The sequence below is a fragment of the Micromys minutus genome (genome assembly GCF_963924665.1).
Source record: "Micromys minutus genome assembly, chromosome: 23".
In the NCBI taxonomy this organism is placed as follows: domain Eukaryota; kingdom Metazoa; phylum Chordata; class Mammalia; order Rodentia; family Muridae; genus Micromys; species Micromys minutus.
The window spans coordinates 16,384,593-16,528,771 of record NC_137958.1 but is presented as its reverse complement, the minus strand read 5'-3'; the positions used below and the strand labels follow the sequence as shown (position 1 = coordinate 16,528,771).

Genomic DNA, 144,179 nt, shown 5'->3' with positions numbered 1-144,179 from the left:
TGCTGTTAACCTCTCTAAGTTTAATAACGTTTTTGTTTCAGTCAATGAATGCTTATGTGTATATAATTCTTACATTAAGATGTAAAAATAGAGCCTCTGCATTTTGGGGTTAGCATACTTAATTCTAACTCATAAATATAAATGCCCAGTTTTTAAAAGTATTTATTAATGAATCATTATTTAAGATATGCCACACATGTCACATAATGCATACAGATAAGAAGTTGGTCACTACAAAGAAGCAAGTTATAGCTTGACTAAACCACATGGCTGATGCTTTGCTAATGTCAGGAACAGCTAAAATCTCAGCTAAAAATCTTGATACTGCATTCACTGTGGTTCTCAGACTGCATGTTAAATCTAGATTTATCCATCTTCTCTTCTGATACTTTGCATTCTGCTTCCCCAATTCCTCTTATTTATACATACCCAAGAGAACTACTAGTGAAAAATGTCCTTGAGCCATTTACATGTCTTATTTCCTATTTTTATAGCTGCTTCTATGGTCATAGGCAAGTTATGTCTGGCCTCTACAGAATGTCTTTGATAAATTTGTCTTATCTCTCTGACTAGGGAACACTTCCTAGATAGTGTTATTATATGCCTCTCATTTCCTCCATTGCTAATAAGATGAATCCAGATGCATCAGACACTCAATAAATATGCTTTTGTTAATTGAGTGCATATGGACCCTTTTCTGTTTAATGTTTCCAGTATTAATCATCATCTGTGGTTCTTCTGAATTCTTCTATGGTTGCATACAAACCAAGCATGTAATTTCAGATCCTCCGATGTATGTCTGTCAAGCCTTCAAATTAATGGAGTCTCATATTTGTCGATTTGTAAATATACATTCATATGCTTCTTTGTGTTATATTTCTTCCTAACACTCTCTTGCTGACTTATATACTATTATGGGGGTGATGAATATGAGTGGTAAACAAATGCTCTTTTATTTAGTGCAATAGTGAGTCCTAAAAAAAAAGAAAAAAAAAAAACATTTATATGTCTTTAACCTACAACTTTGCTCTTCAAGAATACTATGAGGTTTTTAATGTTTAAACTTTCAAAGGTTTTTAAAAAAGAACTTAAAAGGTTCTTTGCATTCTGCTTAAAATGCAAAGGTGTTATGATTCAGAGGGCATGTTCTATAGAAAATGTAAAGTAGTGCTTTTATGTGATGAATGTTTCATTAAGTAATAGAAAAACTTGGGGATAATGATATACACAGAATGAGAACCCTACATCTGGCTGAAGAAATGAGGAAGGGCAGAAACAACAGAAATCTGAAAAATCCAAAGGAACCAGCTGGTTTGGTTTTCTACCAGATTTCAAATTATTTGCAGTTTAATTCATACAACCAAGCAATCATGGTCACTCATTACTCCTCTCCTCTCTTGGGTCAAGTAACTCCAAGTAGCTCTTTATAGGCAGGTCATCTATTCCCACCATGGTCCCAATTCTTATGTTGATACCTTACATCCCAATGTGATGGTACATAGAAACAAGGCCTTGGGGAGGGAATTAGGATAATATAAAGCCATAAGGATGAGATCCATTTGTAGAAAGAATACAAAGCATTGTTTTCTTACTCTCTATTATGTTATGTTACTGTGAGAAGATTACTATAATTGAGGAAGACAGACTACAACCTCACTTAATAATTCTCACACCTTTATCTCAGACCTCCAGTCTTAAGGTTGAAAATACTCTCTAGGACATTTACTACTGTTACCCAGTGCTACTGACTATTTTGTATCTCTGTGACAACAGGATGATGATTGACACTAGAACCATTCTAAAAGCCGCCCTTCAGTTTCACGTTGAGGAAGATGGAGGACTTATCTATCAGTTGGGAATGGTGGCATTATGAAATAATAGTTATTTTCCTCTCTCTGTGTTGTCTTTCCCACAATGTATCCAGGCTGATTTATGATGACGTCAAGATTCAAATTGTCATGTTTCAATAGAAAAACAAAGTTATACTATAGGATTTGTCCTGCATCGTTTTCAGCACATGATCTTAGTTAGAAATTAGTTATTGAAGCCAACTCACACAGAAGGAGAACCAGGATCCCTTCCCAGATGGAAAAAAAACAAGTACATGTTTTAAAGCCACTACAGGCACCCTGTGGAAAATGATCTGCATCTGTTCCCATGGTGTTAATTGGGAGAAGAGGTTAAAGGAAGCTTATCTAATAAAAAACAAAGTGAGAGAGTGATTGCAGAATTGTTGAATTATAGAAGGCAGATGAGTGCTGAATTCATCATGTCACCTACTGATTCATCTGCTTTGATTTACTTCTTGCTGTGGTTCCAGGAAGAGTCCCATTCAGTTTCCATTTTGTCCTTATTCCCCTGGGTTCTTATGTGTGCTTCGTCTTCTTCTTATTATTATTATTAATTGGATATTTTATTTATTTACCTTTCAAACTTATCCTCTTTCATTGTTTATTTTCTGGAAAACTCCACATATCCCCCCTCTCCCTGTTTCCCCTCCCACCTACTCCTGCCTCCTGCTCTGGCATTTTACTACAATGGGGCACGGAGCCTTCCCAGGACCAAGAGCCTCTCCTTCCATTGAACTGGACAAGGCCATCCTCTGCTACATATGTGGCTGGAGCTATGGGTCTCTCCATATGTACTATTTCATTGGTAGTTTAGTCTTGATAGATCTGGGGAACGGGAGGCTTGTGGATTGATAATGTTGTTCTTCCCATGGGGTTGTAAACTCCTTCAGCTTCTTCAGTTCTTTCTGTAACTCCTCCTTAATGTGTTGTGTAAGCTGAACCTTATATCAGAGTTCAAAAGAAACAACATTTCCATGTTTTTTGAACTTGGAGGAGCTCTTGTCCCACCCTAAGGGAAGCAAGGTATTTGATGTTCATATTTGTTTGAAGTGCCAGAGAAGTGAACTGCTCCCCACCCCTAGCAAACAGACAGGAGTCTATCCCATGCAAAGCACAGCAGGGCCATTATTCAAGCTATATGGAACCTTATCAACTCATCTTTGAAAAGCCTGTTTTGCAGAGGCACCCCCACATCTGTCAGCGTAAGACTATCTTCAGAGCTCCCCGGGACCAATGAAACCACCAACCAAAGGGTAAACATGGAAGGAACCATGGCTCCAGCTGCATATGTAGCAGAGGACAGCGTTGTCTAATATCAATGGGAGGGGGAAACCCTTGGTCCTATAAAGACTCAGATACTCCAGTGTAGTGGAATGATAAGGTGGTGAGGTGGGGGTTAGTAGGAGGGGTGGTGGAGTAACCTCATAGAAGTCTCCCTCATAGGAGTGAGATGGGTGGGATAGGTGGTTTGTGGAGGGGAAACTGGGAAGGGGGATAGCATTTTAAATGTAAATAAAAAATAATCAAGAAAATAATAATAATAATAATAATAATAATAATAATAATAATAATAATAATAATAATGCAACAAGTGGGGAGTGAGCTTTACTAGCCAGGCAAGCATCTAATTGGATTGCTACTGTGGCCTTTAACATAACTCGTTGGTGCTGGCAGTCAAACCATAAACTTAACTTCAATTTCCCTCTTAATTGGTGGTCTGCAGGCAGGAGGTCAGCCTGGTAGGAATTAATCTGGAAATGCTGGATTGTTGGGGGAAATCAATGCTCATCAGTTCAGGCTAGTCTAGAAAGTGGAGCTAGGCTCAGGTTTTGTTGCAGGATAACTAAAGTTAGGTACCGGCATGTTAGTTTACCTGAGTTAATGTTCTGTAAAATGCAGTCTGAACTTAAAAGGTTTGATCTCTCACTTTGACCTCTTTCACATTGTTCCATCCATGTGGCCAGATCTATTGCCACTCATTCTAGAGCTATTTCAGTAAAGACCTGTCTGTCAATAGCTTAGCACCATGTTTTGCTAAGATCTGTTCTCACCTCTCTCAATTGGGAAGTTTTCACATGAAAACACTACACTGGTTAGCTTTCTTATTCATGGGATAAATGCATGACAGGAACCAATGAAAAGCAGAAAGCGGTTTTGGCTTCCAGTTTCAGATGTTCCCTGTGTAGAAGCTCAGGCCGAGAATTGGTGCATTTAAAGAAGGAGCAGAGAGGCAGTTTGGCCACTGTGGATTGAATGCCTGGCTTGGCTTGACTTCCCTTTTCCAGTAGCCTACAGAATGATGCTACATACAGTGATAGAGTAAACACCAACATCCTTCATCCATTTAGATAATACTCTCACAGACATAACCAGAGAAGTTCTATTTTAATCTGCTTCCCAATACAATCAAGATTTACCATGGTCATTTGGTTCACTTTTCTTTCCTTTTTCTTTTTTCTTGGATATTCTATGTGTTTACAATTCAAGTGTTATCCCCTTTCCACCGACCTCTCCCCCACCCATTGCCTCCATGTAGGTGCTCTTTCTCACAACATCCCTCTCTTATCTCAGCATTACCCTACACTGGGAAAACAACCCTTTGCTGGACCAAAGTCCTCTCTTCTCGCTGATGCAAGAGAATGATATTCTCTGCTGCACATGTACCTGGAGCCATGGGTCTCTCCATAACAACTCATTGGTTGGTGTTTTAACCCCAGGGAGCTGTGGTGAGTTTGGATAGTTGATAATTTTGTTCTTCTTAGGGGTTACAGATCCTTTCAGCTTCTTCAATTCTTTTTCTAGCTCCTTCATTGGGGTCCCCATGTTTAGTCTTGTGATTAGCTGCAAGCATCCTCCTCAGTATCAGGATGACTCTGAAAGAGCCTCTGAGGAGGCATCCCTATCAGATTCCTGCCAGTAAGCACTACTTGGCATCAGCAATAGTATACAAGTTTAATGACTGCATAATGGATAAATACCCTGGTGAGGCAGTCTTTGGATGATCTTTCCTCCAATCCCTGCTCCTATATGTGTCCCATTATTTCCTCCCAATAGTGTTTTGTTCTCCCTTCTAAGAAGAACTGATTCATTTACCTTCTGGCCTTCCTTCTTTTTGAGCTTCATAAGTTCTGTGAGTTGTTTCTTGGGTATTCCAAGCTTTTTGGGCTAATATCCATGAATCAGTGAGTACATAATATGAGTGTTATTTTGTGACAGTGATACCTTGCTCAGGATGATAGCATCAAGTTCTATTCATTTGCCAAAAATTTCATAAAGTCATTGTTTTTAATAGTTAAATAGTATTCGATTGTGTAAATGTACCACAATTTCTGTATCCATTCATTGACTGAAGGACATCTGGGTTCTTTCCAGCTTCTGGCTATAATAAATAAAGCTGCTATGAACATGGTAGAATATGTGGCCTTATTAGATGTTGGAACTTCTTTTGGGTATATGCCCAGGAGTGATATAGCTGGGTCTTCAGTTACTATGTCCAATTTTCTGAGAAATTGACAGACTAGTTTCCAGAGTGGGATGTACCACCTTACAAACTCACCAACAGTGGAGGAGTGTTCCTCTTTCTCCACATCCTCAACAGTATCTGCTGTCACATGAGATTTTGATCTTAGCCATTTCAACTGGTGTGAGGTGTAATCTCGTGGTTGTTTTGATTTGCATTTCCCTGATGACTAGGAATGTTGAGCATTTCTTTAGGTGCTTCTTAGCCATTCAATAGTCCTCATTTGAGAAGTCTCTGTATAGCTCTGTACTCTATTTTTAAATAGGATTATTTGATTCACTAGAATCTATCTTCTTGAGTTCTTTGTGTATATTGGATACTAGCCCTATATCAGATGTAGGATTGGCAAAGTTCTTTTCTGAATCTGTTGGTTGTTGTTTTGTTCTTTTGACAGTGTCCTTTGGATTACAGAAATTTTTCAATTCATAAGGTCCCATTTGGTGATTCTTGATGTTAAAGAATAAGCCATTGGTGTTCTGTTCAGGAAATTTTCTCCTGTTCCTATGTTTTTTAACTCTTCTTCACTTTCTGTTCTATTAGCTTCAGTATACCCGATTTTATGTGGAGGTCTTTGATTCCCTTGAACTTGAGGTTTTTATGAGGAGATAAGTAACCATCAACTTGCATTCTCCTGTATGCTGACTGCCAGTTGAACCAACACCATTTGTTGAAAAAGCATCCTGTTTCCATTAAATATTTTTAGTTCCTTTGTCAAAGATCAAGTCACCATAGGTGTGTGGGTTCATTACTGGTTTCAATTCTATTCCATTGATCTATCTGCCGGTCTCTGTACCAATACCATGCGGTATTTATCACAATTGATCTGTAATACAGCTTGAGGTCAGGAAGGGTAGTTCCTCCAGAAGTTTTATATTGTTGAGAATAGTTTTTGCTCTCCTGGGTTTTTATTAATCCAACTAAATTTGGAAATTGCACTTTTTAACTCTATGAAGAATTGAGTTGAAATTTTGATTGGATTGCATTGATCCTGTAGATTGATTTAGGCAAGATGGGCATTTTTACTATGTTGATTTTTTCAATTCATGAGCATTGTAGAGCTTTCTACCTTCTGAGGTCTTCTTCACTTTTCTTCTTCAGAGATTTGAAGTTTTGTCATACAGATCCTTCACTTGCTTGATTAGGTTCAAACCAAGGTATTTTATATCCTTTGTGACTATTGTGAAGGGTGTCAATTCTTGAAATTCTTTTTCAGCCTGTTTATTCTTCAAGTAGAGAAAGGCTACTGATTTGTTCCAGTTAATTTAATATCCAGCCACTTTGCTGAAGTTGTTTATCAGATATAGAAATTCTCCGGTGAAACTTTTTGGGGTTACCTAAGTATACTATCATATCTTTTTCAAATAGTAGCATTTTGACATCTTCCTTTCCAAGCTGTAGCCCTATGACCTCTTTTTGGTGCCTAATTGCTCTGGCTAGTACTTCAAGTACTATATTTAAGGTAGAGAGAGAGAGTATGTGTGCAGCCTTGTCTAGTCCCTGATTTTAGTGGGATTGCTTCAAGTTCCTCACCATTTACTTTGTTGTTGGTTACTGATTTTCTGTATATTGCTTTTGCTATGTTGTTTAAGTATGGACCTTAAATTCTCAACTTTCCAATACTTTTAACCTGAAGGAGTGTTGAATTTTGTTAAAAGCTTTCTCAGAATCCAGAGATATGATCGTGTATTTTTTGTTTGAGTTTGTTTATATAGTGGGTGACATTGATGGATTTCTGTAAATTGAAAAATTATTTTATCCTTGGAATGAAGGTTACTTGATCATGGTGAATAATAATTTTGATGTATTCCTGGATTTTGTTTGCAAGAATTTTATTGAGTACTTTTGCAATTATGTTCATGAGGGAAATTAGTCTGAAGTTTTCTATGTAGGGTCCTTGTGTGGTTTAGAAATGAGTATAATTGTGGATTTGAAGAATGAGTTTGGTAGAGTTTCCTCTGTTTCAATTTTCTGGAACAGTTTGGAAAGCATTGGTATTAGGTCTGATAGAATTCATCACTAACCCCACCTGGTCCTGGCTATTTTTTTCTGGTTGGGAGACTTTTGATAGCAGCTTCTATTTTCATGGGACTGTTTAAATGATTTATCTGATTCTGATTTAACTTTGGTGCCTGGTATCTGTCTAGAAATTTGTCCATTTCTTCTAGATTTTCCAGTTTTGTTGAGTATAGGTTTTTGTAGTAGGATCTGATGACTTCTGGAAATTCTTCAGTTTCTGCTGTAATGTCTCCCCTTTCATTTTGATTTTGTTAATTTTGATACTCTCTCTGCCCTCTCCATAGTCTGGCTAAGGGTTTATCAATCTTGTAGATTTTCTCAAAGAACCTGCTCCTTGTTTTGCTAATTTTTAAAATATTTCTTTTTGTTTCTATTTGGCTGATTTCAGCTCTGAGTTTGATGGTTTTCTGTAGTTTACTCCTCTTAGAAGTAGCTGCTGTTTTTGTACTAGAGCTTTTCAGATAAGCTGTCAAGCTGTTAGTGGATGCTTTCTCCAGTTTGTTTTTGGTGGCACTCAGAGCTATGAGTTTTCCTCTTAGCACTCCTTTTATTGTGTCCCAAAAGTTTGGGTATGTTGTTCCTTCATTTTCCTTAAATCTAAAAAGTCTTTGATTTCTATTTTTATAGACCACCCTTAGTACATCGTGATGTGATCAGATGCATGGGATTATTTTGATGTTCTTGTATCTGTTTATGCCTGGTTTTTGACTAACTATATGTTCTATTTTGGAGAATGTGGCATGAGGTGCTGAGAAGAAGGTATATTCTTTTGTTTTAGGATGAAATAGTCTATAAATGTTAAATACATTTGGTTCATAACTTGTTAGTTTCACTGTGTCTCTGTTCAGTTTTTACTTCCATGATCTTTGCATTGATGAGACTCTGGTGTTGGAGTCTCTCACTATTATTGTGTGTAGTGTAATATGTGCTTTGAGCATTAGTAGTGTTTATTTTATGAATGTGGGTGCCCTTGTATTTGGAGCATAGATGTTCAGGATTGAGGGTACATCTTGATAGATTTTACATATGCTGAGTCAAAAGTGTCCTTCCTTATTTCTTTTGATGAGTTTTGGTTGAAAATCTATTTTATTCGATAGTAAGATGAGTACTCCAGCTTGATTCTTCAAACTATATGCTTGGAAAGTTTTTTTCAACCTTTTACTCTGAGTTAATGCCTGTCTTTGCTGCAGAGATGAGTTTCCTCTATGTGGTCTTTTCATTGTGTCTTGAATTTCCTGGATGTTTTTTGTTAGAAGCTTTTTGATTTTTATGTTTTTTTTTCTAATAGTTATATCAATGCTATCTCTGTTTTCTTCTGTCCCTGAGATTTTCTTTTCCATCTCTTGTATTCTGTTGGAGAAACTTTTGTCTATGACTCCTGACCTCTTTCCTAGGTTTTCTATCTCCAGGATTCTCTCTCTTTTTGTTTTCTTTATTGTTTTGATTTCCATTCTTAGATCCTGGTTGGTTTTTTTTTTTTCAATTCCTTCATCTGTTTACTTGTGTTTTCCTGTGTTTCTTAAGGAATTGTATTTGTTTTTCTGTGTTCTCCTGCATTTCTTTATTTTCTCCTTGAGGCCCTCTATCATCTGCATGAGGCATGATCTTAAGCCCAAATCTTGTTTTTCTGGTGTGTTGGGATACATACTTCTTGTACTGGTGGGAGAGCTGGATTCTTATGTTTCCAGGTTGTCTTGGTTTTTGTTGTTTATATACTTGCGTTTGTCTCTTGCCATCTTCTTATCATTGATGTTATTTGATCTTTTTGTCTCTGAATGGAGCATGTCTTTCCTGTGTGTCTGTGGGCCTTGAACTCCAGAGGGAGATTGGTTTTGGGTGTTCAGTTCTCTATGGGCAGGCTGTGAGTTCCAATGGTTATGGGCTGGTTCTAGCTCTGGGTGCAGATGGAGGCCTGAAAGGCACAGACCCAAGCAGTAGTATGATAACCTGCACCCTGAGAGTACGCAGAGGACTCTCCCCAGATATTCTGTGGAGAGAGATTTTGGGCTCATTAGTGGACTCACTTTTCTGTGGTCAGGTTGCAAATCCTGATGGCAGTGTGCCTGATTCTGGGCAGAGATGGAGACTGGATAAGTCTGATCACAGACTGCACTGAGATCCCTGCATCCTGAGAGTTCCTGGAGGCCTCTCCCCAGGTAATCAGTGGAGAGAGGGAGAGAGGGCTCACCTGTTGGCTCAGTGGGGAGAGTGTTCCCGTGTCCCCTCTTAGCACTCAGTTCTCTGGGGTTGAGTCTTGATGGCAGTGTGCCTGATCTGCCTGTCAGTTCACCTTTTCTATACGCAGTGTTTTGATGTGTACAGAATGCTCTATCTAGGTGATCTTCATTTCAACTCCAGATGTTCCTGCTCTGGAGAACATCTGATTAAAGATGTTTGCTAAAACTACCAAAGTCACATTTACATACTCAGTAGCCTGTTTTCAGGCAAGTCATTCTGAAAATTGTTTATTTCTATTCTGGCTGCCCATTTGTCTTTATTTATTTACAAAACCTCAAAACCTTGCATATTCTTCTAGATGACCAAAATACAACAATAGACGTTAGTCTGGTAGAGATTCTAAGGGCCTTTAATGAAAATTAAAATGTAAGGTGGATGAGGTGCGTCCTAACTATATTCATAATATTTGCCAGCTAGAGGCAAAAGAAAAGAGATAAAAAAAAAAAAAAAAAAAAAAAAAAAAAAAAAAAAAAAAAAAAAAAGCAAAAGGAAAGAGAATAATGAAAAGGACTGAGAAGGTAGGAGAAGGAACTAACCAAGACCCAAGTTGCAATCCATTCCTTATCCACTATACCAAATAACTTCCTATTTGCATATGTAGGCATGCCATGACTTCAACTAAAAGCTGTTTATCAAGTTCTTTATATGAAGCACACACACACACAAACACACACACACACACACACACACACACACACACGCGCGCGCGTTCAATTAATGCTAGATTTTTATCTCAGTGAATTAAATAAACCTTTCAAAGTTAGTATCCTGTTCTTAACAAAAAAAAAAAAAAAAAAAAAAAAAAAAAAAAAAAAAAAAAAATGACTTGCTCTTTGTTCTTTCTTGGTTTCCGTTCTCATTGAGTTAACATTAGATTTGGTCTGCCATCTAGTGGATTCCTGACAAATCACATGTAAAAATTTTTCAAAGACCATCCTTGTAGGAGTTCAAACTCATTTGTCTTTACACATAGTAAGTTTCTATCTTGGTTCAAAGTTGGTACATTCTGTGTCTAGAAATTTACTGATTTCTTTTAGATGGTCCTGGTGTTTATTTTTTTAAAAGAATACATTTTCAAAACAGCATTTAACTACTCACTGTGTATTACTGGAATCTGCAATACTAGTGTTTTTAGCTTTGCCCCCTGCCCCATACTTCCCCCTTACTTCTGTCTTATTAGTTTGGCTGCTATACACCTTATCCAATCTTTTTATAGCATCTAATATTTGTTTTAGTGATTATTGTTACTGCCCTTTTAGCTTTTTTCATTGTTTTTATATTCAGCTGACTTAAGAGTTGTCTCCTACTGCTTTTCTTAAACCTTGAGTTTCTTTATTTAGTTATTTATTTTAACTTTCTAATATTTAATGCAGGCATACACAGCTTCAAATGTCATTCTTGCACCAGCTTTTGTTAAAATTCAGTTACTAATGAGTTACACTTTGCTTTCATTTGGCTGGAATATTGTTATTGAGATATTTCTTGGTTTGGTTTTTGTTAATTTTATTGTTGATTTCCATACATTTAATAGTTCCTTACTTTATCTTCACTTGTTTGGCTGTCTTCTTTAGTTCTGTAGTCTGAATTGGTGTTTCTTGTTGTTTTATATTTTAGTTTTTTTTTTTTTTTGAGTTTAAGTTATTTGAGTTGTGAGGTTTTGAGTTAATTGTTACTATGGCTTAGACAGTTAGAGTTGAAGTGAATTTTTCAGATACTGTATTGCTTTTCCTGGAGCTGTTAGCTATGTGGGATATACATAATTGGTATAACACAGAAACCTATAAACAATGTTTTATTTGTGTTTATATTTTTGCAATATGAGTTCTGTAGGTAATTACTAAAGGTGTCAGCTAGAGATAGCATGTGTTTCATACATATCTTTATAAAAACACTGAAGAGAATTATGGTGTCTGAGAACATTGATATTCTTCATATGTCTGGTGACTACAGCTCTTTTAATGTGCAATATTTCACAAAATATTTTTCAAGGGCATTAAGCCATAAACTATCTGTTATCATATAGCTAAGTGTGGTTGAAGACATCATATGTGGGTTGCTTTAGTTCTTAAATGTGAAGATTTCATTATGTCAGCATAATCAACACTTGTTTCTTTTTTCTCTTTTTTGGAAAGTTTTTACTGGTGAGTGCTCATCAAAGCTTTATAAGACATTTTCATTTACTGGTGTTCCCTGTGCTCTTGCCTTTATCTGCTCTTATGTGCTTTCTCTTCCTCTTTCTGTAGATGTGTAACTGAGAAATGTAACACACAGTACAGAGAAAAGTAGGCATCATTTCCAGTGTGAGACAAAAATTGTTCCCATGAAAACATGAGAGAAGAAAGCACAAATGACATTCCAAATGCTTCTATATTGTTTGTATGTGCATATGAATATATGCATCTGTGTGTTTATGTGTGCATGATAGATTTCCTCTAGTTTTCTTCTTCAAGAAAATATTTATTTCATTTAAGTTTGTGTGTGAGTGTGTACATGTGTGACTGTGCCATTTATTCTTGATTCCTGAATAAACCTCCATTGTGTCTATATAATATAAGCTATATAGAATAATAGATGTAGTATATATCACATTTTATTTATTTTCTCATGGTGAAGACCTAGGTTGATTCCATAATATGTATTGCAGATGTGTTACAATAAACCTAGATATAACAGTGCACTTCAATACCTAAAGTCTTTCTGCAGCTGCCTACAGCTTCCTGTCTGCTCCACGTTCTTACCACTGGTTCTAAGAGTTAACATGGATCAAAAGCTCCCTTGTGCTTCTGCAGATAATTGAATCATTGTACAACATGTTCTTCGAAGAACAAATACTCAGAATTTATGGTGTTTTCCCTCCTAATTGTATCTAAATGAGCCGAATGGAATGTAGACCAGTCTTGAGGGTCCCTGACTCTGTCACAGTTGGTAATGTTTCCCAAATTCTCTTTGACAATCAAGTATTCAGACTATGAGGTGGCAATTCTGGAAAGCTGGGATAGATTTACACGCATATTTTACGATACTGACTAAAGATGGCCATGGATGAAGAATTTAAAGGAAGGTTAAATATCTACCAACCTCACTGAGTTCAAAGAAAGCATTTCACAGAGTTACAGAAAGAACTATGAGGAACATTTAGTGGTGAGCTTCCAATGTAGCTGTGGAGTCAAGGAAAGAGACATCTAGTGTAAATAAAAAACATGAAGTGACTACTGGCATTAGATGTGTGATTTGCCAATGGAATCTTGACTCTAGGGAGCCAACTGACATTTGAGACACTAAGCAATCCAATGTTTACAGCTCCTTTGTCAAAAATCAGGTGACCATATACCTGAGGGCTCATTTCTGGATCTTCTATTCTATTCCATTGATCCACATGCCTATTTCTGTACCAGTACCATGCAGTTTTCAGCACAATTGCCTTGTAATATAGCTTGAGGTCAGGGATAGTGATTCCTGCAGATGTTTTCTTGTTGTTGAGGATGGATTTCAATATTCTAGGTCTTTTGTTATTCCATATGAAATTGCATGTTGATCTTTCCAATTCCATGAAGAACTGGGTTGGAATTTTGATGGGGATTGCATTGAATCTCTAGATAGCTTTTGGTAGGATGGTCATTTTTAAAATGTTGATTATTCCAATCCATGAGCATGGGAGATCTTTCCATTTTCTGAGATCCTCCTCAATTTCTTTCTTTAGAGGTTTGAAGTTCTTGTCATACAGGTCCTTCACTTGCTTAGTTAGAGTCACACCAAGGTATTTCATAGTTTTTGTGACGATTGTGAAGGGTACCTTTTCCCTAATTTCTTTCTCCACGTGTTTGTACTTTGAGTATAGGAAGGCTACTGATTTGTTTGAGTTAATTTTGTATCCAGCCACTCTGATGAACTTGTTTATCAGTTGTAGGAGTTCTCTGGTGGAATTTTTGGGGTCACTTAAGTACACAATCATGTCTTCAGCAAAGAGTGATGTTTTTATCTCTTCCTTTCCGATTTGTATCCCCTTGATCTCCTTTTGCTGTCTAATTGCTCCAGCCAGGACTTCCAGTACTATGTTCAATAGGTAGGGGGAGAGTGGGCAGCCTTGTCGAGTCCCTGATTTTAGTGGGATTGCTTCAAGTTTCCCACCGTTAAGTTTGATGTTGGCTGTTGGTTTGCTGTATATTGCTTTTATTATGTTTAAGTATGGGCCTTGGATTCCTGTTCTTTCCAGTACTTTTAACATGAAGGGGTGTTGAATTTTGTCAAATGCTTTCTCAGCATCTAGTGAGATGACCATGTGATTTTTTTCTTTGAGTTTGTTTATATGGTGGATTACATTGATGGCTTTTTTTATATTATATCATCCCTGCATCACAGGGATGAAGCCTACTTGGTCATGATGAATGATTGTTTTGATGTGTTCTTGGATCGGTTTGCAAGGATTTTGTTGAGTATTTTTGCATCAATGTTCATAAGTGAGATTGGTCGGAAGTTCTCTTTTCTTGTAGGGTCCTAGTGTGGTTTAGGTACAAGGGTTATTGTAGCCTCAAAAAATGAGTTAGGTAGTATTCCATCTGATTCTATCTTTTGGAATAGTTTGGAGAGTATTGGTGTTATATCCTCAGTAAATGTCTGACAAAATTCTGCATTGAACCCGTCTGGACCTGGGCACTTTTTGGTTGGGAGGCTTTTGATGAATTCTTCTATTTCTTTAGGTGTTATAGGATTATTTAGATGGTTTACTTGGTCCTGGTTTAACTTTGGGATCTTGTATCTGTCTAGGAATTCATCCATTTCCTCCAGATTTTCCAATTTTGTGGAGTATAAGTTTTTGTAGTGGGATCTGATGATTTCTTGAATTTCCTCAGTTTCAGTTGTTATGTCTCCACTTTCCTTTCTGATTTTGTTAATTTGTATACTCTTTCTTTGCCCTCTAGTTAGTCTTGCTAGGGGTTTTTCAATCTTGTTGATTTTCTCAAAGAAACAGCTCTTTGTTTTGTTGATTTTTTCAGTGGTTCTTTTTGTTTCTATTTGGTCTATTTCTGCCCTAATTTTGATTATTTCTTGCCATCTACTCTTTTTGGGTATATCTGCTTCCTTTTGTTCTAGGGCTTTTAGCTGTGCTGTCAGGTTGCTGATGTAAGCTCTCTCCAGTTTCTTTTGGAAGCACTTAGGGCTATGAGTTTTCCTCTCAATACTGCTTTCATTGCATCCCATAGGTTTGGGTATGTTGTGTTTTCGTTTTCGTTGAATTCTAGAAAATCCTTAATTTCTTTCTTTATTTCTTCTTTGACCCTGCTACCCTTTAACACAGCATTGTTTAGTTTCCATGTGTATGTGGGCTTTTTGTTGTCTTTGTTGTTGTTAAGGACCAGCGGTAGACCATGGTGATCTGAGAGGATGCATGGGAGTATTTCAATCTTCTTATATCGATGGAGGCTCGTTCTGTGTCCAATTATGTGGTCAATTTTCGAGAAGGTGCCATGGGGTGGTGAGAAGAAGGTGTATTCTTTTACTTTAGGATAATATGTTCTGTATATATCTATTAATTCTAGTTGGTTCAAAGTCTCTGCTAGTTTTGCAGTGTCCTTGTTCAGTTTCTGTTTCCCTGATCTGTCCATTGGTGAGAGTGGGGTATTAAAGTCTCCCACTATTATTGTGTGGGGTGAAATGTGTTTTTTGAGCTTTAGTAGGGTTTCTTTTATGAATGTGGGTGCTTTTTTATTTGGAGCATATATGTTAAGGATTGAGAGTTCCTCCTGACAGATTTCTTCTTTGGCTATTTTGTCTATGTTTACAATGTTGTCTTCTGCCCCTGAGATTCTCTCTTCCTTATCTTGTAATCTATTGGAAATGCTTGCTTCTGTGACTCCTGATTTCTTTTTCAGGTGTTCTACCTCTAGGGTTATCTCTTTTAATGTTTTTTTTATTGTGTCAATTTCCGTTTTAAATTCTCTCTTCCATTCCTTCATCTCTTTGGTTCTGTTTTTCTATAGTTCTTTGAGTTCTTTGAGTATTTTTCTTGTTTCCTCTTTAAAAGCTTCTGAATCCTTTTTCTTTTCCTCTTCTTCTTGTTTATGCAAGATTTTAATGCATATTATCAAAGCTTTAAAAAATCAAGTACTGACAAAAATGTATTAATATACTTTCATGCAAAAATGTATTTAAAATCTATATATTTATGTCTGTTTTTTAAAATGAAGTTGTTCAATTAAAAAAGAAAAGATAAGAAAATCAACTTGACCCAATAGCCCCTTACTGATAAACTCTTAGGCATAATTGCAGAGGTTTCAGAACAGTATACCTCAAATAAAATATAAAAACAATTTTTTAATCAGTTTAAAGGATTCAGAGAGCAGCAGTGGTAGAGAGGAGAAGGTTTATAAATGTGGGGCAGAGCACAGACATCACCCAATCTTAACTTCTTCCCTGCTCCTCTCTCTCTCTCTCTCTCTCTCTCTATCTATCTATCTATCTATCTATCTCTATCTCTATCTCCTCTCTCTCCCTCCCCCCCTCTCTCTCTGAGTGTGTGTGTAAATATGAAACGTGTATGGCATCAAATTTAATGTTTGAAGTAGAGAGAGAATGGACCAGGTTCACCCACCAGGCCATATCTGAAGAGAACCCAGGGCCAAACATATTTGATGTTTGTTTGTATAGTGCATATTTTCATCAGGGAAAATAATATGGCACAAATATGACACACGTGGATACATGTGTCCTGCACATTTCATTTCTTATGTACATTTATTAGTTCTATCTGAGAATATTTTCAAAAAAAATTGCAACATGTTTCTCATGGTTTAACCTGCTGTTTCCTTCCACAGTTTTATCTACTCTTGCTTTTCCTCTTTATTAATGGATCTTGCGCTCTTAAATAAAACAGAAAAGATAAATTACACAGCAAAGGGGCACTGTGTGTCCTGACAAGACATTTTTCACGGGGCAATTTCTATCTCATTTTGCTTCATATTCCCTCTTATTTTTCTAGACAATTTCCATGTGTGCTGGGGTAGACTAGTGCAAGAAGGCAAGCAATGGCAGACATAATTTTACAATTTTAGTTCATGCAGACACAGTTGCATAGACCTATAAACTGTAAACCCTTTTGAGTGTTTCAGAGATATCTAGTAGTACAAATTCAACGTTGATGCATACTGAAATTTCTAATTGACTCCAGCAAAAAAAAAAAAAAAATAAAAAATAAAAAAGTATTCAAAATTTTGTTCCTTAGTCTTGTATTGGGAGATTTTAAAGATTTTTTTAAATGTGAATTTTCATTCTTGATTTCCATGGTGCTCACCAAAAACTAAATTGTAGTCTTTAGTCACTAGAAGTGAGAATTTGTGAAACTACCCTTCATACCTCTTCCTTCTCCGAGACTTATAGAACCATCTTTCCACAAACAGCTTAGGCCTCAGCTGTTTGTAATGAAGATAAGATTAGGGCAGAGATGTGTTAAACTTGGTACCTTGATCCCTCATTCACTTCAGCTCCTCTGTGCCTGCCACTCTGGGCACACTGAAGATCATATTGTTGTACAGCACAACTTGGCAGGCCACAGTATGCTTCTCTTTGTTTTTGCTCTTCCTGCTCACTTCTCTAGTACAGACATTCAGTGACTCCCTGATCCAGCCCAAGTGTTGCCAATATTAACCACTGTTAACTATTATGATAGTCTGTATCCACTATGTATCTATCTATGATAGACTATCCACCCAGAACTACTGGATCCTGGAAGCTTTTCTTTCCAAGTGGATTGTTTCTGTTTCAGCAAACTTCTAAGGCACACAACAAACCGCAGTGTGTGTAGCCTCTCCCTTGCCTGCCCTCTACTTAGCGCAGTAAATATGACTATTGGTCAAGCATTTTGTTGAGAATATCACATAACACATTCCAGCAATTCCTGGGAACATAAAGTTAGTGCCATTTTACCTTCCACCCTGCCATCCAGATTAGCTTTATTGCTGCCTGCAAATATCATTTTGCTGGCGGAACAGAGTAAAATGACAAGCAGAAGAATATTTATAGTGACATTCTCAAGTCGGTGGGATTTCATTTCAGCTCAGTAGGCTTATCCAGCTTTGATCTCTTATATCCTTCTGATCATAAATCAACTTAATACCAGCAACAGGGAAATAAAAGTCTTGCAGGTAATCCAGCTTCCCAAGACTTCACCCCTCACTTTTCAAGTCCTTTGGCACATGTGAGTCAGTTATGTACCATATTACAATCCTGGTTTTAACTGTTATGGGACCCCGATATTCTGTATTTTTAACAAGTTCCTAGATGATTGGGAGGCTGCTAGTGTCCCCGAATTCAGATAATTAAAGCAACAGCGGTATCAAATATTTGTCTATGTCCTAACTGTATTGTAGTCTCCCTTCAAAACTATGTGAAACAGGAGCCTTATTGAGGAGTGTCTTAGAATATCTGAGAAAGAAGAAAGATGAAAATGACTCCTGAGTACACAATATAAAATTGAAGTAGCAACTTGAAACAGCACAGAAGCCAAATGAAGTAAAAATACAATAACAAGTCAGATCATGTTAATAAGAGCAAAGTTTTAACATTTTGAACAAAAATTTAAGAGTTTAAATATTATAGTTACCTTGGAGCTGTAAAACAAAACAACAAACAAACAAAATCCTGCCAAGCATTACTATGTGAATTTGGCACAGATAAATACAATTCACTCTTAGGTCATTAACATAACTCATCCCAGCAACATATGAACAACAACAACAATAACACAACTGTGCAGGTGTTTTGTTCATTTCCACTGTTGGAAAACCACAGTGGATAGCATTTCAGTTTAGACCCTTTGAACTAGAAGAGGCAGGCCACTGGAGAACAGCTTCAGTGTCTTAAACACACAGGATGTGAGGCAAGCACACTGACCTCTGCTTGGAACACTAAGATCTGGGCTATGTGAATACTACCAGGAAAGGGTGTGACCTGTGACATAGCTCAGATGATGGTAACAAGTTAAAAATTGACTGCTGTGGAACGTGGTCTAATGTAAGCCTAAGTGTTCAATATTTTTACATTTTTACAGATGACTTTTCAGAGACAACCCGTAATTCAAGTTCTTCATGTTCTTGGGCACAACATCATGCAAGTACCCATTCTCCAATTTGGTTGACTCTCCTAAGCCTGTTTGCCAATATGATTGAATTTTAAATTCAAATAAAAAAGATCAGATTCAGTTTTACAAATAAACCCAACGGAGAGTTTGTTAGAAAACTGTCATCTTGACAGCAGAGATCCAGGGACACAGGCCTGGTGAGACTGCGTGCACTGCGAGTAGCAGGAGAGCAGAGAAGTCTGTATTGAGCACTCGGAAAGTGTGCCCCCCACATTGGTTCAGGGGAGCAGGAACCCTGCCATAGGTACATGGCTTGCAACTGGAGGGCCCGAGCGTGCAGAACAGGCACTCAGGCCAACAGCCAACAGGAACAGCTGAGATCCAGGGACACAGGCCTGGTGAGACTGCACTGCAAATAGCCGGGGCAAAGAGAGGTTTGGGTCTAGCGCCCGGAAAGCACCCCTCTCCCAGATTGCTTCAGGGGAGCAGAAACTCTGCCATAGGGTCTCTTGGATTTCACCCAGCGGGCCCATGCATGCAGAATAGGTGCGCAGACCATCTGCCACCAGGAACAGCTGAGATCCAGGGACACTTGGGAGAGACAGAAACAATCACTGACAACAAGATGGCAAGAGGAAAGCGAAAGAACGTACCCCAGAGAAACCAAGACAACATGGCAACAAAAGAACCCAGCTCTCCCATCACAGCAAACAACGGAATGCCAAACACTCCAGAAAAAGAAGATTCAGAACCAAAATTATACCTCAAGATGATGATAAGGATCCTTAAATAAGAATGGGAGGAAAGGCATAAAGAATTAGAAGTTTTTAAAAAGGAAACAAGAAAAACACTCAAAGAAATCAAAGAACTAGAGGAAAACAGAACCAAAGAGATGAAGGAATTGAAGAACAAATTTAAAACGGAAATGGACACAATAAAGAAAACGCTAAAAGAGACAACCCTGGAGGTAGAAAACCTAAAAAAGAAATGAGGAGTCACAGATGCAAGCATCTCCAACAGACTACAAGAGATGGAAGAGAGAATCTCAGGGGCTGAAAACAACATTGAAAACATAGAAAAAACAGTCATAAAAGATGCAAAAACCAAAAAGCTCCTAACCCAAAATGTCCAGGAGATCCAGGACACAATGAGAAGACCAAACCTAAGGATAAAAGGAATAAAAGAGGGTGAAGAATATCAACTAAGAGGTACAGTAAATATCTTCAACAAAATTGCAGAAGAAAACTTCCCTACCCTTAAGAATGAGATGACCATGAGCATAAAAGAAGCCTTCAGAACTCCAAATAGAGTGGAACAGAAAGGAATTTCTCCTGACAGATAATTGTCAAAAGGCCAAGTGCCCAAAGCAAAGAAAGAATACTAAAAGCAGTAGGGAAAAAGGTCATGTAATATATTAAGGCAGATCTATCAGAATCATACCAGACTTCTCAACAGATACTATGGAAGCTAGAAGATCCTGGACAGACATCATGCAGATACTAAGAGAACACAAGTGTCAGCCCAAGCTGCTATACCTAGCAAAACTCTCAATCACCATATGGAGAGACTAAGATATTCCAAGACAAAACTAAATTTACACAATATCTGACCACAAACCCAGCACTAAAACAAATTATAGGTGGAAAACCCAATACAAGGAGGGAAACTACATCCTAGTAAAAACAAGAAAATACCTAAGCAAGAAAGCCAAAAGAAGAAAGACACACAGGCACAATTCTACCTCTAAAAGCAAAAAGAGCAGGAAAGAGCAACCACTATTCCTTAATATTTGTTAACACAAATGGACTCAATTCCCCCCAAAAAAGACATAGGCTATCAGATTGGATACATAAACATAATCCAGCATTTTGCTGCATACAGGAAACTCATCTCAGAGACAAAGACAGACACTATCTCAGAATAAAAGGTTGGGATAAAACCTTCCAAGCAAACAGCCCCAAGAAGCAAGCTGGAGTGGCCATTCTAATATCGAATAAAGTAGATTTTCAACCGAAAGTTATCAAAAATGATAAGGAAGGACACTTTTTACTCATTACAGGGAAAATTTGTGAAGAGGAACTCTCAATCCTTAACATATGTGCTCCAAATACAAGAGTAACCATATTCATAAAAGAAACCCTACTAAAGCTCAAAAAATATATTGCACCCCACACAATAATCATGGGAGACCTCAACACCCAACTCTCATCAATAGACAGATCATTGAACCAGAAACTGAACAAGGATACAGTGAAACTAGCAGAATATGAACCAATTGGAATTAATAGATATCTACAGAACCTATCATCCTAAGACAAAATATGCCTTCTTTTCAGCACCTCAAGAAAAAAAAAGAAAACAAAAGAAAAAAATGTAAAACCATTATGTTAAATCTTTACACACCAAGGAAGCTTTGACTATTTCCAGGTTACCTCTTATTTTACAGATACTTTATGCTCATTATAACTAGTAATATTTTAATGCATACTATCCAACGTTTAAAACATCAAGTACTGACAAAAGGTTTTCGCATACTTTTATGCATAAATGTTTAAAATCTGTACATTTATCTTTGTTTTTTTAAAATAATGTTGAAGAAAAGAATTTTAAAAGATAAATAAATAAAACAAAATAAAAAGGAATAAATAAAAAAAAAAAAACCTTCATCTAGATTAAATGCTATTCCCTTTGTGTGTGGTAAAACCCACAAATGGATTTATGCATAACTACCAGTTAGCAAATATCTTCTCTGAATACCATTTATTTTCACTAGCAAAAGTAGCTTAATATATTCTATCCTGCCTATCAGCCAATAAACATACACTATCAAACATGGAATATGTAGTTTTATTTGTTTATTATTGTTTGTTTAATTTTTTCGAAATACTGTCTTGATGTTAGTTCAAATTGGCATTGAACTCACGAATCTCTTGCTTCTACCTCTTGGGTATCAAAGATATTGCATTTATTCCAGCCTCATATAATTTACAGAAAAATATCTGCGTATTTCATAAATAAAAGATGAAGTTTTGAAATTCATGCACACACACACACACACATATGTGTATGAATATATGTTTACACAAATGTATAGTGTAGAGCACATCTGTCAGTCAATTACATCTTGACTACCATACTTACTTTATGTGTTTAATGGAAAACTTAAAAGAAAAAAAATTAATAGATTATTTTTTGCCATCTAAAGTAAGTATGCATATTTATTGTGAGATTGATTTTTTTTGAGACTGTATTCCCCATTATAAAGAGTCTTCATTATGATCATCTTTATAGATTCCAGGAAGTTTTTGTTGCACTAGATATACCCACCCCTCAATTTCAACCAAACTCTCCCAGCACCCTCTCTCCTTCATATCCACACATCTGACTCCTGAACTCCTATTTCCACTCACCCCCAGTCTGCCTGCAAAAATTTACTGTTTTTAATGTCACAAGGGAGATCCCTACATTCTCCCAGACCCCTCCTCTTTACCTAAGGTCTCTAGATCTGTGTATTATAGCTTGGCTATCATTTACTTACTAGCTAATATCCCCTTTAAGTGAATTAAGAGAAAACATAACAGATGGATCCTTCTAGGTCTGAGATACCTTACTCAAAAATTTCTGTTTAGCATCATCTATATATCTTCAAATTACATGATTTCATTTTTTAACAATGAAGTAGTATGCCATTGTCTAGAGGTACCACATTTCATTATTCATTCTTCTGTTGAAGCATATGTAGGTTGTTCCCAATTTCTGGCTATTATGAAGAGGGTAGCAAAGAGCACGGCTGAGTAATGTTTCCTTGGTATAATGAAGTATCCTTTGAACATTTGTCTAAGAGTAGTAGAGCTGGATCTTGGGATACATGAATTTCCAGTTTGCTAAGGAATCCCCACTCTGATTTCCGTAGTGGCTGTACAAGTTCACATGCACATCAGCAGTGGAGGAGTGAACCTCTTCACAGCCTCACCTGCATGAGCCATCACTTGTTTTAAAGATTTTAGTCATTCAGACAGGGATAAGATGAACTTGCAAAGTAGTCTTGATTTGCATTCCTTTGATGGGTAAGGATCTGAAGATTTTTAAAGTGTTTCACAGTCATTTGAATTTCTACTTCTGAGAATTCTCTGTTTACATCTGTACTCCATTTTTAATTGGGTTATTCGGTTTTTTTGGCATCTAGTTTTTTGAGTTCTTTATACATTTCAAATATTTCCTGTTTATCAGATGTGCAGGTGGTAAAAATATTTCCCATTCTCTATGCTTCTATGTTATATAATAGTTTTCTCTGCCATACAAAAGCTTTCCAGTTTCATGAGGTCCATTTATTAATTGATCTTAGTGCCCCTGCTAACAATATTCTGTTGAGAAAGTCTTTTTTCTGTGCCAATGAGTTTAAGACTATTTTCCACTTTATCTTCTATAAGGTGCAGTGTATCTGCTTTTATATTAAACTCTTCAATCCCATTATACTTCTGTTTGTGCATGGTGATGGGTATGGATCTAGTTGTATTTTTATACATGCAGCTATCCAGAACCATTTGGTAAAGATGCTTTCTTTTTCTATTGTATATTTCTGGCCTCTTATCAAAACATGAGGGATTCATAGGTCTTGAATTTGTGTCTGGGTCTTTCATTGATTCTAATGGTGTCTGTTTTGTGCCATGCTGTTTTTATTACTATATCTCAGCTGTATAAGCTTATACTTCAAGCAGTTCTTCTATTATTTATCGTTACTCGGTATTGCATTAGCTTTCCTCTGTGTGTGTTTCTATATGAAAGTAAAACTTGTTTTGGAGATCTATAAAGAAATGTATTGGAGTTTATTGGGAACTGCATTAAATCTATAGATTGCTTTTGGTAGAATGGTCATTTACACTATTACTGGTATTGATCTGGGAGCAAAGAAGATCTTTCCATGTTCCGCTATTTTCTTCAATTTATTTCTTCAAAGACTTGAAGGTTTTTTTTTTAACATGTAAGCTTTTCACTTGCTTGATTATAGTTATTTGAAGACATTTTAAATTATTTACAATAATTGGGAAAGGCTTTGTTTCCTTGACTTTGTTCTCAGATCATTTCTCATTTGTATATAGGAGGGCTACTGCTTCTTTTCTGCTTAATTTTGTATTCAGCTACTTTGCTGAACATGTATATCAGCTTTAGGAGATGTAAGAGTCACTCACGTTTATTATCATAACGTCTACACTGACTGAAAGTTTTTCTGGGTATGATACTGTGTGCTGTCATCTGTGCCGAGTCTGTAGAGCATCTGTTCAGGCATCTCTGGCTTTTAGAGTCTCTATTGAGAAATCAGGCATAATTCTAATAGGTGTGCCTTTATGTGTCACTCAATGTTTTCCCCTTGTAATATATACATACATATACATATACATATTCATACACATACACATACACATACATATACACATATGCATACACACACACACACACACACACACACACACACACACATATACTGTAGCTCTCTTCAGACACACAAGAAGAGGACATTGAATACCATTACAGATGGCTGTAAGCCACCATGTGGATTCTGGGATTGAACTCAGGATCTTTGGAAGAGAAGACAGTGCTCTTAACCCCTGAGCCATCTCCAGTCCTGTTCCCCTTCTCCAGAGTTCATAATATTCTGTCGTTGTTCTATCTGTCTAGCATTTTGATTATTGTGTACTATTGTTGCATTATTTCTGACCTAGTCTATTTGATGCTCTTTATGCTTCTTGTACATTGGTAGACATGTTCTTCTTTAGAATTGGAGGCATTTATTTTTCTTTTTTCTTTGATTTTGTTTAAAATATTTCAGTGTTTTTGATCTGTTTTAGTTTTATCCTTCATCTATTCCTATTATTCTCTTTTCAGCTTATTTTTGGTCTTTTTATATATTTTCAGATTTTCTGAATATTTTGCTCCAGGAGTATTCTTAATATAAGGTATTATGGAGTTATCCATTTTCTATCATATCTTCAGTACCAGGCATTCTCTTTTCTATCTCTTGTATTTGTCATATCTAAGATCTTGAAAAGTCATTGCTATTTTAATTTCTAGCATATGTTGTCTGCTTACATAGATTTTTCTTATTGACCTCAGTTGTTTTCCTACATTTTAAAATTTGCTACAGTTTCTATAGGCCAGTTATCTGAATTCTTACCAAGCAGTCTCTCCATGTCCCCATCTTTTTAGACTCCAGACTTCCTGATGGTTTTATCATGCTGGTCAAGCACCAACATCCACACAAAGGAGGAAGGAAGCACTTTTTCCATTCTTTATAGACTCTGTGTAAAAATGTCATTAAATGCTATGTTAAGGATCAGCACAGATCCCATTTCCTTATTTGAGCTACTTTCTCTATCAGTGTCAGTGTTATAAGATGTGACAAGCCCACAATACTATACAAAGAAACCATGTGACCACTGGCAAGTGCACACTGGGCCATGTCTAAAGAATATACTAATAAAAATCTATTTAATACTTTCTCCTGAAGTTTAAGGCCACTGTCATTTTCTAGTATTGCTACATGCTATAAATAGTGTCTACCTTCATGGAACTTTGGTTTCCTGACTAATATGTTGTGGAAAATGTATCAGCTTCCCTAAGAGACAAGGAGGAGAGCAATGATTTTCCCATTCTAATTAAAAGAGAAGACACCAGCCTGTATATTTTGAGTACCTTCAGATATCTGAAAGATTCCTCCTAAGAGGTATTAGCGTAACTTGAGGTTTTTAACTTGAGATTAAAAAAACAAAACAAAACAAAACAAAACAAAAAAACTGAAAACTTACATGTAGATGCTATGCAATTATTTTTTAAAGTTCATGAAATTTCAGCATTTATTTAAATTGTTTCTTTGGGAATGGTGCATGCCATTAATCCCTCCACTCAGTGCAAACCTGTAATCCCAACACTCAGAAACAGCAACAGGCGAATCTAGGCTAGCCTAGTCCACAGAGCTGGGAGCAAGTTCCAGGACAACAACAGCTACACAGAGAAGTCTGGTCCCCCAAACAAACAAACAAACAAACAAACAAAAAACAAAACCAAAAACACAAACCAAAAGCATAAAAAAAGAGAAAGAGAGACAGAAATGTTTCTTTTAAATGTGAGGTTTACAATGATATCATTTCCCACTTTCCTTTCTCCCTTACAACCTTCTCACTTACTCCACCTTGGTCTGTTAAAACTCCATGTGCACATGCATGACTGAGTGTACAAATGTTCATCCCATGCACACAGTAGACTGCAGATGAGAGGCAGGCATTGTATCAACTGTAACAGGAGTCATATGAGGCCTTGAGGAGACACATAGGAGCTGGGAACCAAGCCCAGGTTTTCTGAAGGAACATCAACTGCTTCCAACCACTGAGCCGGCACTCCTGCCCCAAGCCATTATGTTGTTTGATTACTTTTATATCTAGACAAAGAAGTTGCATTCCTTTTTCCTTTTATTTTTCTATGTATACAACACAAAAAATGTTTGTTATTGTCTTCTATACTAGAATTTACTCTGACCAATATTCTCTGCAATAGGTATTCTGCTACAGAAAGCAGAACAATCTACCAATGTGTCTTACCCTGGCAAGAAATTAGCCTTCAGTCTCACACTACTACTGTAAAATTAAAACAGAATGCCTGTTCACAATTGAATTAAGACATAGAAGAAAGGTTAAGTGATAAAAATGTAGGATTTCAGATAAAATACTTTCAATAACAACAACAACAACATATTGTGATGCAGTAGTAACTAGACAAAAAGTGTGAACTTAAGAAACAGCATCTTTTAATGTTAGAAACCAGTCCTGTTTGGGAGATTATGAAAGCAGAAGATATTACCACAAATACATTTTAAAGCCATTCTAGTTTTTGTAAGATTCCATACAATAAGCCATTTATTATAACTTACATCTCTTAACATTATAACAGCTCTCCACAGTTACATTAGTTGTAGCTGAGCAGAAAGAGAAAAACCTACTCAGTTTGGTAAAGAGTTAGGCAGCATGGAACATGACAACATACTTAAAAGCAAAGAGCTAAGATGTGCTAAAAAAAATAGTCCATGAGATGGATTTTTTTACATATAAGCTCTGTGTCCGAAAGTTAAAAAAAACTCACTGAGATACCTGGCCTTGCTGTTGCCAAGGACTCCAGAGAGGGAGAGGCTTAAACAATATATAAGCAGTGGCTCATATGTGAATTCTTCATTTTTTTTTATCCTTAAAAGATGTCATATTTATGACAGTCCATGTGCTGACAGTCACAAGGAATATTTGCTATAAATGAAGGGGCAACCCCATACATGATAACAGTTTCCTTCAATAAGGAAAAAAAAAAGTCTCTTAGAATGTATATTCTTGAAATTTGCCAACATGGAGAAAACTCAGTAAATCAAAACCAAACAAGATAAGTGGTTCTACAGAAATGGAAGTCCACCCAGTTGAAAACGGTCGACTCTACAAAGTGCAGGATTTTATTAAAAAATATAGGCTATAGTGACATGTTAATCTTTTTAAAAATATGCCGTGGCTTATTGCATATATAGATTTACAAATATATCTATATCTGCAATAAGAGAGAAAGAGAGTGCACACACCACCATTTCTTCTACTAAAGATAGGTGTGTTTTGTAAAAACAAAGCATATATTAAGTCTTCCTTTTGTAGATCGGTTTTTTCCAAAGATGTAGCCAGTGCATGATGGAGGCTCCATCACTACCTGTAAAGCAGAAGAAACAACACTAATCAGAAAGCAGTGATATAATAAAATGATAAATAGTCTTATATCACATACATCATATCTTATATATCATATCATATCAGGATATGAAACTTTCATGTATGAAGCCCAAGAGAGATTAAAAGCTAAAAGGTATTGAAAGAGATCTAAAGCTAAAGAGAGAGATTATCTAACAGTTTTATTATAAAGCAGACACGTGTTCCTCTTCAAGAATGACACATAGAAAACTGTATTCTAACTCCCAAGAACGAAGCACAGAAAATAAGACCAGGGAGGGTAGTTCATTAAATTTGCTGTTGCTGCCACGGATCGCCATACACTCAAGACTATCTTCCATGAAGAGGCACACATGCACAACGTTCAAACTTAGCTCGGTGTATTCTCACAATCTGTAAGCAGCAAGCCATTTTCTCTGTGACATGCCACCTTATTCCAGTTTTTATGTCCACGCCTTCTTAAAATTATGCATAATTATTCCAGAGACTTAACATTTAGAACATTGCAAAATGATTATTTACAAAAACCTGCCTCTAATAATTCTGAGTCTAGTAAAGTCAACTAATTGCCAAGGGAAAAAATAATCTATTTTCTAAAAACATGGTTTTTAAAAGGTGATATTTCTTTCTTTAAAACAATGAAATGTGGGAATAAAACAGACACTGTGATATAGCCACCAAGAACTTTTGATTCTCTTATTAATTAGTAGTATATACACCCAAGAAATTTTATATTCGAGGATCATTAAACAACGATAAAGTTATTCATTTAACTGAAAATAATAATTTGTACAGGCACACTTTTGTATTTGAACAGGGATTTGGTACCTTTTTAGTGAATATGCTGTTTAATCTATGATATCAACACATATTCACCTTTGTTTCATTATAACTTGTTGTTAAGTTAATAAGAAATATTAAGGTATTTTAACTTTGGGAGAGACATTTATTTTTCTCATATTTTTATTGAAAATAAATGTCTTTCATACAATAGATTTAGAAGTTTTCATTGCATGTGTGTTGGCATTTCGCCTGCATGCTTGTCTGCCTGTCATCAAGTATGTGCGATGACTGTGGAGGTCAGGAGAAGACATCAAAAAGTGGTACTAGAGTAGCTGCAACCTGCTGGGAAAGGGTCCTTGGGAAGAGAAACTGTGCTCCTAACCACCTGTCATGTCTCTTGCATCTTATTTTGAACATTACAAAGTGTATATGCCTTGTTAGCATTTTAAACACTTGTTGTGCACACAAATGAGTTTAGAAAGTGACACAAATGATCCAGAACAAAACACTGAGCTGCCTTTTCTACATCCTTAAGATGCTCACTTCTCATACAATCAATAATGATAACCAACTTCTGCATAACTTTACAAAACATTATGTCTTAGATTTAATTTATCTTAGATTTTCAACATGAATAATGTGGCATTTCTTATCATTTTCTAGAATGTCTCCAGAAGATATCTCCTAGTCTTTACTCCAGGTTATCGGAAATATAGGGATGATGTGGGAATTCATGTCAAATGCTTAGTATTGTCAGTATTTGTTCAATTTCAGTTATTAGGATTAAAATTAAAATTTCTACAAAGACACAGATTATGGTCAATTTTTGGCCTTAGTAAAAAAAAATTTACTTATTTTGAAGTGTTTTTTTTTTCAACCCAAGCATTTTCTACTCATATGTCATTTATCTGACAGAAAATTGGAGACTTCTCTTTCAAAGTTCACTTCCATGTAGGCCAAGGCAAGTATGTTAAGCTTTCATTTTGTTCATGTAGAGAAACATGGATATTGAAATCTAGACACAGTAGTCTCTAATATCGAAAACACCGTGTACAATTTTGCCAAAACTGTTGAGTATTATCCACAATTATGTACTTTTTCTCTAAACTAAGAAAATCGATTAATTATTTTCTTATAATTTTATATTTTAATTTCCAGACAATAATTTTTAATTGCTCATCAGGATGTCATGCTATTAAGTCCTGATTGGGAAAAGGTCTGAATTGAATCTACAAGCATTTACCAAGGAATTATGATGACAATTTCCTTTACCTATGTGTTTTATCAAAAATCTATATATTTCTACATCTGCATCATTTGTTTCTTAGTTTAAAATACATCAAAACTTGGGATATGTATTAAGACATTATAGCTGGCTAAACATCTGCAGAAATATTTGTGCCTAGATATATAATCAGTTTTTATTTTTCCGGAGCTGAGGTTGAACCCCAGGCCTTAAGGTTGCTAGGCAAGTGCTCTACTACTGAGCTAAATCCCCAACCACAGTATAATCCCTCTTTGATAAGATGAAAACAGTTAAATAACACAGACTTTGTTAGAGCACTTACTTATTTCCCATTCTTAGATCTGCAAGCACAGTATGAAATCATAAAAGCAACAAACATCACTACTCCAAGTCCAAGTAAGACCATCTCTACCATGCCAAGTAGATTTATTTTTCCAGTCACTTGTTTTCTGAACATTTCAGCTTTCTCATCGCCAATTGTCCCAGTCTGCAATCAAGATTACCATTAGTATTATTTTATTAAATGAACGAAACAAAAATAATTTTATACCATTCTGTTCTTTAAACATACGTGTAGGTGTCATCTACCTGTGCCAGCAAGGCAGTAAAATTCACTTTACATCCAAAGTTGACTTGCTGCACATGCTGATATGCAGTAATGATTCCCTTCCAACTTTGATCATGCTGTCTAGGACTCAGCAGTGCACATGCACCTATCTGACCTTTCAAATTCTTCGAAACATTTTTCAACTTTCCAAATGGTTCCCAGAGTCAGCGAGAAATTGCAAGGGTCAACAGCTGTTCATTCTGTGAAGGTTTGGACAATGCATTTTCTAATTCTGTGACTAATCAATTTAGTAGCCTACAGTAATATAGTTTTATCAGGCGATGATTGTCAGTCTAGTCTAATCTGTACTAACTAGGAATAATTAGTGTCTTTATTACTGTTATATTCAAGGAATCATGAGTTCTGTGATGTTACATATATTCATGTCTCTTTCTTAAGTACTTGAGTATTCTGACTTGTGTAAAAGTAAAATTTGTAAAATTATATGTCTGCCTGAAAAACAAGCCATAAAATTTAACAAATACGTCTATGTAATTTGGCTTTCTTCTAATAGATATATCAAAGTGTAAGAGCATATATATATATATATATAGGCATTGGATAAACATTTTTATGTATTATAAAACATATATCATTTTAAATACCCAATATTTTTATATAATATTGTTTTAATGAAATACTAACCTCATTTAGCCACAGTATAGGTACGATGTAATTTCTCTTTAGATTCTTTAATGCTCTATAATACACATCAAATATAATTATGAGGAAACATACATACTTAAATACATTTATAATAATTAAACAATCAAAAATCAATTATTTTTGTATATTACTTAAGTTCTTTGATTTTTGTTCTATTCAATGAATTAATTTTAATAGAGATGTCTCTCATGTTCTCCATTCGCATATGTAATGTAGATATGTAATTGCATTTTATGGGTTCATAGGTACACATTTTAGTCTACAAAAGTATATGACCTAGGACTTATAGTCCTAATACTTGGGCATATGCTACATAAGATGTACAGCCAACAATATACAACCAATAGTTAAAAATACCATTTCAATAAGCATTAGATCTGATTCTTCCTTAAGTAACATATGTCCCAGATGTTTAATAATTCTATATTAACATAAAGATGAAAAGCTACAAGACATTCTTTCCATTTTTATTTATCTACTCACAATCTTATAAGAAAGTGTTACTAATGCATTAAAAATCAATTGTTAGGGAGACTCACTCTATTTTTCTGGCTGGCTTGACCAGTATGTTGACCTGCAGTCGTTTTGCAAATTGTAGAGTGAATCCAGTTATCTAAAAAGAACAAATTTAAATAATTACAAACTTCTAAAGCATTCCTTTATAAAAGTCAGATTTTACCTTTTCTGTTATACAAAGAGAGTCATTTTGTATTTAAAAATATACATATCCCTCCTTTTTTAAATAAATAAAGTGGTAAGAAAAAAAATGAAAGATTTCTTAAGACTGAGAAACTAGGCTATTTAAACATTGTGTATATGTATGTAAGTAGTTATATTCTACCTGTATTTATACACATACATTGTATCTACATATATAATGTATGCATATATACATATATATATATATATTTATATATGGAGAGAGAATTTCTTTGTCTTAACTAACATTAAAATTTTTTTTAAATATAGCCTTGAGGTAATTTTTGGTATTCAAAATTCATTATATTTGATCTATACATACCATTAAAACTCTGACTTTTTCCATGTTACGTTCTGTTCTACATATACTTTATGATTATTGTAACTAGTAGATTTCAATGCATGCTATCAAACCTATAAAAGATTTAAGTACTACCAAAAATATATTCATATAGTATTATGCCAAAATTTCTTTAAATATCTGTACATGTCTCTCTTTTTTTAAAAAATAAAGTTGAAAGAGAGAGAAAAATAAAACGAGTACACCAAGTAGATATTTGAGGTATCATTCCATTGTGAAATGAAATGTTAATATAATTTCTTCTGTCCTTGTATCTGTTAATTGCCTTTGGTAGGGAAGTCAGTAAAATTTTTTTCCTTTAGATTGTGAAATTAACATAAATTGGTTCAGAAAGAAATGGGACTTCACAGCGCTCAAATGCTGAGAGCCAGTTCCAGAACATGAATGCTAGCTACTGTTAGAATATTGAGAACGTCCATAGTCTTTCAAAGATTCAAAAAGATATCTAGATAATTTAAATGTTAACACTAGTACTATAGCAACACTTGTAAGTTATTCTTGTTATGTATTTTGTCTGAAAACTTACAGATAATCCTAATATGTATTGATCCCTAATAGCAGTGATTCATGACAAAAGCAAATTCAGTTAAGTGTAAAAACAACAACAACGATGATGATGATGATGATTATGATGATTGTGATGAATAATTATAGTAACTTTTATTATTAGAAATTTTTGATTCCAGTGAAAGACTTACAAAGTCTTTTTGAAATTTTATTGAAACTAAAAATGAATTTCATGTCATTCATATTAGAATAAGAAGACATAAATTTTATTCTCCCCAACAGTTTCACTGATGTTAAGGGTATAGTCCAAGAATATCGTTTTTAGTTTTAGAAGAACATTAACTAAATCAGTCAATAAGACAATGACTTACAGGTTCCACATCCAAGTACGTCCTATGCTCATCTTCATTTGGATTTAAGCCTTCAATAGGTTCCGAAATATCAGGACTTGCATGTAGGAAATGTGGAAGGGAAATATACACAGGCTTTCCTGAAGACACATTTTAAGAGACAGTTGGATATAGATTACTTTATAGCTCACATATTATTTAAAGTTTTTGCTAGAGGATGAAGCTTTTGTGGATTAAAATATACTTGTTTTTGAAATGCTGATGGTAAGAGTTTACCATCATGTGTTTAGTATCATGCAAAATAACATGAATAACTGTGACATTTTATTAAACAGCTACTTGTCTGATTCCTCACACACCGATTTCTAACATTTTGAAGTTCACTGTTGAACCAAATTAGAACATGTTCAAACTTTGAGTGGTGCTAAACTGCGCTGAACATCTCAGTAGTTTGTTCATTATCCTGATTATTCTACAATAAATACAAACATGACAAGGATGACTCTGAAGTCTGTGTTGTTCCATTCTTGCTTTAGGGACATAATAACAGCTTATTTAATTCTCTGCTTTCTAAAGGCAGGGGTGCTACAACAAGAGCAGATGATTAGACAACTCATTGTACACTGGAATTTTTTCCATAAACTTCAGAACAAGATGGTATAAAACCAGTGTGATTTTTCAAATAAATCAGTTTTATAAATACTAACAACACAACAGTAGCTTCAGAAAGAAAGACAGACAGAAGACAAAGCCAGGGAAAAAAGCCATAAAAGCAAAGCAAAATGCACTCCACCGAAGTTTATGTTTCATTAGCATAGCTTTTTTCATTTTAAATGTCCCAAAAAAGAGTTAGGGGTTAATATTATACTAGGTGTCAAGATATTTATTCATTTATCTCCTTCTCTTTCCTCTGCATTCTTTCATTCAACTAGTAGCCCTTCTCTAAGCTTTCTTGTCATGTGAATTTCATCATCAACTCTTCCCAGCTTAAGATTTTCTTCTTTCCTATTGTGGTCTCTATTGTAGTTTTATGACTACACCACACACACACACACACACACACACACACACACACACACACACACACATCCACACACTGAGAGAGAAAGAGAGAGATTTCACTTTACATTCTGCATATAAGAGAATATTTGAGATACTTATCTTTCTGAATTTTAGCTCATTTTGCATAATACAATGGTAATTAGCCCCATCTAATTTGTACATGTTACAACTTAAAGAATAAAATCCAGAAGCATAATAAATACAAATTTACATGAGCTTTGACAATGACCATATCTACACACCTTCTTTGCATTTGCCAATGTCTAGCACACCATAGGATGTACAGTTATTTGAGACTACTTTTTCAGTGCAGAAACAGTGGTTGTCTGGATTCTGATGTGGTGATGCAAAGGCATTGGCTGGAAGAACAAATCTGTACACGGGGATTCCTTTAAGGTCAATTTCCGATCCAAACACAGCGTAGATAGACCTACATGGGATTTCAAGAAAAGACCTTTATACTAGAGAAGTGAATCCTCTTCTGGAAATCTTATTTTTTTGTTTAAATTAATTTATATTCTTGGTCTAAATTAAATGGCACATATTCCGGATACAATTTTAAATTTGTTTTTAATTCATAGGAAACTTTGTGATGCTGTTTTTACATTTTAAGATATAACATGGTTAAAAGCATGAGTATAAAATCTTTTAAGGTCAAGTTTACATGTAAACTGTCATGGAGGATCAATGTCAGAGAAGGGTTTATACATAAATTCTTTTATTTAACAAATATGTATATGTCTTACTCAAATTATAGAATTGGGCTCAATTTAGGTCTGTCCATGTTACACAAAAGCTTAAAGAAAAAGCCACTCATTTGTCAGAACATGTGCATGGTGGGCTTAGACCTGATCTCAGTCATTCACCCCGTGTCTCCATGAGCAATTCTGTGTGTCAGAGATTATTCAATATTCTCTCTGATCCCCAGCTACCCCTGTGACAAAGCACTGTTCTCAGAAATTATATTTTTACAGAGCAATGATTCTGTGATGTCTAATCAATAAATCTGTCTATAATATCATCATCATGGATGAGACTAAAAATCAAGGATAAGATATAGATCAATGTAGTTGTGTGGGTTTTTATACTCATGGATATATATTCAACTCCACCAGCTCAAAAACTTTTCTGTGTGGATCTTTAACAGAGCTCTGGAACAAATGCATTATTTTCTTCAGATGTTTTCAGAAAGATAAGGTTCCCTTTACACTTGTTTTCTGTATCTCAGAACTTTATCAGAAGACATGATAAATATTACTCAGAAATGTCAAGAAAATGACTTGTTCTTTAATGTTGGAATATAAAAGTTAATTTGGAAGAATCAATAAATATAAATTTTATTTGCCACATTTATTCTTAAAAAATCAAGAGAAATATTTGTCTATTTTTTAAAAAAAAATAGAGTAAGTAAATATGCTTCCCATTTTTTGTTTAAAGACTGGAGTTGGAAAAGTATAATGTTTACACTCCCGAAACTTACCTACAAATGTCAGAGGAAAAGAATCTTAGTATCCGAGACTTCTCAACAAAAGGTGGAAAAGAGGCTGCATCTGTTAAAAATCAACCCAGATACAGTTGTTTCTATGTGATGTGAATTCTAGAAAAATCTGTAAATATCTTTTTAGTATAGTCAATAGAAATAAAACATATACTGCATATAAAATTTTAAAGTTACCTAGTAGGATAGTGACTTTTAGAAAATAAGAGGTATATTTTATTTACTTAAGTATATACAAGTTATCATTTTCAATATATAACCAAAGCATCTTTCATATAACCTATATAGTCTCACAGATCATTTCAATTACAACAGATGTCCTAAATATTTTTATCAATTTGAACTACCCAAAATGATTTGACAAGAAAACCTCCACTGAAGACTTTCCTAGATTCTATTGGCCCACGAGTAAGTCTGTAAGGGAGTATAATGATTTGAACAAAAATCATAGATTAAATTTAAATGCTTAGTCATCAGGGAGTGACTTGACTAGGAAGGAATTGGTAGGTGTGGCCTTATTGGAAGAAATGGGTCACTGGGGGTGGGCTTTCAAGTTTCCAAAACCCAAGCTAGGTTCAGTGTCTTTCTCTTCTTGTTGCTTCCTGCACTCTCTGCCTTCATGCAGTCATTCATGTCTCCAAGATGACAATGGACTAAACTGCTGTAATTGTAGCAAGCCCAACTCTTCATATGAGTTTCCATGGTCATGATACCTGTTTATAGCAATAGACTCTTCACTAAGACAGAACTTGGTTCCAGGGAGTGAGGTATCACTTTGACTGCTTGTTGGTTAAATGTGAACTTTGGAACTTTGGGCTAGAAATGCAGTCAAATGCTTCACGCGGGGCTTAATGGACTGTGCTAGTAGGAACATGGAAGGTGGTGTTAAAGAAGACTTGAGCTGTGGGGGCTTGACTCAAGATAATTTAGAGGAAAAGAATGTTAGGAAGTAGCCTAGAGACCATTCCTGTGATATTTTGTCAAAGAATATGGATGATTTCTGCCCTCCTCTCCCCCAAAAAGTCTGCCTAAGGTTAAATTGAATAGTTTTGGATTAATGGCAATGGCAAAAGAGATTTCAAGACCGTCTCATATTGACTTTATCTTGTGGCTAGTAGTGGTGACACTTATGCAGAGCTATCATAAAAAGGAGTATACAGATCCAGGAAATATACAACATATGCAGTTTGAGGAAAACAGGAACACCAGGAGCTAAATCCAGTGCTGATGGAGACTAAAAGTTTAATGAAAAGACTTAATGTTAAATGGAATAAGGGAGTGGTGATCTCAGAGCAAGACCTACCATCTAAGCTTCCAACTTGTGAAAAAAATGTAAAGGAAAATTTATACAAGGAAGGAAACTATCAACTACAAAATTCAATGAAAATGTAACTGAAAGAGATGGCCAAGTTCTAGTCTCCGCAATCAGCACAACTTGGCAGCTTCAGCCATCTCCTGGTTCTGGCTTTAGAGATAAGGTTGTAAAATCTCCCTTTGCAAATAAACAAAGTTACTGAAGCCAGAAATATACCGGGAATCCCTCTTCATGAAGGCCTAGAGAAGCCATTGAATGAAGCTATGTAGGTGAAGTTTGGTTTGTCTTGCAGATGCCAAGATGTTGGAAATGCGAGATATTGGATAAAGTCCAGGGAGAAAGATAGGCGTGGTGTGGAACCAGAGAGAAGCGTGTTACTATCAACAAAGCTGAAAGGAGTCAGTCTGAAGTGCACTTTGACATCAGACATGGAAATGCAGAATTCGGAGTTTTCTCGTCTGCTTTTCAGTCTCCCATTGTTACCTCTCTATGTTCCCCTTTCTCCCCTTTGCAATGGTAACACATTGCTACCCCTCTATGTCGGAAATATGTGATCTGCTATTATTTTGATTTTATAGGGACTTACAGGAAAGCTGTCCCTGCTGCTAACATACTGCAGCACTTGGGAGAGTGGGCTCTGCACCTTGCCCGGTAGTATAGTAGAGCATAGTAGAGCTGGCCCTGGACACGGAGTTGCAGGTGAACTGGCCCTAAGGGTATGAGCACAGGAACCTGTTGTGCCTCTTATCTGCTGGGATGTGTTCAGACGAGGGCAAGTCAGCCCCTCCTTCCCTCATCCCTTCCTATCTATGCCAGGTGGGAGAGCTCACCCTGGGGTCATGAGAGTGGGGGACCTGGCCATGTCATGACCAACTGCAATACTTGATTTTGCAGTTGAAATTTTGAAATTGCCCTGCAATTTGCCTAGGCAGCAGGATAGAGCTGGCCATATTTGTGGCAGTTTCAGATAAGCCAGCCCCGTGGGTGTTAGAGTAAGAGAGGTAATGAGTTATTGCAATGAACACTTGCAAGGAAAGAATGTATATGTAAACCAAAGACTAGATAACAGGATACACCGTGACACACTGTAACTTCCACAAGTAGAGGTTGCAAAAAGATGGGGGTCGTAGGAGGGATGAGAGAGATGAGTGAGATTTAGGTACATGATGGAAAATTCACTAAGAGCCAATAGAAAGTTTTAAAAAAGGAAAATAGAAAGAGATTGCCTTGAATCTCAGAATAACTTTTAAAGAGCATTGAGCCTGTGATAGAATATGGGGGCTATGAAAGGTAGACTTAATACATCTTTACAGTTTATGATATGGATATAGGCCTATGGGTGCAGGGAGTGAAATTCAGTTGATTTGAATAAAAATGCCCTCATAGACTTATAAAAGAATGCTCAGTTATCAAGGAGTGGGACTGTTTAGAAGAAATTAGTAGGTGTGGCCTCTTTGAAGGAAGTGTGTCACAGAGGTTAGGTTTAAAAACCTGAAGGCAGATCCATTGTCTTACATGTCTGGCTTAGTGTCCATCCAGATGTAGAACCCTCAGCTACTCTCTAGAACCATGTCTGCTTCTAATACGCTACCATGCTTTGATGATAATGAGCTAAACCTCAGATACCATAAGCAATCTTCAATTAAACACTCTCTTTTGTAAGAATTGCTGTGGTCCTTGTGTCTCTTCACAGCAATAGAACACTGTCTAAGACATAGAGTATCTTGATTTTTAATCAGTGGATGAGGGCCTAGACAACTGTGAGTACTGCTACTTCTTAGGATGATGGACCCGAGCTACATAAGAAAGTTAGCTAACCAACAGCCTAAAATGAACTTGTGAGCAAGCCAGCAAACTACATTCATACATAAACTTTGGGGAAAAGTTCCTGCCTTTAGCTCTTGTTCTGACTTCCCTCAGTAAAGAACTAGAAAAATAAGATCAATCTTTTATTCCCTGTGTACATCAAGACAGAGCATTGCACCACAGCAATACAATGAGGCTGGAATTACAGGTAAATTACTTAAAATTTATATATATATAGTATATATATATATATATATATATATATATATATATATATATATAGTATATTCACTGCTATTAAAACAAAAAAAAAAATAACCCTACTAAAGCCACTGTTAAACTTGTGAATGTGTATTTGAAATATCCCCCTCTATCATCAAGTTGGCACTTTTCTTGGCATAAATGCCTTCAGTATCCCTAGTATATCGGCATTTTTCTAATGATTACAGTGATCTGTCCATCTGATTTAATTTTTAATTTTTTTCCTCACTAAAATTTCTCATATGTTTCAAAATATTTTATACTTCAGTTGACATTTTATTGTTTATTCAAATTTCAATGTAATTGTCCTCCATGGCAGACACCGAAGAAGTGTAGAAGTAACCAGACGTTTCTTCACTCTCTTTCACTAATGAAGATGTCTAAAGTGAGCAACCTCTGTCTGTATTTGGGTAAAATGTTCTGACACATCCTTCAGTTACGTGTTCATGCACTTCTCTCAGCAGGTTTTATTTTTTAACCTTATGACTTTCATTCTTCACTCATGCTTCTATAAATAGAGTCAAGAAAATCACAGTGTTCTCGTTACTAACATTTGATTCACTTAGAGGGCTAGATAGTTTAAATTCTCCATACCAGTAGGCATTGCCTACACTTGAGCATCCAGAGGTTAATCAACTAAAGTGTCATATATTGCAAACACTTAAATTACTTTTCTGAAATACCACTGAAGATAGAGAATAATTAAATCCACAAATTTTCATAGGCAAGAAATGTAAGATAGTTATTAGTGGAGTCATAGTTTTCTTTTGTCTATATATTCGTGTATGTGTCTAGACCAGAGAGAAATTTGGTGTATAACTCTACAGATATTGTCCATCTTTATTCTTTTATCTGACTTCTCTTACTGGGACCTAAAGCTTACTGATAAGGCTGGGCAGGCCAGGGAATGAACTCCAGGTATTCATCCATCTCAGCCTCCTCAACTGTAGAATTACAACTATGCTTAACTATGTTCAGTGTTTCCCCCGCCCCATGGTTCCTAAGAATCCAACTTGGTCCCTATACTTTTTATCACACTATCTCCTAGGCAAATTATCTTCCTATCACCCAAGAGTTGCTTTTCTAAAGAGAAGCATTCTAAATGTGTGTTTTTCCTTTTAGTGGCTGTGTTTCAAACCACAACAAAATGTAATTTTAGATAGTGGTGGGCACATGTTAGCACCTTTTTTTCAGCAGTAGTTGCTCCTTCCTAGTCCCATATCAATGGTTCCTCTCACAGGGATCATCTCCCAATTACTCCTCTCTCTTTGTACTACTTTTACCTCTAGAGTCTGCCTCAATGTCCTAGGTTTCATTACTGAGGTTCCTGTCCTTATCATGAATACTTTTCCAAAGCTCTACTCTCTTCAGTTCAACCAGTTTCTTAGATCATGAACAGAGTTCTTGCTGAATTTTCCAACGCAGTTATTACTGTTTGGGAACAGCACAGTAGAAAGCATATTATATAACAAAGTATTGAACTACTTGACAATTTATTTGGAAAGGTGTCTTTGAAAACATCACTGTCTTGGCTCGTTCTTTTCTGCCCTGTGAGACAGAACAAAAGTAAACAAACCTGCAATTCCCAATTGCGCCTTTGGAAAGGTAGCCCCGGCTTCCTTTGTTATTAAGCTGTCACCTTCTTCATTATATCACTTTCCAATTGAGTGTTCCCTCTCCTACTTTGTAAACATTATGTATGTGCTTCTTACTAATTAAAGGCTTAACTTGATTTAGATTGCTCGGTGGTATTTGACTGCCATTGTGTTTTACAACCATAGTTCTTATGTGGGAGGACAGTGTGTACTTTGCTTTTCCTTAAGGGCAATGATAACCTCAACCTAGCTGTATCCAAAAGCAAAGATATTTATTGTCTCTCTGCATTCCAAGTCTAATGAAGAGAACACATTTTTGTGTATATTCTTTCTGATAGTAGATATTTAACCTTGTCTTAGTTTTCCTTTTCTGCCTTCATGCTGACCAACTTGTTATTCTGCTCTCCAACTTTGTTACCTCTATCTAAACTCTGTATCTCACTGGGTGAAGGGGGCTTCCTATATGAATTTGTGTTTCTTAGCATTTACATTTTAAGACTACTATTAAAACTGATTAACTAGTAACTAGACCTCTACATTTGTTTTTAGCCAACTTGTTGGTTGCCAAATCCCTAAGTGAGATACTTTACCTAAAAGAACTTTTTTTTGTAATGAAACAAGGCTTATTTTCTATGGTTAATCTAAAAAATACTATGGCATTTGGGACATATTCTATTTCTACCCTACCCCAAAATAGACTCTGAATTATGCTGATTGGTAGTTATAGTTCCTCAACCTGGATTTCTTTAACTGGGAGGGGCGAGAGTTGTGGGAAAAAGGTGAAGTTTTTTCATTGTGGTTGTTACAAAAATTCTTACCTGTGCCATTAATCATGTCGCAATAACTTGGCCAATAGGACAAATTCCTTAGGAATAAAAGAGAAAAGATGAACAAATACTCTCATTTCAAGAACACCATATTCGAATTACTCTTTCAGTCTTGAAACTTTACTTTCATCAACATAATAAGGAATAGAGCTGTTGACAGCCAAGATTTAATAAACATTCAGCCTCAAGCAATCCATGATTGTTTGATCCTCTAATCTTAATGCTATGAAGGAAGTACTGGGCAACATAAGAGGACATACCATAAACATAAGAAGCTAAATGCCAAGCTCATTAGAAACCATTCAGATAGACATGGTACTGGAAGAAAATAAGAGAAATGTTGATCTCCAAGCAGGAATTGGTTTTCTTGAGAGAAATGAATTGTGTGGTAGTTTATTCAGTGTTCATCCTGACAGAAAGAAGGTAGTAAGGTCATTCCTAACCTGAGCTCCTCATCAGATAGATGTGAAAAAAAAAAAAAAAAAAAAAAAAAAAAAGAAGAAGAAGAAGAAGAAAGCAGAGAAACAAGGGTTTAGATTTATAGAATTCAAAATATGTAAATAATGTTTACTTTCCTCATTGGATTTTTAACAGGCTTTAGATATTTTCTATTTTAGCATTATAAGAGACCAGTATTAGACTGGGACAGGACTTATTTATCTTTTATTATCAATATTATATGTACTACTATATGGCACAGATTGCAAAGATTAGCATTAATTCCCTATGAATCTCTTTTAGTCATTTGAATGAGAAAAAACATCAAGCTGTGTTTCCTAAAAAAAAGTATACTAGGATATCAAAATACACCGTTGATTGATTTTCTTAAAGGAAGTAGTGCCAGTTATACTAACCCAGAACACAGTTAAATCAAGTACACAATCCAACAACCTTAAGAATTCTTTTTCTCCTGTTATGTATTAATTTTCTTTCCATTTTACTCATATCAAAAATTAGAATACTTTCAGATGAATTGTAGGAACTGAGACACAGAAAACTATAGATTCATGAACTTATTGTGATGTTTAATCTTTCAAGGTGATATATTGTATATTATGTTCACTTTTTTTGAAATACTAATTTCATATTCTATCAGTAGAAAATGTTGCCATGTCAGTAAAATTGTAAAGGAGCATGAATTCACTTTATACATTTACCTGTTATGACTCATTTGGAAAAAGTTTTTGTAATATATATATATATATATGTATATATAGTTTTCATATGGTCATTTTAAAAAGCATAATATTTGCCTACCTTATGTTGGTGTTTTAATTTGTTATCACTTAATTGTATGGGTGTGCTCTAATGTGAGATATACTGTAGAGAAAAAAATTAAACCTGCATTTCTCTAAGCCAAGCTACGAATAAGGGCAAAGTTTTTATATGTTTATGTTGCTGTCATTCAGGTTGGTTATAAACAAAATGCTGGCATGAGGTGCTTAACGTCTGGCAAAAAAAAAAATGTTGGCAAGTTTGCTCTTTAGCCATGGCTATTTTATAAGCTGATACTTGTGCCTTAATAGTAAGAGGAATGTAATATGAAGAGCAGATTAGAATACCCTAGTCTGTGTGCCTGACTCACTTTCTCTGTATGTGTCTCTCTAGTTTTCTCTCTTTGTGTTTCTTTCTGTCTCTGTCTGTCAGTCAGTCTGTCTGTGTGTCTGTATGACTCACTCTCTCTTTATGTGTCTATTTTTTCTCTCTGTGTGTCTTTGTTTCTCCTTTTCTCTGTCTTTATGTCTGTCTGTCTGTCTGTTTCTTGTTCTCACTCTCTCTCTCTCTCTCACACACACACATACACACACACACACACACACACACACACACTCACACACACAGACACACACACACACACACAGACACACACACACACAGTTACTTACTTTTTCCCTTTATAGGAATCAATAATGGCCACTTTGCTTATGTTGTCCTTTCCATTGTATACTTTATAAACTCCATCTACAGTGTTATTGTACTGAAAAACACAAATCAAAATTACTGTGGATCTACTTCTATCTACTTTAATGTCACAACACGTATGACTAACATACTTTTACATTTTTTTTCAGATTGGGTCATTCAGAATCATTTTTTAAAAATAATTTGTGATATATAACACAACATGACTTTTATATTTTGAACGTAAAGGATTTTAATGTTACAGTATAAAGATTGGCTACAAATAAGCATTACATGCTCACACAAAACACAAGAAAGTAAGTGACAGCGGCTGGGAGGTGCCATCAACCAGATGGAATGTTGCTCATTGTTCCCATTATGCTCATGTAAGAACCCTCTGAGCTAAACTTACAAGATTTCTACAGATTCCTAAATATACTCTAACTTCTTGAATCATTAGTAGTGGTTAGTAAAATGAACAAGAATGCGCAGACATCATTTAAATTATCTTAGCCAGAGAAAGAGCTGTGATGATTTAGTTGAACGAGTAATTGACTCTAATTCCTTCAGGCTTTTCTGTTAGTGTTAAACTAATATACACCTGAGTAATCTGAAACATTAGCAATAAGGAACAGGAAAACCTAAGCAGTATTGCTATCCAGTGTCCTACTATACAATGATCAACACAGAGATTTGGGTTAGTCATTTTGTTCTCATCCCGTTGGGAAGCCAAAACTTAAAGATGAAACTAAATATAGCAAGAAGTCGACATCCTCTTAACCACCAAACAGCCATTCTGTGCAGGTGACTGGCAAACCTCACTAAGAGAAGCTTACTGAATATCTTAAGTGAAAATTTACAATATTTAAATGAAACTTTAATAAAATTATAACTCTAGGAAATGAGGAAAGATATGATTAATACATTTAATTTTTAATACAAAGACATATTAAATTTGGTTCTTTAGAAAAAATTAACAGTAAATACAACATGCAAATATTTATCTATTTACAAATAATTGTTCAATAAGAAGAAAATATAATTAATTTTTAAATCAAAATTCAGTCAAGCATATTAAGTAATCTTTTACTACAAAACTAAGAGCATGTAAAATTTGAACTTTAAAAATAATGAATTATATGTTCTCAGAATAACTAGTAAGACTAATATGCAAAATCATAAGTATTTTCCATTAAGATTTTATTTACGTACTTAAAAATATAGCAAACATTTATATTTGGTACTTACAGGATAAAACACACCAACTGTGGTATTTATAGGATATGGAACCAAACTCAAGAATGGATCAGTGTAACCCCACAAGAGTTCTTTCAGAGATCTTGTTTGGAACATAGAAGACTTGGACTTTTTGATAAGGGAGTTGAGCACAACTTGAACAAATGAATTCTGGTAGATATGTGGTGCAGCCTACAAAAACAATCACTATCTGAGAAATCAAAATATTATATTTCTTAAATACATAAATTAAATATAGCAAATGAGTTCAATTAAAATCAAAATAAACCTTGAAAATCTGCCAAATCCTGCCTAGTCTAAAATGATAATTTGTTCCATTATTTTAATCCCTTATAGGAATGCATTTTTAAAGAGGTGATTTTTAAATGGTACTAATTAATCAATCAGTTAAGCCAATTGATTATGCTGATTGGATCATCTCTCCAGATGGCAAAATATCATCAAACAGTTTCTTTTGAAGTGGTAAATCAACTAAATCCAAATGATGAGGGTACTTAGGAGATTAAGTGTGACATGCTCTAAAATGGTCCATATAATGTCTGCTATCTACTTACTGCCACAGCCAGATTGAGAACTGTGAAGTTGTCATCCTCTGTTCCAACAGACAGTGAAGGCTCAAAGATGGCTCCATTGGGCTGTACAAAAGAGACAGTGCTGTCCAAGGGGTCCTGAGTTATATTTTCCTTGGCTAAGTAACGAACTCTGAAACAGACAGAAGTCAACAAAATGGGGGGTGGTGTTCAAAATCTTGTATAACTAATGTCTCAATTTATTCAACAAATACTATTTGAACCCAGAACAAATCACAATTTATACTAACAGAATTTCCTGGTAAACAATGAACTATTGTGGCATTGTTAAGCCTGGAATAAGAAAGCAGAATAAAATGAACTGAGTTAAAAATAGACCCTGGGCTTTGGGTTAATATAAGTGGAATGGGTTGGAAACTCATTTTGGTAGTACTTCCATGTGGTGGTCTAAGTGAATGTAAGTGTATATAAAAAAAAACTAAAAGTAGTCAGTTTAAAATACTGAAGGTTATGATAATGTGGTTTGAGAAATGCAAGTGTTTTTCAATGAAGTGTTGTTTAAAGACTGAGAGAAAAACACTTTGTGGGAATAAAAGTCACACAGTGAGATTTCAGACATACATGGACTATATAGATAAATGGCAGTTTCTATCCTGATCAGAAAGTATGAATATTTATTCAATGTCGTACTACTCAGCTATTAAAAATGGGTTCATGAAATTGATAAACAAATGGGTGGAACTTGAAGTTATCATCCTGAGTGTTGTAACCCAGTTACAAAAGAACACTCATGGTATGCACTCACTTATAAGCAGATGCCAGCCCCCTAGCCGCCGAAAAAAGCTCAGAATACCCAAGAAACCATCCACAGAACTTATGAAGCTCAAAAAGAAGGAAGACCAGAAGGTGGATGCCTCCGTGCTTCTTAGAAGGAAGATAAAAACAGGGGAGCAAATACAAGGTCAAATAGAGGAACAGGGATTGAAGAAAAGATCTGCAGAGACTGCCTCACCTGGAGAACCATCCAGTATACAGCCACCTAACCCAAGCACTATTGCTGATGCCAAGAAGTGTTTACTGACAGGAACCAGATATGAATGTCTCCTCAGAGGCTCTCCCACAGTGGTATGGATGCAGATAAGGAGGCTTGTAGCTAAACATCAGACTGAACAGGAGGACCCCAATGAAAATGCTACAGTAAGGACTAAAAGATATGAAAGATTTGGAACCTCACGGGAAGAACAACATCATTAATGAGCCAAGGCACTGAGGTGGAGGGGGTGATATGGAGAGGGAGCACCCTCATGGAAGCAAGTTCAGGGAGGATGTGGAGGGTAGGGTATGACATTTGAAATGTAAATACAGAGAATATCCAAAAAATAAAATTGAAAAAAGAAGACTACACCTCTCCAAATGTGTAGTCTATCCAGCCTTCCTGTTGTCCAGTACAATAATGAAGCCACCATTAAGCAAGCAAGAGTCATTTCCAGTTTAAAGAGATCCAGATCTAACTCTATTTCTTCCTTTTACATATTGAGTTCTTGGTTCCAATCTCTTAACTTTGACTCTTGTAACAGTTTTCATGACCGTGTTAAAAGGTGATTATTTCAAAGAAAAGCATTTTGTTGGTGAATTTGTCATTTAAAGTCAGTACAAAGTAGACATTACAATGAAATCATTCACTCACTACTATTCTATTATTGGTTATCAATTACAGAAACTGAGTTATTACTATAGTATTGAAAAATTCTGAGCCTACAAGTTTGATAGGAACTTTTGAATTCATATCAAATATAGATTAGGGGTCCCCATAAACATGATGAGTTTGGGGTACGTTCACTATTTTCTTAAGTTTTTGGTATGTTTTAGCTTATCCTTGAATCAAGTAGTTCAAGCTAGCTGGTCTCAAATTTGCTATGGACCAATTTTCCAAGTGCAGTAATTACAAAGGTGGGCCAGCATACCTAGCTCTCACTTCTTCATAAAGTGGTCATACTATTTAAAACATGCTCATGGTCTAAAACACAAGAACAGTATTTAAATGGATACTGTAAAAAGCTTTATAATTTATTCTCTGTTGAGTGAGATCCTTAAGCAACCTAGCAAACCTGAAACAACCCAAGGCACCGAATTATTAGTAATGCCTTTTGTGTAAAATATCTATTTTAAAATTCAGGTACCTATTAATACTGATTCAAGTAAGGCTACAGCAATTTCAGAGACGTCAATGCACGGACAACAAAGTGAAACAAAAGGTAAATAACTTGGATTCATTTTTTTTTTTTTTTCTAAATGGCATTTACAACTTCAAGCCAGTAGATGGCACTCGGTAAGAGAAAACAAAGTCAGTAAAACATGCCCCATCTTAGGAAACAACTTTGGAAAGAGCATAATCACTCAATTAAAAAAAAAAAAAAAAAAAACCCAAGAAACCAAAACCAAACTAAACAGACAGACAAAAAAGATGCCTTCGGATATATTGGTTAACAGGGAAATAGCCTTCCACACATGGTTACATGATGGCTTCAGCACTATTCTTGCCAAGGAAAACATAAATTTTAAAATGTAAGATATCTAGAAGGAACTACAGCAATCAGAACTGGTATAGACTGATATATATATATATATATATATTAAACCACATAATTTTATGCTTCGATCATGTCTTACACTGTATTATTTTAACAGTCACTGGCCAAATCAACCAGTTCTGTTTTAGGGGGCATAATTTTCTACAGCTTCAATTTAAAATGAATTCAGAGTGTCACCAATGGCATGTCATGCTCACACCTAACACAGAATACTCTTAATATAGTGAAATTTTTAAAAATCTCTTAAAACTTATTCTCTTTTCTACTCTTTGAGGCACCTAGGCAAGCTAAAGAAATTCCAGTTTGATGATCTCATGGGACAAACATATTTCATCAACCACAGTTTGAAATTGCCATACAAAGCTAAGCTTGCTGTCTGTAAATTGTACCAATTAATACTATTCCTTCCCAGCCTTCTCTGTTACCTTAACAAGCAAAACAAATATATCTACTTTATGCTCTTTTAGTTCTATACAGAAATAGGCCATAAGTTGTAGAGATAAATTATATATATATATATATATATATATATATATATATATATATATGTGTGTGTGTGTGTGTGTGTGTGTGTGTGTGTGTGTGTGGTATATATACAACATGGGGTATACACACACATATGCTTTACAGGAGAATATAACGATGCCTAAACTAGGCTTAATTGCTATGTTTATACTTTGTTGTAGCTTCAAAAATTTCCTTAAAAGCAAAAGTTATTACCCTTAAAAACCAGAATATAAACTAGAGAATCAATATCCTTAAATGAGAGAGAGAGAGAGAGAGAGAGAGAGAGAGAGAGAGAGAGAGAGAGAGAGAGAGAAAGGATTCTTGAATTCTAAGTAGTATTCTAAGAACTAGTCTTTTCTACTCACCCTTGGTTATTTTTCTCATGTTATACTTTGTAGGCATATCTTTTAAATTGTATTTCTTAGGTCTTATAATGGATCACAGCTTTCATAGGTATAAACTATACCAATACATTTCTTCATATTTCTTAGAATATGATATCCACACAATATTATGCTAATAAGTATAATATCATAAAAACATTTTCCTTGAAGTTACAAAAAAGAGTCTTCTTTGGCAGAATTGTATATTGTTACAGGTATCTCAGTAAAGAGAAGACTTTTAAAACATGATAGTCTATAAATCATATATTGGTATAGCAGGCATAACCCTTACATCAACAATTACTATATCTTCATAATTTGGAATGTCAAATTTAATTCAGAAACATGCTTTGTAGAGGTTAAAATATACAATCCTATAATGTTCAAATCATACTGCAACTGTGGATTATAAAATTAATAAGGAATATAATAATCTGTGACATAAATTTATCATATTGAGTAAGAAGTTATATTTTGTCTTGAGAAAAAATAGCTACATGCATAAAGAATGATACAAAAGATTTAATTGTGTTCTCATAGGAAAATAAAGCTATTACTTATTCCTAGGTAGGATAATTTGTTTCAGTTGTCTTTGATTGTAAGACTGGAAAAGAATAGAGTCTACAATGTAAATGAAAAAATAACTGTATGTACAAATATGATTACCAGGCCCTATTTCTATGTGAATGTGAGCATTTCATGGTATCATTCTTCTTTCTTCTTGTTCTTCTTGTTCTTGTTCTTCTTCCTTCTCTTCATCCTTCTCCTCCTCCTCCTCTTCCTCCTCTTCCTTCTTCTCCTCTTCCTTCTCCTATATCTCCTCCTCCTCTTCCTCCTCCTCCTCCTTCTCCTCCTCCTCCTTCTCCTCTTCCTCCTCCTCCTCCTCCTCTTCCTCCTTCTCCTCTTCCTCCTCCTCCTTCTCCTCCTCCTCCTTCTCCTCTTCCTCCTCCTCCTCCTCCTTCTCCTCCTCCTCCTTCTCCTCTTCCTCCTCCTCCTCCTCCTCCTCCTCCTCCTTCTCCTCCTCCTTCTCCTCCTCCTCCTTCTCCTCTTCCTCCTCCTCCTCCTCCTCCTTCTCCTCCTCCTTCTCCTCCTCCTCCTTCTCCTCTTCCTAACCCTCACCATTCTTCTCTTTTTCTTATTCTGCTGCTCCTACTACTGTTTATTTTATGCTGCTTCTTCTTCCTTCTCTTCATCCTCCACCTCCTCCTGCTTCTCTTTCTGCTTTCTTTTTTTCCAATAAAAGGTTTTTCATGGTTATTTTTTTCTAGATGTATTTATTTAATGTTCAATTTATAACTTTATTAAATGAACTATTAGAATACTTAAAAGTATAGCAGAGTGAAACCTCAATACATAACTGACTTCAAACTTAGCAGGAACTACAACTGTGCAAGATCATTTTAGTTCTGTGGTTCTCAAAAATTAGTGCATATCAGATTCACACAGAGGAGTTTAAAATGCACAGGTAGAGTCTTTTTGATCTCCTTGATGTAGTGGTTGATGGGTGTTGCTATTGTTTCTGGCTTAGAAACCACACCAGGATAATCACAGAAGATACCTGTTTCCTTTCAAGACTTTCATCATGTATTCCTTAAACTTTTAGCATGGCAACTGGATAGTTTGAAAAGTGACTGAAGTGTCAAAGCATCCATACATTTTTGAGTAGAGGATCTATTTAGTAGTTTTAAAATGGTAATAAAATCTGTATTTCTTTTTCATCTAATGTATGGTAACATTTGGGTAGTACATATAGATACAATCTCAATCTATAGATTAAGATCCTTTACTTGTAGAGAAAACACTTTGGGTGGAAATTTTGTTGGCAAGAAAATAAGTACATTTCAATGCAATAGAATTTCTTAGGAGGAAGAGTTCTCAGAAACAAAGAACACTACTCTGTCTCAAGAGCTTACTCACCTGTATGTGTAAGGACCTCTCTGTTTAACCTTGATTTTGCTGCTGTTCTTTGCCACTTCATCTGGGTTTTGTACATCAAAGATCCAAAACTGTCTGTACACAGTGGTGCCTGTTTTAACCCAGTTTTTGAAAGCAATGGTTCCTTCTTCAAGGACAACTTCCTATGAAAAAGACAACAAGTTTGGTTTTTTTTTTTTTGTTGTTGTTGTTGTTGTTTTTTTTTTTTTTTTTTTTTTTAATGAACATGGAAACTTCTAGAACCTTTCCCTTTCGTTTGAATAAAAGGAACACCTTGTGAGAACTTGTGTAACATTGTCACACACTTGAAGAAGGAATGCAGTTCACAGAAAAGACAATTGGTTAATGTTTATGAAGAGAGCTGGTGTGTTAACGGTGAAACCACCCTTTTTGCTGTTAAAACAGACTTTCAAGTGAGCCTGTGGCAACATTCCCTTAGTCAACAGAACAGTAAGTTAAGCTAATTCTAAACATTATTGAACAAATGATTTTAAATGAAGATCATAAAACTCTTGAGAATGAATTACATAAATATGGATATTTCCTCTTTCGAATCCTGTTCAATATAACCTCTGGGAGTTAGGCTTGAGGATTGTTGGATTGTGTTTTTACAAATAATACGAGTCTTTGTTTACTCTTTGCATCACTAGTTTTCAAAGAGCAAAATTAAGAAGTGTAGTGGTGTGTGTGTGTGTGTGTGTGTGTGTGTGTGTGTGTTTGTGTATGTATGTGTGTGTGTTTGTGTATGTATGTGTGTGTGTGCATGTGCATGATACATTAGAAACCATGTATATCGGTGGTGCTGAAAATATGAAGCAAGAAAATATACAGCATCTGGACTGGAAGAACTTTTATTAGAAATTGCCTCCTGTTTAGGAGCTTTGGGACCAAGTAGAAAGCCACTAAACCCCTTAGGGTCCCTCTCCCTGTCTACAAAATAAGAGAGTTACCATAGATGCTCGCCCAACTTCTTTCTAGTGCTTTTATTCTCTGAACAGGAAGTCTGTGTAGTCATAGTAACTAGTGCAAACAAAAAGAGTTTATACCTTCCAATTAAGTAATTTGGGAAGAATGCCCATGTTCAAGAGTGTTCAAGGGGAAGAGGAAGAAACATTTTTCATAGAAAATTAACCTAAGGGCACCCATGAATATAGGAACAACATAACCTACTTTCTTCACTAGAAAATATCAGTTCACTGAAGGATAGGATCAGAGAAGGATATGGAGGAGTGGCATGGTTTTGGATGTTGAGTCTCCTTGAAAGCACATGGATAGAATAAGTGCAGCCTGAGCAAACAGTAGCACAGTCTTAAGTAATTTGCATTATTGAGCCTTACACCTTTTTGGTTTCTCTCACATATGCATACCCTGATCACCTTCTGGTTGCTACATGTGTAGTGAGCTTCCTCTCTTCAGAAAATAATATTGCTTAATGCTGGGAATAATGGAAGCCATGAGAGAAAAGCAAGGCAGCAGGTTAGGATGTGTTTGAAAATGCTGTAATACTGCAACCCATATACACAGGAACAGGAACTGATCATATGATGTTCAGATAGTTTTTGCTTTTCTATGATAATATCCTTTAAAATATATGCAGCCAAAATGCTTATTTTCATACTAGCCCAGTATTAGAGCAAAGTTACAAACCTGATTGTTCCCAGCATCCGTGAGACAGTATTTGTGAATACTAAAGCTGAAATCTGTTTTGATTTATGTCACAAGACTTATGGATCTACAGGTCATTAAAATTTCAAGGCCCAACATAAATAGTTACTTTTTATCTTGTGTTACTCAAAATACAACATTGTTTCAGTTCTTAGTGAAAATAAGTCAGCATACTCTTATAAGATCAGAAATGATTTCGGCCATTCTTTTTTTTTCTATTTACTTGGAATTTATTTCCCTTTACTTCTTTAAAAGACAAAGTTTAAAAACAGAAAATGGTATTTTTCCAAATGCTTCAGGTAGGCAAGAAACTTTAGATAAAAATGACATTTGGTAACATAAAGAAAAATCAACATATTTTGTATCTTCATTGGTTTTTTTTGTTGAAAAACTATATACTTTTGTTCTTTGATCAGAGAAGCTAGTAGACTGTTAGGGTGGGGCAGCTATCACTCAAAGACTGAGGTTTGCACACTAACTTTGACAGTATGTGGGTGAATACTCTTTTATTATAATGGCAAAGCCAAGTGTGTGTGTCTCCTTCATATAATAGTCATTCTGCCATTCATCTTGTACTCCTCAAAACATAATACACGTTACTATCAGACAACAAAGAGAGGAGACTAGTACACTGTAACACCCACATTCTATATCAGTTGACATAGTAAATTACATAAGGAAAGCATGTATCTCTAAACACTGATTGGTGGAAATATGTAGCTGTTAATTGGCACAATCTTTCTGCTTTTCAAATTTAAAAGCTCTAAAAATCTCTGGATTCTCTGAGATCTCAAACTGAGATCAAACTCTAATGACAAGAATTTATTGTAATCAAGTGCTGATCGTGGCCAGAGAACATACTGAATGTTTGTCCTGTCATGTACCCACCTCCAACTGCCTTCTTACTATCTCACTTTCATGCACATAGACATGCCCTATAGAGAAGCTTGCCTTTGCCGTGGATGGTGGGTGTAGAGACTTTAGCTAAGAAAGCATAGAGAATAAATTAATACTCCTTGTTGGCTCAGCATTGAATAAGGCATCTAAATAATCCCCTTTAAGCTTCATGGAACAGACCCCACCCAAAAAGGGCTTGAAGAAATATAGGGGCTTGAGGAAGGAAAGGGATGTGGTGACATGCTGTGGCTGGTATGGCTGTTTTGCTCACAGACTCATCAGAGTTGTTAGTACCTGAGTGTGATGTGTAGGAGGTTGGACACAGAAGATTTAATTAGGGATAGGAAGAGGGGCACTGAACCCACCTGTCCTCATGTAAACACCACTAATTAAACTCATCCATTCTGTCACAATAAAGAAATCAGGAAGAAGTCATGCTTGAAGAGAAAAGATATCACTGAAAGGGCCAAAGAGGGTCATGAAGAGTGAATATCACTGAAATATATTCTATGTGTGTAGGAAAATATCACAGAAAAACTCATTGGTATGTACAATTAATATAAGCTAATGAAAGTTCCTACATTTGTGAGCTATAACTTTAACATAAAAGAGAAATCATATTATTGGTTAAAGTTGTATTAAAAAGAACCAATGGCTTTATTGTTAGGTTTTAACCCATTAAATTAGGATATAATCATTTAAAGTATGGATTGAAGTTCATTGAACTATATTGGAGCATTAAAATTTAATGTGTCAGAGATTCAGAAATTATTCTTTTGGGATTTACATAAGAACTTAATATGAAGAACTGTCATTCAGTTGAGACGTGAACAACATGATAATAACGTGGGAAAGAAAAAGAAACCTAGATGTATTGAATTATGTTTCAAAAGCATTGTGAGCCAAAATGGTATGCCCTTGCATGTGGTATCCTGAGGTCTGTCTCAATTGTCATTTTTTTGGGATCCTTCAACTCCACAGCCCTTTTTGAGGAAAAGTAACCCATTGGGCCAGAGTTCAGGTTAGGCTGCTGGCTAGAACACCATGGGAATTCATCTGTCTCTGTTTCTGCATGACTGAGATGCCAAAGATGAGCTACCATGGCAGCACTTCACATGGGTTCTGGGGTTAGAGCTCAGTTCTTCCCACCTGTGTTCCCAGTATATCACTAACTGGTTCATCTGCACAAGTCCTAATCATTGTTTCTTTAACATTTATCAGCCATGAAACATTTTATTTGATCCTCTTTTAATACGTGTTTTCCTCCAAAATTACATTCTTTCTCTCCTCCTTCTTCATATCAAAACAGAAACAAAAGCATAAAACCCAAACAAAAACAAACAAACAAACAAACAAACAAAACCCTTCTTTTAGGTTCTTATTTCTCCTTGTCTCTGACTATGCACAAATAATTATACAACACAGACCTGCCTTTTCCTTTGGACATTTAACTCCTAGAAGACAGTGTGATGGTCTAGGCTTATCTAATTTCCCAGCAATGATCAAATCTCACTGAACTCTGATCTTTGAGTACAGAGTGATTCTTGTATCAAGCCACTTGCCAAATAAATATCTACACTTTTATTTCTTCAAATATGCATTTCCATCATCAAGACAACTAGACATCTTATGATAAATCCATATGTATTCCTCTCTTCCCTGGTTTAATCCCTCTATCTAAAATATAAATGTATCTATATATTAATAACTTTTCCTTAAGCTTCCCCACTTCAGGCCTTCTGCTATATAAGGGACCTATAAACAAAGACATTTCTATTCTATAAAAACTACGTTTAAATCTCTTAATGATTTCTGAGGCAATGCTTATTCTCCTATAGCTTTTGTATCTTCACTTTGCAACCACATTCATTTGAGGGTCAGACTGTTCAAGGTTATATCATTTAACCTCTAATCCTTCCTGTTGACTGAGACATTATTGATTTAATATCTTGAGATTGATGAAATAATCTCACTGGTTCACTTATGATAATTAAATGATTTTTTCCATGGGAAGATCTTAATTATACTGCAGTCTATTCATGGCGCTGATCTCTAAATGCATGTTTCCTTTCATCTTACTGAAAATAATACATCAACTATGGTTACTCTATCACCAATTTGTTGTTCTTCTACATAGTGTTCAAAGCTTCTCAAATCCATGTACACTTTGCTTTATGCCCACCTCTTGTTTATTCTAGTAACCCTGTCAACTTATTTATCTACCTTTTAATACTTTACAGTATAACTTGATCATGTTTTTTTCTCCCCTAACATCAACTCCGCCTAGATCCTACTCTTCTATCCACCACCCAGCCCACCCAATTTCTTTCATTGATTTATTTATTCATTCATTTTATCTCTCCCTCAAATGAAAATCAAAGCACAGAAACAAAACAAAACAAAGCAAATAAAACAAATAAACCAGAAAACCTTAACCAAATCAAAGCAAAGAAAACGTGCACAATAAAACATGGTGTCCACTTTATATAGGCCAACTACTTCTTAGTCTTGCATATGACCTGTCCTGGTGTGTAGCTTAAATATCTCCAACTGATGCTGCATTGAAGTAAAATGACTTTTTCCTTCCCCTGCAGGTATCACCATATAGAGGTTCTTGGTTAAGGGGTGGGAATTGGTGTCCCCTCCTCTTCTATCTGCTGGCTTTTTGTCTAATTTGAACTTCTGCAGGTCTTTTGTGCCTGGTCAGATTCTCTGTGAGTTCATACATTCATCTGTTGTACCTGAAGACAGTGCTTTCTCTGTGTCAACCACCTGACTTTACAATCTTTTTCCATGTAGCTCCTTAGCCTGTCCCTCTTCACTGCATTTAGTTGTAGCCCACAGCTTTTCTCAAACATTAATTAGTCTTATGGGCTTCTCAAATTATATTCTTCTTCAAAATCAATCAAAATTTTAATGTCTTCATAAATATTTATGAATACTCTCATTTTTTCTTCCTATACAACATCTATTTTTTCATATTATACAAAATTTAATTCTATACTCTCAAAGGTTTGTCCATTTTTTTCCATAAGACATACATTTTCTTAGATATCTCTTAAATCTTTTGATTTATTTTGCTCCCAATTATTAATGCTACAAAATTGCACATTGATATAATTGGATGTCTAAAACTCTCATTTTATAACGTCTCATTGTGAGCTCAGATAAAATTATTAAAGATTTAATTTAGACTGCTGCTGGCACTCACATACTCCTGAAGGTATATATAAACAAATTTTGTTGCCTGAAGAAAAGACTAGCTGATCATTACCCAGTTCTTGTTAGTTTATAATATTGTATCCTGGAAGACTGTGGAATGTTTGTTCAAAGGCTAGTTCCAGTCTATGGGTTAACAGAGACAATAATCTATGATGATCTGCATGGAAACCACAAAGTAAAAAAAAAAAAAAAAAAAGCCCTGTAGAAATGGCAGTTCCATCCCCCCAGCCCCTCCCTCAACCCTGGTCAAGCAGGCCTCTTTTTATCAACTCCGATACTTCTTTGTAATTCTAAATCAATAATACAGCCTAGAAAGATAATACTACCAAAAATTGAGTTAAATATTATATATGCATATATATATTTAAGTATATGTATTAGTATGTATATTTCAAACAGTTAATTCACAATATAACATTTTTTTATTAAAGACAAACATTTGTAGAAATGTAAGTGATAACTGTATAATTATTGAACAATATATTGTGTCTTTATAGGAATTCCTACCTTTAATACTCTGCACAGAAAGATGACTGGTAAATAGTTCAATGAGAGGGAATATTTTACCTTAAATCCTCAGCATTTATAATGAAACAAGGAAAATAAAAAAGCAGTAACTTCTATTTGTGAATAACTACATTATTTGAGGGTTTTTTAAATATTCATTCTATCAAGCCAGTGCTCCCATGAATTCAAATAATGCTTGCTTATATCTTGAGGAAGGCAATGTAGCCACAAAAGAACAAGTAGATAAGAGACTGAACATAACTGGCAATAACAAAAGTTTCACTGCAGATTAATAAAACAAATCTACATCTCTGGTTCTCCTCTCTGCCATATAGTCACTGTCTGCCTGGGTTTCTAGAATCAAAAATAATTTGGCAAGTAAGGTTAGTGCTCCTGCATAGCTGATACCTTTTCAAATGGACATGGGTACCTATGTGCAGGACAGAACCCCTTTCTCTACCCTTCACTTTGTTCTGGGTAGACTTCATTCATTTGTAATCACCATTTCCAAACTGCTAAATTTCCTTCAGGACCACAGCAGATAGGCATCCCTTGATATATCTTCAGTTCACTAAAAGCTCTTTGAATTTGAAGCTCATTACAATAAACCAAGGTGGGAGATGATTTTATACATATCCTTATATTTAAATTGTTCCAACTTGAATTTAAGATCCAATTAATTGATGTATGCCAAAATATGTCCTACAGAACATGTTTCCTGAATGTTTCACAAAGCCAAATTCTAAAGTGAGTAAACAGAGACTATTTATTAGAAATGACTATTACAGCCATTTAAATGAGCTGATTCTTTAGAGCTTCTCATTAATTAACACTTTTTAACATGAAAACACACACATATAAATATATGCACTTTTTGTGGTTAACTAAAAAAAACAACTACTTTTATAAACATATTCTTACAAAATACTTATTTGCATATTTCTACTTAAAAGCATGCCAGTATACTCCAAAAAAAAAAAAAAAAAAAAAAAAAAAAAAAAAAAAAAAGGAAAATTATTTCTACTAAACCACATGACTATATAATCTGCAGTTTTATCAAAATTTGATATATTTAAGTTAGGCAATGTATTAGAGTCCATTTTATATCATACTCATAGAGTGTCTTTGTGTTCATTTTGCATTACATTATAATGTTTCCCACATGCTTGCTTTATCTTGTGAGGTTACAATAATTCACAATCACCCTTCTTACTCAAAGCATAAAATTACCAGGCAACATAAAACAAGCGAGCACCCAGAACAATAACACAATGGCAACAAGAGACACCGTAGAATAAGTAAATGGTACAACAGATTCTCCCAGTCATCTTTACCCTTTTGATTGTCTTCTGAATAAGCATGTCTCCGACCGGCATGAGTATGCCTCCAAACACTGCCAGCACAGCACCAATAACAGCTCCAGCAATGAGCCCACAGTTCCGATCGCAGCCCATTCTTCCCGTAAAGCAGAATCAAGGTAGAGCACTTATTTCTTGCCAACTCCCAGGTACAGTTACAATGTTTTCTATGTGGCCTGGTTCTCCTATTAGAAAGAAGTCATAAAAAAGAAGCTTAAATATCAGCACAACAAGATCAAAGTACAAGGACATCATGCTACTGATACAGATGATTTGCCAACTAACAACATACAAATCTTGTTTGTTTCACCATGCTAATTTTCTAGGTCCTACTCCTTCTTGTTGTTCATAAAAACCCACCAGAAGCAGAAGTAATTTCAGAGCGAATGCTTGGTTTTTGAAAAACGTTTCTGCTTTGTATTTTCATCCCGGGGTGATTAACATACTATAATCTTATCTAAGGAGAGCCATATAAACTTATTCTCCTGGGTTTTTTTTTTTTTTTTTTTTAATACCTTCACTCACTATCTAGTTTCTCCAGCCAAACAGAACCCTTAATGTTCTGTAAGAAATTCTCCTGCAAAACAAATGTGGCTGGACTGATATGTCTTGACTACTAACCCATGATGGTAGTGGTAACATACCTAATTCATGCATAAACAGCAGTGTATGAGTTTTGTGAGATATAATCCGTTGAGACTCAAAAGTATCAACTCTTCAAATCATTTGTATACTACCTATCAAAAGAAAAATGCAGAGGAAAAATACATGATTCCAAAATTAATACTAGCGCTTTCTTTAATGTAATCATAGCATTAATGAAAATTCCATTTCTTTTCAAACTCTTATGTTCATTCCTGAAATTTTCCCATACAGTGTGGAAGGCATTCAAGGAACGTTAAAAGTATATGGTTTCTAATTTTATTATCAGTGATTTTGACAAAACATAGGTTAAAGAATTTGAAGATACAGCTATAATACACACACACACACACACACACACACACACACACACACACACACTGACTCACACACATGATTTTCCTTATTTGTAAAGATTGTTTTTTACATATCCAACCATAGCAGCATTAATTTTTTCTCATGTAGAGTCATGACAATGCTCTTAAATATGGTGGTATTATATTATTAATTCCATGTAGGCAATTTAACTTGTGATATCTTATTTTGTGTGGCTATTACATAACAATGGGAGGAAGAAATTACAGAACTACTGGCTCCTGCTGCAACAAAACTAATAAAATAGTGTCCATTTTTTCAATACTTGAAGAGGAAATTGGGCTCCAGTGATAGTTTTATGCTGGTGTTTTACCCTTCATGGTGTGGTGTATACCTGTGATTTGTACTTTAGAACAGTTTTGTGTTACATCAAAATGCCCATGACCAAGGGGACCACAGATGTCCACAGAAATGAGAAAAGGCACACACAGAGCATGTGTAAAATACTCCGTGTACAGCCATCAGCCTTTCTCAAAAATGGAGGAGCACAAACACTCCAGACCATTTTCTGGCAACTATACTCTGTCTGCAGTCCCTGGGTTTGCCTTTACTTAGTAGGCCCTACTCCCTTCATGCAATTAGAAGGTCTGAGACTTTTCTTTTCTTTTTACAGCTTTATTGAAAAAAAAAAACAGATATACATGTACAGATTTTTAAAGGCATTTTTGTATAGAACTATATGAATATATTTTTGTCAGTACTTGATTTTTTTAAAGGTTTGATAGTATGCATTGAAATATTACTAGTTACAATAAGCATAAATTACATGTAAAACAAAACATAACATGGAAATAGTCAAAGTTTTTGGTGTGTGTAGATTAAACATGATGATTTTTAAATACCAAAAATTGTCACAAGGCAAGAAACAACTCATAGACCATATGAAGCTCAAAAAAAGAAAGGCCAAAAGTGGAAACCTCAGCCCTTTTTAGAAAATGAGTGTATAGCACCCTCTCTGAGTGGGGTACACTTAGACCTTAAATTGTTAATAACTCAAGAGCTGAGACTTTTCTCAAAGCAATCTTTCAAGCACCCACAGGACTGGTGGGGAGGCTGGAGTTCTGTCAGCTGTAAAGGAAGAATCATACCTGTGAGGTAGAAATGAAAGCACAGAGATCCAGCAGCCAGCAAAATAATCAAAGGTTGGAGATGATAAAAAACCTGACCTTTCTGCCTCCTTCTAAGAGGAAATAAAGAAATACCCAGTCTCTCTATATCTTGACTTTTTCTAATGTTTCAAAATCAGATCTAAATTGAAAATTAAATTTCCTATGTAAGAAGCAGAAATGATATTCACCCATTTTTTTGGTCATATTCTAAGCTGTTGCCTGGGAGACCAAAATGTATGGCATCTGTGAATAAACAGCAAGGTGATAACCCAGAGACCTTTGTTCCTGACATACTTCATATTTGCCTATCACTTCTTAGGAAAGTTTAAGTGAACCTCTTTAACAAAAAATGGCCCATGATCTGGGAAAGGAAATTCTCTGTGTTATAGAAGTTTGGTAAATATAAATTAATTGGATCTAAGTAAAAGCACACGATGAGTTACTTCATTTTGAAAGTCATTTAATTTCCCAATGAACATCATTAAAATTTTTTATTTGGGTCAGGGAGATGGCACATTACATAAGTACAATTGGTGCCAAGTCTAATGTATTGATTGGCATCTAGAAGGCAGAAATAGAGAATTAAAGCCTAAAAGGTTTACACACCACACCACACACACACACACACACACACACACACACACACACACATATTAATATTAATTACCAATTAATATTAACAAATGCTACAAATTATTTAGTAAAATCATTTACAATTCTGACAAGTAGAGTATAAAGTGACATTAAAATTCTCAACTAGATGTGCACATATTAGCCTGTTGTTTAAGTGTATGTTACCAGAAATAAGAATTGTGGTATGCTGCTTACAGATTCTTTTTTCTTATACCTATGCATGACAGCAAAGATTTTCTACAAGAGATGGAAAGTGATAACAGTATCTACTGGAGCATCCAAGAAACCTAACCTGCTCTCCATTGCCAAGAACAAATGGGACATGTACACCAAAATGGTAAGCAGCACACAGAGGTGATTATGATATCTGAGTTATGTCTACTTCAGACAGAAATGAGAACATACACATGTCCCACTGAGGCTGGGTCAGACTTCTTAGGAAACAAGAGTGTCAAGAAATATATCCAGTTAGATTATGATGTTAAGCCTTAATATAAGCCTTTATGGAACATTCCTTCAACCATGTGCTGATATTTGACAGGGTAGAAGTTACCCTTTCTATGGGTTCAAATTTTTCATGATTGATTCATTATTATTGCATCATGCCATAATAAAGTTTCTGAGCTTGCCCTAAAAGTGCGAAAGACTCCCCCCCTTTTAAAATTAGAGTTCAGTGATTATCCCTTAGTCTCTTACCATTATGAAAAAGGGGGATCTTATTGTGTGATAATGTTTTTTTCCCTCATATTACATGGCATAATACTGAAGGTGTCTCATTTAGTGAGGCCATAAATGCTCAGGTTAGCACATTTCAGCTTGGCCAAATGTACTTACCTTCAGAGAAATATTTGGTCTTCTTAACTACTTTCTGTCACTTTAGCTATTGAGGATTACAACATTTTGATCTGAGATGATTAAACTTTCTCAATTGCATAGCTGTTCATGTTTTATATTAAGACATTTTATTTTCTAAATTTATATTAATTTTGCTACTACTAATTCTATAGTACAGATATTATTTGCTTAAAGCACTGAAAGTTTGAAGGCAAAGAATAATCAGAGCCAGAGAACTATTTGGATTATCTAAAGAAAAAGAGGGACTAGAATAGCATGGCTATAAATCTGTCAGCCACTGTCTTCTAGTCAGTGTATAAAATACATATAGATTTGCTTTTCAGAACTTCAGAGTAAATTCTATATTTTTAATGTCTTTCATTATCATCATCATCATCATCATCATCATCATTATTGTTATTTTTCTGGTGTTGTCACATTGGCAAAGCACTCTTATTACAGAATTTGGAACACAGGGTCTTTCCACTACATGGGAAACCTAGTAGAACCCAATAGATTGGCCATAGCTTGAGATAGGATGAACTATAAGCAGCCTCCCTGGTAAATAGGCCAAACAGTAGAGGAAATTCCCAGGAGGAATCTCTAATTATTCCCACATGAGTTTAAAACTGTTCTCCCTCAGAAACGCCACCTAGAAAAGACAAGGCCCACAGGCAACAGATTCTAAGATGAGAACAGTGAATATGTTTCAGAATCTGACTGGGGCATGAATTCTATCATTTCCTCATTCTACCAACAGCTAAAAAGTATTGCTCTACATATAAAGCTCCTTCCATTTCTTAACATAAGAGACCAGCTCATGGAACTGTGTCTAAATTGCTACTTTTTCATATTGTATCTTCATTACCTAAGAAAAGAGCAGCACTTACCCATGATGACCTAATGTGGAAATACAAGAGGGGTAATTTAATAAATAACAGGTTGGATATGAGTACAGGACATTACATCATTTTCACACATTTATTCTCCATCCTGTATATTAGTATTTACAAAGCCATTATTCTATAAGATAACATATACATTTAAGCCTAGATTAATAGAAAGGTATAAATGTAATTTTTATTTGCCAGATATAATTGTCATCTCAGAGGCCTACTGCTAAATAAGCTTACCCTTTCTTGCTCTTTCTGAATTCTGCCTGGCTGGTTCAACTCAGCTTGTCTGGCGCAAACTCTTTTCAAGACTGACTAATTCAAACTGGCTTCTCTCAGCTTCTAGCTGAATTGCTTAGCCTCAAACTAACTTTGGCAATCTGTTCTAATCTTCTGTCTCTTGTCATTCTTTGGCTTCTTTGGTCTTTACCTACAACCTGTCTCTTTAAAACTATTCTAGTAAAACTGATTCTGAACTCCATGAACTGAACTGTCAAGAACTTTCCACTGCAGGGCCTCTCAACTCATTGACTCAACTCAACTGATTGACTAGAACTCAGAGGTTCTGCATGCCTCTGTATCCTGAGGGCTGGGATGAAAGGCATGTACCTAAGTGCCTGGACCTAAGCTTTTCTTCACACAGAACTTGCTCTATCACTGGCTGAACTTGAACTACTTGAACCCAAAAGAGCTCCTGGGATTAAAGATGCCGTATGAAGCTCAAAAAGAAGGAAGGCCAAAATGAGGGTGCCTCGGTCCTTCTTAGAAGGGAAAACAAAACAATCATGAGAGGAAATACAAGGTAAAATAGAGATGCAGGATTGAAGAAAAGATCATTCAGAGACTGCCTCACCTTGGAATCCACCAAGGAGCAACCAAAACCCAAGCACTATTGCTGATGCCAAGAAGTACTTACTGGCAGAAACCAGATAAAGATGCTCCCTCAGGGGCTCTGCCAGAGTCATAGAGATACAACTGAGCATTCTTACAGCTAACCAGTGGACTGAACATAGGAACACCAATGAAGGTGCTAAAGAAAGGACTGAAGAAGCTGAAAGGGGTTGCAACCTCATGCAAAAAACATTATCAACCAACCAAATTCTCAACAACTCCCATGAACTAAAACACCAACCACTGAGCACACATTGAGAGACCTATTGCCCAGGTACATATATAGCTGAAGATAGCAGTGTCTGGTATCAATCAGTGTGAGAATTTCAAGGCAGTGTGGTGGAGAGTGTGATTAGGAGCAAGTGCACCTTCTTGAAGACAAGTGGAGGGGGAGGGGCATGGGAGCAGGGTAGGGGAAGGGGATAACATTTTAAATGTAAATACAGAGAGTATCTAATAAAAACAAACAAGCAAACAAACAAAGACATGTCTGCATTCTAGCCAGATCACACAAACCTAAGAGGACTTCTGATATGGATCTCTTACTAGAGCAGCCATTTTGCTGAATTAGAATTTCTCTACAGGAATGTGTTCAGTTATCTGGTAGTATTTGATCATGCTAAAACAAAAGGCCTAGGGCCAAACTTTATAAAATTATGTGTAGAAACAGAACTCTCTGGTTAAGTAGCACATATGCTTCAGTGTTAAGTACAAGTTCAGAGAAGCTCTAAAAAGTAGAAGGTGAGAATTATGGTGTTGCTTTTAGCTGTGCCTCACAGGAGCTTGAAACCATCACTTTAGAATTCAAAGGTTCAGCAGAAAGCGTATAAATATCTTGATAAGGTGACATCCACATCCTCATCCAATTCAAGTCATCAGAACCTTCTGTCTTATTCATATGGCCATTTGCATCCTAATAGATTATATGTGGGTTACATTTACAGCAAATAATAAATAAATCAGTAAACTGGTATTTGTAGTGTCAATGAATTATTTCACTTAATTAAACTTATCAGCTTACAATAAAAAACTTGTCTTAGGGATAACCGTATGTAATTAATAAAGAGATTTATTCCACATATAATACCAAAAATCCTTCAAAGGTAAGCATGTCTTTTAGAGGCTTAACTTGGAATTACTATAGGTTTGAATTTATTCCCTTTGACATATTGGCTTAAACTTAACAGGAAATTTTCATTAGCAAACAACAAACTCCAAGAACATCTAATGGATGCTCTAAGTAGTATCACCTGCTTTACTAAGTCTGAGAATCAATTTTTATAACTTCTTGAAACTGAGTCCCTAAATTGTTAACATTGAGTAGACTTGGGAATGAATTGGATTCTGCCTGATTCAACCTTAGAAATGAAGTGAGACCATGTATGTGAGCCCCTTCTAAAAATATCTGTGCTTATGGAACCTAGGTAGCATTAGTATTTATTTCTTTACTCTAAGTTCTAGTGTAGTTAAAATATTACTACAGGGTTTTCAGGGGTTAAAATATGAAGTTAGGATATTCAGTTGTTGATTTTTCACAAATAATTTTTTATTCTATTTTTTTTAGTTTGACATAGATTAAGAAAGATTACAAGTGTGCAATAAAATTAAACACAATAAGAAGTTCAATTTTGCATATAATGAGTTTGAAGTATTATGCAATATTAGTTTAAGAAACTGTAATGTAGAAATAGCTAAATTCATGTTTCCCAATAACATAATGTGGAAGACTTCAGTAAACATAGTTACATAAAATTTACAAAAATATTTTCAAATTTCAATGAAATCTGATTTCTATACATTGCATGTGTAATATTAAATTTTTGTTCAATGGTAAGATAGCTACTCCATCAGACCAAACACTTGAAAATTTTAGTAAGTTAACAATAAAGCCTTGGATTAAATAACAAAGTAGTAACATAATGAATCCCTTTAGAAAAGCAAAAGCAAAATAGTCAAAAAATTTTTCAGATTTAGAGAAAATAACTACAGCTGTAACTTTCAAATGATTTCCCAAGTTTTCAGTACACTCTGTACAAATTTCCCACCCATTGTTAACTTTAATTTCTTTCCTCAGGCCACCCTGTTATCTATTAATCTTAATTTGGCTCATTGTTCTGGTTCAATGATAATTTTCTAAAAAGAACTTTTTACATTGTTCATTTATATACTCTAAAAGACTCTTAAAAAATCAACTAGTAAAAATTTTTGAGGGTTTTATTTTCATTATTCACAAAGCAATATGTCCTGTAAATTTTTCTTAGATTTCCAAAAGACATTGACAACTTAAAATTACTTTTGAAAGGACTAGAAAGTTCTAGGATCTTTACATCTTCAAAAATATTTCAAATTTATTGTAAAAATTATGCCATTTATAGTTACTTATAATTAGATAGTTATTTCTTATCTAAATGTGTTATCTATTCTTTAAATTCAAAATTATGATTTAGGGAATTAACTTATTAATATTTGAAACTTTTTTTTTAATTTTCAAAAACATTAATTTACTTCTTTTGTGACATGTAAGTTGTATACTGATTTACACTACTTAAACTTAAGGTCATTTTCTGAAATAACCTACTTTAGAGAAATAAAATATCTCTGTTCATTAAGAACAGTGCTTGGCTAACATGTATAACACCTGTATCACTCCTGTGTAGAAAAACATCAAGTTCACCAAAAATTGTCTATTGAAACTTCAACAAGCTAATGACACTGAATTGCAGCAAATAGTTAAGAAATTACATTCAAGACACAGTGTTGCTATAAGATTTACATGTCATTTTATATCAATATCATTGCTTCAATACTCATTAAAAATGTTCATCATATTTTAAAGCAAAAATCCTTTTTAAATAAAGAAGTTTGAATAAAACCCAAAATGGCCTATAAATCATTTTAAATATTGACAAATGATTGTTGAAAAATACACTTGACATCAAAAATTACAAACTAAAATATCTCTGGCTGTTAAACACAATTTTAATAGTATCAACCAAAAAAATGTAATTTTTGTAAACAACACATAACCATTCCAATAAATCCTTGAGACTATAAGAGAGCAATGGTTTTCTTATAATCTCAAAAAAATCATTCTTCATTTCACATTCTTCATAAGAAGTGTTTTAAAATACTATCATCCCTACCAGTGTAAAGGTAGAAATTTTATTTTTATGTAAAGGGAAAAAATAACCTCATCACTTACCTTTGAAAGGCTAGAAAATCATTCACCAGTTGCTCCGTGCATTTCAGAAGCCAGCTGTGAATAAGAGAAGGTCCTCAGTAGAAAACCCCTACCCTGAATTCCTCATTACTTATGTGTGTGAGAGTTGAAATGAGCTTTTAAAAAAATTCAGTGTCAGAGGCTAGTTTGGGGTTTGCTGCCAGCAGACTTGAAAAAAAAAAAAAAAAAAAAAAAAGGCACAGTACACTGCTAGTTAAGCTCATAAGGGTCGATTTCTGGTGAAGACCCATTACCTACATCTGCAATACTCAGTAGTCTTTTTTTTTTTTTTTTTTTTTTGGCCATGTTCCCATCCAAGTAAGTCAGAGGCCAGAGAACCCACGGAACTGATTAAGTGAGCCACCCCTTCTATACTTTGTTTTCAATTGTAATCATAATTCCAGATGCTGCTGGACTGCAGCACAGGGGGAAGTAAATTAGGGAACTTGTTGATCTGTCACAACCAAGCTCGCAAATCTCAGATCATAAAGTCCAAACAAGAGCATTTTTTTTTTCTCTAATACAGAGCATGAACATGAAGACTCTCAGACCCGTAATTTGGAGAACAAATGGAAACTCTGTCAATCAACAGGGTTGACAACAAACTTTACAAAAGGAAATGGCCCATTGTTCTAAGTGGAAGTTCTTAACTATTTGTCATTTTTTGTTGTTAATTTAGATGAAGTTTCAGGAGGACAGTGACATGCTTTTAACAAACTACATTAGCCTAAATATCTTCATTCAAAATAGAACCAGCCAGCACTGAACAACTCTAATTACTACTGAGCATGACATCTCATGTACTTCAGTCGTTTCTAGACCTACAATGTGAAGAATAATCTCACAGACACCAGGAACAGGCAGACAAAACCCTCCTGTGTCTATCCTGGCCCAAAGCTGGCAAGTTCACCAGAAAATCTTCTCCAGATCACTCCTGAAATGAAGCAATGTAAGAGTCACGGGCAAGAATATCTTTAGCTCATGAACTCAGGGTTACGCCAGTCTTCGGACTTACATTGTACCTGTTTTGGGTATATGGCCCTGGTAGCGCTCCCTCTCACAGAGGTGAAAAGTAGCTAGAGAACATCTGAAACTCCTTCTTAGCCTTATGCTATGCTGAGGTTTCCCGGGGTATCACACCAAAGCATGCATTTAACTGTCACCAAGAGGTCATTAATATACTTCAGGTTTAGTGGGGTTTTAGCTTGGATACCAGTGAGAAAAGAGATGGAGCCATCTTAATATACATTACCTACCATTTTCATATGAAAGGAGCTACTTATAGGAAAGGAAACTATAGGAAATTCTCTAAAACTGAACATTTTATCCACATTAGATGACATGACAAGGGAGGATAAAGAAGACAAATATTTTGACTGAGATTATACATTTCCTACATAACTATTATGGACTTCAATCTTTTTTGATATAAATACCTTTTTTTTCTCAGATTAATTTTCATGCATATAAATATCAACCCAGCCATCTAGAGATAGCTTTTCAATACGAGGCCAGATAAAGTAAGCCTTAAGGAGAATATTTAACAATATTGACAAGACCAATACTGGGTGAGAAAACTATGAGTACTAACAGAAAAAGATATGCCTCCAAAATGGATGTGTACATGAATTCATTTGGGTGTCTATTATTTAACACTCTAATGTCATCTGTATCTTCTGACTTTCTCTGGAGAGTAAAATATCACATATTTTACTGAGCAGCCCAAAACACCAAATTTACATTTAAAGAGGCCACTGGTAGATTTTGTTCATCCTCATAGCCAACAGATCTTGCTATTGAAGACTCAAAAGGCACACAGTGGAATCAAATCCACAGCATGAATTTTCCAGAAATTACAGCTTGTATACTAAGACAGTACATGCTATGTTCATTGAAGAGTAAAAACTGTGTGTATGTGTGTGTGTGTGTGTGTGTGTGTGTGTGTGTGTGTGTCTTGAAAGAGAAGGTATGTGCATATATGTGTAATCACACATGTATGTGGAGCATAGAGTACAACCACAGGTGTTATTCCTCTGTATGCTATCTTCTTTTTCCTGTTGTTTTGTGAGACAAGGTTTTTCACTGGCATCAGGGTCTCTATGAGAGGATGTCTGGCCATAAAGCTCAAGGTATATGCCTAACTTGTCTCCCCAGCACTTGGACTAGAAATATCAGGCCTAGTCTTTTTACATGGATTCTGGGAACAGGACTGGGATTTTCAAAGTGCTTTACTGACTGAGCTATCTCACCAGACCTAGGTTTTCATCCTTAAATATTGCCTGAAACAGTATTTTAAGCCAATGTGTTCCACATGAAGTTTATCTAACCTTGTGAATATCTGTTCCAGCAATAAATAAACAGATATGAACAGTATGATAGAATCGTCAATGGCAATATGTCAACTGAGGTTCAATTCTTCCGGAAGTCTCCTGGCCATAAGAACACAAGTTAATGTTGGGTTGACTTCTATTCTTATTAGGTATGACTAGTTGAGCATATATGAGGGTTATGTAACCATCCATTATAGTCTGATTTTCTTTGTTTTGTTCTGTGGATTTGTTGTTATACATGAAAAAATACTGGAGTTGTATATAGTATGTTGACGTGTTTACATTGTGAGGTGATTGTCAAACTTAATGTGCCTTCTACTTTTATCATTGAATCAAAAAATGATGAAAATTAGAAAGAGTATTAAACACTAAGAAGTTGTTTAGTGTGCAACACTGGACTATGCCTGAAGCTGCCCAACAGTCAGCCAGGGTTCCATCCCCGATGCTTCCATTCCTGAGCCTATAAATCTTTGTTTCTTCCTTGCTTTGTTTTCCCAAAGATCACTTTTCATGGTTGGAGAAGACCTACAACTGATAAATCTGTGTGTCCTGTTTACACACCAGCTGGTACATTTTGTCCTTGAGGAAGCAGGCAGGTCTCTCTAGTTATGACTTCCCAAAGCACTGAACAGAATCAAAAGCACCCCTTAATATGTGAGAAGCCATCAAACACTGTCCACACTGACTCATACAAAACTCTGAGTTTTAACAAGTACATTGGTCAGGCTCTGTTTTTGGACTTCATGGGAACAATTTAAATAAATTTTAACCTATTTCCTGAAGCCTAATAACCATTTTTACCTCAACACTAATAATATTGCCAGTTTTTTCTTCAGAGGTCCTTTAATATTATTCTCTTGTTTATTAGCAGGAAAGCAGAAATTCTTTTGACATTTGGGTTTTTAAAGGATGTTCAACTAAAAATGTCACCCTTTTAGATGGACCTAGGTACATGTGTAAGAGTTGTACATGTTGGTCTTCGTATATTATTCCTAAAATGACACAGGCGCTGTCTCTGACTACATTACCTCTCTTAGGATTCCTTTTTCTATACTGGGCTGGATGGTCTAGCCTCAGTAGAATAAGATAAGATAGTCCTCTGCAGCTTGATATGCTAAGGTTGGTTGATATCCATGGGTGTGCTCCCCTTTTCTTCAGAAAAGGGAAAAAGAGGTGGATGGAAGAAGAGAGAAGGAGACTGAAAGTATAGGAGGGAAGAGAAATTGATATCTGGATGTAAATTCAATAAATAACTTAATTAAAAATAGTAAAGAAAATAAAAGTTTTACCCTGTTAAAATCTTTTTAAACTATAGAATTTAGTTTTTTATTCAATAATATTCTGTCATTTGCTTTTTAAAGGTTTTGCGACATTACAATGTCTCTCTTTGTTTTAAGATTATGAAAATAATACCCTTTACCCAGTAGTCTATAACTATTTAAAAATCCTTCATGGCAGTAGTTTAGACAGCTGATTTGTGCTGTTCAACTCTTATGAAAAGAGGAAGTGTAATAAGTTGACTACACAAATATTGGGACATATTTAAGAGGCAGATGACAGATGCATTACAAGAGCTCTCAAAGAGGGGTCACATGACTCATGTCTAATACTCATACATTCACAATAGGATCTGAAACAGAGTACTACATAGTCTCTGTGTCACTGATGTCTTTCACTGGAGGAAGTAGAAGCCCACACAGTCTAGCTGTACTCCCAAGCTGAATAAAAATCATATGGTGGCTATAACTTTTAAAATGTAGGTTTACCCAAAATTCAATGTTGTTAGTGATTGACAATCACTGACAACTGCTCAGAATCTTTGATTTGTTTTCTCTGGCACTTCAGCAAATGCAAAGCAACATCTCTGTATAACTGAGATCATAAATACATATTGTATACATAACAAAAATTCTTAATATTAAAGTACTCATAAGCTGATAGTGTTGACAAACTATCTGCATTTACTATCTGCCAGACACTGGACTACTTTATTTGGGTTCCTTCAGTTGACCACCATGCCCTCTCATTAGACTTCAGAAAACACTGAAGGTCTCTGGTGTATGTTTGTGAAAACAAACATCAAGTCCTTTTTCTGGGGGAAGAAATAATCAATGGCCCAGCTAAATAGCTCATGGTAAAAAGTACTTGCCACATAAACCAAAGTTCCTGAGATTACCCATGTTACCCTGGGAAACATGGTAGAAGTTGTAAAAAGACAGCTAAAAGCTACCCTATGACCTCCACACATGAGTCATGGCACACAAACACAATAATAACACATTAAATAAAATAAGAAACCTTAAATATACTCTTAATATCTATTTTATGTATTCTTTTCAAATTAATGTTTAGAAATAAAATTAAAATGATTTGATGTTATATTAAAAAGAAAATTATGTGTGTACATTACAAACAATGAATAGGTAGGAATTAATAATAAAATAAGATAAAATGGTATTCTAATGTCCTATAAATTAAATAAAAACATTAATTAACAAAGTAATACTAAGGAAATCATGTATTACTTAATGTTGTGAGAATAATAAAGACTATTCATGCAGACATAATTTATGTGTGTGTATTACATGCATATTATATAGAATATGAGCATACATCTAGACTTTACAATGTCTAGTCTATTTATTAGAAGAATTGAATGCATCCTATGTTGCATTTGTATCACTAAGATACAGAATATTTACATGTTGCAGTATAATTCCAATAAATATTGGAAAAATAAATGTGATTGCTAATATTTCTTTAAAAAGAAAATTACAAAAATCTTTCAAAGGAAAAGAAATGCAGAATATTAAGTTCATCTGTAGACTAAGATCACATGACCTAAATAAGTCAAAGGAATTTGTAACAGAAGCATTAAGAATACAAAATAATTTTACTTACATGCTTAATAAAAGCCATAGAAGGAGCTGTGCATGAACGAGAAAGAATGAACAGAGACCATCTCTGTATTTGGGGAAGATTCTCATGTGGGCATGGCTAGGTCAATATGCAAATCTCATGAAGCAGTGAAAAGTATTGGCAGACTCAATTTGTACGTGAAAAATTTACTAACATGACTTAACTCTGTGAAGTGAGGGAAAGAAACATGATTGTTTAAACTATGAAAAATATATCCTAAGGAAACATTTAGTTCAAAAATGAGGATCTGATACAAGGGAGACCATAAAAAGAAAAATAACATCAAGTAAAACAATTAGGACTCAATGTCCAATGTTTGAAATAGCTGGACACTGCACTAAGTAACAGGTAAACCAAGCACTGAGCCAGTATGTGATGAATAAAGCATGAAAAAAAAGTTTATTCACTGTCTTAACTTCAAGGTTACATGGCAGACACTGAATACATTTGCTTTTATTGAGGGAAAAACATATATGAATAATGAGGTATTTCATAGCAAAGCTAGGCTACAACAGAGTTCCTGAATGTGTATGTGTATGTGGTGGGGGGACACTTAAAAACAGTTAATAAAAAAATAATACATTAGGAAAAAAAATAATGGTATGGCCCTTGGGGTGAACAAAATAACATGCTTTGTGATTTGAAAATAATATCACATTTTTACGCAGTTTAAACAGTAATATAACAGAATCGCACAATAAATGCTTTAAAACAGAAAGATTTTCATTTTTGAATAAACATTAGACCTAGTGATCTTGTTCCATTTATTAAGTAACCTTTATGACGATGATCAGCCTGTGATGAAAATAAAAATGAAAACAAAACTACATAAATAACATTTGATATTTATATCTTCCGTTTAAAGCCCCAGCATCAGAATATCGCTTCTGAAGGAGTTAAATACACATGCAGACAGAGAAGCAGAGTCATTGACTGTTCCCAAGGCATGGATGGGGACACTTACATAGACTTCCTTGTAAAGCCAAGGGAGATATATTCCAAGAAGTATCTTACCTAACAATAGCTTAATTCAAATTTCAGCACATGGAAAATAATATGTCTTTGATGCTTTCTGTTGTTGAATAAAGAACTGTGATGCTCCTTTCCTGACATGCAAAGAACTACTTGGCATAAAAACACTGCCTCTGAGTGACACAGCAGCCTCACTCAGGTTTTATACATTGGGCAATGTGTCCAGCCTTACAGTGAAATAAAGCCGCATTCCCCCACCTTTGCTCTTGAAGATCTATTGTTGGAAAAGTCAATAACTTATGTCTTTAAAGAAACTCCTACTTCTTAAACCAAACCCCACAGATGGTTAAACCACATATGCTTAGGGGACCAGAAAGATGATTCAGCAGCTAAGGGCACATGCTGATTTTGCACAGTATCACGATTTGCTTCCTAGCACCTTCATGTTAGTTAACAACTACCTATAACATACTTTCTTTTAATTTTCAGTTGCACAAAGCTCACCTGTTGTGCACACTCAAGCAAAACACGTACATAAATAAATCTGAGAAAAATCAGTGTGCTTAGGATTTTCAATCATCACATTAGAAGGGGAAACAACTTATACTCCAAGAATGTTTCTTTTAGTTTCAACAAAGTATGATTCAATACTTTCCAAACTATATAGCCATGCAAATTTTATATACTGTTAATGCATAAATACATAGACTATACTAAATGAGTTCATAAAAAACATAAAAAATGTTTTCCTTGAATTAAAATGAATCATTTAGATGTCCTTGTTTTATTATTATTATTATCATGACCATCATCATCATCATCATCATCATCATCATCATCATCATCATCATCATCATCATCATCATAATCATTGGTGTTTTTGAGATAGAGCTTCTCTGTATAGGCTTGGCTGTCCTGGAACTCACATTGTAGACCAGGCTGACCTTGAACTCAGAGAGATTTGCCTGCCTCTCCCTCTGGAATGCAGGAATTAAAATTGTGTGCCACCACTGTCCTTTGTTTCATGTTTGTATGAATACATCCCAGAAAATAGACTCCAGAAGAGTAGCAAATGTGGGGCTACAGTCTGTAATGTATATGATCGAGTATAAGCTCTGAGTCGCCCTAAAACAGAGAATTCTCCCATGGCCCTGTGTGATTTGTGGTGGATGTTGTTACTTGCTTAGATGACAGAAGTTCTAACCTTGTGGAGCAAAAGAGGAAATGATCACATAGGAATCTCTACAAAGAAGCAATAGGAAACAGAAGTTGAACTAACTCATTCATCCTTTTCCTGACCCTGACAGCATAGCAGAATCATTAGCTTTTCACTATTGAGTGAAGCCAGTGATTCAAGTATTTCACCCCATGGACTACAGAGAAAAAAAAAAAGTCATCTTTCTGTCTCTTCGGCGTAAGTTTAGACATCATGAACCCACTTTATGCCAGTGTCTGCCAATTCCATTGACTATCTTCTCTTATTCTTCCAAGGGTAACTTTTTTGCTCCTGGTTAGAACTTATGTAAGCAGTACTAGTTTGTGGAACTATATGAGGTATGGAGTGTCACTTTCAAATGACTTTACTAGTGAACAAGTTCTGGGACCTGTGCAATACATAGGGAGAACAAAGGTCAAGCTAGACTTTCAGGACAAACTTTGTTTGCATTCTGAAAGCCCACAGCCTCTTAACTAGGGCTAACAATTCTTCCTGTGAACTGTTCTATTCTATAGTACCTCCAGCTCATGGGTGAAAGTGTAAGGTGAGATGCCCATGAAGTCAGAGGATACTTTACGGTGCTCTATGTTGTTAGCAACATAGTACTTTTCTGTTCAGATTGAACATGCTAAGGGTGTTCTATATTTCTCCAAGTTCTATATCTAAGGCTGGCAGCACTGTCCTCCATGTGTTATGAGCTCTAAAAATAGTTTTTGGATGTGCTCCAAGATATTGCTAGGCCTGTTTTTCCTCTCATTTTCAACAACTCCTTAGGGGAAAGTTTGATAATCACACTACTACTGGAGGAAAGAGGATGAGAGGAAATAAAAATTTCAAGCGAAATAAGTCAATACAAAAACCCAACTATCAGATGTACTATGCACACTTATTAAAAGCTATGAATATGAGTGTCCCAGAAGACACATCCCATAAAGTTTTCAGAACACTCCTAAGATCTCTGTCTTTTACCTTTCTTAGCTGCCTTGCAGTCATGGTGTTCTTGCTTATTTTTGAGTATTTGAGATCCTGTTGGAACCAAATTTTCTTTCAAAATGACATCTGCTTTTAAGTATGTGAATCTGTGATTACATCCAAACCGATACATTACTATTTCACATTCACACACACACACACACAACTTCTTAAGTCAGAGGAGAGCATAAGTTCCTGTGGCCCTTGACTCCTTTTAACGGGTATGGTTATTTTTATCAGTTTAGCAGATGTTTCTGCTTTACTGCTTCCTGGGGCAGCTCACCACATCTAAACAGAGTGAACTGTGCCTCAGCCAAAGCTACACATGATTCTCAAGCTTCCCGTCCTGACTACGTACATGTCACTCATCTCTTTGAAAACATGTGAAATTCTTCAAGTGATCAAAATTAAAATTTGAACATGAGAATTGAATTTTTCTTATTTACTGATCACTTTCTGGCTTATCTGCTATGCCATTTGGGTAAAATATAAGCACTGTGGTAATATTTTATGCGTTATAGTGCAAATTAATAATATGAAAAACCTTTTTTTTTCTGTTGGTAAAATGACTGATCATGACTAGGTCACACATTCTATTTTCAGGAAATTTATGTAAATAAAATGAAACAATGGTGTATAATATATTTTTGAAGAACCTAATACATGAGTGTGTTTTGAAGAATTTTATTTAATATATAAAGATGAAGCTTAATAAATATATTTGACTAAGTTAATCCATCACAATTCAGTACGTCATAAACTTAAAAAAGATTGAATGTTTTAAGAGTTTCCTAGATTAAAAGATAGTAGCATTTGTTCCAAAATATCTTAAGATCTTTCATAAAGTAATAAGAACTTGCTGTTCTCAAAGTCATGTGCTACCTTGCAGAGATGACCTTTGGCACTGTATAGAGAATCAGTGTTAAGTTTTTTTCTTTTTTGATAATATGTACTTGCATATATGCGTGTATGCATGCAGACACCCTTTGGCATGATAGAAAGCCAGAGACTGATCTTGCCTGCCTTCATCAATTGCTCTCCAAATCATTCTTTGGAAGCGAGAGCTCATGGATTCTGGACAGAAAACAGAAACAGTTGGCCTATCTTACTCTCTTATTCTCTAGTGTTCCGATTATAAATGTGCACTACTGGGGCTGGATTCTGTATGGATGTTGGGGATCTAAACCCTGGTCCTCCTGATGCACAGAAGAACTATGTCAGCCTAACCACATAGACTTAAACAAACAAAGTGTTATAAAGGAAAACCCTGTCATGAAAAACTAAAACAAACTAAAACAAATCAAAGTGAAGATTATCATAAACGGTCAGCTATCTAAACATAGATAAATATAGGTGGGTTCAGACTTTCAGAGGAATTGGGGAGAACAGAAAAAGGGAAGCTGTAATCAGGCTGTATTGTATGAGATGTATTAATAATTTTTTTCTTTCTTTTTGTTTTTGTTTTTTGTTCTGTTTTTGTTTTTTGAGTTTTGAAGACTGAGTTTTCTCATGGAGCCTTGGCAGAGAGAGGAGCTCATTCTCTAGAGCAGACTGGCTTTGAACTCAGAGACCAGTTTCCTTTGCCTCCCAAGTGCTGGGATAAAGGGGAAATATTTATACAACACACGAATTACTTAATGAATGTTCATTAGAATCTTGAAGAGCTCAGGGAGAGGCTTTCAGTGGACCATAAACTTGAGAAAACAGCCCAAAGTTCTGTGTCTACATTTGTGCTAATTTGCAGGTTGAAGCTTAATACCGTCTACAGAGACAGCATCTACTGGTGCTAACATACTAGGTAATTCACAGATGTTGATCATTTACAGAGTCACAAATATAAAGAAGTATAAAAAATTTAGCACTGTGGTGTTTTCTGTGATAATCTAAGTCAAGCCACTTCTCTCAAGAGAAATATTAACAGAGTGAACACTTAAATATCAAAACAAAACCCATAAATGATAATGCCCAGGAGAAAAGAGCAACAATAGAGGCTTGTGGTGTTTCGTCTCAGGAGAATATCTGCTACTGATAGTGATAAACACAAAGTTGGAATTAATACAGAGATAAGCTAAGCATAGTACTTACATAGGGAGAGTTCAAGGAAGAACAGCGCTTTTACATGGTACAAATGTAGAGAATAATGAGGCTACTCCTTTAATCTAATAGCAGAGCTAGCCACAAAACACACCACACTCCCATAAACACACTGTGGTGAGGAACTTCACAAACTAAAGGGATGGCAGTCTCCTTGTGCCTTTACAATGACCTCCAAAATATGCTTACCTTAGGAATTTGATTTCTAGTATAGCAGATTACATAGTTATTAAGATAAGATCTTGAGGAGAAACTATATATATATATATATATATATATATATATATATATATGTCTGCAAATGAGGTAGTAAAACAAAATAAAAATAACAGTAAATTGTACTATATTCATAGAATATATAAAGATAATGAGTCAAATTTATGAATATAACATTTAAATAACATTCTGTCTCAACTTGGTTTTCTCATATATTTGATGACCAAACCTAGTTATCTCTCTTTTTCATATATATTTATATATTGTATATATATATATATATGTATATATATATATATATGGAGAGAGAGAGGGGGAGGGAGGGAAGGAGGGAGGGAGGGAGAGAGAGAGAGAGAGAGAGAGAGAGAGAGGGAGAGGGAGGGAGGGAGAGAGAGAGAGAGAGAGAGAGAGAGAGAGAGAACAAACAAGAGATATCATAAAATTTGAAATAGAACATATTTAGGAGTAAAACTCAATTTCATGTAAGTATACTTGGTTATAAATAGCTACTTTCGTATTTGAACCTATTAACATACCATTTATCCTGGTTGCATAACTAATAAAATTACTGAGATTACAGAAGGTATTTTCTGAATGTTCTTACCAGTAAAATATGGAGATGGAACAGAATGCCAGCTAAGTTTGCACTCACTGATAACTTGGGTTGCCATAGCAAGCCCATAGTCACTGAGTTTCTAAGCAACCCAAGGCTCCACAGACTGCCCTAGGACTCTACTGATCTTTCATCATCTTTAGAGAACAAATATCACCGTTGTGGTACGAAATTCAGTAAAGGATTCTTTAATTATCTGGTAGAGCAGTGACCCTCACAGGTCCCCTGTGTAGATATTCTTGCAGTTTATGAAACAGTATTTGCACTGGGAATTCTTTGAATGTTTGCAGTGTGAAGTATATAAAATTAAGTTTATAAAATGATCAGCATAACATATAAGTATGGAATTATTATTTAACAAACGATGACATATAACATCTAGCTCTTCAGAGATAGTTATTTCATAATTCTAAAATTAATGAATTTATTGTCACTTAACATGAAACAGGTTTTGTAGCATCACTATACCATAAATCACACTGGTTTGTAGTTAGCATTTAAAGCTGTAGGTAAGCTGGATAATATAAAGTAGAAAGTATCTGAGACTGTGAAAGTACAGCTTGTCTACAGTATGTAAGTACCACTTTTATGTTGCCCAAGGGAGAAAAAGAATTGAACAAATCTAGGCATAAGCCAAGCTATGATGTGGGGAATATGCAAGAGTTAGCATTATCTTCTTCAAACACATTCAACCATGCATTTGCCTAGTCGCAACTGAGGATAACTATGCTTGCTGCCCTGTGTGCTAATTCCCTAGGCGATATTGCTAACTCTGTAATGTAACCACAACCAAGCTGTTCAAATATTGCTATAGAGCATTTCATCACAACGTAAGTCAAAACACAAAGCATTGGCTAGTAGAAGTACTGTATGTGACCAATAAAGCAATGGTGCCTAGAATTTTGCCTAATTCCAATACCTGATTTCTTATACATTCTATTAGCAGCAAACTATTACCATGAAAACAACTTGGTGATGATTTGTGAATTGAAAACTTTTTAGTTTAAGGTTAGGGCTTTAGTGTACCCTAGTAAGTATCTCATTAATGTTTCAATAACTTACATTAAGTGAGTTATATATCATGATGATGAATTTTTAACTTAAGAAAAAAATACAAAGTTGCAAAATCATCTCCTAAATAGTTCACAGAGGACCTTTTGGCTTGCACCTTGCTGGGAAAGCCAGCAGTAGAAACTGCCTGTGACCTCTGTTTATTATTATCGGTCACCAGAGGCAGGCAAGGGCAGAGTCTTCTTTCTAAAAGATTACAAAGACAAACACTGCTGCAAAATCTTTCTAAGCTAACGCCTTAGTAATAAGATTTATTATGATTCCTTCTTTAGAAAGAAAAAGAACACCTGCAATAGTCTTCTTAGGATACATAAAATAGATAGGCAGGCAGATAGACAAACAGATAGGCAGATAGGCAGACAGACAGATAGATAAACAGGTAGATAGATAATAGTCATATATAAAAATATGCCCCTTTAATCCTATTCTGATTTCCCTCTAATGCATATATATAATATTATAATTTTAAATCTATCTGAATCCTTTTTTATTACTGAGTAACTTAAACATCTCTGTCAAAATTACAGTAAAATTAATAAGCTGACAAAGTATCATTCTTTTTCAATTACAAGTTTAAGCAGGAGGTCTGAATATTTATAATACTTCCCACTTATTCCCCTTTTTTTGTGAGAAAAATCCCAATTATATTCTAAACTATGCAATACCAAACCAAATAGTCCCATCAAAGGAACCAGTTTTAAATCTGCAGGCACAAGTCTAGATCACCAAATTTTAGTCTAAGTAAGTTTCACTTACTACACAGAAGTAATCAGCTAGAAGTCCGATGAGAGAGTGCAAGGCCAGGAGTTTAGAGGAACCATCAAAATGCAGTTGCAAGGTTACAGAGTCACTGATATCTCTAGGCCTGTTTGCCCCAAGTCAAATCACTGCTGCTCACCACTTAGCCCCACCTCCAAGTATCCAAGAATGGCTGTGGAATTTTGATTGACACTCCAGTGCAACAGTGAAGCTTCTAAACCAAGTAAACCTGGCTTCCAGCTTTTGCTAACCTGTCCGGTGTAAAAGTGAATCGCTCTTTAAATATGAGAGAGAAGGAAGAGAGAAAGAAAGAAAAAATAGAGAGGGAGAAAGAGAGAGAAGAAAGAAAGAAAGAGAGAAAATTACTCCATGTTATTTAAAAAAACAGAGGCGCAAATCCCTCTCTAGGGAAACATTCCACTTAACTTCACTAAACATCCTCACAGCAGTCCCTTGACAGCATCCTGTGTCTTAGCAATACACAGGACATTGTAATCAAAACACTTTAAAAATACCTTTTTATTGATTCTCTGTGAGTTTCACATCATGTTCCCTAGTCCTCCTCGTTTTCCGATCCCCTCATATCCATCCTTTCCCTTTATAGCCTGTCCCTCAAATAACACATGAACACACACCACCACCACCACCACCACCACCACTACCACCACCACCACCACCAACAACAACAACAAAAGCATAGAAAACATCTCATGGAAGCTGTAGTATGTCAGGGTGTCCTACAGTAAATCTCTGTCCACACATCTTCACTTGCAAATAAATGTCCATTGCACTGTCCTACTTTGTGATCTCTCTCTGCCTCTGGGACAGCATCAGTATTAGGACTTGCTCAGGATTCCTCCTTAATATCCTGTTGTTGCCCTGTGTCATAGAGATCCTGCAGCTTCGGAACAACACGACTGTCTCCTTAAGTGTATGATATCCGTTCACAGATAGTATAGATTTGGGGGTGGGCCAATTTAGAGCCCAGGATCTGGTCTGAGATGGTAGCTGAGCTGGTCAGTCCACTGGCTTTCCCTTATTCTCACCACCAGGGAGAGCTGTCCAGCACTGCTCTGACCAGGCATAATTGAAGACCAGGCCTGGCTACAATGCTCAGGTCCTGGGACAGGGAAGGGGGTTGGCAAAAGTGACTGACCATCCACTGACTTTCAAGCAAGTGGCCCTGAACATCTCAAGCCATATTTATTTACGTAACTACAATCCTGCCTGCCTGTCCACTGATTTCATTGGTTATTTTACTGAAAAAAATCCTGACATCGCCATTATAAAACTATCATTTCAAAATGCCCCCATTAATTTCCTTCCTCCTTTCTCACTACTGCAGAGATACTCAATCCACTCCTGATCTTATTTTGCACTAAAAAGCACAATTTCAGAAAGACAAAAATACATGTCCAGCTAGGCATATCCTGTAGACATGAGCCCATACCCAGCTGGTAACAAACGTAGTTATACAGTTAAAAAAGGTGAGAGACATATTAAATATTTGTGGGTATAAGTCTGGTTACCAAATAGCTCCCCTCTGTCAAAATGCTTTTTAAAATTATACCCAGAGACATGATCACTATACGAAGTTACCTTCCCTGATATACACCTATCAATTTCTGATACCATCTTTCCAAGAATCATTTTTAAGTCTTTGTCTCCATTGATCAGACAGAGCTTCCCCATTTTAAATCTCTTGATCAGACACAGTTTCCTTAAAACAGTTATGCAAGTAGGAATGACTGCTCTCCAGAAATACCACTGGGTTAATCAGCATGACTGTAGCTGCTTCTCTAGGGACATGATTGCACATCCCACCATACCCTGGATTAATGGTCACATCTGGAGGATTGATAGATGTAGAGAAAGAAGAGCAGGGTTTTCCCCTTCGAAAGTGTTTTGAGAAAAACAGAATCATGCACAGGGCTTTCAGCCTGTATGATCCTACCCTTGCCTGTGACTAACAAAGTGAACTAAATGTGGCTCTGACTATAGAGAGTATAGCAAGAGCAAGGGCAACCTGTAGCACCCAAGACCTAGATAATAATCATAGAGGCTGCCAAATCTGTGACTGCCCCTTGCTAATTGAGAAGGGGTCCCCATAGGCCTTGCTACAATAGAGTACCAACAGTGCAGCACTCATATGATTTTCTCTGAGGATGCTACATGCCCATCTGTGGTAGTCTGAACATGCTTGGAATGATTAGAAAATATGGCCTTGTTGGAGTAGGTGTGGCTTCTTGAAGGAAGTGTGTTACTGTGGGTAGGCACTGCGATCCGATCCTCCTCCTAACCACATGGGAGCCAGTCCTCCCTTAGTGGCCTTCAGAGAAAAATATCAAACTCCCATCCCTTTCTGTATCACTCCTGCCTGGATTTTCCTATCTTTCCACCCTGGTGATATTGAACTCAACCTCTGATCCTGTAAGTTACTTCAGTTAAGTGTTGTCCTTTTAAGGGTTGCCTTGGTCATAGTGTCTGTTCACAGCAGTTAAACCCTAAGATACCACCACAATATCCCCATCCCTTTTTTATTTTTTAATTGAAGATATTAGACATTATAAAATACAACATGGAGACCTGAACTTACTTGCTGAAGGATGACTGAGAAAAAAAAAAAAAAACAAAAACAAAAATAAGAAACAGACAAACAGCAGTTCCTAGATAACCAAGAAAAGACCAGAAATCCTATTAGAAACATAAGACTGGATAGAATTAGGTACAAGGACAGCTATAAAGGAACATCAGAGACTGTTGCAATCTGTTCACAAAGCATATGAATATTTAAATCAATCTTAGAGTTATTTTATGTGCATCAATAATATAAGTCTGAACTTGGTCTCAAGTATAATCTAAACCATATAAGACAAGGGAGTCATGAAAATTGATTTATAATTAGTCTGAGAGACAGCTATAAGTCTAACCTTAATATATTTAGTCTGACTTCCCATATACAATATAGCTTTCTGTAAAACATTATTTCTATCTGACATACCTTCATCAATTCTTTCCTGTTTAAAAAGGGCAATGAAACCATTTTTCGAAAGTGTGTTAAAAATGTTCTGCGGTAAGGAATGCTGAACCAAGGCTGTGTTAGAAGCAGTAACAGAGTTTCTTAAGGTCTGTGAATTGTTTCTTGGTATTCAGAGCTTTTTGGTACTAGTATTCACTTATCAGTGAGAACATAACATGTGTGTTCTTTTGTGACTGGGTTATCTCACTCAGGATGATAGCCTCCAGCTCCATCCATTTGCCTAGGAATTTCAGAATGTGAATGCCTCAATCCTTCTTAGAAGAGAGAAAAAAACACCCAGGAGAGAAAACACAGGGACAAATAAAGGAGCAGGGATTGAAGAAAAAATCCAGAGACTGCCTCATCTTGGGATCCACTTCATAGGCAGCAACCAAATGCAGGTACTATTTATGAAGCCAGGGATTGCTTACTGGCAGGAGGCTGATATGGATGCTTCCTCAGAGCCTCTGCCAGATTCATACAGATACAGTTGAGGATACTTGCAGGTAACCCTCTGACTAAGCATGGGGATCCCACTGAGGGAGCTGGATAAAAGACTGAAGGAGCAGAAAAAGTTTTTAACCCCATGGGAAGAACAACATTATCAACCAACCAAATCTCCCAGAACTCCTAAGGACTAAAACAACCATTAAGCACACATGGAGAGACCCATGGCTCTAGTTGTATATATAGCAGAGGATAGCAGTATGTAGCATCAATGGGAGAAGAGGCCTTTGGTCCAGTGAAGGTGTGTTTTCCCAGTGTAGGGGAAAACCAGGGAGCTGAGGTAGGAAAGGGGGCTTGGAAGAAGGAGAACCTTCATGGAAGGAAGTGGAAGGAGGGGGCATGGGAAGGGGAAGAAAGGGGACAACATTTGAAATGTAAACATCCAATAAATATTTTTAAAAAGCAGTAACAGAAGCTGTCATAGAAATCCACCTTGCAATTCCAACATAAGGGTAGCAATAGAGCACATGAACTGAGAGAGCTACAGTTTCCATTGCATAAACTCCAGAATCATCATGGAGACAAGTCTACAGGCAAAAGAATCTAAGGAGGTTGTTTAACAATCAAAAAAACATGCCAGAAGGAAATGTCTGATTAGTGCAATTGGTTATAACACAATTAACACAAGAGTCATCATAAAAGGAATTTTTCGCTAATAGTAGAACACTGAGCAAACTTTCAGTCAAAATACCAAGAGAAAAATTAACATAGACTTAAAGGACAGAGTAAAAGGATCAACTTGGCAAAGGGCATTTCATGACAACATACTTGGTTGCAGCAAATGTTTATATAAATATCTCTGGAGGACAGGATGGTCGGATGGTTTAGCTGGAAAAGTAGGTGGCACCCATCCAGTAGAAAACCAATAACTAATTGGAGAGAGCCTTTTAAGTATATCATTCTTCCAGGAAAGCAGACATTATTGACATTTAAATAATTCCTATAATCATGAGCATGACTAGGAACAGAGCAATTATATATGTTGTCTGGAGATTCTTTAACCATACAAGTTACTGCTTTACTAGAAATCACTCAGGATTACCACTGTGGTTGGCCACTTCTTGCATCAGCTACAGCCCAACTGTGATTAAATTGTTCAACTGGCAAACAGCTGGGCAAGGAACTGACCCAGTTCATCCTTACTGGATGTAAGGGCCCCAGGAGAAATCTCATCAGAAGGAGAAAGAAAGCTTCTAGTCCAGGGGTATCTGTTACCATCTGGTCCTCCTTTAGGAAAATCAATAAAGTTCTATAATTAAGAGAAATACAACCACACTGAAGAGAAAGACTACAGTGGCAAAACAGTTGGGTAAGCCATTAGCATATCCAGTGTAATTTAGAATATCATATGTCTTATGAGTAAAGAATGTATCACCATCCCCCCCACTCCATCATCTTAGGGTCCTTTACCATAAATCTAGCGTTCTTATAATCCCAAGTGGTAGGATGGAATAATGGCAGCTCAGGAACATATATTCAGAATTGACCCCACTCCTCACAGAAACAAAAAAAAAAAAAGAAAGGAAAACCTGAACAGCAAACAAAACAATCACAGCTGTAAACAAAGACTGTTAGGCGAAGTCTTGGCTTGTGAGGTGAAGGCTTTGATCTGACCCTAAGTGAGCAGAGCAGTGTTCTGGGTCAGAACGGTCAGATGCCTCAAGCTTTCCCACCATTATCTCTTCCTCTGGGGTCAGTGGAAGATGTTTAGGTGGACAGGGATGGTTCCCCAATAGCGGGCGTTTGTGTCTCCAGTGCAGCCAGGGCAGCAGTGGAACAAGGTGTCTTGCCATAAAGATGTCTTGTCACCAAGAACTCAAACTCCATCAAGAACTCAGACAGGAATATCAGCATCTGGGGTAAACTATCCAGACCCTTTCAAATGAAGGAAAATGAGTCAGTTCCATTTGCCAAAGGTCACTGGACTGAGGATTCTGGGGATTTAACCCCATAGGTACAGGATGTAAAGACGCATGGCAAGTGGAACAGTCTCTACTGATAGCATGTGCTGCATTGTGGGGACTGTGAAACTGAAGAGGAAGAGCGGAAGCACTTTGATGGTGCAAAGCATAATTTTTATGATGTTCTTGCATTGAGCAAACAGTGGGGCAAGTAAGTAAACCTGCTAAAGCATTTCCCTCATGGAAAGGACCAGGAAGCTAAGAACAAGCACACATGTGTTTGTTCAATGAGAAATGGAAAAGACTGTGAATGAACTGTAGCTTGAAGCTGTAGTAAAAGTTACAGAAATCTGTTTAGCAAAAAGCGAATAGGCAGTTTCAAGGTGAGAAAACAAGATACCAGGAGTCTGCATACAGGTTAAAAGTATGCTCTGAGAGGCAATCAAGTACTGCAAGAACCGCTGTAAGCTCTACCCTCTGAGTCAAAGTCTCTGTGAAAACAGAATGTGGCTTACCATTAATGATATATGTTGGTGCGCCTTTACAGGAATCATCTGTTAAATACCAAGGTTGCATGAGGAGGTACAGGAAAGACATGGCCAACAGGAGGGAATATAAAAGAATGTCTATGGACAAATTGCAAAAGAAGAGATAGAAGCAAATAATGTTTATAAATATCTGTGAAACTCAAAGTAGAAATCTGCCAATTATCAGATCCTGAAAGCAATATAGTTAGTTCCTCAGTAGTATACAGTATTATAATCTCTAAAACATCCTGATCAAAAAAAAAATTCTTGCTTTTATAGCAGCCTTTTAATATTACTGTGGCCAACCAATCAGGTATGATGCTATAACCTTCTAGGAATACACAGGTAAATGAAGCTATTCCTAAGGACCTACTTGTTATAAGCAGCCAGCAGATATACGGTGAAATAAAGAGCAAAAGCCAGGACTTAGTATAATCAATTCTTGTCACTTTTTTCTGAGGCAAAAGCTTGTTCTACTATCCTTAGATCCTCTTCAGCTCCAGCAGTAAGTGTCCTTGAATATCTATGCTCTGGACCACCCCGAAGTACATAAAACAGAGACCTAAGTTTAGAAGTGGATAATTTCAAATACAGTCTGAGTCAATTAATATCACCCAATTGAAATTTAATGGCTGTAAGTTGCCTATTGAGATCTGTGAAGACTGAGAGGTGTCAAAGCCATTCTCTATCCTTCTTCCTAAATAAAAATATTCGGTCTTGTTTGTTTGGCATTTATGATTTGTTTGGTTTGGTTTTTAGTGGGAGAGAAACACTAAGCCCAAAAATTTATCAAATGCTACTATGAGACATTAGAACACCTTTTGTATGAAGTAACAGCCAGGGTGAGAGATTACGATATACTACCATCAACAATTGGTATGTTCCAAGGACTATTTAAACACTAAATATGGCCTGTCTTAAGTTGTTTCTCTACCAATTGAGAGGCTGCCTGCAATTTTTCCTGTGTAAGGAGCCATAAGCAACAGCAGTCTAGGTTAAACCTGAAAATCCTACTGTTCTCAGGGGACTTTTAAATTTATCATTTGGTCTCTCTGTGCTCCTGCTAGCTCTCCTGAGAGGAGGCCAATCTAGATCATGATATAGAGATGCCTCTTCCTCTAAATCAAAGGCATCTCTGTGATCCAGAGTTTCATTCCATTTCCCTCTTCCTCCTCCTATTCCTCTTCTTCCTCCTCTTCCTCCTCCTCCTCCTCTGTCTCTTCCTCCCCTGGGTTTTCTTTGAGATGGTAGAGTTTAGTAAAAGGATGGAAGGAGAAAGGGACCCTTCAAAGTATTGTTAAGGACTTTTTTTGGTAACTCTGTAAAATTCAGGAAGCAAGGAGGTATCCTCCTTAGCATGAGTCATAGATGTGAGGACAAACACCCATAATTCGAAAGTATGAATGGGGACTTCTTCACTATCATGTTCTGAGAACCACGCCCTAAAACTAACTCCTTCTCTCTTCTAGTTCCAGGTGCAAGGCTCAGGTCCTGAAACAGGAAAGGGGTGTTGGATCAAACAAAGACAATGACCACCTGTTGACTTTCAAACAAGTGGTCCTGAATAGCTCAGGCCATTTTTACTTATACAATGACAATCCTGCTCAACTGAGCTGTGACATCTTTGGTTATTTTATTAAAAGAAAGCTTAGTATTGGCATTATAAAAGCTCTATCATTATAAAAAGCCCTCAATAGATATCCTTTCCCCTTTCAAATCCTCACTGAGTCAATCACCCCAAAATTTACTTTGTACTATAAAACACAATTTCAACACACCAAAAATAAATGTTGAGCTAGTTATGTCGTATAAACATGAGCCCATATCCAGCTATCAGCAAATGCATTTACACAGTTATAAAAGGTGAGAGACTGATTAAACATTTGTGGGTATATGTCCTATCATCAAATAGAACCTTTTTGTTGTACACTTTTTTAATTGCAGAGACATACTCACTATATCAAGCAACCTTTCCTGATACACACCTATCAATTTCTGACACCATCTTTCCAAGAACCATTTTTGTCTTGTTTGTTTGTTTGTTTTGCATTAGACACTCTGTATTTACATTTGAGATGCTATCCATTTAACCTGCCATGTCCCAATCCCCTCCCCTTCCATTTGCCTTCACAAAGGTACACTGCCTCAGGGACTATGCTAGAGTCACATAGATACAGCTGAACATGCTTGCAGCTAACCATCAGTCTGAACTTGGGGGTCCCAGTGAGGTTGCTAAAGAACGGACTTAAGGAGCTGAAAGGGATTGCAACCTCATGGGAAGATAACAACATTATCAACCAACAAAATTCCCCAAAACTCCCAAGAACTATTTTTAAATATATTGATCACACATAGCTTCCCTATTTTCTAAGTCTCTGTTAATCAGACATAGCTTCTCCATTTTATGTCTCTGGATCAGACATAGCTTCTGAATTTTGTTTCCATTGGTCAGATATATTTTCCACAGAACAATTATACAAGCTGGACACATTGTTTTTTACAGTTGCCCCAGGCTTACACAATGTGAATGTAGTTGTATCTTAAGGGACATGATTACATGTCCCAAACAGCCAGAAGCCCAAAGGGTCATATCTGGAGCATCGATTGAAGCAGAAAGAGGAGACAAGAGTTTTATCGCTAGAATCAGTTTTAAGTAAAACATAGTATCATCCACAGGGCTTTCAGCCTGCATGGTCCCAGCCTTGCCCATGACCAACAAAATGGAACTAAATATTCCTAGAAGTATAGACAGCATAGTAAAAGCAAGGTGAGCTTGTAGCACATGTGATAGAGGTAATGAGCATAGTAGGACGGAATTTTCATGGGCCTTGAAACAGTAGAGTCCAAACAGTGAGGCACTCCTATGTTCTTCCCTGTAGATGCTGCATAGCCACCCCCATGGCCACCCACTATTGCCATCTGCAATGTCAGCTCTCCTGTCCTCATGTCCTCCGGGCAATCCATCTGCACCCATGTCCCCAGAGTCACCTCCACTGTACTACCCAGTGGACGGCTCCCTGCTCTCACGTGCTCATCTGGCTCATTCACACCTTCACTATCATGGGTCTACTGTGTTGCTCAGAATAGGGGTGTGGCCCTCTCTTCTAAATGTACAGCTAGTGATGTGCCAGGACTAGGTTTCTCATCACCCCAGGCCTACTATCCCTCATCTGCAGGTGGCAAAGTGGGAGAAGAAGGGGTGGATATAACCCCTGTACCCTTGCCACATCCCAGGAGAAGAGTGGATAGTGGCCAAGAACTTTCTTGTGTTCTTACCCTCTCCCTCCATTCAGGGCCAACACTAAAGTACTGCCAGACAAGGGGCAGGGTCCACTCTCCCGAGTGCAGTTGTAGAGAAACAGAAATGGCTTACCTGTTCTCATGACCTCTTAGACTTAGGGCCAGTTTTGCCAATTGCAACAGGGGGTGAGGGGTAAGGGGGTAGAAGGTCATTCATCACCCCAGTACACAGGCCACCTCATGACAGACAAGTGGCCAGGCCAACCCCTTCTTGTGCTGTGAGGTCAGTTCTCCCACACTCATGTTTTTAGCCTGATTCACTCACACCCCTGCTGCCAGGTCCAGCTCCATTGTACTGACTGAGCAAGGTACAGATCTCAATCTGCTCTCCAAAGTGCTGCCAACAGTGAAAGACTGGGCTAGATCTACAGAGTGCTTCATCTATGAGGGGTGGGATCAGTAATGCACAGCTCTTTGACATCCAGATGGTCTCCTAACCTGGAAATTCCCCATGTTCTCTAGTAGTAATATAAGCCAAGAACATTGACGGTGCTCTGTGTGTGTGTGTCTGTGTTGTGTGTGTGTGTGTGTGTGTGTGTGTGTGTGTGTGTGAGTGTGTGTGAGTGTCTGTATTCTCAAAGCCAACCTACACAGTGACACTCTTTCTCCAACAAGGCCACACCCAATCCAATAAGGCCACACCTTCTAATAATACCCTCCCATAGACCAAGGTTTCTATGGGGGCCAAAGCTGTTCAAAATACTACAATTATCTTCAAGGATAGTATTGTTTTTGAGAATAGTACTGCAGAAAGTCAAGCAAAACTACCAAGCTCACAATTAAAACAATTTCTATCTTCTTTTGTCATATATGCCACTATGGATAATAATATATATATATATGCTTATATATGTGTGTGTGTTACATCAAATAATATATTCTATATATAAATATGTATATAATATATATAATATATGCATATATATGTAATAAATATGTACGTATATGCACATATACACATATATACATTACACATACATACACACATATATACATACTTACACATATACACACATACATATATACATACATATATACACATATACACATATATACACATACACATATACACACATACATATATAAACATATACACTTATACACATATACATTTATACATATATACGTACATACACATATACATATACTTATGTATATGAAACATAAACACACTCTAAAGTTCATTATAATATATATAACATGCTAACCATGCTAAATAGTATATTTATGTGCTATAATTTAGTATGTTAGTATAATATGCTAATGTGTTAAATAAGACTAAGTATTCGTGACTTTTCCTGATAATTTAAGGATATAAATCTCCAAGGAACACTATTGGCAATATCCTTCCTCATGAGTTAATTTGCTGTGTGAGTGCTTTGTGCTTAGAATACTGCCACACAGAAGAAATCAGATTTCTACTGCAAATTGTTCTGTAATAAGTATCACAGTTCCCCATGAGGCCCAGAAGTGACCAGTCTGATCCCATGAAGACTACATTATCCTCATCTCAGAGAATTTACTCTAGAGCTGGTTAACTAGCATTTAATAATTCATAACTTTGTTACCTTTATCACTTCACAAGATTGATATCATGATATGGACTATAAGATTTTTACTGAAGAAAGTAATGATTTGAAAGTTTTATTAATTTAAAAAGAACTATTAAAAAACTCTGCCATCACATATCAGGGTTTGAAAAAAAAGCAGAGTTCTCAAAAGCCTGACTGTGGCTACACATGTGGTCTAGTCACTGATTTTATAGCAGTCATGACTGAGATCAGAAGGTCAGTTACTTATAGTTAGCACTTTAAGCACATGCCTTGGGCACACTGCCCTTTATTGAACTGCTAACACAGCCTAGCCAATGGACTGATAGCTTCTGTGAAAACTTGCTTTGCTTACAAAGTTTCCAGCAGCTCAATTTTAAGAGATACATTTTATGGTTAGGAGACTTTGTACCAGAAGATTTGTTGGAGTTTGGGGGCCAAGGGATAAGCTCCATACCTTGTGTTCTTGCTTAGCAAGCATCAAAGTTTGAGCTTGACACTTAGCATGGCATAGCATGTGCATGGTGCTGCATGACTGTAGTTCTTGCTCCATCCGTGGAGATGGAAGCAAGGTAATCAGACCAGAAGTTCAAGGTAATTATATAGTGATGTAAACTAAAGAACATGAACTAATAAAGTATATGAAATGTCTTGATTGTCAAAATCTACATCTGTACAGATGTAAACACTTGGTACTCTAGTCCATAGCCATTCTCATTTATTCTACTTGTGATGCATTTCTCCACCCATTGTCCTCATACTACTGGAGGTGAAAAAGCTGTAGGAAATCACATATGATCTTGATCATTTGAGCAAGGAGGTTCCAGAGGTTCGAGAATCAAAAACAAACAAAACAACCCCCCCAAAAGAAACAAAACAGCAAAACCAAAAGAAACAAACAAAACAGCAAAACCAAAAGAAACAAACAAAACAAAACAAAACAAAAAGCAGCCAAAATAAATCAAATCAAAACAAAACCAAAAAATAAAAAACTTGGAAGTGATTTAATGACCTGAAAGTTCACAGAGAATGCATGCAGCCTTGCTCCTATGTTGGTTTGTTTCCCTCTTGTTCTCTCTTTTGTCATCTTCTTTCTAAGTTTTTGCCCCAAGCTTTGATAAAGAATTGCTCTCATATTTTTTGTCATTTATCATTGGGTTTTGATGATATTCACATATATACCTAATTCACACCTTTGGGGTTATTTACATTGCTTTGGGGTTTCTGTGCATTGCCAATTGTACTCTGTTGCTACAAGAACCCAATTAGCTTAAAAGTTCTCATTTCAGTGGGGTTTAATAATTTTAATTGCAAAGTTCTTCTAAATATTTGAAACTAATCTGCTTCAATTGTACTAATAGAATGTTTTAGGACAATTCTCACTATTATCATTCATAGATGGCAACAAACTTTTCTTTCGTCATTCACTTATAAGGAACTAGTCTTTCTTGGTTATTTCTATATCCTGGTCCAGAGTATCAAAAAGTAAATAAACTGTTTAAGTTTGAACATAAAGAGAAACTGTCATGAAGTACACAAGGAGTGTGCTAACAGAAGGCTGACTGAAGGAAAACATTGGAATAGAAGCAGTCACCAAGCAGTCACCAAGGGGAAATGTTCAGTAGAGAGAAAACATGGCAGAGAACAGGAGAGCTTGGCTCTTTCTCATATGAGTCAGAGGTCACCCAGTTGTCACCTGCTATGGCAGAGGAGGAATAAAGAGGGAGGGCATTTCACCATCCCTAGAGAGATTTAGAAACCACTTACAGAAGTTCCTAAGGAGGAACATGTGTTTTGTGACTTCAGAATAAATGAGAAGCTGGTCACTCAATTCAGGCACTGTTAGAAATAACATGTGTAGTTCACTCTAGAATTTAAAATGAAATAGTATCAAGTTGCTAAACATGCTAAATTCTTATGAAATATCTTGTCTCAAAATTTATAAGGCTAAATAGCAAATACATTGAAGGCATCTAAAAGGCTTTTATTTTGATATTCCTCAATATATTGAATCTTAAAAAAACCCATTTGAATATAGAAAAAAGGGAATATATGTTGCTTTGTTATGGGAACATAGTAACTTGAATTTGAAATGATGAGTCTGAGATTAAAGAGACATATAAATATTGAAGCACCTTTATTATTTTTTTTAAATTAAAATGTTATAAACTAAAAGTATCTATATGGCAGCTTTCTTGGATAATACAAGGTTTAAAAAGATCTTAGCATAATTTTACTTGACTCACTGTAAATAAAACCAGTGAATAGTAAGGTTTTGGGAAGCTGACACTCATGGTTAGGCCTAAGGACACAGACAAAAAAAGAAACAAAACCAAATATGGATAAATAATAAATAAGACAGAAAATAAGTGTTATATTAGTATTAAAAGCCATTAAATTCCAGCAAGAAACATTTTATGAATATCTACAATCACAAAAGAAAAAATGTTGATATAAAACTCTCTATTCTCCTGTGTTTCACCCAGTCAACTCCTAATTTGAGGAGAGCCTATATTCTCAGTCTGTTTGATCATAGTTTTCTAAAAGTTGCAACATAAACTCCTGTGGATCATTTTATTTCTTTCTATCAATAACTTCTTTTTTAGTGACCACAGTTTAGTCATTTCAAAGTTATCCAGATGTACCACATGGACGAGGCTCTTCTGGTATCAACCATCCATAGTTTATAGTAACATTCCCAGAAATCAGGCTAGCCTGGGCAGCGTGAGGGCAGGAACACTTTTCCATGTGGAAACTGCTCCCTGGCCTTTGTCCCCAGTTTGTCCTGGAGGCTCTTCTATTTCTCAACCTAGTTAGGCAATAAGACACAGCAGGTGGCTTACTCCATCATTTAAGGGATACTGATTATCCCAACACAAAGACTGAGCAGATTTACCTTGAGTTTAATTAAGCTTTTGCCAATGGCCAAATATTTAGATATCTGACTATATTTTCAGAAAAAGACAACTAGGGAAAGAACATTGTAAACAAAATCATACATTCTACCTAGATGCTTTATAGCCTTTCCAGAGGCTGAGTAATATCAAGGCACTTGTCCTGTTAGGAAAGTCTCTTTGCACATACATAGACAGAATCCAATTAGAAAGAGGGTGGCACAATTGTGTATTGTATAGACTGACATTTCCAACAATTGCATCAGACTCATGCCTCTATGCCTAGCTTGCAAAACTGTAATAATCTTTTCAGAAATACCTTTGATAAGAGACCTACGTTATGATATATTATACTAATAATTAGTCAGAAAAGTGTTTTCCCCTTGTGAAGGAGCATTCCAGAAACAGATGCATTGTATAAAGTAATCTTGCCATCAATGCTTGAAGGTAGTACTGTTTTCCAAATCAATCAAGCAAAAGTGTTACTTTGAGGCTGGGAAATTTCCAAATGTTTTAGTAGAGTTGAATGACACATGAAATGCTTGCCGCTCAGTTCTGACAGTTTCTCTATATCACAGTGTTACCAAAGACTGTCAACATGGAACAATGCAGAAAGACATGTACAGTGAAACAGTGTTATACATGATAGGAAATAGTAAGCTTACTTAAGGTGGGAAAATATAATTCTGTCTAAACTGAAGTCATTTTTGTGTGACTTAATACATTTTCAAATCTTTGCATTTATACCTTCCAAAACATTAAACTTCTCTAAAGGAAATAATTGATATGTTTTAAGATTTTGAAATCAGATAGAAATTCAAAAGAGGAATTAATACACGTTTGCATGACTCAGAGAAACAGAATGTTCCTCCTGGCAAGAGGCATGTGGAACAGTAAGTTTACTTAGACCAAAGGGGAGCTTCAGTGGATGCAGAACATGCCCTCATTGTCATTGGCAGGACAGAACTGTCACAAGAAGTGTTTGTGAAGGCAAATGTCATTTAAACAAAATGCAACTTCAGAGCAACAACTCAGGTCCGTAACACGATGAAATTATATTCTACATTCTGTTTTACCTGATATCTCCATTCTGTGTCATTCAGGATCATTTATATTATCATCAATATGATTCTTTAAAATACTGACAGGTCTAGTCATTTTATTTTGAAAACTCAAGCTTATTTTTTCATCAAGTTTTGCATTTTTAAGCATATGAATATAGGACATGCATTTTCTAAATTTAGTACTAAGGTATCCCTTTGTCCTCATGGTGGGCCCTTTGTAGATGGTAACCATCTTTTCCTTGATTCAATTATATAATCTTTCCAAGGCATTGACCATAATTTTAAGATCAAAAAATTCTATGACTTGGCATCTAGCCAAAATGCCTGTACTCTTTACCCAGGCAATGATACTTCAATATTTTGTACTGTTTGAGAAATACTTCTGCTCTAAGATTCCTACAACTACCTACTAGATGAAAGGCATAGACAATTCATCTTCAGATAAGATTACAATGGCTTTCCCTTTCTTAAAACTGAATAGTATTATCAGATCAGTTTCTTGGCTCCACCGAATCCCTTTTCAAATTTTCTGATTCATATATATTCAATCCAAAAAGAGACTGAAAAGAATAGGAAAGACAAACCTTTAAGTTAATACCATACCATGGTGGTTTGGGCATTCCTGGTACAGGGAGTAGCAATATCAGGAGGTGCTGCCTTATTAGAATAGTTATAGCCTTTTGGTAAAAAGTATGTCTCCATGAGTGTGAGCTTTTAGACCCTAGTCATAGCTGCCTGGAAGTCAGTCTTCTAGTGGCCTTCAGATGAAAATGTAGAACTCTCAACTCCTCCTGCACCACCATGCCTGCTTGGATGCTGCCATACTCCCACCTTGATGATAATGGAGTGAACCTCTGAACTTATAAGCCAGCTCCCATTAAATGTTGTCCTTATAAGAGCTGCCTTGGTTATGGTGTCTTTGTGCAGCAGTAAAACACTAATTAAGGTATGGTCAACAGCATATTTGAAATGGTAGGAAACAAGACATATGATTTGGAAGTTAGCTGAGAGAGATCAACAGGCACTATAATCTGATTAATGCAGTCACAGAATCACTAAATCTGTTTGAGAAGATTAGTTGAACCTAAGTAGAAGAAAGTAAAAAATTGGGAGTAAATAAATGTTAGTTCTGAAATAAGACCTTATGTGATTGTATTATCATAGCAGTTGGTGGGATTAGAAAAGGCAGAGGGAATTCTGAAGCCTTGTTTGACTTAAAAGCTCATAGCTAAGGGTACAGGGAAACAGCCTACAATCAGTTCACATATGTTACCCACATATAAGGGAAATGAATAAGATCACTCACTACAAAAGAATGTGTGGATGAAATCCAGTATGAATCAAGGACTGGGAAAAACAAAATTAAAAATAAGGACCATGCCTTCTGATAAACATGGCATACTTAATGCAGCATTTATTTTCATCTTTGCCTGAAATTCTCACAAAGATATAACTAATACAATTCACAGAAAGGTGAACATATGTTTTTCCAAAGATTGTAGATGATAAGAAGTAAAAACTGAGACAATACTTAGAAAGGAGATAAAGTAATGATTAGCTAAAAAAAAAAAAAAAAAAAAAAAAAAAAAAAACCTAAAAGTATCAGATTTAAAGCCCTTAATACCTCAGACAGAACGCCTATCAGATGTCAAAAAAATATGCTAAATCATCTTAGGAAAAACAATGAACTAGCACAAAGGGAAACCTTGGAGATTAGGGTTAAGTAATCATTAGGAAAAGGCTTAAAGTCCAGGTCTCTCACACCATAAGCTTGGCTTGCTTATTCTCAATGTGCACCTTAACAAGAGACCTATGTTTCTTTTTTCAGCCAGACACTTACATAAGGACAACAGGTTAAGCTTGATAGTGGTATGGATGAGATTATGTCTAAAGAAAATACTTGGGCAATTCTACATTCTGGCCCCCTTTCCAAGTGCTTTTTTCTGAGTTCGACCAAACTGCTTATTTTTGATACCTTTGCAGATAAATAGAATGATACAAGAAAAGGCAATAGTTGCTGCATTTTTTTTTTAGTTTTTTTTAATAACAATATTTGTCATTTGAGAAGTTCATATATGTGCACAATATATTTCAATCACAATCGACCCTAAATTCTTTTTCTAATTCTTCCAAGATCCATGCCCTATATCTAACCTTCTTCCAACTTTCCAAAATTTGTCTCTTTCAGTCTGTTGTTTGCCACCTACCAATTGCAATGTGTGTTATCAGCATATGTGCTTGGTATAATGGTATGACAGTTAATGAGGACTGATTCTTTCCCACTCAGAAACCGTCGACTGTCAGTTTCTCCGCAGCCAGGAGTGATGAGTTGTATGTCCCACAGCCATCTACTCTGGAACATGAACGAATTCCTGTCTACTCATAAGTGCATCCATCAGGCTGTGCACAGAAGACATCTTTTTGCTCAAGTCCACCCTGACATATCATTATCACAATCTTTTTCTTCTCTACTCTTTAATATTTTTAGTGCTCCCTGCTCTTTTGTGCTGAGCACTCTTCAAGTTGGTCCTATTTTTAGTGGAGGTAAGAGAGATGGGAAAAGGCAGAATGCCTGAGACCTCTCATCACACCATATTAGAGCACAAAGTACAATCCAAGGGAATAAATTCAAACATGCATATACTTTTAAATAGTCCAAAACTTAACACCAAGAAATAAAAATAAACAGATGATATTAATGCTGTCATTTAACCCAATATTCAGTATAAAATTGATCAATAGATAATTCAAATATTTGATGTAATATTATGGAAATAAAGTGTTTTCTTTTATTACATGTCTACATTTGATTCAGCAGCAATTTGAATTCAGTATTGTCACATGTATATAATGACTACTGTATTGGTCTTTAAACTATGGCATGCAAGTACAAATCCATATTCGCTTTATATAATATTAAATATAAAGACAGTAACTTGTCTGTAACTTGACAAAATATGTTATGATAAATTAAAAAACCTAGTAATATTTAAAATAAAAATATTTTAAAAAATAAAATATTGTTTGATGAATACCTTCAGAAAATAAGCAAAAACACATCTTACAATCAATGAACTGATAAACTTGAAACTATGAGGACATCATACAAGATACAACTAAGGTTAATGATTGTGTAAATAACCCAGCAGAGATAAATAAAATCTCAAAATAGCAGTAGCATAATAGAGCAAAGCTCTTCCTGAGACATTACTATTGATTCTTCCACTGTGGTTTGACCACCCTGTGGATTGTGATGGCTTTAGTCTGGTTTGAACTCCAATGACTCTGGATGTTTATGGTCATTTTTCCTTAACCCATGATGAACATTTGAAGTATATGAAACAGATTCCTATGACTCACCCCTATGTGATTGTAGAATGAAGAAACAGGCTTGTTTCTGCTTTGATAGCAACACAATAGCAGAGAAATATAGGTGTCCAGTATCTAGGGCTACTGCTTCAGAGTAACAGAAGGCACTGTACTATATGCATTCATTCAACATAAAATAGACATTTACTAACTTGCCTGCAGGGCAAGAATGAATGAATTAGTCACAAAATATTAAGGTGAAGTTAACTCTTTTTTTATAGTGTTATAATATAAAATTGCCTGGGAATATATTCTAGAAATTATTTTTTTTCTAAACCTCACCAGATTAAGTGTCTGATAAATGAATTTGCTAAGTAATGTGTATTATATGGATAAAAGTCACCGACACACAACATTGCTACATAGACATTGCTTTCTCTTTAAGAAATATTATAAAATATTGTTCTTTCTGATGGCTATGAAGTTAATGCAATTATGTAATAATGTTTTTTTATGAAGATTATGTCTAAATTCCTTTTATAACCTGTTTCAAGCTCAACTAATTTTCCTCTAGGAACACAATTAAGTGTAATTTTATGCATCAAAAATAAGATTTTCTTAAAAACAAAAAGAATATGAATTAATGAAGCTCAGAACCTTTGAAAGGGTAAAGATTTTACCTATGTCATTTACAAAACTAAAATTTCAAGTGAAGAAAATGTGAAATTCATTGCTCTCATATAAGTGCCAACATAGAAGCAGCTTTAAGGTATAATAATTTCCAAGTACTGGAAGGAATGGCAGAGATCTGTACTTCTTTGTACTGGCAACACTTGTGTGATCTTACAAGTCATTGGCCAGAACAATATTTTATAATCTTTCTTACAGAGAAAACAATGTTTGTGTTATTAACTTTTATCCTTGTAATAAGCATTAATCAGCAAATTAATTTATCACACACTTAAAACCACTAAGATTTAAAAAAATTATTTTTCCAGTTTTTAATTCCTAACTATATATTTCCAAAATTAATGTGCAATACTGAATTTTTTCCTGAATTTATATTATTGGCTGCAAATATTTTCAACAACTGTTTTGTATAGTTCTAATGACCCTTAAACAACTCATCAGTATTATGAAAAGCACATTAAAAACACCATTATATTCTATTGAAAAATATATATTATTAAAGTTACATATTAGTTCTATACTATACATATATATAATTTCTACATTATTCTGTATATATATAATAATGTCACAACAATTTATTTTTGTTTAGAAATAAACCAGATAAATTAGTAAATTCTTTATTATTTCCCAGTTACTAAATTTATAAGCTAATATAATTTTCTCTTTGTTGCCATTACCACCTGTAAGTGATAGAAACTTCACGATGGAGTACTACTCAGCTGTTAAAAACAATGATATCATGAAACTCTTAAGCAAATGAATGGAACTTGAAGTTATCATCCTGAGTGAGGTAACCCAGTCACAAAAGAACACTCATGGTATATATTCACAAAAAGCTCAGAATACCCAAGAATCCATCCACAGAACTTTTGAAGCTCAAAAAGAAGAAAGACCAGAATGTGGATGCCTCAGTTCTTGTTAGAAGGAAAGAAAAAAAAAACACTCAGGGGAGGAAATACAAGGTCAAATAGAGGAGGAGGGATTGAAGAAAAGATCTACAAAGACTAACTCACCTGGAGAACCACCGAATATGCAGTCACAACACCCAAGTACCATTGCTAATGCCAAGAAATCTTTACTGGCAGGAATAAGCTATGGATGTGTCCCCAGAGGCTCTGCCAGAGTCATATAGATACAGATGAGAATGTTTGCAGCTAACAATCAGACTGAATACGGGGACCCCAAGGAAAGAACTAGAGAAAAGAGTGGAGGAGCTGAAAGGTTTTCAAACTAATGGAAAGAACAACATAATCAACCAGCCTAGGCACTGAGGTGGAGAGGGTGGTTAGGAGAGGGAGCACTTTCATGGAAGCAAGTTAATGTGGAGGAGGGAGGGGAGTGGGAGGAAAACGGTATAACATTTGAAATGTATACACAGTGAATATCCAATAAAATTGAAAAAAAAAGAAAACTAGAAAGCAGAACATTAAACCTTTTGTAAAACAACAAAAGAAGTATAATATTAGAACTTGCTTTTTCTTTTCTTTATTTTTATAGAAAAGCTATAGATTTTATTATTTATTATTTACTTACTTACTCTACATTCCACTCACTGACCCCCCTCCCAATCACCCTCTCCCACAATTCCCTTCCCCCCATCCCTTCCTCTTCTCTGAGCAGGTTGGGCCCCCTCTGAGTATCACCGAGTCCTGGAATTTCAAGTCTCTGTGAGCCTAGACATATCCTCTCCCTCTGAGGCCAGACAAGGCAGCTCAGCTAGAACACACCCCGCAGATAAGCAATAGCTTTTAGAACAATGCCCACTCCAGTTGTTTGGGATCCACATAAAGACCAAGCTGCACATCTGCTACATCTGTGCAGGAAGGCCTAGCTCTAGTCTTTGTATGTTTTTATTTTTTGTTGATGGTTCAGTCTCTGAGAGCCCACGTGTCCAGGTTAGTTGACTCTGTTGGTTCTCCAGTGGAGCTTCCATTTCCCTAGCGGTTGCAGCCCTCCTTCCTGTTTTAGAAGTTTCATTTTCAATGTCAACAGACAGTTGATGGATGAGAACCAAGATCATGCTTCCAGGTTCTTTAATGAGAGTGACAAGAAGTTGCCTTGTCAGGGTCTACCTAATGTCTACTTTCCTCTGTCTTCCTACTACACTCATTATTGACACAAAATTTACAACGATTTTTCCTACACACAAGCAACAAAGCAATGCTGCAGAAGACAATTCGCTGTCCTTTAGTCCAGTTCATTTTGACACTATTGAATGTGAAGAAAATCTCAAATAAATATGGATTTAATTTTGGGCAGTTGATTTAGGTGACTTTGAATGTTATCAGTTCTGGCTTATATTATTTGCTGGACTATTACGTCTAATCAGTATCTTAGGCTTCCATGGGTTTTCCTGTAGCTAAAATTCTTACACACCAGATAGGGTGACAAAGGTTTCCTAAGTTGCATCTAACATCTTGTGGGCTTCTGTTGTCTATTATGAATGACTGACCCTATGCTTGGGTCTGAGAAAGTACAATAAGGACAGGTGTCTTTTTAATGTAACTCTAACCATTAGAATACTAGAGAGCCCCCATCTTTAGAGTATGTTTTCAGTTGAAAGCCATGAAGAAGTTTGGTAATATGCATAGAAACACACTATATTATTTTTCCCTGCCTCCTTGTACATTCTTGATGCTTTGCCCTACAAACATCTCTATATACTTCTTTCTGGAAATGGACTTGAGATTTTTTTTTTTCTATGACTACTTGGTGAATAAATTCCCTTTAACAACTCAACATTTCAGTAAATGGTGCACTAAGTGATGGGCAGAATCCCAAGGCAATGGCCTCAAGCCCTTTAAATTAAGAGCTCCATCCCTACCCACATCCTTCCAACCTTTACATTCTACTTCACAGCCATGGAATGATTTCTTGCTGTATTTTTCCCTAACTGGTTATAAACTGGGTTAACAGTGTGAATTCAACAGACTAGACTAGATGAGAGAACTCAGAGAAATGCTTCCCACAGTTGCCAGTTTTTAAGAAAGAACACAATACATGGCATGAATTAAGAAATGCAGAGCAGAAGATATATATAAAGACCTACTACCAAGTTGTCATTATGTGCTATATTTAGGTCACTTCAAAAGTCCAATTATGTAGAAACTCTTCAATTGCACTGACTTGTGGTTTGTGGAGTCACTTGCATGAAGAAACTACATGAATCTATGCTGAATAAAATACTAACAGACCAGTAAAACACCAGCTCTGTACAAATTCTCCTGGAAGGCAAATGCATCTCCTAGAAGTGAGGAGAGTCTTAGCACCACTGTCATCGAGACAAAAACAGACAAGTTTTTAAGGCCAGCATGGATACAGAAAAGTGATACAAGACTGCGATTTCTTGATGGAGAGGAGTTCTAGTTTATGTGGCATATATTAAAGGCAGACTGATCAATGAAGATAACAGATACAAATAAAAGTGCTTATATCTTAATGTCTTAATTTAATCACAAAGATTTCCCTTTCTCTTATGAAAGTTTCAAATATACCATATCTTGCTTGGTTCCCCAAACCTTAATCACAGGGTACTTCCATGCTCATTTTCAAAGGAGATGCTGAAGTTAGAAAATTTATTTGGAGTCATGAAACAATTGTGCTGAAGAAATACCCTATGAGGTCAAAGACAGCCCATACTACATATATGCAAGTTTTACCTTTAAAAATAGCCATTGGGGAAACATCATGAATTTTTATAAAGCAATTTTGTGAATCTTTTAGAGAAAGAATTATAAAACAAAAAGAAAATGTTCAATTTCACATTAAGAAGGAAGCCGTCTCTGAAGAAACAGGCACCAGAATTCAAAGAAAAGAAAATATTCTTTAAAAGATACTGGGCTTGATGAGAGGATACACTATAAAATAAGGAACTTGTTTCAATTCATGAGCACACATTTTCTAGTAACACAAAAGGAAGAATAGACATTAGTGGCGGAATGTGTAATTTCAGAAGCAGGAAGGGAGTGACACATTTGGAAAACTGACAAGAAGCTAGCAAAATGAGTGGCGACCAGAATTGTGTGTGCCTTGTGCAATATTCTAAGGAGTTTGAACTTTATGCTGGGAGCAGAATAGCACTGTTAAGTAATTCTAAGTAAAGAAAATCAACAGGATATGAGTTTGTGCTTCTAAAGCGGATATGAAAAGGAGAAAATAGGGAAGAACATTCACCCAGAAAGTTTAATGCAATAACACCAAAACCACATGAGGTCCTGAACTGAAATGCGTAGGCAGTTTTTAAAAAAAAACTACATTGTGCTTGGTCTAGACAGAGTGCAGATTACCTGGAAATGTTCTTGATGTCCAACGTGACAACAGAGAGAGCTGTAAAATCAGAAAGCCAACTTTCAGTGTCATTATCATACGTGCGAGACATGCTTTCACTAACCACTTCTGAGGACACTTTGAGACATAACAGCTGGGATAGAGGAAGAACGAGGCCATGGGAACTGGATAAGAAATGAAGCAACAGTCTCAGGAAAGGCAGATAAAATGCTGAAGGTCAAAACTAACAGAGGTCTTAGCACTTACTGTATACGAACTCTGCTTGGCATGACAGACAGTGGAGCGCTAACATGCAGCTAAGGTAATAAAAAGTAACTTTAAGGCTTCAGTTAGTGTTATGGCATGAATAGTACCATAATTATTCCATTTTCTCAGTTTGAGTAACAGGTTAAGTCCAGGAATAGATTGACCTAAAAAAGCTTACCTTCAGTGTGTTATAGAAAAGGGTCAGTAGCTTATTGTCTCAAATATAACTTTAAGATTGTTAAGGAGGTATGGAATGGGAGACAGAGGAGATAAGTAAGAGTCAGGAGAAAAAGTCAAGAGACAGAGTCCCTGCCCAAGGCCAGAGACCAATAATCAGGAGATATGCATCATTTTGTTTACAGCATCTGAGATCTGGAAAGAGATTTAAACCTTCTCCAACCTCCCCATGGGGAAGCAGGGAATGATATTACATAGACATCTAGCTTCATAGCAAATATTTAGACAATCTTATTAGACAAAGGGTATATAAAACATGAACATACCATGATTATTTAAATATATAGGATGAAAAAGGGAGAGATATATGGGAATAAAAGCAACCTAACCAAGAATAAAACAAGGAGATTCTCAAAGAAATGGCCAGGTCAAATTTAAGAGTAGAAAACTGCTATAATGATTAAAGAAAACAGCTGTTAAGAAACCAGCCCAAAAAAATGGGAGGGGGCGGATAGATATAAGCAATAAAATTTACAGAGTTCTTTAAATATACGCAAGATATTTAAAAACTCAATCAGAGAGTTAATTCCATAAAGGAAATTAGTATTGTATTTTTTTTCTAGTTCAAGTAACTCTGTCTTGCAATTCTAGGCATATAGAATAATCTTTGAACACCAAGAAAGTTTGCATTTTTCACTGGAGTAACATTGCAGACCATCATAGGACTGGCGAGAACAGGGTGAGAACAGGTTCCGACTAGCCAGGGGGCAGAGAGATCTCAGTGGAGCACACAAAAAGTGCATGCCTGCCCGATTTGATCCAGGAACCCAGGAACCCTGCATCAGACCCTCTGTTCCCAGCCCATGGCTTCTGGGGTGCACAACAGGCGCTTGAACCATCTGCCACCAGGAACAGCAGAAATCCAGGTACACAGGCCAGGTACAAGTGAAAGGCGAGAACCAGTTACTGACAAGATGGCAAGAGGAAAGTGAAAAAATATACCCGAGGGAAACCAAGACAACCTGGCAACACTAGAACCAAGCTCTCCCATCACAACAATCAGAGGAATGCCATACACCCCAGATAAAGAAGACTCAGACCCTAAATCCTACCTCAAGATGATGATAGAGATCCTTAAACAAGAACAGGAGGAAAGGCATAAATAATTAGAAGCTTTTAAAGAAGAAACAAGGAAAACACTCAAAGAACTCAAAAAACTAGAAGAAAACAGAACCAAAGAGATGAAGGAATGGAAAAAGGAATTTAAAACGGAAATGGACACAACAAAGAAAACACTAAAAGAGACAACCCTAGAGGTAGAAATCCTAAAATAAAATCAGGAGTCACAGAAGCAAGCATTTCCAACACACTACAGAGATGGAAGAGAGAATCTCAGGGGCCAAAGACAACATTTAAAACACAGACAAAACAATCAGAGAAGATGCAAAAACCAAAAAGCTCCTAACCCAAAATGTCCAGGAGACCAGGACACAATGAGAAGACCAAACCTAAGGATAAAAGGAATAGAAGAGGGTGAAGAATATCAACTAAGAGGTACAGTACATATCTTCAACAAAATCATAGAAGAAAACTTTCCTACCCTAAAGAATGAGATGACCAGGAGCATAAAAGAAGCCCACAGAACTCCAAATATGTTGGGCCAGAAAAGAAATTCCTCCCAACACATAATAGTGAAAACACCAAGTGTCCAAAGCAAAGAAAGAGTACTAAAAGCAGTAAGGAAAAAAGGTCATGTAACATATAAAGGCAGACCAATCAAAATCATACCGATTTCTCAACAGAGACTATGAAAGCTAGAATAGCCTGGAAAGACATCATGCAGACCCTAAGAGAGCACAAGTGCCAGCCCAAGCTGCTATACCCAGCAAAACTATCAATCACCATAGATGTAGAGAGGAAGATATTCCAAGACAAAACTAAATTCACACAATATCTGACCACAAACCCAGCACTACAACGAATTATAGGTGGAAAACCCAATAAAATGAGGGGAACCACCTCATAGTAAAAACAAGAAAACTTCTAAGCAAGAAAATCAAAAGAAGAAAGACACACAGGCACAATTCAACATACCAAAGCAATAATAGCAGAAAACAGCAACCACTATTCCTAGATATCTATTAACATAAATGGGCTCAACTCCGAAATAAAAAGATATAGGCTATCAGACTGGATACATAAACAAAATCCAGCATTTTGCTGCATACTGGAAACTCATCTCAGATCAAAGACAGATGCTATCTAAGAGTAAAAGGTTGGGAAAAAACTTCCAAGCAAATGGCACCAAGAAGCAAGCTGGTGTGGTCATTCTAATATCGAATAAAGTAGATTCTCAACCAAAAGGTATCAAAAAAGATAAGGAAGGACACTTTTTACAAATTACAGGGGAAATCTGTGAGCAGGAACTCTCAATCCTTAACATATATGGTCCAAATACAAAAGCACTCATATTCATAAAAGAAACCCTAATAAAGCTCAAAAAATACATTTTACCCCACACAATAATAGTGGGAGACTTTAATACCCCACTCTCACCAATGGACAGATCATGGAAACAGAAACTGAACAAGGACACTGTAAAACTAGCAGAGACTATGAACCAACTGGAATTAATATATATCTACAGAACATATCATTCTAAAACAAAAGAGTACACCTTCTTCTCAGCACCTCACAGCACCTTCTTGAAAATTGACCACATAATTGGACACAGAACGAGCATCAATCGATATAAGAAGATCAAAATACTTCCATGCATACTTTCAGATCACCATGGTCTAAGGCTGGTCTTTTATAACAACAAAGACAACAAAAAGCCCATATACACATGGAAACTAAACAGTGTTCTATTAAATGATAGCAGGGTCAAAGAAGAAATAAAGAAAGAAATTAAGAATTTCCTAGAATTCAATGAAAATGAAAACACGACATACCCAAACCTATGGGATGCAATGAAAGCAGTACTGAGAGTAAAACTCATAGCTCTGAGTGCTTCCAAAAAGAAACTAGAGAGAGAATACTCTAGCAACCTGACAGCACAGTTGAAGCTCTATAACAAAATGAAGCAGATACACCCAAGAGGAGTAGATGACAAGAAATAATCAAACTTAGGTCAGAAGTAGACCAAATAGGAACAAAAAGAACCATTGAGAATCAACAAAACCAAGAGCTGGTTCTTTGAGAAAATCAACAAGATTGATAAACCCTTAGCCTGACCAACTAGAGGGCAAAGAGAGAGTATACAAATTAACAAAATCAGAAAGGAAATTGTAAAAATAATGACTGAAACTGAAGAAATTCAAGAAATCCTCAAATCCTACTACAAAAGCCTATACTCAGCAAAGCTGGAAAATCTGGAGGAAATGAATGAATTCCTAGACAGATAAAAGATACCAAAGTTAAACCAGGACCAGGTAAACCATCTAAATTATCCCATAACACCTAAAGAAATAGAAGCAGTCATCAGAAGCCTCCCAGCCAAAAAAAGCCCAGGTCAAGAAGGGTTCAGTGCAGAGTTTTATCAGACATTTATTGATGACATAATACCAATACTCTCCAAACTATTCCACAAAATAGAATCTGATGGAACACTACCTACCGTAATTTAGAGGCTACAATAACCCTCGTTCCTAAACCACACAAAGACCCTACAAGGATAGAGAACTTCAGACCAATCTCATTTATGAACATTGATGCAAAAATACTCAACAAAATCCTTGCAAACCGAATCCAAGAACACATCAAAAGGATCATTCACCATGATCAAGTAGGCTTCATCCCTGGGATGCAGGGATGGTTTAATATAGTAAATCCATCAATGTTCCACCATATAAACAAACTCAAAGAAAAAACCACATGGTCATTTTACTAGATGCTGAGAAAGCATTTGACAAAATCCAACATCACTTCATCTTAAAAGTATTGGAAAGAACAGGAATCCAAGGGCCATACCTAAACATAATAAAAGCAATATACAGCAAACCAACAGTAAACATCAAACTTAAAGATGGAAAACTTGAAGCAATCCTACTAAAATCAGGGACTCGAAAAGGCTGCCCACTCTCCCCCTACCTATTCAACATAGTACTGGAAGTCCTGGCCAGAGTAATTAGACAGCAAAAGGATCACTGTTTGTGTGTTTGAGTTATATAGTGGCTGATCATCTCTTATGCCTCTTAATAGTTACACTTATAGCAAAACAATAACATCTCCTGTTGAAAGACCCAGTGTGTTTTTTCTATCCTATGGGCAAGGAAAAAAATTACAAAAGGCACTTTGTTAGAATCTTATTTCAAACTTGTAGAAACTGTGTTATATATTCAGACTTCATAAAATAAGTTTGCATGGTGTTATAGAAAACAGCCAACTTGTGGGAGTTGACCAAATCCTATCAGTAAACACGGTCTGGCATTCACAACTAGAGTTTCATATTCTTCTTTAGATAATAACTCTCTGAGATCACAGTGAATAAATAGTAAAGAAAACCCTCTTTAATCATGTGTTAACACAGTGAAATTATGAACATCTAAGCCACAAAACGCACAACTTTTTCCACATGCTGTGACAACTGCTTCCTTATCAATTACAGCTTTAACATCATACTAGTGTCCCATCTGCCTAGAAAAGATAAAGACAAACATAAAATTGCCTTATCTCAGAGCCACCTCAGCTGCCCAATTTCATATACCTTCCCAAATTTACCAACCACAATTCAACTGTCATATTTTTATTGGATGTTTTATGTGTTTATATTTCCAATGTATACTCTTTCCCCCCTTTCCATATCCCCTCCCCCTCCTTGTATGAATATTCCCACATCAACACTTTGGCATTCTCCTACACTGGGGAAATGAGCATTCACAGGACCAAGGGCTTCTCCACCTATGGATGGCAGACAATGTCAGCCTCAGCTACAAATGCGGCTGGAGCCATGGGTCCCTTCATGTGTATTATTTGGTTAGTGATTTAGTCGCTGGGAGCTACTGGGGGGCATCTGGTTGGTTGACTGCAAAACTTCTTTTATTGTTTGGATGTTAATGCAACCCGTGAATTCATGTGCTGAAAATACTGTCTTATGAATCAGTGTTCCAGTTGGGATATTTGAGATGTGGTTGAGCTTTGAGGGTCCTAAATTCAGGAATGGGAGAATCTATTCATGCATTCATAATTCAAAGGGATATTGTGAAGGGATAAAAACTTTAGAAGACAAAAGAAAAACTTTAAAAAGACATAACTAGTTTCCTCTTCTCCCATTTCTATGCCTCTTTCTCTCTACATTTGCTCTAGCAAATTAACTTTAAAAAATTCACTTTACATCCTGATTGAGAGTTCCATTCCACCTCTCTTCCCAGTCCCATGCATACAAATGCCTCCCCTTCACCACACTCTTGAGTACCACCCTAGTTCTCACTGGGTCACCCAGAAGTCCTCACAGTATATTTTACCTCCTTGGAATAGCTAGTTTATCCACAGATGTTTTCTGGTAGTCGGCAAAGACAGTGGCTGTAATAGGAAACCTAAACATGCTTGACACCAAAGGCTCTGATATGACTGAAAATTTTCAAGAAATCTAAACGTACCATCTAAGAAGGAAAACCATGGGCTAAGAGGAGGCATAGTTTTAAGTTATTGGGAGGTCACTGGGAGAGAGGTTACCTATCCTGAGGTCATGCAGTTCCTTAGAGCAGTTTCATAGTTCTGTTTAAAATGCCATGAACTACACATCTGTACCAGCAAGAATCACTCAAGAGAGAAAGTCTGGACACAATATTACAATATTCTGTTGTTTGTATAAAAATATATGGCTTGAGAACAAAATATCCTTCCAGCTAATAACAAGCAAACTCATAACAATGAATTTTGGATAGCATTTAAAGAAGAAATAGACAGGCTTCGTATTTAGAAAAAGAATCAAAATCTTAAATAACCTATGTGGTAGTAAACACAGGCACTGTTTTTTTTTCTGTTTTTTTTAAGCAACATTGACACTATTTGTTACATTGTAATTATAAAGATTTTAAACCTAGCAACATGAGTGCCAAGTTCAGTATTCCAATGCTATCATGTTTTTAAGAAGTAATATACTAAGCCTACCTGATTTAATTCACTGTTAAATCAAGCTGTGCATTCTCAGCCCCTTGTGCCCAATATTTGTTTGCCAACTCCTAATAGCTTGGAAACATTTAAAATTTACTCAGACTCTGAGCATGGCTCTCCCTGTGTGATGCATGTCCTTCCTTAACCTTATCTTGCCCTCAACCCTTTGCCTACATAGCAAGCATCTACTTACCAGTCCTGCCTACAACCCAAACCATATTGTGATAAGTCTCCCCTCACAGGCAGATTAACAAACACCAAGCACACAGACAAATCCAATTTCAAACCCCTCTGATATTATTTTCATTTACTGGTTCTGAGGTTTTATCTTCCCTTTTGTTTCTTACTCAAATTGGCTGAATATATGTGAAGTTTATACTCCTGTCATTACTTGGAATTTGCTTTTAATTTTCTTTTCCTAAAATAATATTGTTCATTTATTTATCATCTGACGTGTATGAGGGTTCTGCCGGTATATATGCCTATACAGTATTATGTGTGTGTTGTCCACAGAGTCCAGAATAGAGCGCTGGATCCCCTCAAAATGCAGTAACAGACAGTTGTGAAAAACCATGTAGATTCTGGCAATTGATCCCTGGTCCTCTGGAAGTCCAACAAGTACTCTAAACCAGAGACTTATCTCTCCAATCCCTGAACTGTTACTTTTTAAAGATACAATCTTCTTCTGGTTTTTATACTCAAACTTCAGGACAGTCTGTCTGTCTCAGCCTTCTTAGCACTGTGATTACAGAAATTAGACTCCTCATGCAGATTATTCTGGACATTATTTCGGATACAAATAAGCAGAAGCCTGGGATTCTCCCCAAGTAGATCACAGGTGACTTGAAGGGTGTAATCCTAAACCACTGACTGAACTAGAATGGGACAGACACTCTCTCTCAGGTATTGAGAGTGATTGCCAGAAAGAGAGACGCAAAAGGTGCTCTGGCACAGTTGGTGGAGGAAGCCATGACATACTTGAGGGCTGTGGAAAGCAAGTCCAGGTGTAGGGTGGAGTGGGTGTGGCAGAAAGCAAAGAGGATTTTTCAAAGAGATGTATGAGAGAACATATATCAGGAGACTATATAACAGGAGAAGCATGGTTTTGGTACAGGTTTATTATCATGTATGAGTTTTAGAAGTACAAATCACTAAGAAAATGGGCATAAGTGATATCTTGGGCTATGTCATAGCAGCCAGTATTGCAGTCAAATATGTTAACATTGAACAGCAACAGCTGGAGCAAAGGCCAGACTAAGCTGCTAAAGAATCTAGGAAGGATACAGCTGAATTAGACATGGGTATAGGAAGAAGACATTGGAAAAGGCTTCAGAAATATGGACAAGGCATGGAACACGAACACAGTGAAATTGGTAACTGGGCTATGGCAGGCAATTAGCTAGTTGGGGGAACTATCCCAAGGTTGAGAACTGAGTAACAAGATACAGGAGATACCACTGACACTGAGGACAGGTTAGGAGACAACATTAGGTTCATACTGTTTGAGTGTAAAGTGAACGCATATTTTCTAGATGCAGCATCCCGGCTCAGTCTTTCAATCTCTCTGTTTATTCATTTAAAATAGTATTAATATTTTGTACTTTTAATTCAGTTTAAAAATTGTACTTAGGCTTTTAGATCAATTAATACGTGAAAGTCACTGGTATAACCAGTGTATGTATATACAGTATAATATGTATAATACATATACATATTGACCTATTAATTTTCTAGTTACACTTATTGTCCAATTTTACAGTGCAGAAACAGAGTCACAAAGGGGCTTACTAACTTACTCAAATTGGTAGACCTGAGGATGTTGGAAGGTCTCAGCTTACATCTATAGAAAATGGTAATAAAAAGGGTACTTTAACCAATAATCTATAATAATTTTTATTAATTACTAATCATCTGCATAATTTTTATCAGATTCCATTGTGATTATTCAATATGAGTAAAAAGCCTGCTTACCTATTTATTTATAAATATAAGAATTTACAGCATATAATTTATATGTAGATGTTTTAATGATGCCTAGGACAGTTTTAGGTACAATGTGGTACACATATTCAGTGGGCTATTTTTCATTTATTTTTAATGGAAGCACAGTCACCATGAAATTGCAGAATGGCAAGTATGTATATTGAAAGGATTTAGACAGTTTTAAGTCAACATGCAGCATGCCAGCAACTGAAACTCAAGCACTAGACATAGCGATATTTGAGTAGAACATTTAGAAAGTGGTCAGAGCTACAAGACGTAGATCAAACAAACATTGATCTTGAATAAGTTCCCTTAGCAGATGGGTGTGAAGGGGCAGGCCCAGATAATGTGAAAACTGGAAAGAGGATGATAATCTCCTCTCAGTGAGTGTATAAAAGCATTTTAAATGTCTATTAGTCCTAGTTCTTTGTAAAAGTCAGTAGACATTGATTTCAAACTATGTGCAGAATCATCTCCACTACTAATCTTTAATGAATTTGAAGGAAAACAAACTGTAAGCATTAGTGGATAGTTTAAAGTCGATTTCTGTCTCTAAGTCTTATAAAACAAACCAAGATTTATTTCTGTGCCACAGAAAACAACTACTAAGTATTCTCTTTTGATGGAAGACCATTCAGATTGATTGAATTGCTTTTGTTTACTCTACAGAGCTTCTGCTGCAGAAATGCTCCCCTGTTACTATGTACAGAAGCTGTGCATGGGAGATCTGCATAGACAAAATGCATCCTGGACACTCAAAAGGAATATTAATGGTTTAGGGAAGATAATGGGATAATTATGGTCAAGTATTTTATGTTTACTCTCCAGTGAAAAGATTTCTTTCCCCCTTTGGCTTATTCTTCTTTTTCTTAGTGTTTTGTACAACACTGTCCTAAGCTTCAGGGCAAGGATTCTATACACAGAAGCATAGAAGACAGAAGAAATAAACTTTGTGTTGTGTTTCAATGGAGTTACAAGGAAACCAAGAAAGAAAATAAGAAATAGGTGGTAGTTAGAGATCTTTCATTAGTCAGCCACAGCAACTATACCCAGAAAAATGTTGAGGAGAATGTGGCCAGGCCAGAAAGACCATTGACTTCTCAAACTGTGGTCACTTACAAAATAAACACAAGAAAAAAATCACAACCAGACATGAGAAAAAGGCAATAAATCCTCAAAAATATCTTTGGATAAATAGTTCAAAATACTGATTTCACAATTTTTACTGATTTTAATTTTAGAAAGGTATGTATAGCAAAAGGAGTCTAGAAAACTGAACACAGAAGAAAGAGTGCTATGTCTTGCATGAAAGGGGAGAAAAAGGACTAGAGCATTGCTGGCCTAATAAATGGACTTCTATACAGAATCACTGGGAAGTAACTAGAAAAAAAGGCACTTAAAATTGTAAAGCTTTCTTCTAGTAAATCCCAGAGCTAATTTTGAATCGATACAAACATGAAGGTAAATGAATAAACATCTATAAAAGATGCCACCAAATCAAGAAAGAAAGAAAGAAAGAAAGGAAGGAAGGAAGGAAGGAAGGAAGGAAAAAGGAAAAGAAAAGAAGAGAAAAGAAAGAAGGAAGGGGGAGGCAAAAATTCCATGGCCAAGGGTACTGAGATAGATAATTCTCTAATAACAAATAACTATATATTATTCAAAATATTTCACAGAACTCTGTGATTAATGGATAATCTACATGGATTTTTTTTAGAGATTGTGGAACATGAGATGGAAGAACCCCATTCTTAAATTATTTAAACAATTAATTTATTCTGACTAATCATAGTCCTCAGTGATCACTTAAGATTATAAAACCTTAGTTACCTTTTGACATGAGAAGGAATCTATTTAGTGGGTGCTTGTTAATGAAATGCTGCTGATTAGAAAGGCTGCAGTGGACCATGTCCTTTTGAGACTGTCATTTCAGCCAGAACAACCTCCTCTGAGCAACATTACATCTCTGAGTGTGTGTGCATGCAAGTCTCACAACACAGAACACAGACCTAATCAACACTGCTTACCTTCTATTGTTTTATGAAGTTCCCTATCACTGTAAAAGGAAGCTATAGATTTGATCAGGAAGGGAAGCAAACAACTCTGCCACCATCCTGATCTCTACTGCTTTCTTAAGTGCCCCTTATTGCCTGTTTGATTCATTTTTCCTTCAGCAACTTGCTCCAATGTCTATGGAAGCAGCAGGGGAAAACCACGTAAATGCTTTCTATTTTTGCATTAATAATGTTTTGTATCTGTTTATTAACTACATCAGAAGGTCTTTTCTATATTAGGAAAACTGAGAATTTATTAAAAGATACTGCTTAGTTATAAGGAGCCTAGACAATCTAGCAGTATTCTATATTGTTTAGAAAAGACAATATAGTAGTCACTTAATGAATAGGTGAGTCCAAAAGACAATAATCCCATCAAGTACTGCTGCTTTATGCTTCATTCATGAGATCATATCTGAGAAAGACTCCTTTACTCATTGATGCTTGGAGTTCTAAGCCATGAAACTACTGTATCAAAGGCTGATTTTATTACACTACTTCTCAACTTCTCAGAATCAGATGAAACCAGTGCACTTGATAACAGCATTAATTACAGCCCAAATAGAGAAGTACACACTTTCCAGAAAGAACAAAACTGGTATCTAAGTGAATTGTAATCAGATTAAAATGATCTTAATTAAATCATATTTTAAACATGATAGGATGATTAGCAGTCTATTTTGTGATGATGGTAGTTTTCTTTTGTACAGAAAAAGTCTCATTCTCTATTCCAAGGTACGTGACCTATTAGAGTGACTACCTCAGCCTCCGGATCAGTGGTCTTATGGGAGTGCAAATGTCCTCTATGCCCAAATATCCTATGCCCCCAAATTTTGATTTTGCTACAAAAATTTGAAAGTATAAATTTTATCAATGAAATCTTTGAAAACAATATATATCAATGACAGATAACAACAACAACAATAATACATGTCCAAAGTTGTTCTTATCAAACTGTTAGACCTTAGAAACACTGAAGGGCAAAGCAGTGTATTTCTAGAAGGTCATGTTCTGGTCCTTGGTGAATGCAGCCAAGTTGTCTCATATGTCCCTTCCATTGCCAGTTTTCTGTCATTTCGTCTTTCAAATGGTAGTGAATCTGTGACAAAGGTCTCTGGGCACATCTTATCTTCAACTACTTAAGAATGACAAAGCACCTGACTAAAAATGCTACATAATTTTGTACATGATTCATGTGGAAAAGACACAAAATAGAATTCACCCTATTCTTCTCTTTTAAAAAAGCACACTGGAGCTGAGGACATAGCTCATTTGGTAGAGCAGATCATTTATGCATGTGTGCATGAAACCCAGGGGTTCATCGGCAGCATCAGATAAAAAGCTTGCAAACCCATAACTTTAATCCCAGCAATTGGGAGGTAGAGAAAGTGGATCAGCAGCTCCATGTCCTCTGACTGCATAATGAGTTTGAAGTCAGCATGGCATATATGAAATTCTATCTCCAAACGAGCAACATATAAGTGATAGATCCTGTAGGAGGCTGTTAGCCTTTCATACATGCTACCGCTCTCTTAGCTATGTCCTGTATATGGACACAAAACAAATGATACACTAGAACTCTTCACTGAACTTACAATTCCTTCTACATTCCTGTGCACTTCAGAGTTTCCAACCATTTCCTGTTTCCCACTAACTGTTTATGTAAGAGAAAGGATTTCAGGGACGAAACACTGTGTCTGGTGCCCGGTTGTAAAAAGTAATGCACAGCTTCCCTCCAAACAATGCTATCATGAAAATCACAGTAACTCACAAACACATTTTTCTTCTTATTTACAGAAAGTCTTTGTCCTTAACAGCATTTCCCCTTTATTCAAAATGGATTATTTTTTCCTAACATAATGTATCCTGATTATGGTTTCTACAGCTGCTACTTCTTCCTACTCCTCCTGTCCCATCCAGTTCCACTAACTTTCTGTCTCTCATTTGAAAACAAACAGGAGTCTAAGAGATAATAATATAACATAATTCATATAATACGAAAGATAAAACAAAAGGTAACACAATGGAATTGGGCAAAACAAACAAGCAGATGGAAAGAGTCACAGAAGCCACAAGAAACAGATGCCCACCCATTCACATAGTCAGGAACCTCATAAAAAATGCTAACCTGGAAGCCATAGAAGATATGATTTATGTATAAAGGACCTGATGCAGACCCACACAGGCCATCAATGTACAGAAATCCTTTTTTGTTTTTTTGATATTTTATGTATTTACATTTCACATGTTATCCACTTTCCTGGTTTCCCCCTCTCCCACTCCCATTCCCCCTTCCCCTGTTTCTGTGAGAATGCCCCCCTCCCAACCACCCACTCAGACCTCATTGCCCTGGCATTCTTCAACACTGGGGAAACAAGCCTTCACAAGACTTAGGGCTTCTCCTTCTATTCATACCAGACATGCCACCCTCTGCTACATATGGGGCTGGAACCATTATTCCCTCCATGTGTACTCTTTGGTTGATTGTTTAGTCCCTAGGAGGTCTGGGGGGTCTGGTTGGTTAATATTGTTGTTCTTCCTATAGGGTGGAAAACCTCTTCAGCTCCTTCAGTCCTGTCTCTAACTCCCCCATGGATGACAACGTTCTCAATCTGAAGGTTAGCTGCAAGCATCCTCATCTGTACCAGTAAGGCTCTAGCAATGCCTCTCAGGAGACATCGATATCATGCTCCTCAAATTCTTAATTTTAAATTCTGTAACTTTTCCCCATCAAATGCAAATAACTGTGAAGATAAATTTATAGAAGCTAGCAATATCTGTATTTATTTATTAGTTTTTAAGTATTCATCTTAATGAAGAGTTGCTTTCAAAAGCACAATGAACCTCAGTCTCACCAACCATCTCACAGTTTTTTGTCTTGCTGTCACTCACTGAATGGACAGCCCCACACCTGCCTCTGGCACTAACTTTTGCACGACATGAAACAGGTTACTCCCCCCACCCCCCAATAGCAAACAACCTTCAAAGATCTGGAGTTTGTCATTTTGCTTTTCTTCCCAGGTGAAATTGTTTTACTCTCCTCGGGTACTTGATTTCTTTTCTAAGTGATCAGATCAGTCTATTACAAAGCTGTTGTTGCCCTTTCCTGAAAGGCTCCAGTTTCAAATAATTAATGCTTCTGCAGTGCATCGTTTAGAGATATTTCTCCTTCCCCATCTCAGACTCACAGGAGTCTCACTGATCCACAAATCCACTTGCATTGTTTAGTTACACCTGAGAAGAAGGCAGGTGGCTTGTTTGTCTCCATTTGATCCAGATTCCTTCCAGCCAGAGAGGGACACAGTTGTCAACACGTCCATAATAATCAGCCAGAAGTGACCAATCATGCTACACAGACGTTCTCCAAAAACAAACAAAACTTTCCCAGTAAAGAAACAGATCAAATGCAGTCCTAAGCATTGCAAAATGTGTTTGAAAGTCAGAATGAATGGCCAGTTTGGCACTACCAGCTATTTGGTCCGTAAGTAAGTACACTGCTGAGTTTTCTTCATGAAAACTTGATACTTTAGAATGTTTACATAGCTGTACATAAAACATGCCTGCAGAAAAATATCTGCTACGTAATCAAATCTTCCACTGACCCACAAAAGACAAATCTGGGAGACAACAATCAAAGTAAAGTATGTGATCAATATGTCTTTCCCATTCTCTCTAGGAGTTAACTAGCTAAGAATATGAGATTTTCCCATTATGTTTTATGCACTGAATCAGGAGTAACACAAAGCCAGGAAACACTTTCATAGCCTGTGAACAAAGTCTGCTCAACCCCTTTTCTGATATTTAAGAACTATTTTTTGTAACCTTAAAGAAAAAAAAAACACAACGTCTAATTCATAGATTTAGAGTAATATGATCAAAATTTTAATATTATAGAAGGCCTAAAATACAAACAATTTCAATGAGATATAAAATCAGATTTAGGCATGAAACATGAATTTTAAAAATATAAAGAAACATAAAAAGAGACATAAAATTCAAGGATAAGTCTGCACAAATTCTCAAAATTATGAAATTCCCAAAAAGAAATCTTACAGAACAAATTGGGAGACTCGGCAATGTAAAAGTTAGGGCTCAAAATAAAGTATCCCTATCCCCTTAACTGCAAAAAATAAACTTCTTAAGAGAAGTATCGCAAATTAATTATTATACCAGACAGCACACACCTCAGAAAGTTCACGTAACTAATTCATGGCTAACAGGATATCAACTACAAAGACACAGACAGCTACACTCCTAAATAAGAATTCTGCTCACCAGTTTCTAGAACAGCTTGCTTGCCCAGTCACAGGATCTTAAGATTGGCTTCAGGGAGACTGTTGAAGGAGACACAGAAAGTAAACATACCATTTCCACAGCAGAGCAGCTGAGAATTCTGGGAGGAGGCACGGGGTCTCAACCATTCATTTATCTTCTGGGTTATCCTGACATCTGACAGCCATTGACATCCTGAGCATTCCAGCACTTCAGACCCACGCCTACCAAGAGATAAATATAGGTCTTCGACACCTGAGCCAAATGAAATGAAAGCTAACGTGAAAAATCACCCTCATTTTGTGCCTCAGTTGAGAAAAATAAAGCCCTTAATCCTCTTCCTGCTGAAACCCTGTTCTATTCCATAAGAAATAGTTTCTGTGCTTATGAAAGAAAGAAATTCAAAATGATCTGAGAACACTAGTTAGTGTGCTTCTCTTCTGATTATCATTTGCTTTGATAGAAATAGTCTTGGGTTTCTTCTTTGATCAAGTGTAAAAGCAACGCAACTGTTCACTTCAGATTAGTCAACAAACCGGGTTTTGCTCCAGACACTTGGGGAAGCTACTAAACACCTTTCCCTAAAATGTGAATGTTTACATTGTAAGCTTCCTTAGTATGTTTTCTCTGTTTTTTAACTCAATTAATGAGGCAGAATGTGCCACGCATGGCTGTGGTGGTTGCATTTGAATTACTGTTATTTAAATATCTTTTGAATCCTTGTTTTGGCAGTTGGGCTTAATATTACTGGCAGGTATACAAATTAAAGCTTGACCCTCCATCTGAATATATCCGGTGGTTAAAGTGAAACTCCGATGAAGTTGAGGTATGAGTTCTACCAATGCATCACTAGCTTGGCAATAATCCAAGTGTTAAGAATTTCTCCACAGTTAAACACACTAAGCGGAGAGGCCAAGACAGCATGATACAATCAGCCCAAAATACTACTCTGATCCTTTTTAGATGGTGCATTTTCATTGAACTATTTCATTCTAGAAAGGTCTAGAAAGGCACTAAGTAGAAAGAGAGTAGACAGAGTGTTCCATGTTTTATATGAAACTATGCTGTAAGCAAGAGTACTTACCATCTGCTTGGTCAAATCATTAAAAGCAACACTCTCATAATATTTTTACCTAAGTTCTCATGTGCAGAGACATTCAGCTACTTTGCAGTTTGCTGTGTGTGTCAATCAGTTTTTGTTTTCTTATCCCAAATGAGCCTTTCAATCAACTTAATAACTAGAAGGCCATTGTACAGTAAAGGAAATGAACTAAAAGGTAACAATGAACGGTGCTGTACAGGAGTTCATATGCATGTCAAGACCATGCAGTCTTGACTGGATCTGAGTTGTAGGTTAGCCATCAATTTCACCTGCCCTTTAGCTTCCTCCAGTCAGACTAGTGATTTTATGAGCAATTCCAAGTTTTGATTATTAGTATATTTCTTTTTGTTTAAGCAAACTTAGGGAAAGCATATATATCTGCCCTCAACCCCTCAAGAATTGCAAGACAGTAATTACAAGACAGTAATCTCCAGCTGTAGGGAGGTCTCTCCCATCTCTTACATTTGTCTGTTGAGTTCCTCCTGACAACTTTTGTAAGACTCTGACTTAAACGTAGAGGAGCATTTCTGGTAACAGCACCCCAAGGACAATCTGAGTTTTAACAGTTACAGGCTGGAAAGTTAAGCAAGTGACAGTGATTTCAGCAGCTGACTTTCTCAGTACCAGGAAGAACTTTTTATGTGATGTTTTAACCATATGTTCTAAAATATAATACAAGATGACTCATTATTATAAAAAAAATCATTTTGAGGGCCTACTATTTAAACTCAAAGCTATTCAACTTTCTATTTTCGTTTTATTTGAAGAAAACTGTTGGAAGTATTGTTCGAAAGCTACCAGTAATTACAGAACACCTTGGGTATTCCAAGCATCCTGAGCTCTAAGTGTGGATTATGCTTTTTAAATTACAACAGAAATTATGAACGTTCATTCCAAGACTTCTAAGCGAGTATGATTTGCTCACTGTTTGCTGTGCATACATTTCTGATGACTGGGGAATGTCAGTAAAATGTCAACAGAATGGTTGAACATACAAGTACTGAAGGTTTGTGCAGTGTCCCTGGGTGAGACCACTGACCTTATGTGCTCCAGACATCAACAGAAATACTTTTTTTTAATGTATTGACTTCAAAAACAATAATTCACCACAGAATATGAATGCAGCCTCACCTTAACCTGTTGATTGCTTTTGTGGTGTTTATATACCCAAAATTTTGAACAAGTCAATGCCAAAAGCCATCCTGTTGTTCAATGAATGGTTTTAACTTTTGCTGTTGAGAGAAGAGCTCATAGGACATTATTGCATACTATTCATTTCTGTCTGAAAATATTACTCCAAAGGAGCTAGGAAATCCACCTGGACCTCGACGTCATCACTTTGATGTTGAAACTGCATTGGCATTACGTTTTCTCTTCTATGTCTTCCACTTCTACTTGCAAGCATTAAATATTAATGAGGTTCACTTAGACATTAATTAATATATCAGGCTGAATATATTTTGAGCATATAAAGTGATAACATGGTCATTTTAAAAATCATTTCATGCAAGCCAAAAAGTTAAACTACAAATATCCACCTTTGTATTCCCTTTTTAATTGTATTAGAGTTCATGGTGAACTGTTTGAATTCTTGGCTCAACAACATAACAGGGAAGGAACAGCCTGTAACCTTCTAGGGAAAAATTGGCAAAAGCTCCTTGAACCACTTGAAAACAATGTGTAATTGTCACAGAGATTTTAAAACATTAACCTTACTAACTTGTGTTTCAGAAAAACATTTTTGAAAAACACCCTGCTTGCTATTAAATTTTTCTGTAGGTCTACATTACAACGTAGCATAGAATACATGGTGCCACTCAAAGCCATCCTTCATAAGTAATATTTCTTAAATGAGAATTATGGCAAATGGCTCATATTAGATTTCTATTCTAAACTTGCTCTCAAAACTATCATTCATATAATTTCCTTTCTCTAAACATCAGTTTAGAAATAGTTACCCTCTCTCCGTAAGTCTTTTTTTTTTTTTTTTTTTTGCAAAGGAGAATCATAATTTTGTAATGGCTCACAAAGCCGCAAAACTTATACAAACAAGGTTTGCCTCAAACTCATAGAAATTCTTTTGTCTCGGTCTTACAAGGGCTGCAATTAAGAAGAAATGTGTTCCATAAAACTGACTATAAAGACATTTTTTTATTGAGAACTTAAAAGAGAACTTAAATAGTTTCATTACACCATTGTAGAATGTCTGGAAAAAATCTATGTTAACTGGTGGATTTAGTCCTTCCACAAAACACTGTATGGTAAGAATTGCACTGACTATGATTAACATATACAACTTCTGCTTACATAAAAACTTATGGTATGATGTGTGCAAACTATTAGATTTAGAAGAAACTGCTTCCTATTTGCTCCTTATTAAGAATGGGAATTGATCGAAATCCATACTATAAAGGTCAACTTCTACATTCTACAGTATTTTTCCAAAGCTAAAATTTGGCAGTGCCCTTATATCCTATTTAATCCCCCCTTCCATCCTCATCTGCACTGATTACAAAATCCTTATCAACAATTAACATAACACATCAGAGCCAAAAGTATCACTGTTCCTTTTTGTTCATCAGGTGGCCACTTACTCTTTGGCACAGTAGAAGTATATATTAACATTGTGTACATATGAACATCTTCTCTTATGTGGTAAGTTAGGTGTCAAAGATAGTGCCTCTCTTTTGTTATTTAGTGAATGAACACCTACATATGGATATCTGCATTTGTGTACACAGGAAGGAAATGAACTGAGTTACAAAAGTAAATAGGTGTTAGTGAGCAAAATAATTAGGAAAGTGTTTAAAAACAAGGGCCAACAACTTCAGAGAAACACAGAGGGAAAGGAGCATGACAGGTTCAAACAACTAAAAGCCCAAATGAGAGGCTGGATGAGAGAGAAGAGGAAGGAATAAGATTAGATGGCATAGGATTGTGTAAGGATTGTCTCTACTCCAGGAAAAAGAAGTCCTTGAAGTATTTTTAACTTTGAAGGACTCTAAGAAATGCATAATAATATCTCAATTGCATTGAAAAAGTGTGTAAGAGCAACGCTGGTGTATATAGAGAGGTATTTGGGTGGAAAGCAGCCAGAAGAGCAACTGTTGCTGGATAGAAGGAGAACTTGGCCAAAGTGGATCCAGGAACAAAAGGGAACCTTCTTTTTAAAAATGATTTTTAAAGGTTCAACAGGCTTTCAATTATGGATTGGTATGAGGGAAATAATGAGGTTAATTTAAAAAGTCTTATGTCAAATTGTAGAAGTAGCTTGCTTTGGGAAACCAACAGGATACACTGAGCTACAGTGGCTGGCACAGATCAGGTATTGAAACACTATTTTATGGATGACAATGAGAATCAGTGAGAGAGCAAGTTATCTTGAGATTGTGTCTGATGGGGATGCCAGCAAACTGTGATGTTGAAACACGGAGAGCATCAGTCCTGAGTGCTTTCTTATTTCCAAATGCAGATCAAACCAACACTGCATAAAGAATATTTGAACAGAAATTGTATCTATACTGAAAATAGGCATTTTCTTGTCAGTATTTCAAGTAACAAAGAAGTCATATTTTATTTATATTAGTGTAAGTATTATAAGTAATCTGGAGATAATTTGGCATATATAAGAGAAAGTGAGTTGCCATTAGGCAAATATTTCTCAACACAGGTTCTAGATTGTGGAATCTTTACCCTTCCAGGAGAAAAAATGTCCTGTAGAAATACTGAGGAGGTGTGAGTAACTGTTTAATTTTGTTCTCACAAAAAGATTTCACAAAGTATAACAAACTAAAGGGCATGATTAAAGACAGTGTCAACAAGATAACTCTTACAGATCAGGAGTAAAGAAACTCAGTACTTGAAAAACAACCAAGAATGATTTAAAGAAATGTTGCAAGAGCTTTCTACACATCTGGGTATGCGTATAGAGCTTGTAATCTAATGGAAACTTAAGTCCCTCTGGACCAAGGGCAGAGAATATCCACAGGACACAAGGTCCCTCTTCCAGCAGAACAAAACAACAGGCTGCTAGCCAATTATGGTAGCAGCCAAGCAGATGTCCCACTGGTTTTTAAATCAAACACAGAGCCTGCACTTGTTACAGTGATTGCTTTCATGCTGTAGGCACTTTCTGTTTATAAAATTGTTTTGATATGTTCAGGTAATTTATCAGCAATAATAATCATCATCAAAAATACTTCTGGTGGATTTACTTGGTGACCAATAATACATAGAACTACCCACAAATCTTTTAGAGAAACACAGGGAGATGAAATAGAACTGACATATCTAACTGTGAGAGTGTGTTTCCTATATTGTTCTGCTTCTTGTAAAGTTTAGATCCCTATTTTTTAGCTGTTCTTTCTCAGTATCTTGTTGGGGTTATTTTGTTTTATTCTAAATGTAGGTATTTATTAATGTCTAGACAAACGCTTTCATTTTTTCATATAGTTTTCTCCTTTAATTTTCTCTTTCCTCTCTCAGCTTCTGTGTTTCTAAAATGATCCAAAATTTCTGTCTTGATCTACAGAGTCTCTATTAACTGTTAAAATGGTCATTAAGAATATTTGTACTCTGGTATCTGTATGTGTTTTTTGATTTTAATATTTATTTATTTTGTATATGTGAGTACATTGTTGCTCTCTTCAAATACATGAGAAGAGGGTATCAGATTACATTACATATGGGTGTGAGCCACCATGTGGTTGCTGGGAATTGAACCCAGGACTTCTGGAAAAATAAATCAGTGCTCTTAACCTCTGAGATATCTCTCTAGCCTTATAGTATGTTATTTAATCTCCTGTTAAAATATAAATATGTACCATTTTAAAGATAAAAAAAACAAATAAGGAAACCAACACAATCCAATCCTTGAGTAGCAATGAGTTTCAAGTCAACTGGACTACAGTACCAAGAATATCTTAAAACAAACAAACAAACAAACAAAAAAGTTAAGTGACTGATTTTATTGACTGCATATTCATTGTGGCATATTTGGAGTAAATGTCCCATAGGCCAGTTAGAACCATAAATCATTCTATTGAGATGTCCTTTGGAATCAACCTGCTCTCAAGAGTATAAATGATACAAAATTAAGTGTGGATGTGGAGAAAGTGAACATATTTACTGCTGTGAGAAAACAAACTAGCATTGGCACTATAGAAATCTGAATATTATATAAGGTTTCCCCAAAAACCTAAAAATGAATTTACTACTATCCAATTCTTCCAGTCCTGTGCATATTACTAAAGGTTCCATGTACTATTATAGTGAAACCTGCTCACTCACATGGATTGTTCCTCTGTTTATACATCTATGCCCCATATTCAAGGGCCCCTGCATTTTTAAAGTAAATATTACTGAAGCATAAATCATACATCAAACCCCACACATTAATAGTGGGAGACTTTAACACTCCACTCTCACCAACTGGCAGGTTATCAAAACAGAAACTAAGAAGAGAAATAGCAAAAATAACTGAGGTTATGATTCAAGCAGGCCTATCAAATATCTATAAAACATTTCACCCAAACACAAAATAATATACCTTCTTTTCCACAGTTCACAAAACCTCTAAAATAGACTATATAATTGGTCACAAAATAAACCTCAATAAATACCAAAAGATTAATGTAACTTTAAGCATCTTAACAGATAACCATAGTTTAAAGCTGAACTTCAAAATCAAAGGAAAAAACAGAAAACCTACGTACTCAAGGAAATTGAAAAACTATCTACTCAATGATCACTGGGTAAGGAAAGAAATATAGAAATTAAAGACCTTCTAAATTTCAATGAAAATGAGAGCACAACATATCCAAACTTGTGGGACACAATGAAATCAGTACTAAGAGGAAAGTTCATAGTACTAAATGTTCTCATAAAGAACGTGGAGAGTTCTTATACTAATCAATAAAAACTATATCTGAAGGCAGAATAAAAGGAAAAAGAAGAAGAGGAAGAAGAAGAAGAAGAAGAAGAAGAAGAAGAAGAAGAAGAAGAAGAAGAAGAAGAAGAAGAAGAAGAAGAAGAAGAAGAAGAAGAAAATGAAGAGGAGAGGAGAAGGAAGAAAAGGCATCAGCAAACACTTAAGAGGAGTAGACAATTAAGGGTTGAAATCAACCAATTAGTAACAAAGAAAATAATACAAAGAATCAAGGCAACCAAGAGCTGGTTATTTGGAAAAACAATGCGATAGACAAACCCCTAGCCAAAGTTGTAACTAAAAAACAAACAGACAGACAGAAAGATAGACAAATAAAACCTAAATTAAGAAATAAAAAGAAAGACATATTGATGGACACTTGAAATACAAAGAATCATTTGTTCTTACTTTCACTAATTGGAAACTCTAAATTAATTGATTTCTAGACTGATACCAAATATCAATGCTAAGTCAAGATCATAAGAACTATCTGAATAGCTCTATAACTCCTAAGGAAATAGAAGTAGTCATTAAAATTTTTGTAACAACAATAAATCAAATAAACAAAAACCCATAGCCAGGGGATTAGTGGAGAATTCTACCAGAATTTCAAAGAAGAGTTAGTTCCAATAATTTTCAAACTATTCTACAAAATAGAAACAGAAAGAACACTGCCAAACTCATTCTGAGGCCACAGTCACCCTCGTACCTAAACCACACAAAGACTTAAGAAAAAAAAAGATAATTTCAGGCCAATTTTGCTTGTGAATATTGATACAAAAATACAAAATAAAAAAACTCGCAAACTGAATCCACAAACATATTGACAATAACATCCACCACGTCACAATAATCCTTATAGCATCTCTCACTTTTCAAATATTTCTGTTATGTAGAGTTTTTAATTTTCTAGCAAAAGGTTTGTCTAACTTTAATCATGATTGGAAAAAAATTATATGTGATCCTTATCCCTTTACAACTTATTTCTGATGTAATGGGTACTCCCATGTTAAACTGTATTATCAGTGCTATAATAAGCCACCTGCTAATGTCTACAGAGCTTAAGGACATCTCAATTTACACTATAGGACACTTTCCACAATACATTTCTACAATATACATTATATGGAATGTAGAATGTATATAATACATCGTGTGTAGTTATATGCTAAATTACTGTCACCCTGTAGTTTTCTTAAGTAGAACACAAGCATTATTGGATTTAGCACTAACGTTTCTGTGTCTTCTGAGTACATGTTATGGTTGTTAGCTTGATGTTTTTGTGAGACTCCTAAATGTTGGAGGGAGGGTGTCTCTGACCCTTTTGCTTGCTCTTGGGATTCTTTGCATCCTACTGAGTCACCTCTGCCAGTAGTATGAGGGTTTGTGACTAGTCTTATTATATCACATTATGCCATATTTGGTTGAGACCCCTAGGGGGAAGGGGGGCTATTGTATTCTGAAAATAAACAGTAGATATATGAATCTAGAAGAAAAGGGGGTGGTAAATGGGAAGAGTGGGGATGGGGAAGTGTGGCCAGGGTTTATTATATTGAAGAAGAATTAAAAATAAAAAAAAAGTGAAAGCGTATTGCCATTGGAAGAGTAAAAAGTTGAGTATTTATTTTAACTTAACTGAAAGTCAATTATGAAGTTAAACAATTACTTGTTTGTTTGCTTGCTTCCTTATTAAATATGGGGTCTTTCCTAGTGTCCGTGGTTATCCTGATACTATCTATATAGTCCAGGTTGTCTTGAAACCCACAGAGGTCTGCCTTGTTTTGCATTCTGAGTTCTGAGATTAATGGTACATACCACTGTAATCTGCTTAAGCAGTTTCTTACATTTTGCATGCAATATGAGTCATCATTTAAAAAAAGAATCCTAGTATCTCAGTCAGATGTTGTAAATTTGACTTTTTATAACTATATCAACAAATGTAGTTAAACAGTAGTATAGAATACAAAAGTAGTAAAGAATTAAACAAATGACAAAAAGTAAAAGAAAAAAGTCAGGGAAACAGATTTACCTCAACTTCTCAGCTAAGACTTCTTGATTCATGTAAGGACTTTCTTGTCTGGGGAGGCCAGAACCACCAGGGGACTTACTATACTTTAATCCTTTTACCTATAAAAGAGCAGTCCTTCTGGAGATTTTAAGCCTTATTATTCAGTAACTCAGAGAGAGTCAGATTAGGTAGATCTTTATCAACAACATATCTTAAAATTAATATGAGTTCGTGACACTCTACAAAACAGTTCAGCATAGAAGAATACCCTTATAGGCTCAGAATGGATAATCTGTCACTTGTAGATAACCCATGTCTTGATTCTGCTGCTTCAAATGATCACTTTATGTGTCCATAGTTTGTTGTATTCTAAGATTATTCCAGATGTCATTCTGCCTCTGGACTTTTCCCAGCTGTTTGCACCTCTGGGTGTTTCCTCATATGATTGCTTCCTAGCTTTGTTCCACCTCTTCATCCAACATCTCAGCTCAAACATCATTCCTCAGGAGCCACTATATACCATAGCAATCTCACATCACCCTGCCCACTTGATCCCTAGCACTTTGCACCGTAGAATTCACCTGTAACCCTAGTACTTTGGAAAGAAGAAGTAAGAGCAGAAGTTCAGGTTCATCCTTAGTTACATAGTGAGTTGGAGGCCAGTCTGGAATATATCAGGTCTGGTCAAAAAACATACAACACACACACACACACACACACACACACACACACACACACACACACACACACAATTGTTTGTTGCCAAGGTGCTGAGGTGCAGAAAAGGAGAGGTTGGGAGAGAAAGCACCTTCATGGAGGCAATGGCACTTGGAAGGGTGATGGGATTGGGGGAAAGGGGCTAATATCTGAAATGTGAGTACAGAGACTGTCTAATAAATAAAAAATAAAAAAGTGTTCGTATGTGTTTGTATCTATATGTGTTGCACATACATGAAATGCATGACAAACTCCTTAATGGGGGAAAGTAATGGCAAATGACACTGGGAAATGGAGCAATTAATTCTGAACAAATACAGGGAGCCTGAAATATAAACCAATTTCCTGAATTTTAGTGTGAACTCTTCTATTTAAAAACATATTTTACTCTTCAACATTTCAACATAGATGGTAGCCACATTGAAGCTGCACTCAACAGAGCTACAATGAACTCAAGATCCCTGCATAAAGAGTAGCACACAGCTAAGCATGTTTGCAATGTTACTGAATTGAATTTTACAACAATCTTATGTGACTAGGCATTTATTTGGTTAAGATGGTTTACTCCAAATTTTATAACTGTATGTGATAGAAATTAGTATTCAAACTAAGTGTTTTGGGCTTTGCCAACAATTTCTCATAAAATAATTCTTGATGCTAAATTTTCCCATTTTGCAGAATATTTATTTGATTGCACTGTGAACTCTAATATATTGTTGTTTACTGGAAAAAAAAAACATTTCGAGTTGTGGTGTGGCTCAGACTTAGCATACACCTTAAATCCTTCTAGCTAGAATATAGACATGCCCTTAGTACAGTCATTTAATCCCAAATACAGTGAAGTTACTTTCTAGAAGGAGATGAAGACAAAGATGGAGACACAGAAGAAGGAGGAGGAGGAAAGGGAAAAGGAGGCGGTTGTTTTACTAGGAGAGTTTTGCAGAGACAGGGTGAAGACAGAATGAGCCAGAGAATGAGAATGAGCCAGAAGATTAGAAGGTATTGCTAGAGTTAGTATGAAGCCAAGCAAAGCAGTTAATCAGAGAGAGAGAGAAGCCAGATTGAGTCAGTCAGCTGGAAGAGGAGACTGAGCCACACATTCGAGTTGAACCCGCCAGCAAGAAATCAGAAAGAACTAAAAATGGTTGAGCTTATTCAGCATCAAGTCGCAGACTGAAAATATTTTATACATAGATAAGATTATACAGAGGCTAGAAGTTTCTGGGACTAGACCTAGGTTAACAGATAGAGACAGTAAACCTCAGAGATGACAATTAACTTGACAAATATAGGTACTTGAACACTTCTACTGCATGTATTTATGAAATCATTTTGATATATATTATATATATGTATATATTTCTGAAGAGGATATTAGTTCCTTGGCAGCTGGAGTTTTGGGCAGTTGTGGTCTACATGATGTAGGTGTTAGGAACATAGCTGAAGACCTCTGCTAGACCAACGGGTAGTCTTAATTGCTGAGCCATTTTCAAGCTTCCTATGCTATGGGTTTTGAATCTGATTATTTATCAAAGTATATGTATACAGTAGAGTTCTGCATGAATGTAAAGAATTAATTTAATTTTCAACATTTGGTTGTTTTATATATGACCTAACATTTTTAACCATTTCTTTTATTCATTGTTCATTTCTTTAGAATTATGTGCAAACCCTCTAGTGTTTAAAAATCATCTTGACAGAATAGGGATATGGATCAGTGAGTAAGAGCACTTGCTGTTTAAGCATGAGGACCTGAGTTCAGATTGTCAGCATCAACATACAAGCCTGGTGAGATTCTGTGTACTAGTAACCCAATTTTGAAGTGGGTAGAGATAGGAGGATGGCTGAAACTTGCTGGCCAACCAGTCAATCCAATAAACTCCAACTTTTGGGTTTAAGTGTAAACAACAACCCATGTCCATGGAACAAAATGGTGAAGATGGGATGGTTAATGTCCTCCTCTAGTCTCCACAGCCATGCACATGGGTGTAGGCTCATTCATAGATATAAACATACCACATAAATAAATAATAAAAATAAGAGGTTTCATCTGTAATACTATGAAGTATAGGTTTAATTAATAAATATCATGTATTTAAGGATAGTCATAACAGAGAACGGAGTTTAATTTGTCAATCTAAAACAGAAATTTTCCTTTCAAATAATTAGACAATACAATGTTAAAAGTATTTTTCTTAGTGTACATAGTAAAATTGCAATCATCATATTTCATTACTATATGCTTATTGAAAATAAACTACAGTTGAACTTTATACATTAGCTATAAGAAAGTATTTCTTTAATTATTTGCTATTTACTTTTGTGTTGTCTGATTAAATATATTGTGTTTTTAATAAAAATATACTTTTATTGATTATTTTTTTATTGTGAATAAGGAAAGCATGTTGAAGTTCATGAAATACAAAATGCATTATTACTACAGGCCATCAGGAATCGGGGCCTCCCCACAGACTGCTTAGCACCTAGAAGAACCTCACAAGCACTCTCTCAGTTGAGACAACAGCTGGGTTACCAACATCAGAACTTACTGCTGCCCAGCTATAGCCAAACACCCAGGAGCAATCTCCCTCCTGAGCCCACGGGCCCTCAAACTCACAGAAGAGAAAAGTTCCAGTAAGAGACAGCATCACCTAACATCACAGAAAACAAGATGGCAAGAGGCAAGCACAAGAACCTAAGCAATGGAAACCAAGACAATCTAGTAATATCAGAACCAAGTTCTCCCAACACAGCAAGTAGTGGATTCCCCAACACACCAGAAAAACAAGATATGGACTAAAAATTATACTTCATGATGATTATGGAAGTCCTAAAGAAGCACACGAATAACTCCATTAAAGAATTACAGGAAAACACACTTAAAAAGGTAGAAGCCCTTACAGAGGAACCACAAAAAGCACTTAAAGAGCTACAAGAAAACTTATTCAAACAGGTGAAGGAATATAAAATGGAAATAGAAACATAATGATCACAAAGGGAGACAACCCTAGAGATAAAAAAACCTAGGAAAGAAATTAGGAGTCATAAATGCAGCATCAACAGAATAAAAAAGATAGAAAAATCTATCAAGATGAACTCTCAACGCTGATCATCTGAGCTCCAAATATAAGGCCACCTACATTCATAAAAGAAAGCTTACTAAAGGTCAAAGCATATACTATACCACACACAATAATAGTGAGAGACTTCTACACCTCCCTTCTCATCAATGGACAGATCATGGAAGCAGAAACTGAACATAAACACAGTGAAACTAGCAGAGGTTTTGAACCAATTATATTTAACAGACATCTATAAAACATTTCATCCTAACATGAAAGAAGATACCTTCTTCTCAGCACCTCACAGTATCTTCTTCAAAACTAATCATATATTCAATCACAAAACAGTCCACAACAGATATAAGAAGATCAAAATACTCCCATGCATCTTAACAGATCATCATGAACTAAGGCTGTTCTTACCAACGAAAACAACAGGAGAGCCCACAAACATATAGAAGCTGAACAACACTCTACTCAATGATTACATGGTGTAGCAAGGATTATAGAAAGAAATTAAGGATTTGTTTTTAGAATTTAATGAAAATGAAGGCACAACATACTCAAATTTATTGGATGCAATGTAAGCAGTACTAAGAGAAAAACTCATAGCTCTGAGTTTCTCCCAAGAGAAACTGGAGAGAGCATACACAAGCAGCTTGACAGCACACCTGAAAGCTCTAGAACAAAAAGAAGCAGATACACCCAAGAGGAGTAGACAGAAGCAAATAATTAAACTCACAGCAGAAATCAACAAGATCAATAAACTCTTAGCCAGATGACTAGAGAGCACAGAGAGTATCCAAATTAAGAAAATCATGACCCCAAAAATTCCACCAGAGAACTCCTACAGCTGATAAACAAGTTCAGCAAAGTGGCCGGATACAAAATTAACTCAAACAAATCAGTAGCATTCCTATACTCAAAAAACAAACATGTGGAGAAAGAAATTGGGGAAAAGGTACCCTTCACAATAGTTACAAAAACTAAGAAATACCTTGGTGTGACTCTAACTAAGGAAGTGAAGAACCTGTATGACAAGAACTTCAAACCTCTGAAGAAAGAAATTGAGGAGGATCTCAGAAAATGGAAAGATCTCCCATGCTCATGGATTGGAAAGATCAACATCTTAAAAATGGCCATCCTACCAAAAGCAATCTACAGATTCAATGCAATCCCCATCAAAATTCCAACCCAGTTCTTCATGGAATTGGAAAGATCAATGTGCAATTTCATCTGGAATAACAAAAGACCTAGAATAGCGAAAACCATCCTCAACAACAAAAAAACATCAGCGGGAATCACTATCCCTGACCTCAAGCTATATTACAAGGCAATTGTGCTGAAAACTGCATGGTACTGGTACAGAAATAGGCAAGTGGATCAATGGAATAGAATAGAAGATTCAGAAATGAGCCCTCATGTATATGGTCACCTGATTTTTGACAAAGGAGCAGTAAACATTCAATGGAAAAAGGACAGCCTATTCAACAAATGGTGCTGGTCCAACTGGCACTCAACATGCAAAAGAATGAAAATAGACCCGTTCTTATCTCCTTGTACAAAGCTCAAGTGTAAGTGGATTAAAGATCTCCACATTAAACCTGATACACTGGAATTATTAGATGAGAAAGTAGGGAAAACCTTAGAACACATAGGCACAGGAGAAAATTTCCTAAACAAAACACCAATGGCTCAAGCTCTAAGGTCAAAGATTAACAAATGGGACTTAATGAGATTGCAAAGTTTCTGTAAGGCTAAGGACATCGTCAAGAAAACAAAACGGCAACCAACAGAATGGGAAAAGATCTTTACCAACACCACATCAGATAGAGGCCTAATATCTAAGGTGTACAAGGAACTCAAAAAGCTCGACACCAGAGAATCAAATAACCCTATTAAAAAATGGGGTACAGAGCTAAACAAATCTTTTTCAGTTGAGGAACTCCGAATGGCCGAAAAACATCTGAGGAAGTGCTCAACATCCTTAGCCATCAGGGAAATGCAAATCAAAACAACCCTAAGATTCCACCTCACTCCAGTAAGATTGGCCAAGATCCAAAACTCAGATGACAGCAGATGCTGGCGAGGCTGCGGAGAAATAGGAACACTTCTCCACTGTTGGTGGGGTTGCAAGCTAATACAATCACTCTGGAAATCGGTCTGGCGATACCTCAGAAAATTGGATATAGTACTACCTGAAGACCCAGCTATTCCACTTCTGGGCATATACCCCAGAGACACTTTAATACACAACAAAGATATATGCACCACAATGTTCATAGCGGCTCTATTTATCATAGCCAGAAGCTGGAAGGAACCCAGATGTCCTTCAGAAGACGAATGGATACAAAAATTGTGGTACATATACACAATGGAATACTACTCAGCCACCAGAAACAATGACTTAACCAAATTCTTAAGAAAATGGCTGCATCTAGAGAAGACCATCCTGAGTGAGATAACCCAGTCACAAAAGAACAGACATAATATGCAGTCACTGATAGTGGGATGCTAACCCCAGAGGCTTGCACTCCCCCAGAAACAACTCACAGACTGTATGAAGTCCAAGAAATAAAGAAAACAAAAACTATACATATATTCACAAAACAAGAAGACTTTGACTATTTCCATGTTGCGTTTTGTTTTGCATGTACTTTACGCTTATTGCAACTAGTACGTTTTCAATGCATACTGTCAAGCCCTTGAAAAAAATCAAGTACCGACTAAAAAACATATTCACATGGTTTTATGTAAAATTTATTTTAATGTCTGAAAAAACAGTACTGACAAAAATGTATAATTTTAAGCAAAAAATGTTTAAAATCTTTACATCTATCTTTGTTTTGAAAAATAAAATCGTTTAAAAAAAAAAGAAAAAAAAAAGAAAATCATAAATGAAAGGGGAGACATAACAACAGAAACTGAGGAACTTTAACAAATCATCTGATAATGGGATGCTAACCCCAGAGGCTCTCACTGCCCCAGAAACAACTCACAGACTGTATGAAGTCCAAGAACTAAACAAAACAAAACAAAAAAATCTCTATACAACAAGAAAACTTTGACTCTTTCCATGTTACATTTTGTTTTACATGTACTTTATGCTCATTGTAACTATTAAGTTTTCAATGCATACTATCAAACCTTTAAAAAAATCAAGTACTGACTAAAAAAATATATTCATACAGTTTTATGTAAAAATTATTTTAAAATCTGAAAAAAAGTACTGACAAAAATGTATTGTATAATTTTATGCAAAAATGCTTAAAATTGTACATTTATCTTTGTTTTGTAAAATAAAGTTGTTAAAAAAAAAAGAAATCATCAGATCCCAAGCTAGTGCTTTGTTCAATTCAAAATATCATTCCAGGTTTATTATTTCACAGAAATTGAATCAGATTTACGTAGAACTCTATCAACATTGACCCCTGGATTTTAAAAGTCGGTATTGGAGGAAAGTTCTTGCCTAGTAATTTGTACATAACCAACTACATATCAAGTATGAAGTTACAACACTCTGAGATGTGTATAAAATTTGATTAGAAATGTCTGAGAGAAATTAATAAATGTACAATAAAATAACTGCTATGCAAAGTTTTGAAAAATAAACAGGATTTGACCGTGTTCATTTTTTAAATCAACATGCCTCTTTGAAAAGCTGGGCACAAAATGACTTGGTAGCCTAGAACTCAGAGGCCATGCAGAGTTATAGAGATATTTAATTGGTCAAGAAAGTTGCTAAAAGCATAGGTGACTAAATAGATCATTATTTGAACATAAGTCAAAGGTCAGGAAACTGAATGAATGCACCCATTGCACATTATTATGGACAAAAATTTTTGCTAATCTTTGATAGGTACCTAAGACTTGTTTAAAGGCACAGATAAAAGTTACATCAAAAGGGAAAGAAACAAACAAAATAACTTTAGGTAACTAAGGTGTATTGAGAGTGGAATAAATTGTCTTCTTCAGCAAGAATCATGCGAATTAGTTATCCAGTGCCAAGTGGACCACTCTGAGAACATATGTACAAGCAATTTTATATTGACTGAACAGGATACACTTAGGAATATACATACATGCACATATGCATGTGTCTGTGTGCAGGTAGCAACAACTTTTTAATGAGGCCATGAATTTGAAAGACAGTAAAGAGTAATATGTGGAAGGGTTTGGAGGGAGGAAAGAGAAGGGGGAAAAAGATGTGAATATAATATAATTTCAAAAGTTTTTTTAAAAGGCTAAAAATGTTGTCAGTGTTATTCTGTTTTCCTTTCAATGGTTTATAATAAAAATGCTAACTATACGATTATGTTAAGCCTTAGATACAAGCAGTAATAATTTGAAAGATAATCGTTAGTTTTTGTTTGAATATTAAAATAAACAATAAAAATATTTCAATGAATTTTTTTTCCATGGGACTATTTTAGATTGTGCTTACGGTCAATAATTCTTTCTATTTTTTTCCTAGCCTCATCTGGTATAACCATACACCGTGTTTGGTTTTTTTCCCCTTGTTTGTTCCACACTTAAAGCTTTCTTCCTTCTCCTTGAGACAAGGAAGTAGCAAGTCTCCAGGCCAAGGTTTTGACACTATAATATCCCTCAGAGTAGACACTGGTTGATTTGAACCATGAGAGAAAGGAAAGGAAACACATAAGTATTTGCCACTTATACTAAAGGAAACATCTGGTCCCTTACATAAGTGATATGAAATTTAAGCTGACAATAGATATGCTATACAAATGAGTGGACTCATCAGTAACAACTTCCAGGTCTGACTCTTAATCAAGATTTTACAGACATTGCTCCTAAGAGACTCCAAACTCACAGCATTTTACCTATCATATAAAAACTGAAGTGCATAAAGAATACATGAAGTGAAGTGTGTATTTGTGTGTGTGTGTGTGTGTGTGTGTGTGTGTGTGTGTGTGTGTGTGTGTGTGTGCTTAAAGGGATAACTTACAAAATATTTTTATCAGTACTTGGGTTTTTTTTAGGTTTGATAGTATGTATTAAAATCTTACTAGTTACAATGTGCATAAAGTACCTGTAAAACAAGATGTAACCTGGAAATAGTCAAAGTTTTCTTGGTGTGTAAAGATTAAGTGTAGTGGTTTTTCATTTTCTTTTTTTTTTCTTGAACTTCATGTAGTCTATGAGTTGTTTCTGGGGTGTTCAGAGCTTTCTGGGGTTAGTATCCAATTATCTTATTGAATAAATTATTTTCACGATCTATGAGGATGGCAATCAAAGGATAGGCATGTTACAAATGATATATGCAGTCATTCAATACAGTCTAAGGTCACTCTGAGAGTGGCAACACTTCTAGTTCCCTTTTGAAATAGCAAGCCAAGTGAAAGTACCTTGTAAAGCATCCTTTATTCTCCTGAAGCAAGCAGTTTGTAAGTTTACCTCTTCTTTTTGCTAACGTAGGGCTCGTCCTAGAAGATTCTAGCCTCTATACCATCTAATTTAGGCCTAGAATGTTTTTTAGCTTCTGATATTTCGTGCTGAATAATCTCACCCTTTCTAGTTCTTTCTGAACTCTGAATGGTTTGGCTCTGCTGTTCTGGATATAACTCCTCTCCAAGACTAATTCAAACTGGCTTCTCTTGGCTTCTCCTGAATTGTTCTGTTGCCCTCAGACAATCTGTTCTAATCTTCTAGCTCTTTCTCATTCTCTTTCCCATTCTATCTTCACCTGTTTCTAGCTTGTTCTCTCTTGAGCCTGTCTCTGTCAAAGTCTTCCTGTAATACTTCTGCTTCTTTCTCCACACTGCTCTCTTTTGTAGGTTCCATTTCCCCTCTCTTCTCATGAGATTTGGGTATATTCTGTTCTGTTAGACCTTTATCTTGATTTGTCACTTTCTCTGCCACTCAATTAGATAGCACTTTCAAACATGGTTGCTTCCTTCTACAAATTAACTTCATTGTTTGGGTTTAAAGTTGTGTACAAAGAGTATGTCTATATTCTATCCAGAAGGAGTAAAATTTCACATGTGATCAAACATCCTGGTACAGTATGTTCCAACATACTTTCCTCTTAATTGTATCCTGTATCTCCCTCTACACAATGAGCACACCGACTCTCAGACTCCCACACCTTGAAGAACATCCTATTTTCAGTATTGAGAGCAGGAATGAAAGAGGAAACAGAATGGCCCAAGAAGAACTGTTTCCCCCAAAGATATCTTGTGAGGAGGAAACATATTTCCTCTCTAAAGAAATTCATCGTAAACAACAAAATGAGCTCATATCCTACATTGTTCAGGCTCCAGATGGCTTTTATACAAGCCACTCTCAAGGTTTCTTTTTCATTAACTGACTCTTTGTGCAAAGCAGATGATGTCCAAAACTAAGAATTCAAACAAGATTATTTAAAATAACAGTATTATTAATGTTAGGAATCTTGTATCAGTAATAAGTAGAAGCCACTAGTATCTAATTTTTCTTTCTATGAGCATTTTCTAGCCATAACTGGGTATAATAATAGAATTAACTGATTACCCATGCTTTGCCAAAATTATGGGAGTAAAACCCTTGAAATGAGTCTTTAAGGTAATAAGAGGACCATAAAATTTAAATTCAAAATATCTTTAATAATAGTCAAATCGTGTCTGTGTGTGTGTGTGTGTGTTTAAAATTGAATATTGTCTTTACTTACATTTCAAATATTGTCCCCTTTTCTGGTTTCCCCTCTGAAATCTCCCTATCCTATTCCCCCTCTACCTACGTCAATGAGAGTGATTGCCTACCCAGCAATTCCCTCCCATCTCTCTGCCATGACATTCCCATACACTGGCATATTGAGCCTTCACAGGGCCAAGGACCTCTCCTCTCAGTGATGATATATTCCCAGGAGTGGTATAGATCAGTTCGCAGGTAGTACTATGTCCAATTTTCTAGGAACCTCCAGACAGATTTTCAGAGTGTCATAAAAGCACGCAATTCCACCAACAATGGAGGAGTGTTCCTCTTTTTCCATATCCTCACCAGCATCTTCTGTCACCTGAGTTTTTGATCTTAGCCATTCTGACTGGTGTGAGAGGGAATATCATGGTTGTTTTGTTTTGCATTTCCCTGATGGCTAGGGATGTTGAACATTTCTTTAGGTGCTTCTCAGCCACTCGATATTCTTCAATTGTGAATTCTTTGTCTAACTCTGTCCACCATTTTTAATAGGGTTGTATGATTCTCTTGGGTCTAATGTTATGAGTTCTTTGTATATATTAGATATTAGCCCTCTAATGGATGTAGCATTGGTCAGAACATTTTCCATTTGGTTGTTTGCGATTTTGTCCTATTGACAATGGACTTTGCCTTACAGAAACTTTGCAAATTTACAAGGTCCCATTTGTCAATTCTTGATCTTAAAGCATAAACCATTGGTGTTTTGTTCAGGAAACTTTCTCCTGCTCCATGTTTGGGTTCATTTCTGGGTCTTCAGTTCTATTCCACTGATCTCCCTGCCTGTCTCTGTACCAAATCCATACATTTTTCATCATTATTGTTCTGCGATGCAGCTTGAGCTTGGGGATCGTGATTCTCACAGAAGTTCTTTCATTGTTGAGAATATTTTTTTGCATCCTGAGGATTTTTTTTTTTTATTCCAAATGAATTTGCAAATTACCCTTTCCAACTCTGTGAAGAATTGAGTTGGAATTTTGATGGGGATTGATTTGATTCTGTAGATTGCTTTGGACAAGATCGACATTTTTACTGTATTAATTCTGCCAATCTATGAGGATGGGAGACCTTTCAATCTTCTAAGATCTTTTGCAATTTCTTTCTTCAGAGACTTGAAGTTTTTGTCATACAGATCTTTCACTTTCTTGGTTAGAGTCACACCAAGGTCTTCTATATTGTTTGTGACTCTTATAAAGAGTCATTTCTCTTAGTTTGTCTTTTATATTGTTTGTGACTCTTATAAAGAGTCATTTCTCTTAGTTTGTCCTTGAAGTAGAGAAAGGCTAATGATTTTTTTGAGTTAATTTCATATCGAGCCATTTTGCTGAAGTTGTTTGTCAAGTTTAGTATTTTCCTGGTGGAATTTTTGGGATAACTTAAGTATACTAACATATTATCAGCAAATAGTGAGATTTTGACTTCTTTCTTTCTAATTTGTATCTCCCTGACCTCTTTTTGCTGTCTAATTGCTCTGACTAGGACTTTGAGTATTATATTGAATAAAAATAGTGAGAAGCCTTGCCTAGTTCCTGATTTTAGATGGATTGCTTCAATTTTCTCTCCCTTTTGTTTGATGTTGGCTACTGGTTTGTTGTATATTACTTTTACTATGTTTAAGAATGAGCCTTGAAATCCTGATCTTTCTAATACTTTTAACATGAAGGGGTGTTGAATTTTGTGAAATGCTTTCTCAGCATCTAATGAGATAATCATGTGGGTTTTTTTTCTTTGATTTTGTTTATATAGTGGATTACATTGATGGATTTCCATATGTTGGACTATCCCTGCATCCCTGGGATAAAGCATAATCATAGTGTATCATCGATTTGATTTGTTCTTGGATTTGGTTTGCAAGAATTTTTTGACTATTTTTGCATTGATCTTCATAATTGAAATTGACCTAAATTTCGTTTTTTTTTGTAGTGTCTTTGTGTAGTTTAGGTATGAACATAATTTTGGCTTTAAAGAACAAGTTGGTTAGTGTTACCTCTGTTTCTATTTTGTGGAATAGTTTGGAGAGTATTGGTATTAGGTCTTCTGTGAAGGTCTGAGAATTTTGCACTAAACCCATTTGGTCCAGGGCTTTTCGTGGTTCAGAGGATTTGATGACTGCTTCTAATTCTTTATGAGTTATAGGACTGTTTAGATAGTTTATCTAATCTTGATGTAACTTTGGTACCTGGTATCTGTCTAGAAAATTGTCCATTTCCTCTAGATTTTTCAGTATTGTTAAGTATAGGCTTTTGTAGTAGGATCTATGATTTCTTGCATTTCCTTAGTTTCTGTTGTTATGTCTCCTCTTTCATTTCTGATTTTGTTAATTTGGATATTTTCTGTGCCCTCTAGCTAGTCTGGCTAAGGGTTTATCAGTCTTGCTCATTTTCTCAAATAACCAGCTCCTTGTTTTGTTGATTCTTTGTATAGTTCTTTCTGTTTCTACTTGGTTGATTTCAGCTATGAGATTTATTATTTCCGGGCTCCTACTTCTCTTGGGTGAATTTGATTTATTTGTTCTAGAGCTTCCATGTGTGCTGTCAAGCTGCTATAATATACTCTCTCCAGTTTCTCTTTGGAGGCATTCAGGGCTATGAGTTTTTCTCCTAACACTGCTTTCAATGTGTCCCATAAATTTGTGTATGTTGTGCCTTCATTTTCACTACATTCTAAAAAGTCTTTAATTTCATTTTTTTATTTCCTTCTTGACCCAGTTATTATTGAGTAGATTTTTTGTTTGTTTGTTTTGTTTTGTTTTGTTTTGTTTTGTTTGTTTTGGCTTCCATGTGTATGTGGAATTCATGCTGGTATTTTTTTTTTTTTTTTTTTTTTTTTTTTTTTGGTTGTTGTTGTTGAAGACCAGCCTTAGGCCATAGTGATCTGTTTAGATGCATGGGATTATTTCAATCATCTTGTATTTGTTGAGAATCTTTGCTCCCTTCTGTGATTATTATTCCTAGGTTAGGTATTCTAATTGTGGTCTAGGTTTCCTTAATGTTTTGGGTTAAGAGATTTTTGCCTTTTGCATTTTCTTTGACTGTTGTTTTAATGATTTTTATGGTATATTCTGCTCCTGAGATTCTCTCTTCTATCTCTTGTAATCTGCTGGTGATACTTTAATCTATAATTCCTGATCTCTTTCCTAGATTTTTTTATCTCTAGGGCTGTAACCCTTTATGATTTCTTTGTTTCTATTTCCATTTTTAGATCCTAAGTGGTTTTTCCAAAACCTAGATTCCTTCTTTTGTTTAGTAGTGTACTCTTGTATTTCTTTAATGAAGTTATTCATGTCTTTTCTCAACTCCTCTATTATCTTGAGATATGATTTCAAATGTGAATATTGTTTTTCAGGAGGGATGAAATATCCAGGCCTAGCTGTAGTTTGAGTACTCAGTTCTGATGATGTCAAGAAGCCTTGGTTTCTGTTGCTTATGTTCTTGTGCTTGCCTCTCACCATCTGTTTGTCTCTAGTGCTACCTGCCCTGGCTGTCTCTTCCTGGATCCTTTCATTCTTGAGACATTGATGGTGTCAGCATTTCTTAGAGACCAGGGATCTCTGTGATCCTGTGATTCTGGGATCTTGTGATGCTGGCATCCTGAGTGTGTCAGAGATCCTTGGAATCAATCTGCCTCTGAGATACTGGAATCTCAGTGTGACCAAGTTCTTGATTTTCTTGAGTATGTCAGAGCTCCAGTGCTCCTGAGTGTGTCTGATCTCCTAGGAGTCTAGTTTTTTCTTTGAACTTCTGCCTCTTAGTACACATGTGCCTCATAGTACCTATGTTCCTGTTATCCTGCGGTCCTGTCCATACTATTGCATTGGGTAATGAGCTTTCTCTGGGTGTTGTGAGATTAGGTGCAGCACCAGCACAAATAATAATAATAATAATTAATAATAATAATAAATATCTGATGTTGCATGAAAGATAATTTAAAGACTGTTATTAATTCTCTCCAATTATCAATTGTGATAAATCTGTGATAAATAGTAGAGAGCACACCACTAAAATGCTAGTACAGGAGGCCTCAGTATGATTCATCTATAAAACCTTCTATTATGGTGCTCAATATATGGTATTTGTCTTGTGCTATGACTGAGATACTATCCTTTCAATGTGTAGCAAGTATCTAAACACAATTTCATATCATCTCCCTGGGTGTTCTGTTCATATTCATAAGTAAAGTCTTTATAACACTATAGTTATCAAAGTCTATATAGTCTCTTCTACTTCTAAGGTAATGTGGCTTTCTTTCCTTCCTCTTAACTCTACCTTCTTCTGTTGGAATCTACTGCTTACTGTGCTCGTTATCAAAGTATCTCATCACCTGATGAAGACCCTTGTGTGATTTGCTGGCATACTTCCTACCTTCTTAACATCTTGAGTAACATGACTGGGACAGAAATTGTTATAGGACTCTGATTTGGTTTATTTAAAATTATAGAGCAATCTATTCAATGGCAACGGCAAACTGTAAGAGATATTTAGGAACAAAGGGAACAGACTAAAACATTTAAAATGTAGAATAATACAAAAGTAACTGTAGTGAAGAAGAAATATAAAGGTAGAGACCATGTGTCAATGTCTTATCCAACTATGTGCTGATGCAGACATTACAAGTATAGTCTATCAGAGCATAGTGTGGGAATGTGGGTGCTCTGGTTTTCTCCTTAGGAAACAAAACCAGTCTCTTTACTTCTCTTCTAACTTATAAACAGAGCAAATAAGGGCAGATATCGTTTTTGGTGTAAAGATCAATGAATTATGTGTGTTTTCATGTCTTCATATATTGTTGAGCCATTAAAGAAAACCAGTTAACATGTTTATTATTTTATTTTGTACACCAAGTTATTTTAGACCTTTCTCAAATCCTTCACCACATATCTACCTACCCACCCAAAATTATGTTCCTTCTCTCTGTTTCAGAAAGCACACAAAATGAAAAATCAAGAGACATTAGACAAATTTGTACTGACGTTCAATAAGAATATATAAAATTCCTCATTCTATGTCTGGCCACACAACAGACTTCCGAAGTTGACTCCTTTGAGTTACTGAACTATTAACACCGTAACCAGGATCCCATCATCTATTTCCAAGTCCTAGTAGCGGTCACAACACAAGAAATCATGCCGAATTTGTTCATCTTTCTTTGGAAAATCTTGCTTACAATAATACCCATAAGACCTTTCATCCTTCCACAAATAGATATTATTTTTCATAATTAAGTTCCGTCAAAATGATTGCCAAGAAATGCTGCAAGTGCCATAGCCAAGCTTTCATGGACTTTGGGTTTCTGTCTTTTATCTTTAAGTTTTAATATTTTTTAATCTGAATAGAATCATATTGATTTTCTTCTCCTTTTAACTAAACCACCCTCTACAGCTCCCCATGCTCCTACATCAAACCATATATATATGTGTTTTTATATATATATACATATATATATATATAACATTATTAATGTAAGCTGTATATAAGTGTGTGTGTTACATTATTAATATACAGAATGATTTTCTGTTTTTAAGTGAACATATGAATATCTGCTCACTGATTTTATAGTACAGCCATTTACTGCAGCCAGACAGCTATCTGTTACCTGGGAACCCCCCCCCCCCCCGCCTTACAATCCCTTTTTTTTTTATTGTAAAAGCTCTTGTGGCTTTGTGTAACCATCCCTTCTTTATAATAAAGTATAATTTGGGTATTCAATTACCAATTATCATAGGTAAGAAAATAATCAGAATCCCAAAGAATATTTTAAGACGTAATTGATCTGGAGAAAAACTTATTTATATTTCATTGTTCAACCTCTGTTCAAAGTGAGCACTGAGCTGTCAATCAAAACAAAGCTAGGAGTAAGAGGCCCTGTGTAGAGAAGGAAAGGTGATATATGAGGGCAGAAAAGACTAAAGAGCTGGAGATACAAAAAGAAAAGGCAGGTATGCTAAAAATGCAATGCCCTCCATACTTCACAGCTGTCTTCTTAGTTTCCCTACTGTGCAAAGCCTAATGCTGCCCAGTGGTAAATGAAAAGTTATATGGTAGAAAGTTGTAAGTAAAGGAAAGCAAGTGCAAAAGGGCCATGTAAAATTATGTGTTCGTCTGTTTCCATTAGCACACAAAAATGCACTGTTTGAAGGGTATAAATGTCTTAGTTAGGGTTTCCTTTGTTGTGAAGAAACACCTTGACCAAGGTAGACCTTACGAAGAACAATGTTTAATTATACCCAGCTTACAGATTCAGAGGCAAAGTCCATTAGCATCATGGCAGAAATCATGGCAGTGTCCTGGCAGGCATGGTATTGGCATTCATCTAGGCTCCACCCCACAGTTACCTGGCTGTAGCCAGGTGTGCCTGACTCATTATAAAAGGGGTTACTGGCCCCTTCTTTCTCTCTTGGTCTTGCTCCCTTCTCTTCCCTTTCTGTTCCTTCTCTCCCCAATTCTCTCCCCCTCTCTCTCCACATGCTCATGGCCAACCTTCTACATTTCTCTCCCTCTCTCCCTCTCCCCCTCCTCCTCTTTCTCCTACTTCTGCTCCCCCTCCCTCTCCTTCCGTCCCTCCCTCCCTCCCTCACCCCCCCTCTCTCTTGCCCTCAACTCCCTTCCCCATGATCAAAATAAATTCTATTCTATACTATACCTTCCTGTGGCTCGTACCTCAAAGAGAAGGGATGCCTCAGTATGAACACACAGAAGCACCCCCTTCCCCCACACCATACCACCTCCACCAAACATATCCTTGCCTTCTTTTTATTTTTTTTTCTTACAACTTTATTTACAAAAGAGAGATGCATGTACTGATTTTTAAAATATTTTGGCATAAAATTATATGAATATATTTTGTCAGTTCTTGATTTTTTTTTAAAGGTTTGATAGTATGCATTGAAATCTTACTAGTTACCATAACATAAAGTATATGTAGAACAGAATATAACATAGAAACAGTTAAAATTTTCTTGAAGAGTACATCTGCCAATCAATAACCTATGTTACTACATGCCTTTTTTTCTATCTTTAAAAATAGTTTTTAACTATTCTACAGTGTGTATACTATCCATTTTATTAATTCAAATGCTTTCAACACTCAAATTTTATACATAATCCATATCTTATAATAATATATTTCAAATGGTAGCTCACATCTCTCTACTACTACTCATGAGAAATCAGACAGTAAGAGCTAAGAACAGAATTTAACTTTTTAAAAAGCCTCCACAAAGGATATTTTCAAAAAT

The 144,179-nt window shown here is 35.9% G+C and overlaps 1 protein-coding gene across 6 annotated transcripts; it reads right to left on the bottom strand.

Moving 5' to 3' along the window:
- Positions 1-26,473: 26,473 nt before the first annotated feature.
- On the bottom strand, positions 26,474-117,549 carry CD36 (CD36 molecule (CD36 blood group)). Of its 6 annotated transcripts, XM_080936560.1 has the most exons (16): positions 79,538-79,604; positions 66,361-66,414; positions 58,426-58,518; positions 57,758-57,966; positions 50,115-50,275; positions 44,741-44,888; positions 44,178-44,357; positions 42,914-43,005; positions 41,019-41,065; positions 35,206-35,275; positions 33,968-34,155; positions 32,685-32,803; positions 31,286-31,359; positions 30,726-30,780; positions 29,796-29,960; positions 26,474-27,427 (listed from the first exon to the last, which is right to left on the bottom strand). In XM_080936560.1, exons 4-15 carry the CDS (start codon positions 57,875-57,877, stop codon positions 29,796-29,798), a joined length of 1,419 nt encoding a protein of 472 aa, XP_080792686.1. In that variant the 5' UTR covers positions 57,878-57,966; positions 58,426-58,518; positions 66,361-66,414; positions 79,538-79,604; the 3' UTR covers positions 26,474-27,427. The 6 variants fall into 6 exon arrangements, with proteins under 6 accessions (XP_080792686.1, XP_080792690.1, XP_080792688.1 ...); XM_080936564.1 differs by lacking the exons at positions 66,361-66,414; positions 79,538-79,604 and adding an exon at positions 117,531-117,549; XM_080936562.1 differs by lacking the exons at positions 66,361-66,414; positions 79,538-79,604 and adding an exon at positions 117,441-117,500.
- Positions 117,550-144,179: the final 26,630 nt, after the last annotated feature.

Coding starts and splice junctions, on each gene's coding strand:
- CD36 (XM_080936564.1), bottom strand. CDS start 57,877: ATGGGCTGCGATCGGAACTGTGGGCTCATTGCTGGAGCTGTTATTGGT. Junction 50,276..57,757: donor TTCAGAAGACAATCAAAAGG/GTAAAGATGACT, acceptor TCTTTTTCATAG/GAAGTTGTCCTTGAAGAAGG. Junction 29,961..30,725: donor CTATACTGTGGCTAAATGAG/GTTAGTATTTCA, acceptor TCTTGATTGCAG/ACTGGGACAATTGGCGATGA.